Source organism: Octopus bimaculoides, chromosome 16 (assembly GCF_046866305.1).
Source record: "Octopus bimaculoides isolate indiv1 chromosome 16, ASM4686630v1, whole genome shotgun sequence".
NCBI classification, from domain to species: domain Eukaryota; kingdom Metazoa; phylum Mollusca; class Cephalopoda; order Octopoda; family Octopodidae; genus Octopus; species Octopus bimaculoides.
In genome coordinates this window covers 39480050-39603106 of record NC_142943.1, presented here as the reverse complement: position 1 = coordinate 39603106, position 123057 = coordinate 39480050, and the positions used below count along the sequence as shown (strand labels likewise).

Here is a 123057-nt window from a genome sequence, read left to right as displayed (position 1 = left end):
CCATAGATTTTCTTATTGTTATTCCATAGATTTTCTTATTGTTATTCCATAGATTTTCTTATTGTTATTCCATAGATTTTCTTATTGTTATTCCATAGATTTTCTTATTGTTATTCCATAGATTTTCTTATTGTTATTCCATAGATTTTCTTATTGTTATTCCATAGATTTTCTTATTGTTATTCCATAGATTTTCTTATTGTTATTCCATAGATTTTCTTATTGTTATTCCATAGATTTTCTTATTGTTATTCCATAGATTTTCTTATTGTTATTCCATAGATTTTCTTATTGTTATTCCATAGATTTTCTTATTGTTATTCCATAGATTTTCTTATTGTTATTCCATAGATTTTCTTATTGTTATTCCATAGATTTTCTTATTGTTATTCCATAGATTTTCTTATTGTTATTCCATAGATTTTCTTATTGTTATTCCATAGATTTTCTTATTGTTATTCCATAGATTTTCTTATTGTTATTCCATAGATTTTCTTATTGTTATTCCATAGATTTTCTTATTGTTATTCCATAGATTTTCTTATTGTTATTCCATAGATTTTCTTATTGTTATTCCATAGATTTTCTTATTGTTATTCCATAGATTTTCTTATTGTTATTCCATAGATTTTCTTATTGTTATTCCATAGATTTTCTTATTGTTATTCCATAGATTTTCTTATTGTTATTCCATAGATTTTCTTATTGTTATTCCATAGATTTTCTTATTGTTATTCCATAGATTTTCTTATTGTTATTCCATAGATTTTCTTATTGTTATTCCATAGATTTTCTTATTGTTATTCCATAGATTTTCTTATTGTTATTCCATAGATTTTCTTATTGTTATTCCATAGATTTTCTTATTGTTATTCCATAGATTTTCTTATTGTTATTCCATAGATTTTCTTATTGTTATTCCATAGATTTTCTTATTGTTATTCCATAGATTTTCTTATTGTTATTCCATAGATTTTCTTATTGTTATTCCATAGATTTTCTTATTGTTATTCCATAGATTTTCTTATTGTTATTCCATAGATTTTCTTATTGTTATTCCATAGATTTTCTTATTGTTATTCCATAGATTTTCTTATTGTTATTCCATAGATTTTCTTATTGTTATTCCATAGATTTTCTTATTGTTATTCCATAGATTTTCTTATTGTTATTCCATAGATTTTCTTATTGTTATTCCATAGATTTTCTTATTGTTATTCCATAGATTTTCTTATTGTTATTCCATAGATTTTCTTATTGTTATTCCATAGATTTTCTTATTGTTATTCCATAGATTTTCTTATTGTTATTCCATAGATTTTCTTATTGTTATTCCATAGATTTTCTTATTGTTATTCCATAGATTTTCTTATTGTTATTCCATAGATTTTCTTATTGTTATTCCATAGATTTTCTTATTGTTATTCCATAGATTTTCTTATTGTTATTCCATAGATTTTCTTATTGTTATTCCATAGATTTTCTTATTGTTATTCCATAGATTTTCTTATTGTTATTCCATAGATTTTCTTATTGTTATTCCATAGATTTTCTTATTGTTATTCCATAGATTTTCTTATTGTTATTCCATAGATTTTCTTATTGTTATTCCATAGATTTTCTTATTGTTATTCCATAGATTTTCTTATTGTTATTCCATAGATTTTCTTATTGTTATTCCATAGATTTTCTTATTGTTATTCCATAGATTTTCTTATTGTTATTCCATAGATTTTCTTATTGTTATTCCATAGATTTTCTTATTGTTATTCCATAGATTTTCTTATTGTTATTCCATAGATTTTCTTATTGTTATTCCATAGATTTTCTTATTGTTATTCCATAGATTTTCTTATTGTTATTCCATAGATTTTCTTATTGTTATTCCATAGATTTTCTTATTGTTATTCCATAGATTTTCTTATTGTTATTCCATAGATTTTCTTATTGTTATTCCATAGATTTTCTTATTGTTATTCCATAGATTTTCTTATTGTTATTCCATAGATTTTCTTATTGTTATTCCATAGATTTTCTTATTGTTATTCCATAGATTTTCTTATTGTTATTCCATAGATTTTCTTATTGTTATTCCATAGATTTTCTTATTGTTATTCCATAGATTTTCTTATTGTTATTCCATAGATTTTCTTATTGTTATTCCATAGATTTTCTTATTGTTATTCCATAGATTTTCTTATTGTTATTCCATAGATTTTCTTATTGTTATTCCATAGATTTTCTTATTGTTATTCCATAGATTTTCTTATTGTTATTCCATAGATTTTCTTATTGTTATTCCATAGATTTTCTTATTGTTATTCCATAGATTTTCTTATTGTTATTCCATAGATTTTCTTATTGTTATTCCATAGATTTTCTTATTGTTATTCCATAGATTTTCTTATTGTTATTCCATAGATTTTCTTATTGTTATTCCATAGATTTTCTTATTGTTATTCCATAGATTTTCTTATTGTTATTCCATAGATTTTCTTATTGTTATTCCATAGATTTTCTTATTGTTATTCCATAGATTTTCTTATTGTTATTCCATAGATTTTCTTATTGTTATTCCATAGATTTTCTTATTGTTATTCCATAGATTTTCTTATTGTTATTCCATAGATTTTCTTATTGTTATTCCATAGATTTTCTTATTGTTATTCCATAGATTTTCTTATTGTTATTCCATAGATTTTCTTATTGTTATTCCATAGATTTTCTTATTGTTATTCCATAGATTTTCTTATTGTTATTCCATAGATTTTCTTATTGTTATTCCATAGATTTTCTTATTGTTATTCCATAGATTTTCTTATTGTTATTCCATAGATTTTCTCCAGAAACAACAATGGCCAGCAACTGTCGTATTTTCTGCTCAAACAGAGCCGACTTGGCGTCTCCAGTACAGAAATCAGCGCAATGGATTAAGGAATCAATCAGTCGATTAAACAATATTAATAAACTATGTTTAAAATATGTAGGTTTGTCATAAAGGGGAAAATAATATCTAAAGTTTTGGCCAAAGAGTGAGGAAATATTTTAAAACAAAAAGGTTGATCCTTTTCAGATTCCATTGGTTAAGAGAATTTGAGTTGCTTTTTGGTTTTTCCATTGCAATAAAACCATCGAAATCCTTCGCTCCACACCCTTCTGTTAGAGAGGATGTTGGTCCATCATAGATAGGTTTTTCTCTCTGTCTCAGGAACTGAACCTGCCACTCTTAGCCAAAACTCTAGAATTTGTCAATACCACAGTGTTGATCTAGTGTTCTTAACAGTAAATTTTGGTCGTCACTAAATGACCGAGGACTTAGCCAGAGATTAGTGGTCTGCACTGCTGTGAACAGGCAGTGTGTGTGTGTGAGAGAGAGAGAGACAGGAGGATAGAACGTAAGGCGAGAGGGTACATAGTAGAGGTGGTACCCTGACTCTTTGGCTGACCCCCCCCCCCCACCGGTTCCCTATTGGTTTGTCTATCTGCAATCTCTAGAATATAAGATAAATGGTCTATAAATATATAAAATATTACGAAAGAAACAAAAGCAGATGGAGAGGAGGGAAAAGGGTTGAGATTCCGAAAGACGCGAAAGGAGAAACTATCAAGAAGAATTCCTTAGAGTTTTCCGTCGGTTTGTATTGCTTTTTTTATTATATTTTCTTTTTCTTTAATGCTTTATTATTTTGTTAATGTTTAATTTTGTCCAAACATAAAATAAAATCAAAATCAGATAAAAAGGAAAGGAATAGTTTGGGTATATTGGTTGTTGAATTGCACGTATGCGTGAGACTACGCATGCGCACAGCGTTACTACAGGGCTCCCTTGCCAGTGCGGAACGCACGGTAATATAAATCTGTTGGAACGCCTGAGGGAGGATGGCCACTGAAAACCACCCACAAGATGTAGCACAAACACACACAAAGAAAAATGAAAGAAATGAAATGTACACTCGTGTGATACATGCATGCAATGTACAAATTGAAGGAATGAAAGAAAAACATGCAATATGGGCAGTAAATGCCACCTAGTAAAAAACAAATGAGACAATGAGAAAACAAATCGTGATGACTACTGTCCAGGAACTGGAATCACGGAATGTGAAAGTCTGAGTGTTTGTTTTTACTGAAAGGAAAGAAAATGTATGAGTGCACAAGTGTGTGTGTGTGAGAAAAAACACAGAACATATTAAAGTGTCTGTAGAGACAAAAATCCAGTTCGTATAAGAGTTACACAAGTTGATTTAGAATGTCTGTACTCAGGAAGTCGTGGTCAGTTGGCAGAGCTATAGTTGAGCGTCGGATGCTAGTTGTGACCGGTTACCTGGTACGGAATATTCTATAAAAGTTACACAAGGAAATTTGGTCTGTTGATCGTGAGTGGAAACATCCACTCTAACAGAGTCGATAAAACCGAGTGTGTTGATATTGATGTGTCCCTGGTGGTGGGGTTGTTGGCGCACGACATTGTGGTAGACAGTACATTGATGGTGAAGACGTCGGCGCAGGAACTGTAATATTGCTGTGTTCTGTATGTGTGGTGGTAATGATGTTGACAGTGGTGATGATGTCCTGTTGAAACTTGGCGACGTCGGGGGAATGCTTGTAGTTGGTAGTAGTAGTTGTTGTCGTCACGGTGGTAATCTTGGTTGAACGAAGCTGGTGGCGAAAAGGTCGCTCGGTGATGATGGTGTTTGAAGAGGTGCGCTTTTACAGACGGTCGACAGACAAATCTCTGTACGACCATTAGCGAAAGCCTCGAAGAAAATTTTCTTAACCCAAGATGAAAGAACGACTGTGCGAACTCAAAAAGGAGAAATGGTGACGAATGGAAAAACAGAGGACTCCTTTTATTTAAACGTGTCCACACGGTCGCACACAAAATAATATATCATAGATGATATACAAATAATTATGTTATACTACGATAACATAACTAGCCAGTAATGAGACGATAGAAAAGACAACCGTATGAAATGAATAACAAGAGATATTTAGTGTGACATAAAAGATGTATGTGTATGTGAGAGTGTGAATGCGACATATAAGAACATAATAAGAGACAGGCCGTCTATATGTATGTGAGATATCACAGCAGATAGAAAGTCAGTACACGTGAGAGTTTTATACCAAGTTCTTGAGTACACGATTGGAAGTATCGCAGGCTGTAATTCTTGTCTGTTTATTATCGTGGTGAATCTAAGTCACCTAACAGAATCGAAGAGAGAGATTTGCCGCGGTGGTTTAGTTCGGTGTACATAGTAAGTCGTGTTGACTATGGTTGGAGATGTTGGTGGTCATCGTTGCTTGGTAGTTCAATCTCCATGGCCGCATTTGTTCTTTAGTCGGGTTCACCAGTTATAGGTTGGTAGTCCAGAATCCATGCTGCGTTTGTTTCTTCGTCGGGGTCACCACTTATAGGAAAGTGGGTTATACATCATTAGATGTATACCTGACTTTCCTATATAAAATTAAGAATTAAACGGAACGCTGAACTCCAGACTATCAACATAACAATTATTTATTTAAGGTGGTTAATATATACATCTTTAGCTCTTGTTTGTTGTTACAGCTTCTGTGTGTGTGTCTAGCGTAAGTACGAAAGATGGAGAGAGACAGCTAAACACGTCCTTGCTCAATCGCTGGCCAGCAAGAAAGAGGCAGAATGAAGCGGGAAAGCTTGGTTGTTGAATTGCACGCATGCGCACAGCGTTACTACAAGTGTAAGATAACATTAAGCAGCCAGACGAGGAGATTGCAGTTAATTTAGAGTAGTTTTCATTTCCATAGTATTTTATTTATACGGTCTTCAAAAGAACAAACCAGAAATTGAATGAGCTGATTATGTGCAGCATCTGAGAGCAATTGTGTGTGTGGGGTGGGGGTGCGAATGTTTATGCTATGTTGACCAGCTCAACCTTCAGCAACCGGCAGATACCATTTATGATTCCGGTATTATATGATGTTTATCACGTATATTTTGTACGGAATATCTACTGGTTTTATTATTATTATTATTTTTATTTCGTTTGTGTCTGATAGATAAGATGTTGCTCTGAAATCCTTTGTTTTCTTTTAAATATTTAACTCAGCCCTTCAGAATATATTTGTTTCTATTTGTATAAATTAACATCTGTTCTAGACAGGGGCGTGCTTCTGTGTAACCTTATATATACGCATCGTACTTTATAGTTTTATTAATTTATTTTTAAACAAATTGAATACTTGCATGCATGGGCAAGTACCCAGATCGAATCTGTTGAAAAAGTCTTGCCCAAGCCTGCTCATATACGTGCAGCTGCACCATCTACATTGCTACGCAAAAAGAATCCTAATGCATAACCGTGAAAGCGGTTTTTAAAAATTAATTTCAATCAGCACGTGCAGCACCCATTTCCGGTCTTTTTCTTTTTTAATTTTCCAATGTGGGACAAATATGGAACAACTGAAGACTACACGTTGAATGGTCAACGTTAAGTCTTCTACAAGTTCTTTAATGGTCAACACAGATCCACTTCAATCATAGCCCCGCCTCCCAAGTGTTCAATTGGTCGTCTAAAACCGCCCACCCCTTTAAGGCTTTCGTCTGCAACACAAAATTTTTGGAGCCGATGTTTTGCTGTACTTTTGTTTACTGTCTCTCGCTAAACCGTTTGGTTGATATTGAGAGCAATTTGTATGTATGTATGCATGTACGTATGCATGTATGTATGTATGTATGTATGTATGTATGTATGCATGCATGTATGTATGTATGTATGTATGCATGCATGCATGCATGTATGTATGTGTATATGTATGTATGTATGTATGTATGTATGTATGTATGTTATCAATCAGTTTCATTTCTGTATTTCTTGTCCATAGAGAAAGAGTCGGACTCTAACATAGATTCAAGGCTCCTTCATTGGAACTTTTATCAACATCATCTAGGTATTTGTGCATATGTGTGTGTGTGTGCAGTATTTGGTGTTAGTGTATGCGCAGATTTGTATGTTTGTTTTATGGATGCGTTTTTATGTCTAGATGCATGCATATGTATTTATGTGCTAAATTTTTGGAAAGTTTTACATATCTTTACAGTTCCATTGATGACTTGAATCTGTAGTCTTCTAATCAGCCTTTTTCTTTCAGGTTTTGAGAACCCTAATTTTTCCAGGTTTTTGTTGAGGCAGTTCGTTACATATCCCAATGCCCCAACAATCACGGGTATGAATCTGAACTTGTAGTCTGGGTGGAGTATCTGTAAATTTCTCAGTAGCTCGGCGTAGTTGTTCTCTTTTTATGCATGCATGTATGTATGTATGTATGCATGCATGCATGTATGTATGTATGTATGTATGTATGTATGTATGTATGTATGTATGTATGCATGTATGTATGTATGTATGTGTGTGTTGTGTGTATGTATATATGTATGCATGCCTGTATGTATGCATGCATGTATGTATGTACTTATGTATGTATGTATGTACGTATGTATGTATGTCAGGTCACATTTAATGCTACTGGAAGATGTAACCCTGTTAAACTTTTCGCATGGTTGGGCTGACCCCCTACAAGCTCGCTTAGTAAGGCGGATGGCTATCGTTGGACACATGTCAAAGGGTGACTGACCTCAGTAGAGTCGATGTCCATCCAACAATTGAGAGTGAGGGGAAGGGAGGTCCCTCGAGTTTTAGGAGGAGGGAAACTGATGTAACACTGGCGACTTCGTTTGTGGCCAATGCTGTTGACTAGTTCTTTCTTTTTCTCAGCCAATGCATACGTTATTTAGAGAGTAGGATTGACCCTGTACAAGGACGTTGCTCACTTTAAAAAGTTTCGGATAGTTATGGCTGAACATAACCGAAAATGCAAACATTCAATGAAAAATTCCATGATGGAATGAAGACATGTATCAGTAGGGATGGTAAGCTCTCTGGACACCTGCTGATGCAAGAGGCGCCCATCATTCTTTTCTTTTCTACTCTAGGCATTTCGTCCGTCCCTACGTTCTGAGTTCAAATTCCACTGAGGTCGACTTCAGCGTCAATAAAATAACTCCCACTTGAATTCTGGGATCGATAATCGACTTAGCCCCTCCCCCGAAATTGCTGGCCTTGTGCCAAATTTGAAATCAATATATCTACTTATCGCTTAAGCTCTTATCTGAAAGTCGTTGAAGAAAGTGATTTTTTTTTTTTTTCAAGTAAACATCATTAATTAATAATAAGTTCATCAGAGCATAAAACTTGATTGTTAGATTGTTAATAGAAGGAATTTCACAAAAGTTGATGATTACAGTGCAGATAGAAGACAAATGTGTAGTAGTAGTAGTAGTAGTAGTAGTAGTAGTTGTTGTTGTAGTAGAAGTGGTGGTGGTGGTGGTTTTTACCTTTTATTAAGTGAATGTGTTTTGTGGGATTTACAAATGTAATCAATTATGAGGTCCTCCTTCTCATCGTCATCATCGTCGTCGTCATCATCATCATCATCATCGAAGTGTTTGGGTTGCTGTTGTTACTACTACTACTACTAGTACTACTACTACTACTACTGCTGCTGCTGCTGCTGCTGTTGCTGGCAGGAACTGGTGACAAAGGCGGCGACGACGACGACGACGATGATGATGATGATGATGATGATGATGATGATGATGGTGAGGCCCTCCTCTCCAATAATGACGCAAAGCAAATAGCCTTAATGCAAGATCAATATAGATCAGATGGCGTAGCAGAGAATATATACTTTATTATTTCCCATCAGACATTCAAACCGAAACGATTCGATTTGCAGTTTAAAGACTTTCAACGCTTCAAAATGTACAAACTATTGCATAAGTTGCCAACCATTTTTGGTAAGCTAAATATTCTTATATTTCTCTCCAGACATTTCCATTTCTCTGTGAAGTTAAATTCATTGATTTTCGTTTTGTTTTCAATGAGCTGCATAAAAAATGATTTTGTCGAAGGATGAACTTTTAAATATAAAAGATCGCATGCCTAATTATGAGGCAAGTATACCGTGTGATTGATGGCTTTCTATAAATATGTTTCATGCTTAAAAGGTGAGGATCAGATTAACATGATATGAAAATAAGTTGAAATATTCTGCAATGCATCTTACATGAATATTACAGCATTCATATTCTATCAGTGAGTCTTCATGAACAGCTAACACACACACACACACACACACACACACACACATATATAAGAGTGTATAAAGATTTATATACGGAGAGAAGACTCTTGACAGGACTTCTTACATGCTAAAAAGGGCAGTTAAACCCAAACCACGAAACAAGGAACTCTTAAGACACGCTGCTAATTGGCACTAGAGTGAATAAAAAATTAGTTAATCCTATACTCGAGTTTCGCTATTACTGACCAAATAAATTAATTTGGTATACGTAGCCCGTCACGGATACCAAATTAATGTATTTGGTCATTAATAGCGAAACTTCAGTATAGGATTAACTCATTTTTATCACTCTAGTACCTATTAGCAGCGTGCCTTAAGAGTGTCTTTTTCCGTGGTTTGGGTTTAACTGCCCTTTTTAGCATGCAAGAAGTCCCGTCAAGGGTCTTCTCTCCGTGTATAATCTTTACACACTCATATGTAAAATATTGTGTCTTATCACTTTTATTAAGCATGCGAACCACTGGTAATAAATTATTTTAACTGATAGATAGATAGATAGATAGATAGATAGATAGATAGATAGATAGATAGGCACACACACACACACACACACACACACACACACATATCATCTTTCTAAGTATATGTAATATAATCCATCAATCAACATAAACTCGGCAGAAAATGTCACTCTACTGTCATTATTGAGTCACTCCACTGCGTCAATGATAATTCTAACAACTATTACTAAAGTGACTGTGAGAGGTATTTCGTTAGCAGATTAAAATAAGCTTGAGGAAAACATCACAATGACTGTGTCTGTGAAGAAAATAGAGCGAAAGGCGATGGCTGTAATGTCTAAGCTAATGCGCGAGATTTACATAGGAAGACCTAAACCCGTCCAACGAGCCCGGATGGCGGAAGAAGCAAACTCGTTTTTCATTCTTTAATGGACAGCGATGGATGTATGTTACTGAATTCCATGTACTTGCGTGCAGCATTTTGTGGCACTTTGCTCGATTATTTGATAAAAAATAGAGAAGTTGGGTTCTGTGAAAAACCGATAACAGCAACTGCGATTAGAGAAACTGTGAGCGGTTGTGCAGGGATGAATATCGCCCGGTGAACGAGCTTTTCGTATACACACCACAAAGTGGAAACAGGGGGGGAGCATACCTGGTTGTGTGTCATCCTTTTGGGATTTGTAAATTAAGTAGCAGTCCAGGGCTGGACTTGATTCAATCTGCTGGACACCGTCCGTTGTGTTTTGTGTCTTTAAATCGATGTTATATATCAAAATCAGACATGATTCATTCAATTAACCTTTGTTTTTGTTTCATTTCAGGGCTATGGTTATTTCTCTTTCAATATGATGGAGGTAAGAGAAGTCGTTTCCTTTTGAATCTGTAATCTTGGTCTTGTTTAAATTGAAATTGAAGTAAATTGTTTTTTTCTTTTTTTCTTAAAAAAACTGAAGATTAAGGAGAATAGCAACCACCACAACCACACCCGCTCACACCACCACCATCAGATTAGTGAAATCGATGCTGTTAGTGTTGAACCTTTGAGAGTTGAAATACGTACAAAGTTTCAATGGATTTCAGTTTTGAAGACAAAGGATGAAGCAATATGGTTAATGTGAGATTTAGAGGAAATGGAGTAAAGATTACCAGAGGCAGCCTTCAGTAGATTGTAGGTATTAGTTTGGCTTAGAGCAAGGAACTGGCTCATGGACTCACAGACTGATGATGTCGATGCAGCTAACGCTTCTCTTAAACAGCTGCAAAATGACTGCTGGAAGATATATATTCGCAGAAAGGGATTTCCGAACACTGATGGTCTGCGGAGGAAGGGTTGGGGGGAATGGTTATGTTGGGCCTTGGGGTGGATAAAATATGAGCGACGATAAAAGGAAGCACGAGTGAGATAAAGGTGGCTCAAAACTAATCTGTTTTGAGATGCATTAGCAGTAGAAAAGATAGAAACAAAAGACTGTATTTTTGTGAACCGGTTGTAGAAAAATTTACTGAAAACATTTTTCCCGCGGGAAAATTTGCCGTAAAAATCAGAAATAAACTGAAAAAAAAAATTCTCTTTTCTTAAAATAGCAACTTCATCAATTAACCTATCAATTAGAGAAAGGTAATTTTTTAAAAATGAGTTATCTAGTTGACAGTCTGCTTACGTGATTCCTTTATGGCAAAATTTCCTAAAGCAAGTTTTTCCACGGGAAAAATTTTTATGGTGAATTTTCAGGACGCATACGAGTCAACGAGGCTGGAATACGTTGCTGAGCGATTTCGCGTCAATTCATTCTTTGAGATGCAGCCTAAGATGTCTCTGTGCTTGCAGCAGTAACATCGTCCTTGGTGTAGGAATCAGCCGGATCTCATCTGAGCTGGATCTCACCTAAGCTTTATAAAGGATTAGTAGTTGTTGTTGTTGGGGGGTGGGGGTGTTTTAGTGTTTTCTGGTTGGAAAGAGGAAGGTCAATCTTTTTGATGCTATGGCGACATATACATTCTCCATAGAGAAGAATGTTGCGAGTTCTAGTCGTGTCCTGTTCCTATTTAAAAGGATACGATAATGTTATTTTGATGTGTATAGTGATCATGTCTTTACGCTGATGAAGGAAACTAGATTGGAAGATGCTTTGATGAAGTCAGAGAAGATTTTGAATGAAATGTTTTGGTTGTGTGTAAATGAGGTTTGGATGCGGAAAATTAGAGAGGAATCGAGGATAGTATCGTCTGTGGAGGAGCAGGTGTGGTTATATGTGGCGGCGAATAGGATGATGCATTGGAAGAAGAATACGGGGTGTTGCATGTTGATGATTAAAGGTTTGTCAATCAATGGAACAGCTTTGTCAGGTATTTCGGTTTAGATGGCTGCATCTTCAGATAAATGGTGAAACAAAAAATTCTAAGCCAAGTCCTCAGACTAAGTTTTAATACGGCACAAAATGTAAATTCCTTTTCCTTCTTGAATCTGAAGCTTTCTCCTCGCAGAAACTAATATTGAGGTGTTCTGAGGACATAAACACACCAACGTCGGTTGTCAGGCGATGGTGGGGTGACAAAAAGACACAGTAACACACACACACATATATATAGATATATGTGTATATATATATATATATATATATATATATGTAACTTAACAGAATAAGCTAAAAGTCCAAGGCTGTAAAGATTTCAGAACATTTATAAATAGGTCTTACAGGTGTTTCCGGGATATTTTATATATCCCTTCATCGGAGACGGGCTTCTTTCAGTTTCTGTCTACTAAATCCACTCACAAGGCACTGGTCGGCCTGAGGCTATATTAGTAGAAGACACTTGCCCAAGGTGCTACTCAGTGAGACTGAACTCGGAACCATGTGGTTGGTAAGCAAGCTACTTACCACCCATCCACGCCTTTTGTTTCGATTACTATAGATTCCTTTTCCTTGATATTACATTCAATAACTATAGAACCGAATTAAATTTGATTATTATCATTTTCTTTTTATTTTCAATTAGTCTTTAGTTTTCATTTTTATCAATGCTTCAGATGCATCAATGGTAGCACCGATAACCTGTCCCCTAAAATTCATCTCCAACATGTCTATGGACGACAGCCATCCTATGGGTTCTGCAGGTGGAAATTTAACGCATTGTATTAAGATGTGTCAGATGGAAAACCTATGCCAGTCGTTTAAGGCAGATTCGTTGTTCAAAACTTGTTACTTTTCGACACGGCCTGCAACCAGTTCCAGACTTATTCCTGCCAATGATTCTATGGTTGTAACAGTGGAGGGAAGTAGGGGTAAGTCTTTTAAATCAATCTTTGTTTAATAATCCTTCATCTACAGGCACAGGACATGATGTTTTAGGGGGAGGGGACTAGTCGATTCCATCCACCCAGTGCTCGACTTGTACTTATTTTTATCGATCTCGACAGAGTGAAAGGCAAAGTCAACCTCGGTGGTATTTGAAATCAGAACGTAATGACGGACGAGAAGCTGCTAAACATTTTGTCCGGCACCCTAACATTTCTACCGGCTCGTCATCTTTCTTTAATAACGAAAAACAGAATATCTTACAAGAGTGTAGCTAGTGTTTGTCGAGAAAACTGCTGCTTGCGTGTGTGTGTGTGTATATATATCCTTACTGATGAAGCAGCAGAAACTGCTGAAACTGACCGGTCAGTATAGGGAATTCTCGATCGGTGTTTTCGGGCGATTATAGTCCTTGTCAAGATATATATATATATATATATATATATATATATATATATATATATATATATATATATATATATATATATATATATATATATATATACAATTATGTGCTTTGACTTCAGCATTAGAGCATTTTAGCTCTTATTTCTAGCAATGTAGGTGTTCTAGCATCCTAATTGTTTTCCTTTTTGGTGAAACACTGCACACCACTGCCGACATTATATATATATATATATATATATATATATATATATATATATATATATATATATATATATATATATATATATATATATATATATATATATATATATATATATATATATATATATAATATATAATTAGCAACTCAATGCTAATCCCTGTATATTTTTGATGATATATATATATATATATTTATATAAGGGCATTACTATATAATAACGCCTCACGCCATGAGGGACTCTAAGGTCAGACTACTATAAAAAAGCACATTTTTACCGAATTTTATATATATATATATATATATAATATAATATAATATAATATAATATAACATAAATTATATATATATGTATGTATATGCATATATACATACATATATGTACATACCTACATGTATATGTATATACACATGCATATATGACTACAGGATGTCAAAAAAACGTGAACAACATGAAAACGAGAACAGGAAAAACAAAAACATGGAAAACGGACTTTTATTTCGAACAACGAAAGAAACAAATAGAGAAATGAAATAGGCAACATAAAAAACAATCCCTTCATCAGTTGTCCCATGTGTTATCTACTCCGTGTTTCGAACGTTGAGACAAGACGCGACTTCGTTAAAACAGTCGTTCTCGCGAAGTAAATCAAATAAAATTTGGGATTTGTGGAAGGTTAAAGTGGTAACAAAGACAGGACAGTGAGAACAAAACAGTAAAAACAAACGGTAAGGGCTGTTAAGCCATCACGAGGTGAAGTGGTGAACGCTGGAGAAACAAGCCTTGAGAAGAGACAGGCAAAAATGTGTGCTGTCTCTTGTAGTATAAGGAGAATAAAGAATGATAGCTGCTGGTCACGTGTGAGTAACGAGAGAGTCAAGGAGGAAAAGAGAGGGAGAGAGAGAGAGAGGGAGAGAAAGAGAATGGTGAAGGGTGAGAGAGAAAAACAGAAAGAAAGAAGAATAAGAGAGGGAGAATAGAGACAGTGATAGGATAGTTATATATATATATATATATATATATATATACAGAAAGAGAGAGAGAGAGAGGGAGAAAGAGGAGAGAGGGAAAGAAAGAAAGAAAGAGTAGAGTGAGAGAGGCGGAAGGTTCTATCCTATATACATCAACTAATACAATTTGACCAGTTGATATAGTTGACACCTCTCCTCACTTGGTATGTCTGCTTAAGAGTTTATAAGTAACAAAGAAATTTCCTTATTACATTCCCATGTCTAACTATCACGGGGGAAAACCATAAGAGATTTCTTGGATCACAACAGAAGCAGATCCAAAATACAAAATATGTCTTTAAAAGCTAGAATTGGTCATCGCAGAGAATCTCGTTATAGAAGTGATTTCTTTCGTGGACCGCATTTACCATCACCAATAATTCTGTTTTGCTTTAAGCAGACACCCAACGTTTGTCATTCTGTCATCCATCCCACTACATTACTAGAAGTCATATGTAGAAATAAGCAGGAGTATGCAAGGTCGTATGCTTGGATTGTTCACTTCGTAAACAAATGCGTTTGGGTTAAATATTACTGTACGAGACTGCGGACAAGTGCCTTCCCTAATAATCTGGGATCAACCCAAACTTTCTCAGTGAATTGGTAGACGGATTATATCAAAGTCCACCGGAATGCACCTGCTCATGGATAGAAAACCTAATTTCCCTGTTTAAGATCACCGTCTTATACTTGGGTGCCTTCAGTGGCGTTTCTTTTACTTAAAAGAATCAAATATCTGATCCTAAGTGAACTTGCTATCTTGAGCGAATGCTTCTTATTGAGGCAAATTACGAGTTGAAATTGCTCCCTGTTCCCCCACCTCATCACGCTCGGTGGTACTGAAAATTTCAAGGACAACGACCTTCTCTTTTTAAGCCCTAATCCCCAAGTAATGTCTTAGAAGGTTGTCAATTCTACAACGCTGTTTACCAGAACCTTACCACTATTCTTCGATGTGGCTTCATGATGTCGTAATCAAAGTGTGAGAAAAAAGGGTGGGGAGAGAGATAAAGAGAGAGAGAGAGAGAGAGAGAGAGAGAGAGAGAGAGAGAGAGAAACAGACAGGGACAGATTGAGTGAAAGAGAGAGTGAGGGGTTGGTAAAGAGGAGAAGAGAAAGAAGAGAAAGAGCAGAATAGAATTTGTTCTTTTTCTACAACAAATCGTTGACCACCTGTGGTTTCTTCATGTTGCAGATTGCTTTTACTTCTGTAATTACGTAGATATTTGTAAAGGACCGTGCGATCAGGAGAGATGACGAGGAATGGCTCCTTTAGCACATCGCGGGGTCGATACAAATGAAAATACGAAAAGAGGATGAATGCTGTATAAGTTCCAGAAGGAAAAGAGAGACACAACCGGTAGAATGGTTTAAGAAAAGATTTTATTTATATGTTAACATGTATGTCTGTGCGTGTGATTGCGACATATAAACATAATAATAGACAGGCCGTCATGTAAACAAAGTGCATGTGTATACAAACATGGATGTATGCGTGTGCGAGAAATACAGAGCATAGAAAAGAGTCGATAATAGGACGTTAGAAGAAAGTCCAGACACTAGGATGATAAATACCAGTTCGTAGTCAAGGTACACATTAGTTGAGGTGATGTATCAAGAAGTTGTGGCGGCAATGCAGAGTCGGAAAGAGGCACATATCGTGGCTTCAATGCTGCTTCCGGTTACTTGGTACAGGAGTTCTCGCAGGTTGTATTTGCTGTTAACCATGGTGAAGCAAGTCACAAACAGTGTGGAGATAGAACCTGTGCGAGTACTGCTGGTTGGTGTGTACGTAGAGAGATGATGCTGACGCTAAGAAGCTGGAGGCGACGAAGATGGAGGTCCTGAATGCTGTTGAACGAAGTGTTGACGATTATCGACGAGGCTGCTGTTCTGTCGTCGCTGGAACTGGCTGTGTGCTCTGTGGTCAGTGGCTAGACCTCAGAAGGTGACGGTGAGAGGCTAGCTTTTATAACATACTGTTGGCTCAAACTGAGGTTCAGAAAATACTGTCTCACGCGACTTTATCTGAAGGCTGCGATTGGTTGGGTTACATCTTGGCGCGCAATAGAGCAAGAGACAAATTGCGCCAATACCAACCAATCAGAGTGGTGGACACAACAGGGTCCAAAGGTGCGGCCGAAGACTAGCTGTTATCCACTACGTCCGTATTCATGAAATATGTAACAAAAGAGAGAGAGAGAGAGAGAGAGAGAGAGAGAGAGAGAGAGAGAGAGAGAGAGAGAGAGAGAGAGAGAAGTATCCCTTAAGACGTACGCTACATATTAATCCCCCATCAAACAGAACCAAGGATTTGGGTTCAATTCAGTGGAAACTGTTACTCTTTCTCCGCCAAGACGTTTGAGAAAGAACGTAAATGTTAGAACTTTCATTCACGGAAAATGCCATGAAATCACATGACTTTGTCTCACACTTTTATACATCTCTAATCACAAAATGTCGAGTAAATTGATTTATTCATTGCACCGGCGTGCACTTGCACGCGCGCAAGCGTGTGTGTGTGTGTGCGTATAAAGGATTCATATTTATCCTTGAATATATATTGTGTATTACTATCATTTACAGATCCTTTGTCTTATTACTTGGGTTACTATATGATGGGGACATATCCACGCCATTGTAATTTCCGCTCGTTTGCCGGACGATCATTTTACTACCGTAAGTAATAAAACTAATAATTAATTAATTTTAATTCGTTTTTGCTTTCCGTCATTGATTTGGTAAAAAGAGCAGCAACCCTGTGATGAGATCGATATAATCGATTTTACACTTTTTCCATTATGACTTCATTAGAAACTAATATATAAGCTACAACGAAGGGTGTGGATCAGTAGCGATGATATAAAATAGTAGTCTTTGCTAGTGAGTTGTGTCCTTTTGTACTCTGAGTTCGAATCTCGCAACGTTGAAATTCAGCGAGATTTAAGCTCGTCCTCCAGGAATCAATATATATATATATAAACAAATAATAAATGAGTATATGCATATATACGTACTGGTATGTGCATACCTACGTCTACCTGTATATATAGGTGCATATCTGGGTACAGGACATTGCAAACAAAACGTAGACAAGAAAATAATAATAACCAGAGTACAGAAAACACACAAGCCACATAGAGAACATTTTTCTTCATCAGCTACACCCGTTTTAACACCGGCGTTTCGAAGAGTTGGGCAGGACGCATCGTTAAAACGGCTCTTCCCATGGACCGCAAATTCAATTTGTATACACAAATTAAACCTGTGCCATGGAGGAATGTACTGGCGGACAAAAAACAAGACAGGAAAACAAACGGAAAAGAAAACAAGACAGGAAAAAAAAAACGGAAAAGGCTATACGGCCAGACGTGAAAAATTATGTGTATATGAACGCTGTGAGGCACGAACTTGAAAGTGGGGACGAAGTAAGTTCGCGTGTTTGCTCGGCGATAGCCAAGGAAGAAAAGGATTAGTGACCGGAAGCATGTGACCATGCAGGGGTAAGGGAGAGAGGGAGAGAGAGAGAGAGAGAGAGAGAGAGAGAGAGAGAGAGAGAGAGAGAGAGAGAGAGTGGTAGAGGGACAAAACAAAGGGAGGAAGTAGAAGAATAGGTGAGCAACGAGAGAAAGAGAGGAAGAGAGGAATATAGTAGTACAGAAGGAAGTACGAGGGGGGGGGGGAGAGATATAGTAGTAACAGAAGGAAGAACGAGAGGGGGAAAAGGTGATAGAGAAAGAGATAGAGTCGCGTAAGGAAATATAAAGTTGAAATAACTACTTACAACATTGGTGACGCTGGCGTTCGGTCATGTAAAAACAAATAATAAATGAGTATATGCATATATATATATATATATATATATATATATATATATATATATCAGGTGCAGTGAATAAATTGTCATCTAAATTACGCAAAAATGAAAACAATACTGACGTCTCATTTTAACAGATACGTTTACCAAAATTGCATAAAAATATCTTGAAATACTAAAGAGTAAATTTATTCGCGCCCTTCCCCTCCATTAGTCAGTTGAAGCTTAGATAGTGTCACGTGACAACTAGCTGAGCTGGCTGCTGGAGCCTACCAGCGAGTATTTAAAGGGAAATTTGACAGGATGGTCAGTCGCGAGCTGACATTCGTTGACGCTGCATCGAAGAAACCAAAGAACAAAAGAAAGAAGGAGAAAGAAGAAATGCACTCAACACCAGAGCTGAAGACACATCCGAAAGGGGGAGCCCAGCCACGTCAAAAATGGTAGAGGAGTAGGGGCCGAAACCGGACATGGTTCCTCCTGAGGATGGCTTTAGCTACTGGATCCTATAAAGGAGCAGTTGAGGTAGCAAACTACGAAACGTGGTTCAAATTCCTCGCCATTGGCTTCAACCACGGTTTCCAGACAACTTCGGAATCTCCTGCAGCTATTCTTGACAGTCTCCTTGTTTAAATTGGTGAATGCTGCCATAATCCTTGTCTTCAGTTCATCTTTGGTGCTACAAGTAGCTTTGTTGGTCTCTCACTCAGCTGCACCTCACACATAATAATCAAGGAGGTTGCTGTCTGGGGTGTTAAGTGACCAGATGTTAGGGGTGGTGTAGTGGCAGTTATTATCTGACAGCCATGATTTGGGTTCTCTTGCTTGTGTGGCATGATGCAGAGTCCTGTTGCCAGACATAGGGTCTTCCAGCAGTCACCCTCTTGACCCAGGGCAGCACTACCTCCTCCAGGCACTTGATGTAGACCTCCATGTTGAGTCTGAGGTCATGTGGGAAGATGAAGGGAGGCATAACGTCGTTATCACTAGTGATCACTTCAAACACCATCATGTTGACTGGGTACTTCATTTTTATCACTCTCAGTACATGTCCTCAGACTGACACCCAAACACTCTGCAACGTTTGTATTGGGGCTTCCGGCGCGAATGTCAAGCAGTACAGCATGTCGTTTCCAAATTTCTGGCAGAGTGAATTGCGTCCTGGTGCTGTTTTTCTCACAGACGGTACCCAACTGAACCAACAATACTGTGTAGTCGACAAAATCAAAAACAAACAATGCACATGCGTGAAATTAAAAACATAAAGTGGCGACAATTTATCCATCGCACCCTGTATAGTTCTAGTCATTTGATAATTTCTCAACCTATGTATGAAAATAATAGCTGTGTGTTAAGATGATTGTTTCCCGACCACATAGTTCCGGTTTCAGTCCTATTACGTGGTGCTTTAGGCAAATGTTTTCTTCTGTAGCCTTGGGCCGATAAAAGCCTTGTGAGTGGGTAACAGGAACTGAAAGAAGTTCATCGCGCGTGCGCGATCAACGATTGGAAACCGGTTCTGGTTTGTTTACATTCTCACAGCTCTGCGGTTTGGCAAAAAAAAAAAAAGAGACTAGTTTCGATTCATTTGACTAAAACTGGCCGCAGTCTAATGAGTGAAACGAGTGAAAGATTAAAATATTCTATAAAAATTTTAAAAAAAGGAATAAAAAGGAATGCATGCACCAACACATATTTTCGTGTTCCCACAGAATTGTCTCCCCTTACCCACACTTCCTGTTTAACACAAACTTTCAGCCTTTTTTAAACACAACACTAATCTTAAATACATGCATCCTAGTCTTTCTAACAATTATCTACATGGATTACCATTGAACTTTAAAAGCTCAAAGACAATATAACGTATTAGTATGTTTATTTTTTTTATATATTTAAATTTTTTTTTTTTGTAAAAAACATTATTTTCATTTTTCCTCTTTTTGAAAATTTGCCATGCAATGAAAGCCGGTTAGAAATCCTTTTTTAATCCTCCTTATACACATCTATATTGAAATATGCTTTCAGTTTAGCATTCTGCCTTATTATTATTGTTATTGTTTTTTTATTTTTTATTTTCCTATATATATATATATGTATATATATATATATATATGTATATATATATATATATATATATATATATATATATATATATATATATATATACATATACATACATACATACATACATACATACGTACATACATAAAGGTTAGTAGATTTAGAGGTTGGAATAACCGTCTAAGAGATAAAAATATTCACTATACTACTGATATAATTACTTATGTTAACCCTGGACATACATATTCACGCATAATATGCTCATAGGTTACAGGTAATGACAAAGATAAACATGAGTTTATCAGGAATCAAATTAAACAGAAAATGGAGAAATATTGATGAACAACAATTGGCTTACATCAATTACTATTTTTTAAGTCAATACAAATAGTCTGCATCCTATCTAACACCTGTTTCTGCTTCTAATGTTATATGGTATTGACATTGAAAATTCTTAAAATAATATTCATCATATTTGGTGATACATCCGATCTGGAACATGGATTTTCATAAGAGTGAAGAAAAGTACATACAGAAGAGCCTCGAGAGGAAGATGAAAGGCGTTCGTCTTCTCGCTGTAAGTCAATTCTTGTTGATCAATATTTCTCCATTTTCTCTTTACTTTAAATGTGTGTGTGTGTAATTCCTTTATTAGCACAATTTTGGCTTACACCACTTTCCAATTGAGGTAAATTGACCGATAGATCATTTCAGTAATGTACCTATAATGACTACTGGAAACAGCTGTAAGCCAAATCTGCTCCAGCGAAGGAAAAATATGTAATGACCATTATTTTAAACTTGTTTCTTATATATCACACTGCGTAAAGACCAGTTTGTCTGGAGCCCATCCAGGGATTTACAATATGGAATTGTGACACAACTTGGGAACCTATCACATGATTACCTGGAGTTCTTCACTAATACAAACAATATTGTTAGCCTGGTGTGCCAACAGAGAGTTTTTGAAGTATTTTGCCAAAATTGATAATCTCTCACTATTTGTTCTCTCTCTCTCTCTCTATATATATATATATATATACATATATATATATATATATATATATATATATATATATATATATATGTGTGTGTGTGTATGTATATATACTCCAAATAATTCAAATAATTTTTTTCCCTCCTCTGTCTTTCACAGGATCATTTAAGGGTTACAATTCTTTAAATGCTCACTTTGAATTCGGTTACAACCCTTATATCTCCCTGAGGCCACTTCGTGAAACTACAAGTCCAACAAGACTGGAATGTTCCTTAATTTGTCTGCTCGATACAAACTGTGCTGCTTTTGCCTACCCAAATAATTCTCAAAATCTTTGTGATCTCTACGAATTTAATTATATTTAAATTTTACCTTTATGACTTACACTGCATTGAAGAAATTTACCTTGCTCACAGATAATTCACCTGATTTTTTTTACTGTCTTTAAATATTTCTATTTTCCAAATAAACAGTTTCTCTGCACAAATTTTTACATTTTTTCTTTTTTTTTTCTTTTATTTTTCATGCTTTCTTCTCTTTATCAACCTTTCCTTCACTTTTTCTTTTCTTTTCTCTCTTGGCCTTTCTTCTTTCTTTTTCTTCCTTCTTTTCAATTTCTTACATTTCCCTCTTCTTTCTGTTTCCTTCCTTTCATGGTTTTTTTTTAATTTCCTTTTTAGTTTCTTTCACGTTCTCTTTCTTTTTGTGTTTTGGTTTTCTTGTACCAATAATGTTATCATTATTGAAGATGTAACTTCGAAATAAACATAAACTTTTAAATTTTATCCCTAAAAACATTCTTTCTGGGTCTTTTCTCTGTTTATCAGGAAAAAGAGTAACTCTCTCTCTCTGTCTTTCACACATTCTCATACACACTCACTCACTCTTTCTCTCTCACTTTCTTTCCCTCTCTGTCTGGTTCAAAATAAAATAAATGTCAGTCTACTGACATTTATTTTATTTTGAACCAGACTAGTTGAAGACACACGAGATGTCGAAATATTGTCATCATTGTTCAAAGGACCAATAAATAAGTTACTTTCGAGTTGCGCTTTCTGTTATTGAGTTGGCCGTAGTGATGGATTACATCAGCTATGTTTACCTTAGTGATGGAATTTGGCAATCGTATACAAAAGTTAAGAACTCATCTTTCTATATAATAATAATAATAAATGCCTTGGTTCTCATGGCTTTTGATCTTAACTGATTGGAAGTGTTATCATGTACATTGTTTTGTCTTGGTATAAAAGACAGGCTTCAGCAAATATTCTGTGGAGTAAAAGCATTTGAAGGGGTCAGGATAACGTAAGTAAGACTCAAAAGAGATCTAAGGAAGAATGTAACGCTCGAGAAGGTGATTGACAATGACCTTTTTGTGTGCACAGTCTGTGAAAGACCTTGCCTGTCTTTGGCTGGCCTCAAATCTCATATTTGCGAATGCATGGAAAACAAACCTCCACCAACTATTCTGACAATATGTCTGTGCACACCTTTGAATGCAGTGTATGCCAAAAGGTTTGCAAATCCAACGGAGGCCTCAAAAGACATGTTAAGATCCACAAAGAGCAAAACTTATCTGCAGGTCTTGGTAATCCAAATCAGATGTGCAATCTATGTGGGTGTCTTTTCAGAACATTGGTTTAAAAAGCCACATCAGATGCCATGATGCTTCTAAGGTGGAGGTACAGGAGGTGGTCAAACTCTGCATAGGGAGGAGACAACCACCATGTATGTGTATGTATGTGTGTATGTATGCCTATGTATATCTACTGATAGGAATCCAACTGGCAGAATCAGTCGACACTTTGAGAGAATGCTGTGTGATATTTTTTCGTCTCATTGTTCTTCGACTTGGACTGCTACCGAGGACAGATTTGCCTTTCGTCTTTTCAGTTTTTGTCCAGACCCACCTCTCCCTCTCTCTCTATATATCTCTTTTTCTTTCTCTTACTCTCTCTAGTTGACATTTTCTTGATGTTCCGTTTAGAGAGGATGTCTGTTTTTGATCGCGAGTACACAGACACTTAAAACAATTAGCGAAGGCATTGTACAAGTTATCAAGTCATCCTCTATTATGATTGATGTCTGCAGTAGTTAAAAAGATATTGGCTATACTGAAATAAAATTGGATAACAGACAGTATGGTGTCGTATAAAGTACTTTTTAAAGAGCTTCATGGACTAAACAAGTGTTAAAAGACTACGCTTTCTGGATTGTTACATATAATAACACGAATTGAAATTTAATTAAGAAAACTGTGATACATTGATTCAATATGGAAATCTTAAAAATCAAACAACTTGTAAAGGTAGCATCAGGAACCAAGCGTAACATTTAGAACCAAAACAAATGAAGAAAACTTGGGCCAGCTGCCGCAGTTTCCCAGTAAGATCATTGCATTATTTCTTGTAGGAAATTGGTCTGGAACCAAAACAACTAGAGAAAACTATTTGATTGATAGCGATGACAAGTGAGACCAGCCAGCTCAGGATGGTTTTTGTTGGCGAAACAATAAATGGAGCTATTTTGATGGCGAAACTTAATTCAATTGTTATTTCCCGATTCAGGCGAAGCGTTCAGGCTAAGAAGCAAAACACTTTTAACTGTGAGGAGCCTACTGAGAATACAGACAGGATCTCAACATTACGATAACTTTAGTCACCACCAAGAAGAAGGGGTCTACATCTTTAATCGTTTACCTGTCCTATGTATCGCATGTGATACACAGGGCATCGTATATGAAACACGTTCCCAGTATTTTTCCAACCACCAGAATAACTTAGGACTTATGAACGTAAATCTTTATATTACTCAGAACGTGTGAAACAAGGAATAACAATGAGAATGCTTTGGACAGGCAAAGGATTAAGTAGCCATTGCAGTTTCTACCATATTGTTACTAAAAAAAAAAAAATTAAAAAAATAAAAAAAATAAAAAAAAAAGACATTGCAAGGAATCTCTCAAGTGACAAAACTTTGCATGTCTATATTGCAAGAAAACCCGGAAAGAAAGTATTTTAAAAATTTGATTTTCTCCAGACACAACAGAATTTAAAAATAACAAAATGGATTTCTTTATAAAACCGAACCAGGAGCCAGACTAAACAGTGGTGTGAACCCTATGTTTGACACCTTAATTTACCATAGATGAATTCCTGAGTTAGCTGACTCCGTAAGAATATTGAGCAGACGAAGAATGTAACAAATAATCACAGCCTGAATTCTATCTGTCTTTCAGAGAACTAGATGATGTGGATAATAGAGAGTGAGAAAGTGCATGTACGTGAGAGAGAGAGGAGAGAGAGAGAGAGAGAGAGAGAGAGAGAGAAAAGAGAGAGAGAGAGAGAGAGAGAGAGAGAGAGAGAGAGAGAGAGAGAGAGAGAGAAAGAGAGAGAGAAAGTCAACAGACAAGGGAAGGAATATGGGAACTGGCATTCCTGCAGCTGCAGTTGTCATCATCATCATCACCATCATCATCATCATTTAATGTCTGCTTTCCATGCTAGAATGGGTTGGACGATTTGACTGAGGACTGGCTAAACAAGATGGCTGCACCAGGCTCCAATCTGATCTGGCAGAGTTTCTACAGCTGGATGCCCTTCCTAATGCCAACCACTCCAAGAGTGTAGTGGGTGCTTCTTACGTGCCACTGGCAACGGTCATGCTCAAATGGTGTTTTTTACGTGCCACCTGCACAGGAGCAGCATCCTCATAAAATTCCAACAATAAAAATAATAATAATAACAAAAAGCTACATGTTCATAACAGCATCCTTTATTTCAGAAAACTTTAAAAAAAATATGAATATATCATGGAGTTTCTTTTTTGTATTTTTATTCATTTTAATAGCGACCATTTTAGAAAGTCTTCAAAAATATATAAACTTTATATTTTAATTTTCTGTTTTCCAAAGTTTTCTACCCAAACATATATGACAAAAATATAAATCACAAATTCTATAGAATATCACTTCACTTTCAGACTCATCCAGCCATTCCAGAGGACAGACAACCAAACTTATAGAACAAGAGGACCATTAAGAGGTTAACTAGAAATATTTGTGGTGAATAACAATAATAATCCTTTCTACAACAGGCATGAAATTTGTGGGGAGGGGACTAATCAATAGCATTAACCTCAATACTCGACTGGTACTTTATTATATTAATTCCAAGACGATGAAAGGTGAAGTTGACCGTAACAGGATTTGAATTCAGAAGATTAAAAGCCAGAACAAATGCTGCCAAGTATGTTTTATGATGCTTTGATAATTCTGTCAACTTGACACCTTAGTAATAATTATCTGCAATTTAGGGACAAGGCCAGTAATTTTGAGGGGAGGATGTTAATACCATCAACCTCTAGTACTTCACTGGTACTTTATTTCATCGGCACCAGATGGTTGAAAAACAAAGTTGACCTTTGAGGGATTTGAACAGAGAATTTATAGCAATGAAAAGAAATACTACTAAACATTTCTTTCAACACTAACAGTTCTACTAATTCAGCATCCCCATAAAAGTCAACGATATTAATGCAGGACTAACATTATTTCCATTTCCTGATGAAAGTACATTTCAGGCTTATTCTGATACATTAAACATTATCCTATCTGTATATCTCCATGTTTGTCTCACAACATATTTATATCTCTAGTTAACTCTTCAATGTTTCCATACTTTAAATATGTCTTCACATCAATTAACCTTTGTCTGTCAATATAAAATTAGCTGAACAATGAAAATAATAACATTCTGAATATCCCAGATGAATTGTTAAGATGATAATATTTTTTTTACAATCATTAACCTAAGCAGCAAACAGCTGTATTATTACCCTTTACTTAAAAATAAAGGATCCAAGTTCAAATTCTAACATCCTAATTATTAAACATCCAGAAATAAGGCACTTTATAACGATTAGAAATAAATGCAATTGAAATGGGTATTTTTAATGTTTTACTATTAATTTCCTCTTAATAGGAAATTAATTGTAAAACAAAAGAGGTAAAAAAAAAACAATTTGAAGCATCATAATTGTTTACAAGTAATTTACAAAGACAGACAACTGATATTATTAAAGTTAATTAGTCTACACACACATGGGAATTGCTTACAGGAATGCCAACACTTGACACAAGCATTTAATACTGACAGTAAAAGTTTTTATCAAAAAATGTTATTCTTATTCTAGCAAGAGAAATGAGATAATTTCCCTGCCTTACCCCAAGACCGTTTATTACTGACTGAATCTTTAATAAAAAGAATTTTAAAAAGCAAGCGTGTATCTTCTGGGTGTGATAGAGGAGTGCCACACACCCATCAAAAATGGACAAGCTTTATAATAATTTGCTGTTTGCACAATCATAATATATGGTGATAATTTGGTTTCCAGTCTAAGAACGCACACTCAGAATCCAAGATTAAGTCTCATTAAATTTATATTGTGTCTAGGAATATTTCAAAGTTTTTATGTTTAATATAGTAATGTCAGATTAGCAGATTCATTCTGATGACCATAGCCACCAGTAAAAATAGTAACACATTCACCAATCAGTTCCTTGTTATAGGAATGTTTTCAGAATTACACTAATTCTTCAAATATATAAGACTCAAAAATATGGCCGGATTATTATTCTTGGAATATAAAATCAGAATTTATATGATTTGGTTATCTGTATTTTCAGAAGTTGAATGCTTGATTCCACAATCTGAGATAAATGAAGTCATAGAGAAGTTGTTATCTGATTTCTGACTTGAGTTAGAAGTTGGTATAAATTTCTGGTAGATAGAGAAGTAGGAAGAGCATAATTAAGTAGACGGGTAGATACACAAAACAGTGTGTAGGTAAGAAGTAGGCAGATAAGCAAACAGATATGTAGATAGGTAAGTAACTAAACAGGCAGAGAGATACCTAAGCAGGCAGGTTGATAAGCAAGTAGTGAGGAAGGTTCATAGACAAATATATGCAAAACAACATGTAGGTCTGCCGATAGGTAGAGTGATATACAGGTAGGCAAGAAGACACAGACAGACAAATAGAAAGGTAAGTTTGGTAGGTAGAAGTGTAAGCAGGTAAGGCAGACAAGGAGGCAAGTAAAAAGACAGGTATGTACATAAGCAAGCAAATACTTAGGTAAGTAAGCAGGCAGGTATATAGATAAGTCAATAGTGAGGCAGATAGTAAGATAGATACATAGGAGATAGGTAGGTAGGCAAGCAAGCAGAGATAGAGTTAGGTGGACAGGTAAACAGGTAAAGTACATGAATTAATAGTGTCAGATAATGGAATACTGTAAACAATTTATCCATGCAATGTAGCACCTCTGTAAGAAATAACTTGGTTAACCAATGAAACTCTTCCAAATAACTACACTTAATTATTTTCTCTTTGATGATAAATTCTTCCTCCAAGAATAGCAATATACTATAAATCTCTGCCAGGCATTGGGAAAGATCCTGAAAATCGTTTCACTTCAGATTCAAGATGTTCAATTTTCTTTTTAATGTCTTCATTTTCCAATAAAAATGCCCGGTACTCCTTCAGGTTTTCTGCAACAAGAATAAATAAAAAAATAAAGCTTTCTCTCAATGCCTCTTTTGCCCAGCCCCAACTGACACGATACTATAGTGACACCTTTCGAGTATGTCAACATTGCACTCTACCAACACTGCATAGTAAGCCACTCCAAGCAGGTTTTTATTTGGGAAGATCTTGGTCCGAAGTCAACGCATGAAATTTTGAGGACAACATAATTTTGTCAATAGGATGGGAGCAAGACTATATGCAGCAACTCCCATGAGAAGTTATTATCTATTCAGAACTCTTGAAGGTTTCCTCGACCACCCAATCCACACATATATATATACATATGTATGATATAACCAGCTTTTGATCATTTGGACAAAACATCCAAATGAAATTGTATGCATGTGTATAAGGTATAGTTGTGTGTGTGTTTATTGTCTTACAAACTAACTTACTGGTTTTAGTATTATCAGTCAAGCACAGACACCTACACACATACACCTACACTATATACACGTTCATAAAATATGGACCAACTTATAATATGGATACACACGACACACACACATACATATGCATATCCACACCCACACAATATATATACACACGTAAAAAAATGGACCAACTTCAAAATATGAATACATATACACTCGCACATACTTATAAGTGACTTTCTGGTCTCAACATCCAAACCAAACAGTATCACACAGAGCTACGTGTTATAAATATACATACAATATAAGCCAACTCACTGATTCACTTCTTAATGTACAATCTCAAACAGACACGCATATCTATACACTATGCACAAACATAAAACATAGCCAACTCACTGGTCTTCTTCTTTACTTCTTGCCCCAGCTGTATGGCCTGGTCAAAGAAATCAACAACCAACTCAAAATCTTCTTCTTTAAATCCTCTTGACGTTAATGCTGGTGTTCCTGAAGAAATATTACAAAATCAAAAGGTAATCTATTGTGAGTCCGTATACATTTTGGGTAGCTTATAAGAATATCAAATGAACCCTAGTACATTATTTTATTGAGGATTAAAGTGGAGGACTAAAATCTAATATCTTGATAGAATTTGAACCCAGAACATAATGCGCTATAACTAAATACTTGAATGTTACTTTAGTTTAATGACCCCAAAAGAATGAAAAGTCAAAGTAAACATTATTGAACTTTGAACACAGAATGTTGTCATTTATACACCTGTTCTTATATGAGATGGGGACAAATCGAATCAACAAATATTTGATAATTATAATTTAGAAATTAACAATTAAGATTTTGATATTAGATAAATATGATCACTAATTTGAAACAGAAAAAGATCAATAAACTTGATGGAAATTTAGCCCTCTGTCAATCACTTACCAGGCAATAATAGAACCAGCTACACTACACGGTGTTTGCTATTCCATCTCAAATTAGATGCTAGAAATTCTTTCTATTATATAAACAGTGCTATTATATTTTCATAAGATTATTTGTCAGTCCCCTAGCACCATCAGGATAGGTTAATCTATTAATGCTGAAAGTAGTGAGGTGACACACCAATATTTCGTGTTATTTCCCCATCTCAAATACTGAACCAATGTAAAGACAATTCTCAACAGTGACCCAGTAACTCATTAAAAGTTACATCACATATAGAAACCACACAAATATAGATTTTGAGGCTCCTATAAAGACTAATACGGACAATTTCTGATGATCTCTCCTGACCGGCATAAACATCAGCAAAACTGACAACCCTCAAAAAAACCCGTGCTCCTCCTTCATAGCTAGAAAATACTTAAGTGGTAACTCACAGTTAAGTACTGCTCACATGGTTGGAAACAGTACTGCTACTACATACATAGATATCCTTGACCACATTGGAAGACTACTCACATTACTATGATATTGTGACTACAGCTTCATACAACCATTGTAAATCACATTCAAGTAAGCCAATGATTTAACTTCTATGTGATTGCTCAGTATGCTAGAAATAACAGCCAAATCTCCTTTAAATCACATCAACTATATTAGTAAAGGACGTGTTGGATAATGTAGTCCAAGGTTCCCTATCAGAAAAAATTGGATTGTCATGGCTAGAATGCCTTTGATCAAAAGTTGGCTCAATCAGGAATGACCTAGGGCTAAACGGCCACAACAAAAAGGTAATTCAGTTGATTGGTAAATAAACGTTCTTCTCCATCACCAATGAACTAGAATTTCTCTGGATCACAGACTTTCTGCTTCAGCTCTTTGTCCTTTCTACCACTATCACAACTACTATTTCTCTGAACTAGACACCAGCATATTTCTTCCTTCCTCAGAGACACACTCCTCTCCTTTTCTCTTGTCCTCCTTACTACGTTTCAAAACCTCATATTCTGCATTAAACCCATTTTCTTCCCTGGCACTAGCAACCCTCTGAAATTCCTTCTCCTGCCAACATTGACTCTGGCAATGTTCAGACATCATCAACCACATCAATCTCACAAGTCCAAGATTGAGGCCCACAAAAATTGAAGGTACTAGAGCTCATTCTTCTGAATGACCAACTCATAAAAACAGACATAGACTTAGGTTTGTCATGAACCCAAGGACTCAGATGGCTGGGAGTCAATCCAGTTTACATAGCAAATAACTAAGATTACAACACTTTCCTCTGAATGGGATGTCAATCAGTTGCAGGGTTAAATTCCAACTATTGGTGGAACTTATATACAACTGAGTGAACTGAATCAACATGAAATGAAATATTTTGTGTAGAGTAAACAATGCACTGCCCAGTCAAAGAATTGAAACCATGATCTTCTGGATAATGAGTGCAATACCCTAACCACTAGGCCATGTGACTTTACCATAAAAGCATTAATTAAAAAAAAAAAAGATACATAGGAGAGGTTGGGATTGTAGTGTCCAAATCAAAGAAAACTTTACCCAATCTAATTCCTCCTGGTACCATAGCACTCTTGTCTCCTGGACAGGTATTTTTGTTGGTTGTAATACCACTCAGTTCTAGGATTCTCTCAGCTCTGGCGCCATCAATTCCTTTAGACTTCATATCCACCAAAACTAAATGGTTATCAGTGCCATCTGTAAAAGCAGGGATTAAATATGATTAAATATTATAATTGTCAATTAGAGAGACAAGAATAAGTCTCATGGCTAGATTTGAACCATGTATGTGTCACTTACCAGTCAACCTCAATACCAATTACACCAGAGAACATCTGCTCTTCCATCTTACCAAATATACAGATGTATCACTTTTGACAGAGAATATTCCTTGTTTCCAAGTATTTTGGTTCTGCTCTCATTTGTTACGCTGGTATTTACTGAGAAGACTAATCCTTGTATGAAACATGCACCCACACAAATTGCATTCACTAGACATGACATGTTTGCACCTGGTAAATTTTTCCATTTTTGTAATTTGTCCTCTTCACTTCTGTGTAACTCTTGTCTTAACAGTTCCACAGCAAGCAAGATGATTTGATGGTAGAGTTTACAATTTGTTGCTTGTTTTTACCAGGTTTCTCATATTGATGTCGGTTCTCTTTATGATTGTGACTTGATCAGAGGGCAGCTGCAAGGTCTTTTATCAATGCAAAACCAGCAGAAGATTGATGTATACTATATAGATATTACATAAATTTGGTTATGCTGTTAACAACAAATTAGCTAATTATTTAATGACATGAGAAATAATTTAAGCAAGGTTATTTATCTTAACCCTTTTATCACCATATTTCTGTTGAAATGCACTATTCTTGTTTGAATTAATTTTGAAAATAATGAAGTATTTAGTAAAATAACTTTGCCATTATTAATCTGGTGTTTGGAACATAGATTAACATGAACATTTGATGCAAGATTTTCATTAAGATCACAATAAAAGAAGGAATTTGTATCATAGAACAATGAGTATTCCAAGTAGGTTGGTAGCAAAAGGGTTAAGAATCTTTCTTTTTGTTCCACCTCTCCCATTCCTTCAGGTGTTCACAGGGGAAGTACTTTCTAAAGCTTTGGGTTGACTTAAGCCTTGTGAGTGAAATTAGATATACAGAAAGTTTATTGAAACTCACTGGGTGTAATTTTAATAGTCAGCCTTGTCACAGTGTTTCACTAAGTATTAAATTAAAAGGTGTGACTTTTGTAGAATACTTGGCACCTTACATCATGAATCAAAAAACATAGTTCTTACCATCCAAAGAACTGAATCTCTCATTTGTTAAAACTAGCCCAAGATCCATCATATGTGTACATTGGTGTTGGGAAAAGGTTTTGAAATAAAGAAAGGTTGTAAAAGCATTTCTTCTGTAGTAATTCCATGTTTATCTTAACTCAAAATACATGTTCCACAACTCAAGAATTCTTCCTTCATTTTCCTGTTTATTACTGATAAATCAACCTCCACAGTTTCTAACGGTAGCCACACAGAGTGAGCCAAGAAAAGAGATAAAGTGTTTCCGACACCAATACAACACAGTACTGGTGTCAAGAAATGAACCTACAACCAGCTGGTTGACTCCCCACCTGTCATACAATTAAACCAATGTAGCCATGTTTAATAACATTTTTGTTCATTCTGCTAGAAATATCAGCCAAATCTCCCTCAAATCACACCATACCATCTTAAATAAAGAAAAGAACAAAGAGAGAGCATATTGGATAATATAATCAGAGTACACCATGTCTAGAAAAATACAAAAACCAGGTCACAGCTGGACTGTCACTGATCCCAAGGTCTACTCAACCAGGTTCAACAACAAACAAATACAAACCTGAGACTAGTTTGTAGCCTTTTGCATTTAAACATTTAGCAAGAGTTTTGGCATTTTTCATCACTTGAACTTGATAGTCCTTGAATTCTGGATCCATGGCCTGAAACATAATTGATTAATTAATTATAAAATAATTAGCATATCCGTGCTCTTTGTAATGACAGCAGATATGTTTAACTTAAACATATTGAAAATGATAAAAGAAAGTTAAAATATATAAAAAGAAAATTACATATGATGATGGTAATCTAGGATATTGATGACAACAATTTATGAGGAGTTGGATGCACACATGAAAAAACACTGTCCAAGTACATCTGAGCCACACTGGTCCAATACACAGTCAACAAAACTTTACTCTGCTCAAAGAAACATCACAAAAACCAAAAAGCTAATTCAGCACTTTGCCATCCTACACACAAGAAACACCACCACTGCTTCAACACACACACACACACACAGCTATATTACAAAGATATAGAGCCAGCTCGGTTTCATACCAAGTGGAATCAAGTCCTGAAGGGGTGTAGAGGCAAGGAGAACACCCAAGTCTTGGAGAACCATGTAATGGAAGCTAACAATTATACCTGGCCTAAGTATTCTGTTTTATGTTCAAACCAGCCAGATCTGGTCTCTTACACCTGTCCTATAATGTCATTGTAGAAGTAAACAATCACATCATCAAAATATCAAAGCTATAAGATAATGCATGGGTAATTCAAAACAATTTGAATAGGCATTACTTTTGACAAAATAATCTGAATACTAAAGGGTTAAAATAATTCCACATCAACATGAAATAATAAACTTTTCCAAAACAATGACACATATAACCAAAAAACAAGTTAGAATTTGTTCATCACCTGTTTGAGTGCAACTGCCAATGCTCCAATTTGGTTCTGATGAGGGCCACCTTGTAAAGCAGGAAATACAGCATTGTTTACCTTTGCCTCTAAATCATACATCTTAATTTCTCCAGTTTTTTTATTCACAGATTTCACACCTTTACGATAAAAAATCATTCCAGACCTGCAGATAGTACAAAGCAAAACAACAAATTATGGAAAATTTACAAAAGTAAAAAAAAGCTTCAACAAAATTCCAAAGAATTCATTTCATTTTACTCTTTTAGCTCTTTTCAGCACCATCCAAATGTGGTCAATGCCAATGCCGCCTGACTGGCTCCCATACCGGTGGCACGTAAAAAGCACCCACCACACTCTCAGAGTGGTTGGCATTAGGAAGGGCATCCAATTGTAGAAACCTTGCCAGACCAGATTAGAGCTTGGTGCAGCCTATTGGCTTGCCAGTCCCCAGTCAAACCGTCCAACTCATGCCAGCATGGAAAACGGATGTTAAATGATGATGATGATGATTTCTGTTGAAATACACTGCCTTTGTTTCAATTACTTTTCAAAACAATGAAGAATTTAGTAGAATAGCACAGTCATTAAGTTAGTGTTTGGAACATAAATCACAGTGAAATTTTTATGAAAGGACTTTAATGTAAATCACTTTAAAAGAAGTTTGTATCCTAGAACCAGAGAGAGTTTTAAACAGGATATCGAAAAGGTTAAAATATTTTTCCAATGATTATAAAGCAAAGGATGATTGTCTTTTTTTTTCTTTTTAATAAATTACTGGTTCTTTAATGATGTTTTGTTTCAATGATGCCATAGATACAGTTTATAAAGACAAGATGTATACATCTGTCAGTTACATAGTATTTAGCTGAGATCTATAGATATAATAACGTAACGCACACATAAACCATCAGAGTAGATATAGAAACATGTCAAATTATACTGATTTTTCTTTAGGTTGAACAAAATAATGAACAGCCAGAATAGAATTTGAAATCTTATTGCGTTCTCATCAGGTGCCTACATTAGAAACCAATCCCAAGGAAATGAGTAGCCAATCTGTTTGTATATATCAAATCCACCAGCTTCAGAGAATTAGAGCCACTGATTTGCATATGATAAGTGCTCAACACTGTTTGATATCAAAGTCCTGTCAACAGGGAGCACAGTCTACACAGTATCAAGATGATATATAACATGGAAAGGCATTATCTGTAATATTTTGTTTCACTTCTCAAAGAGATTTGTATGTGAAAATGCAGTGTCTAACAATCCACTAACAACATTCTGAGTAAGTTCTGTCATTTTCTTACTGCAAAAGTCTCTGAGAAGTTTTTATGAAACATTATATTATAGCCAGTGCTATTCCATATTTGTGTATATTACGTTTTACACACTGGTATTTTAATCTAAATTTGTTGTTATTTAGTGCTCTAGGTCAGTTCTGATTAAGCAGATCTATTCCAACCATGACCATCTTGTCTTTTTAGAGGTATCTAGGATTACGTGGTCATGTGTTCACAAACCTTACTATAAACACAAGAGCTATATGATTAAGGTACTGGACGATGACGCTTAGGTCATGTGTTCAAATGTTAGTTATCACTGTATCATGTAGCTGAGAACAAAGTGACGATTACGACAATGCTGGAGCAGACAAGGGTGATGAGAGTCGTGCTGTCGTCGTTTACCTCTCGGTCATTCTTGATCAAGAAGACCTTTCATTAAAGGCAGTCCAATTATGACCTTCCAGTCTTTTTGTGCAAAAGAGATTACATAATACAACTTGTTATTGAGGATGGTAAGGTAGCAAGCGTTAGCAACATTTTGTCTGTCCTTACATTCTAAGTTCAAATTCTGCCAAAGTCATCTTTGGCTTTCATCCTTATGGGGGTTGATAAAATAAGTACCACCCAAGCTCTGCGACTGAAATCGACGAGCCCTTCCCCCAAAACTTCAGGTCTTTTGCCTATACTAGAAAGGATTTGCATTGAAGATGGTAATGTGCAATTGAGGGAGATTTGGCTGTTATTTCTGTTTACTGCATAGAAATTTCCCTTGGATATTAATGGCAGTCAGGATTGTAGTGATATCAGTGGTGACAGTCATGGAGAGAAGGAGGTGGTGGTGGTGGTAATGACAATGGTTAATGTTAATGATGATGATGATAATGATGCTAATGATGTTGATATCAGTAATAAAAGGAAATCCTGTAAGGGCACTGCTTACCTTGGTCCTCGCAGTGATTTGTGTGTTGTGGTTGATATGAGGTCAGCAGATTCAAACGGGCTGGGAATCACTGCAGCCGCCACCAGGCCAGAGATGTGGGCCATGTCAGCCAGTAGCAAGGCATTAACGTCATCACATATCTACAAGAGGAAAGGTTTGGTACTGAGAAAGTGAAGATGGGAAGGGGGAGAGGGAGGAGGGCTGGGAAAGGGGGAGGGAAGATGAAGAGGTAGAGGAAGTGGATGCAAAGGAAGGGGAGAGGAAGGTGGAGGAGAGAAAGGGGAGGGGAGCGGAAGGAGAGGGGTGGAGAAGGTAGAGGAAGGATAAGAAGGGGAGGGGAGATGAAGGATAGGAAGGGGAGGGGAGAGGAAAATAGAAGGAAAGGGGAGAGGAATGAAAGGGGGCAGAAAGGTAAAGGGAAGGGGACAGGGAGGTAGAGGAAAGAAAGGGAGTTATGAAGGTAAAGGAAGGGGAGGGGAACAGGAAGGAGGGAAAGGAGATGAAGGGGATGAGGGAAGAGAAGAGGATAAAGAGAAAGAGGATGAGAATAAAGGGAAAAAGGAAAGAGAGCAGGAAGAAGATGAGGACAGGAAGCAAGGGGAGGTGGGGACACAAACTTTGGAAAAATATGAAATGTCAAGAAATTTAAAAGTGAAAATGTCTGACCTCTCTGAAACGCTTGTAATCCAATAGACGAGAGTAAGCAGATGTCCCAGCTATAATGAGACGCGGTCGGAATAGTTTGGCATGTTCGTGGAGTTTGTCATAGTCTACAAGTCCTGTTGATGGCTGAAAGATAAAGAAGGAAAAGAGATGGCATTATTAGATCGGATGTCAGCTTTTTTAACACACTTATAGGATCTGAAAAAAGAATTGGGAAAAGAAAAATTTTCTTTCATCTCAAAGTCACATAATCAAAGTGTATTGCCAGATCATCATCATCATCGTTTAACGTCCGCTTTCCATGCTAGCATGGGTTGGACGATTTGACTGAGGACTGGTGAAACCGGATGGCAACACCAGGCTCCAGTCTGATTTGGCAGAGTTTCTACAGCTGGATGCCCTTCCTAACGCCAACCACTCAGAGAGTGTAGTGGGTGCTTTTACGTGTCACCCGCACGAAAACGGCCACGCTCGAAATGGTGTCTTTCATGTGCCACCCGCACAAGCCAGTCCAGGGGCACTGGCAACGATCTCGCTCGAAAATCCTACAGGAGCCAGTCAGGCGGCACTGGCAACGGCCACGCTCAAAATGGTGCATCTCATGTGCCACCCGCACAAGAACCAGTCCAGGGGCACTGGCAACGATCTTACTTGGCTTGCCGGGTCTTCTCACGCACAGCCCATTTCCAAAGGTCTCGGTCCGTAGTCATCGCCTCGGTGAGGCCCAATGTACGAAGGTCTTGCCTCACCACCTCAGCCCAGGTCTTCCTGGGCCTACCTCTTCCACGGGTTCCCTCAACTGTTAGGGTGTGGCACTTTTTCACGCAGCTATCCTCCTCCATTCTCACCACATGTCCATACCAGCGCAATCGTCTCTCTTGCACGCCACAACTGATGCTTCTAATGTTCAGCTTTTCTCTCAAGATACTTACACTCTGACGGGTATTCACATTGACATTACACATCCAACGGAGCATACTGGCTTCATTCCTTGCGAGCTTACGTATGTCCTCAGCAGTTACAGCCCATGTTTCACTGCCATGTAGCATGGTTGTTCGTACGCATGCGTCATACAGTCTGCCTTTTACTCTGAGTGAGAGTCCCTTTGTCGCCAGCAGGGGTAAGAGCTCTCTAAACTTTGCCCAGGCTATTCTTATTCTAGCAGCTACACTTTCAGCGCACCCACCCCCACTACTAACTTGGTCGCCCAGATAGCGGAAGCTATCGACTACCTCTAGTTTTTCACCCTGGAATGAGATAGAAGTTGTTTCCTGTTTGTTTGCAGTCTTTATTGCACCTGAACATCTGCCACAAACAAAAACTAACTTGCTAGTTAACCTGCCTTTGAATATATATATATATATATATATATATATATATATAGAAGTCCATACATCACGAAGGCATGTGGCTTAATGGTTAGGGAATTGAGCTCATGTTTCCTGGAGCCCTATTTCCTCTATAAATAAGCCTGTTTGAACCCGCCAGTCGTCTTCGATTTCAGACCTCTCACAGGTCTGGTCGCTGACCACATACAGAACACAGCTCCAGCCAGTTTCCAGCAACGACGTCATCACCACCAATGTACTGTCTACCACAATGACGTCGCCAGCAACACCACCAACAGAGTACACACCAACATCAACAAACGCGGTTTCATCTCAACACTGTTTGAGTGGATTATTTCCATCCACGAAGTATAACAGCTAGAACAAACTGTGAGAATATTCTGTACCAGGTAACAGGTCACAGCATCAACGCTCAACACACACAACATGTGACACCACAGCTCTGCTCTCTCGACCACAACTTCCTGCGTATGAACATTCTATCTCCTTGTGTAACTCTTATACAAACTGGTATTTCTCTATCTCAATGTTTAGGACTTTTACAGTCTATGTTACAGACACACTTTTTATATTCTGTGTTTCTCTCTCTCACGCACACATATTGTACACACACTATTGCTTATACGACAGTCCGTCATTTCATATTGTTGTACACATACTCTTGTACACGAAGGCCTGACTTATGTATTGTATTAATTATATATACCGCATGCACACACACACAGACACTACGTTAATAAACTTACTCTCTTTATATACATAATGGTTGTCTGTCCTTCTCTGTTCCTTTACTGGCACTTGGCTCGCATCATCTTTCACGACGAGCCATCTACGTTATATATGTTTTGTGTTCAACTGTACGACGCGTTAAAAGGAGCCTTTTCCGTCATGTCGCCATTGTCCTTTCGTTCGAACGGTCATTCTATTACAACTTCATCGTATCACTACTGCATAAATCTCTCCAAATACAATGTTGTTGTTGGTAATAACACTCAGGCAACACTGGGATGCATTGCTAGTGATTAATAAAACAAGCTTAGTTATAGTTCAGTAGTTTCCCATATATTTATCTCTAAAACACAGCATTTTCTTTCCATGTGAAATACAGTGCACCAGTAACTTTTATAGACGATATCTAGTAAACCTTACAGAGGTAAGAGTGAAAACCACTGCTTTAAAATCTGACATTTAGGAATTTAAAGTGAGACAGCAATGAAGGTAAGGGAGATAAATCCTTAAAGATATTCTATGACACTCACATTGATCTTGTAAGGCATTGATTCAAAGAAAATGGATGTAGCAGAGATTCTTTTGGTGTCAGTCATAAAGCCATGTGTCAAACTGAAAGAAACATACAAAAAAAAAAAAAAAAAATCTTAAGAAGAATTGAAAACCTGAAGAATTCAGTAGAATAATGAACATATTTCACTACAAATGCTGAGGAGCTGCACTGAACATGAATCTATAAACCATCAAATAACCAAATTCATTTGTTAGTTGAACACCGTTTTCCATGCTAACACGGCTTAAATGAGATAGGAGAGATAACTCATGGCTGGATTTTTACTACCAAATGTTCTTCTTGTCACCACCGCGTAACTATAACTATTATTCAGTTCTGACATATTTTAACCTTTTTTGATATGCCTGAGACTGCCCCTGGATCTACAATGCAAACTTCCCATTTTAAAGTGATCTAAATTAAAACCTTCCATTAAAATTTCATGTTGAAGTTCCCAACACCAGATAAATAATGACAAAGTTACTTTACTGTGCTATTCTTTATTTTCAAAGTTAACCGAAACAAAAGACAGTGTATTTCACTAGAAACATAGTAAGAAAAGGATTAAAATACTTTGCGATGGCTGCCGTGAAATTACAAGACAGCTGCAATCTAAGCCAAAATATAAATCCAAAGCTTCAAAATAATATGAACTAACATGAGAATCACTAGATAAGTCAACCAACAAGAAATAGCAGCCAGAACTCCCTAAAGTAACATGCAAAGATAAAAATGGGTCAGTCATTGTTGGTACACATTTGATCACAGATCTGCTGGATTATGGCTGACCAAGGTTAAACAACAATGTCGTGATTTAGTGGGATACTGAAAAATCAGAAAATTAGCCAAGAGTGATAAAGTCCCTTGTGGTAATAATTCTAGTTCTAAAGGGCTCTAATTTTGCTGGAGTCAACTTTGCTTTCCATCCTTTGAGATCACTAAAGGTAATACCAATCGTGTATTAGGATCAATTCTTCTTTCTCACTTTGTAAGAATTGGCTAAAACCTGCAAAATGAGGTTTTGTAAGAAGACATCAGGAAACTCCATTTTGTATTCTTCCATAAAAATTCCATGAGCAACATCCCATTTGTCATAGAATTCACCAGAGGTTCTGGATTAATCTGATGGATCAAGGAAAGAAAGGAAGAAATTAAACAGATATTTCAACACAGCAAGGAAGACGTATTTTTTTTTTTAATACAAATATAGAGGTTTGACTGTGGTGAAGCAGTTTGCTTTGGAATCTTGTGGCTTCAGGTTCAGTTCCATTGCACAGCACCCAGGTGTCTTTATTATAGCCCCAGACTGGAAAATGAATTGTGTGAATTTGGTAGACGCAAACTAGTGGAAAACCATCATATGTAAACACACAACCCTCACCTGTTTCCAAACAAGGTAATAATCACCTGGTTTATGGAATAATAAAGAGCCTGGACCTAGTTACATAATGAGGTGGAAACAGGCTACACCATTTGAATGGACCTTTTGTCTACAAAGACTATGCAACATATCAAGAAACTCATACATGCTTTATGCAGTTGATTGCAAACAAAGGACACTACATGTATCGCTGTTTACAGTCAATGAACACATGAAAAGACAAGGGGAAATACAAACTAGTCTACACACACACACACACACACACACACACACACACACACACACACACACACACACACACACACACACACGTACATAAATGTACACAAATACAAAAATACAATATTTGTTTGTGTATGTGTGTACATACGTGCACAAACACACACGCAAACATACATGCACAAATACACACATAAACATATGCACACGAATACACACGCAAGCATATGTACACAAGTACACACGCAAACATATGGGTACACAGATACACACGCAAATATATGTACACAGATACACACACTTCAAATTCGCAAAAATTTTCTGAAAATTCCAAAAAACGAAAACGTTAGAAGGGGTTATATGGGATGCTGAAAGCAGAATCTCACCAAAATAAACAAACAGTAAAAATTGGGGAAAAAAATTACATACTGTCCTCCATCCGGTAAATCTTGTCCCATGATTCGATCATGGGGATTTAAAACAGCAGTATACACAGCCATGTTAGCTGGGCTCCCCGAATATGGTTGTACATTCACACCCCATCGTTCTGGATCAGCTCGGAAACATTCCAGGGCCCTCTTCTGACATAAACGCTCAATTTGGTCAATGTAAATATTTCCTCCATAATATCTGCAAAGACATCAATATTTTAATTTCATTAACACAGGTAATTATTCACCACCACGACAACAACATCCAGTATATCCAATCTGTAACCAACCAACAAAGAGCCTCTTATGATGTTAATCAACCGACTAGAAACAGCAGTCAAATTTTACTTTGTGCCTTAAAAAAAAAAAAAGAAAAAAAATCATTAAGTAATGTTAGTCTTTGACATATAACAGGATTAGCACTACTGCAATGCATAGTTTCTATGGCTTGATGCCCTGTCTAATGCTAACTAAATTACAGTATGTATAGGGGCTTTTTCATGGCACCAGCACTACTGAGGTAACCATGTAGCTTGCAAGATTGAGATATTTTTTGACAGAGAGGATACAGTAGTGAGTGGGGTGGATTTATGCTATGGGATGATGAGTCAAAGTGAGAAAGAAGGGGCCCAAACAAAATGCGTTTCGGTCACTTGTCCTTGCATCTGTTAGGCCCAACATTTGAAGGTTGTGTTTAACCACCTCATCCCAGGTCTTTCTTCCATGGGTTCCCTCCACAGTTAGGGTGTAACACTTCTTCACACAGCAGTCCTCATCCATATGCAACACATGACCATACCAGCACAGTCATCTCTCTTGCACACCACATCTGATATTTCACTTTTCTCTCAGGGCGCTTACACTCTTGTGTATGCACACTGACATTACCTAGCAGAGTATAATGGCATCATTTCTTTCAAGCCTATGCATGTCCTCAGCAGTCACAGCCCATGTTTCACTGCATCATGCATCATACAATCGACCTTTCACTCTGAGGAAGGAGCGCTCTGAACTTTGCCCAGGATATTCTTATTCTTGTATCCACCCCGCTAGGTAACACAAGCTATCAACTACTAGTTTCTTCCCCTGACATGTGACGGAAGCTGTTTTCTGCACATTTTCAGTGTTTATTGCCCCTGTACATCTGCCACACACAAAAACTATCTTCCTAGTTAACCTTCCTCTGATATTGCTGCACCTTTTATGTGTCCATAGCTTACACCAGGTACATCTTATGGAGTTTCTACCTACACCTTTTCTACAGATCAAATAGGGCCATCTACCTGAAGGGATTTGTGATTTGTCTGCCTTTCTACTTACTAAGGCTTTGGCTTTTGCTAGATTGACTAAGGCCATTTGATTCTAGACCTTGCTTCCACACTTGAAACTTCTCTGTGGCTATGGTAGAAGACATTTTCACAAGGTGCCACACAGTAGGACTGAACCCAAAACTATATGGTTGGAAAGCAAACTTAGTAACCACATTACATGCCTGCACTTAGCGACACCTGACGACTATTACAGTATTTCTGGCTCTAAGAGTATTAGATAACATAATAGTACTGGTCATTATAATAATATGGGGGTGATTAACTGATAGCTATAACAGTTAGAATTGATGGTTTTAATTGTATTAATGGTTCTAATAGTTGGTATTGGTAGTTGCAGTAGATACTGGTAGCTGTAATAGGAGTGATAAACCCATTCAAATACTGACTATAAATGAATAGAAAAGACATTGCAAATGAAGATGTCAATCATTTTACTTGACCAAAGAAGGCAGTGGAAGAGAAAAAGAATATGAGACAGAAGACAAGTTAGAGTTAAATTGAAGACAGAGATGGCAGCAGAAATAGATAAGTAGTATCAGCTAATAAATGAGGTCAATGAGAAATAGTGGGGTACTCATGTACTCATAAGAGCTGATGTAGGGCAGAGAGAGTGTGTGTGTGTGTGTGTGTGTGTGTGTGTCTAAATGATAAGGGCCAACGAAGGACAGGAAAGATGAATAACAACAGATTTAAGAAATATTAAATTACAGTTAATAGATAAAAATATTCTTATCTTAGATAAACAAATACAATATATATTTGGAGATTATCATCATCATTTAATGTTAGTTTTCCATGCTGGCATGGGTTGGATGGTTTGCAGGAGCTGGCAAAGTTGGAAGCTGTACCAGGCCCCATTGTATGTTTTGGCATGACCTCTACAGCTGGATTATTATTATTATTATTATTATTCATCCTCATTATAGATGCAGGCATGGCTGTATGGTTAAGAAGCATGCTTGCCAACGACATGGTTCCAAGCTCAGTCCCTTTGCATGGCACCTTGGGCAAGTGTCTTCCACAATACCTCCGGGCCAACCAACGCCTTGTGAGAAGATCTGGTGAAAAGAAATTGAAAGAACTCATGTGTGAGTGCATGTGTACCTGCTTTGACATTGCGTGATTGTTGTAAATGAATATGCTGTTACACAATCAGTATCATCATCATTTAGTGTCCACTGTCCATGCTGGCATGGGTTGGACAGCTTGACCAGGGCTGGCAAGCTGCAAGGCTGCACCAGGATCCAGTCTGATTTGGCAGGGTTTCTACAGCTGGATGCCAATGACTGAGAGTGTTACAGGTGCTTTTACGTGCCACTGGCACAGATGCCATTTTCATGACACCAGTATCTGCCACCACTGTGATTTTACTTGGCTTGAAGGGTCTTCTCAGGCTCAACATAGTCTTGGTCATTGCCTCTGTGAGGCCCAACACTCAAAAGGAGCTTTTCGTGTGCCACTTTGCCTCCATATAGCCGACACTGGTACAGGTTCCCATTACATGACAACAGCATCAGCCAAGACTATGATTTCACTTGGCTTGACAGGTCTTCTCAAACACTAGACATTGCCTCTGTGAGGCCCAAAATTCTAAAGATCATTCTTCACCACCTCCTCCCATGTCTTCCTGGGTCTACCTCTACTACAGGTTCCCTCCACAGAGATCGGCACTTCTTTAGACAGCTGTCCTCATTTCCGATATTCTGCAGAAACATATCTGGCCAAGGAGAAATAATATGCCTCCATAAACTCTAACCTCTGCAAGTTTGGAAAAGTGTATGTTAAAACGATGTTGGTGTTTTTATCTTCATTGATTTGATTTAACTAGTTGAAATGATGTAATCTTCTCAAAATATTTGTCTCGCACCATTTTCGTACTAAATATAGCAGCAAAACCCCCTCAAATCACATCCCACCACCTTTAAAATAAATAAAATGTACGTCAGATACTGTGGTCCGAGATATACATATGAGTAATGACTGATTGTTCATGGGTGGAATATCTTTGATGGGTCAGCAGGGAGTAGGGTGATAAACAACAAAAAAATACTCACCGTGCCCCTGGGTAGCCTTCAGAATACTTATTGGTGAGGCATGAGCCTGTAACATCAATCACAGCTCTACTTGCAAAGTTCTACAGAAGAAACGGTAAAAACAAGGATATTAACTCATTTGTTACCACATTTCTGATGAACTACAGTTTCTGTTTCAATCAATTTTGAAAATAATTAAGAATTCAGTAAAATAACTCATTATAAAGCTGGTTTTTGGGACATAAATTATCATGAAATTTTGATATAAGGCAGTGGTTCTCAACCAGGGTCCATATAAGATTCTTGGGGGTCCACACAACAAAGTAGTAAATCGGGGATCCACAATGACATTTTAAGGGCCCCTGAAAAAAGATTTACTTTAGATATGTTGGTATGTATTGCAAGAAACAAGTTCCTTTCTCTAATTTTACATAGTTCAACCTACACAAGTTAATGTGTGAAAAATAAAATAGGAATTTTGAAAAAAGTTTCTGTAAAACTAGTTTTTAAACATAGAATGATTATGGGGGTCCACCAGAATAAAATAGTAATCAAAGAGATCCAGATGATTGACAGATAAAGTTGACCTCAACAAGATTTGAACTTAGACTATAAAGAACTGGAAGAAATACAAGGCATTTTGTCTAACTCTCAAATGACTGTCATGATACTCTTCTCTTTATATATCATCATCATCATGTAACACTGTTCCATGCAAGTGAAGGCACATCGAGGTTGTGAGTTCGATTCCCGGACCAGGCTGCATGTTGTGTTCTTGAGCAAGACACTTTATTTCATGTTGCTCCAGTTCACTCAGCTGTAGAAATGAGTTGCGACATCACATGTGCCAAGCTGTATTGACCCCTTTGCCCTTCCTTTGGATAACATCGGTGGTGTGGAGAGGGGAGGCTGGTATGCATGGGTGACTGCTGGCTTTCCATAAACAACCTTGCCTGGACTTATGCCCCAGAGGGGAACTTTCTAGATGCAATCCCATGGTCATTCATGACTGAAGGGGGTTACCCTTTCACCCTTTCCATGCTTGCATGGGTTGGATGGTTTGACAGGAACTGAGGTGTCCAAGGACTGCATATAGCACCAGTGTCTGCTTTGGCATTGTTTTTATGGCTGAATGCTTTTCTCAAGGCCAACCACTTTACAACAAGGACTGGGTGTTTTTCGTGCCACCTGCACTATTGAGATCACCATGCTGTTCACAGGGCTACTGGCTCGGGGTAGGTGTCTGTGTAGCAGGGGGTCAGAATCATGCTAGGGAGTGAGGGCAGGCAGAGCAGGTTCACGGCTACTCCCATCTAGTATGAAAAAAAAAAAGGGCAGGGAGAACCGAAAAAAAAATGATTAGTAGGAGTTGCACACATAGATAATGGTAATTAAGATGTCCAGGGACCCCCCACCCCCACAAGACACAAGCTGAGCAGCAGTTGATGTGTGGGTGGTTTGTGAGATTGTATGAGAAGGTGAAAGGGGAGAGGAGCAGACTACGAAAATGGATGAAGGGAGGATAAGAAAAGCTGGGGATGAGGAGCACAGAAGAGTGGTGGGCAACAAATAGCAGGAGTAGTAAAGATGCTGATGGTGGGAGGATAGGAGAGATGGTGGAGGAGGATGTAGACAGTGCATGAAGGGAGGGAGTCATAGCAGTGAGGGGAGAACCCAATTACAATGAAATATGGATAAATATACAAACTTCTGAAGCAATTAATTCTAATCCATAAATTTGTCGGCTTTTCTCCTTCTGTAACAGGTCATGCATCTCAGGGTCAACATCTTTCAGTTCTTCCTGACCAGTCCATATTGTCCGATGCTGACCAACTTTGGTGATGGTGGCAGCAGAGGGAGGGAGAAGTTGCTACAATGAGAGAACAATTATTAAAAGACAATAAAGTGGAATGGTGTAAACAATAGTAACATAAATCAACAGAATGTGAACTGACCAATAAAGACACTTAGCTGATCAATGGATCACCTTCTCAACCCTGCCACTCCTTGACTCAGAAGAATATTGAGGAAGTTACAACTGGAGAGAGACAGGGCTGCACCAGTAATGGGGCTGGCATTCATTTTCATATGATTAACCTGGAGCAATATGAAGTAATATATCTTGCTCAAGGACAGAATATATCCCGCCTATTCCAGGAATTCAGCTCACAATCTTGTGCATATTAACCTAACACTTACCATTACACTAGACATGTAGCAATGGTTTCAAATAAGGCAGCGAGCTGGCAGAATCGTTAGCCAGAATGCTTAGCAGCATTTTGGCTGCCATTATGTTCTGAGTTCAAATTATGCTGAGGTCAATTTTGCATTTCATCCTTTCAAGTTTGATTAAATAAGTACCAGTTAGGCACTGGGGTCAATGTAATCAACTTAATTGCTTTGTCTGTCCTTGTTTGTCCTCTCTATGTTTAGCCTCCTGTGGGTAATAAACAAAAATGGTTTCAAATTTTGACACAAGGCCAACAACTTCGGGAGAGGGGGTAAGTTAATTACATTGACCCCCAATGCTCAAATTGCATTTATTTTATTGACCCTGAAAAGATGAAAGGCAAAGTGAAACTCAGTGGAATTTGAACTCAGAACGTAAAGATGGATGGAATGCCACTAAGCATTTTGCCTGGCATGCTAATGATTCTGCCTGCTCACTACTTTTACACACCTAATAATCACCTAATAACATGGCAGTTATATCTGATATATTATGATCTTGGGCAAGAGATGTAACACTGCTAACTTGTCGGCCTGACAAAATAGTTGTCCCACATCTTACAACTGAGTGGTTCACAAGAGGTAAAGGCGTTCAGCTGTAAAACCAATAGAATCAAAAATATGCAAATTTTCTCTGGAGTTGAAGTAGTGAAGACATGTATATTAACTCTTTCATTACCATATTTCTATTTAAAAATACATTGCCTTTATTTTAATTTAGAAAATAAAGGAAATTTAGTAAATAACTGCCTTAATGAAGCTGGTATTTGGAACATAAATTAATGAGATTTTGATAGGTTTTAATTTAGATCACTTAAATTGTTTTGACATCAGCTTATTCCTGTCTTAACCCACTTGTTACAAAATTTTTGTAGAAAATACTATTTTTGTTTAAAATAATTTTGAAAAATGAAGAACTTAGTAAAATAACTGTCATTCTTAGGCTAGTGTTTAGAAAATAAATTAACATGAAATTTTGATGGAAGATTTTAATTAAGATCACTTGAACCCTTTTGTAACCATCTTCATGCAGAAAAACACTGCTTTTATTTCTATTAATTTCAAAATAAAGAATTTAATAAAACAACTGTCATTATCAAAGTGATGCTTGGAACATAGATGAGTATAACATTTTTATAGAACGTTTTAATTGAGATGACTTTGAAACAGAAAAGTTGTATCACAGAACCAGGTGAGTTGGTATCAAAATGACTAAAGCACAAGTTTTAGGACACCATCTGAAAGTAAACACAAAACTGTTCACTCTAGTTTGCAAGTCAGACAGTAACAGGCTAAGTTGCAATTTCATTGTTGAGTTAGCAATTCATTGTTTCATGTTAGCAACAGGAAGAGATATCCAGCTGTGACAGCTAATTACTTCAGCAACATGCCATTGTGCTGATCAATTAAATAAACATACAAGACAGTGATTACTAGAACACAACACAAAATACCATGTGGCATTGGTTTCAATTCTCACTGAACGGAGTTCAATTCCAGTCAAAGTTAACTTTGCCCTTCATCCTTTTGGGCTTGTAATAAACTAAAGCCCAAGATTGGTGAAATTGTTAGGACATTGGATGAGAAATGTCCATCACTCTGTATATGTAACCATGACAACACAAGCAGGGAGCCTGTACACTAGTCATGGACAAACTGATCCATGGGTCTTTCTGAATAGCACACCTAATAAAAAATTATCTTGAATGTTTTTAATAGTGCAACCTGCCTGATGATGAGCTGTCTCATGTAACCCACTTCTCAAGAAGGGCTGCTCTTGCTTGCTCTTTGTAGTTACCTGAACTGCTAAAAACAGCAAGTAAGTTCCCTCAAATTACAAATAACATCGTACCTCTAAAAATGGATGGTTAAACCTCTGGCTCAATTAGGGCTGATCTGGGAGTTAAACAGTACAGATAAATACACAGAAATTCAGACCCACGAAGGAGCAGGCCTCTGTGCAGACATTCACAAAGTTAGAAATAGCAGCAAAATCTTCCTCAAACCAGAATCTACCATATCAAAAGAGGTCATTAATAAAATTTAAAAAATGGAATGGTCAGAGTTGGTCATGCTTAACCACAACCCTGCTCAGTAAGGACTGACCAATGAATAAATAACTGTAACAGCAACAACAGTTCCAACTGTGGTGGTAGTGGGGTGGATATCAACCATAATATTATATCTTTCTTCAAATTTACTTCCAAGAGTGAATTTGCTTTCAAATTCACATCCAACCCATGCCACCATTTTGAGCGTGACCGTTGCCAGTACTGTGCGACTGGCCCTCATGCCGGTGGCACGTAAAAGTACCCACTACACTCTCAGAGTGGTTGGCGTTAGGAAGGGCATCCAGCTGTAGAAACTCTGCCAAATCAGATTGGAGCCTGGTGTAGCCACCTGGTTCACCAGTCCTCAGTCAAATCGTCCAACCCATGCTAGCATGGAAAGCAGACGTTAAACGATGATGATGATGATATATACACACACAATAGGTTTCTGTCAGTTTCCATCTACCAAATCCCCTAAAGACATTGGTTAGTCTAAGGCTATAGTAGAAAATATTTGCCCAAGCTGCCACACAGAGGAACTGAAACCAGAACCATGTGATTCAGAAATAACTTCTTACCACAGTCCTCATCATCATTAATACCACTTTTTCATACTTGCACGAGTCAGATGGAATTTGTTGAGGCAGATTTACTGCAGCCAAATAGGTTTTTCATGGAAGGCCAGAAACAGACATCACTTCTATGATACCGAGGCTCATTTACAATCAGCACATGATGTCAAAGATGTACACACACACACAATTAGCTTCTTTCAATGTCTTTCCACTATATCCACTCAGAGATTTGGTCCTCCTGAGGCTACAGTAAAATTCACTTACCTAGGTTCCACATTGAAGGACTGAACCTGAAACTATATGGTTGAGAAGCAAGCTTCTTAACCACACAGCCATTTTCCTACATGCAAGAGAACAGAGGGACATGTTATCAAAAGATATCTTTTCCTTAAATTATAAAAGTGTGATTTGCGAAATTTGATTATTTTTAGCAGATTGAGAGAAGACGCAGCGGTTTACTCTGGCTTCGAAAAACTAAGGTGGGTGGATGAGGTGATGGAAATTATAATTTAGGTCAACAACTTAAAACAAGGAGGATGAGGACAGAGAAAGAAAAGGATTAAATCACAATATGTTGGTTTTATTTTTTTTTTCTGAGAGAAAAATCTGATTCAAGGAGTGAACCAGACTGATAACGGAGCCACCTCTACCCAACCCTGTATGTTCTGAATTAACCTATGTCTAATTAATATAATGACACAACTACAGACATCTGTTTAATTCCATTATTATTCAGATAACTGTTAAATGCAATGTTTTGAATTAATCAAGCATTATTTCATAGCATTGAGATTTCAATAGCATGCTTGTTTAATTTTAGAGTGACAGATCTGACCAGTTTGAACATAAAGTAGAATATTTGGGCTAGATATGGCCCTTTAATTGCTAAAGGGTTAAACAAAGACAACACAGGTGGTGTGCGTGTTATTTGGTTCCAGGTCAGAACTGATGATCAAAGGTGTTGTAGCCAGGTACATCTTATCCTTTTAGGAGTGGGTATCTGGGAATACAATACATCATCCAACGTGTCCTTGTTTTTTTAATTGAAGTAGTGATATCTGAGGGAAACTTAGTTGCTATTTCTAGTAGGCTTACAGACCATGTGGGGTCTCATATGCATACATGTATATGTAAGGTCAGTGTGAGTAGAAGGGGACTGCAAATGAATATATATGCGAGAAAGGGATGTCTGTGTCGGGGTTTTTTTAATTTTTGGTTCTCATATGTGTATGTGTGCCCTTCTTTTTGCAAACCCTTACCTGTTTTTTCAAGTAAAGCAATTTTCATTTCACTCATCTTCCATAAACAGCAACACCATCAGCACTTAGCATCTGTTTTCCATGCTAGCATGGGTTAGATGGTTTGACTGGAAATGGCAAGCCAAAGAGTGGCACCAAGCCCCAGTCTGTTTTGGCTTGCTTCCTATGGTAGGATGCCCTTCTTAATGCCAACCACTGCATAGTGTACCGAGTGCCTCGCACATGTCACTGGCGTGGGTGCCTCACATTTTACTGTTCTCTTTTACTGAACTGTTAAGTTACAGGTGCGTTAACACAACACCAGTGGTCAAGTGAAAGTGAGGGACAAACACAAACACACAACATGCTTCTTTTAGTTTCCATCTACCAAATTCACTCACAAAGCTTTGGTCAACGTAAGGTGAAAGTAGAAGACACTTGCCAGAACCACGTGGTTGGGAAGCAAGCTTCTTACCACACAGCCATGCCTGCACTTGTTCAAAATCTTTAGGGGATGCACTTACAACGCCTGCACCCCACTATTCCCAAGTCTATGTACATGTGCACATGTGTTTTGATAATGTGCACCAGTCATAAGTAGGGTCTTTTATTTCCAATCTTTCATGGAAACATATCTGGCCATGGGAAAATACTATTTTGCAAGGAAATGTTTGAGAGGAACTCAATGAATTTGACCTGATTCATAAAAACAGGGGGAAATGGACATTAAAACTATGGTAATATATATTGTTGACCTCATAAGAATTTATAAACTTTTGGGGGAATGAGAAATAATTCTTTCTTTGAATAATGTTATATGATGTACTCCTGAGGTACATCATATAACGCTAGAAAGAATAGCATGAAAATATAATGTAGAAAACCCTTTTTGGCTAGAAAAAAGTCGAAGGCAATCTTTTCACTTTTTATATCCTAATGGGTTTTTCAACATGTTATTCTTTGTAGTTTTTTTGTGATATGTCTCATATTCCAAATATTGATGAGCTAATATTCTGGAAAAAGATAAGGCAGCTGGGAATTCCTGCGAGACAGCTTGCTAAGCGCCACAGACCAAATCTGGAGCAAAGTCCCTTACAGACCTAGAGTAATATGGTGGTGTAGACAGGGCCATTTGAGCAAAGAAACAACCCTGGAAGAGTAGGGGTAGCAGAGGACTGTATCAATTAGCCAGAAGGGAAGCTAGAAGACAGGTATATATAGCCAAGGGAGTAGCAGAAAAGAAGTTTGCCTATGTTCAGCAACGTGAGGACCAAAACACGTGCTTAATCCAGCGTTGAGTATAACTAAAGGCCTGGAATTTAATGGGAGGGGACTAGTCATTTATACCGATCTCGAAAGGAAAGGCAAAGCAGACAGCGACGGAATTTGAACTCAGAATGTAAAGACGGACGAAATGCCCAAAGCACTTTCTCCGGCATGCTCACACTTTTGCTAGTTCGCCATCTCACGCTTCTGCTAGTTCGCCATCTCACGCGGGAATAAGAAATAAAGGGCTTTCTGGTACTACTAAAGCAGCACGGTCCCGAACGCGCTAGCTAGTCGTGAGTGGTCGATCCTAACCCTAACCCTATCCCTAACCCGCGTGTGCAAATGAATACGTGTTTAGGGTTAGGGTTAGGATCGAACACTCACGACTAGCTAGTGCGGACACGTGACTGCGCGTTCGGGACCGTGCTGCTTTAGTAGTACCGGGCTTTCTATGTGGCCGTATGATTGATTGGCTAGAAATAACAGCTAAGTCTCACTCGAATTACTTTCTACGGATCTTTTTTAAAACGGGGGTCACATTTTTCATTAATGTTTTACGTAGTGTTTTTGGTACCGAAAGACTTTCAAACTTCGTATACTTATCTATTTTGTGTTATAGAACAGAAAAATATTTTTGTATTCGAATTTATTTCATGTAAAAAATTGTCTTATTTCGATAATTTCAACCAATCACTGACTTAGTTTTGCTTTTTTCTTTTTAAATTTGCTGTTTTACCCTAACCCTATCACCGATAGAATTGTTTCAGAATCGTTTGTTTATGTAGTCGGCACTTAATGTATATCGGCTGAATGGACGTCAGTGATTGGTTGAAATTACAGAAATACGACAACTTTAACATGGAATAACTTAGGGATTTCTTTTTTTTTAAGAAGACTAAGAGAAAAAGATGTTTTATATGACACATTCTACCAGTGTTCCAAGTTTCAAAGTGTTTCGTTAATGAAAAATGTGGCCCCCGTTTTAAAAAAGATCCCTTTCTACTACCTGAACATACATACTATAGGCACAATGATGAGAATTGCCATGGCTGGACCGGCGGAGGTAAAGAATACGTACACCACTAGTTTTCGGCGTAATAAAAACCTTTACCCTAAACACTGGGTGTACGTATTCTTTACCTTCGCCAACTGGACCACTTCTCATTAATGTTCTACGACTAAACAACTTGTACATGGTCATACAAGCTGTTAGAAATAGCAGCCGAATCTAGGTTTGAAATGGGGCAAAACAAAGACGATTCAAATTTATTCTTTTAAAATTTTTATCAAATCAAGAAATATATATATATATTAAAAAAAAAAAAAACATACGACAAGCGAATTATCAAAATCATTTTTGCTTACGAATGTATTCTGAAAATGTTTATCGTGCATAATAAAACAGCCTTGAAAAACACGCAAATATTACAAGGACACAGATTTCATTTACCAGGAAGAAAAACACACACAAAGATGCACCAAAAGAAAGATAAATACAAGATTACATTTTGTATTTAAGAATAATTATTGAAAAAAAGTTTTTGTTTTGTTTAACAATTAAAAGGAAAATAAGAAAAGCGGCGAAATTTGAAATTGAAGTAATGGGTAATGTAAAAACTGGTCTTGGCTCTCCTGTATTATCAAAACGAATAAATAAAATGTTCCAAAATAGGAATTTATGTAGCAACCACTTTTAACTTTTTGAAATTTTATTTATTCATAATAATTAATTCGAATCTTCGAATCATGTTTTGAACATGGAAGATTTCGAAGGTACAGAAAAAGAACATTTTTTTTCGCCCTTCCCGACTTCATGACATCTTATATAACGTTTCATTTCAATAAATCGCAATTTCTTACAAATTACAATGTTAAGTTTTATACAGGGGCAACAGGACTGTGTCACATATACATTCATAAATAACTAAATATACTAATATACGAATTATACAAAATTATCGAAAATAAAGGGGTGGTACTACGATTTACATGCTTTGAAGCATCAACTTATGTTTCGATAATTGAGAAAGGTATACTAGATCCTTACAACCCTCCACATCCCAACATCGCTAATCTCATTTTCTATAATATTCCGCTTTTTTCTCATGTTACCGAATAAATTATTTACAAATATTCGTGTGCATTGATAACAATCGACAAGGTCGCCTTAAATAGTCGTTACTCTGATGCTAAAATTTCTTCGTCTTAATTAAAGGAAGGACTTGTTTGAAAAACAAACTCACTCACAAAAAAAAAAAAAGACAGGGTGGGCACGGTAGGAAAAGCCTTCAATTGTGGTCTGCTCATGAAATGTGAGGAAGGAGCTAAATAAAAACAACAAAGTTAAACAGTTCAGTGCGAACAGGCCCACATGTAAAAGTTTAGTAACCGAAACTTGTGTGCCACCAGTAAGCTTTGTGGCCTAAAATCAACAGAGAATATTTTGAAAATGCTTACTTTGAAGACAGTGTGGACGAGTCTGAAGTGGGTTAATTTCAGCAGCATTTTGCAGACTGCACAGAAGGAAACAAAGGTAATGCTGGCTTTAGCCACGTGATAAGTTCAAGCCCAGCCGTCGTCAGCCAACCAGGCGAACCGTGCTGCTATCAAAACTCTTTGGCTCCCACCCATAATACTTCTTGTTCTCCTCCTCCTCTTGTTATTTATTTGTGTTCCTTCGTTTTGTTGTTTGTTGTTGTTATGCTAATTCGTGTTGTTTAAAATATAAGGGGAAACAACTCTCATTATTGATTGTCTCTTCTCACTTTTCTTTTCTTTTCGTTTTTCTCTATTAATCAATTGATCTTTCTCTTCCCCTCTCCGTCCCACCTCTCTCTCTCTCTCTCCCCCCTCAAAAATGCTTTATTTACTTTTTGTTCACTAATTTCAGTCAGCGGATTACGATTATTCTAGGTTACCATCTTCAAAGCGTTTTTAGTCCATCAAATCGACCCCAGTACTAACTTTAAAGGACTTTTGGAACAGCTCTCCTTCAATTTCCCATATTTCACGAGAAAAGAAAAGAGTAAAATTTTCCTTCACTTTTTAGTATTCTGAAAAAGAAATGAATTTCCAAAAGTCTTTTTATTTTTTGAACACTTTTGCCCGACACCACTACAACTTCTGTTCGCTTCCCCTTCCCATTAGGTACAGGATTTTGAAGTGTTCTACTTCAGTCCTCTACTTATTTTATTGTTATTTTGATATTTAATTATCGAAACTTGACATTGCAAACCCAAAACTTCAGACTTAATGCAGGCCGGATTAAGTTGTAACATTCTACGGGTGGTCGTGAATGGTCATGAATCAACACTTAGCCCTGAAGCATCGAGAGTGCAACAAGATTCTCGACAAAGCTCTCTTGTAGTACAAACATATCCAGGCCTCTGCTTGCCTTATGATACCGTGGATCTGCACCTCGGAAAGTCTCTTTCCGAGGTGCAGCCGGAGCAAAGTTCATTTTGTGGTATACCAACAGTTTACATACATATATATATATATATATATATATATATATATATATATATATATATATACATATATATATATATATACATATATACACATACATGCATGCATGCATATATGCATGTATACATACATATATGCATGCATACAAACATGTGTGTGTATTAGCGTGTGCGTGTGGGGGGGGGGGGTATGTAAGTATGTACTATGCATGAATGTACTTGACATCTAAATATAATATCGACAAGCGAAAAAGTTTTAGAAAGAAAGAAGAAAAGTAACTTATCAAGACTTCTTAAAAAAGATCTGAGATTTTTTCTCTTACAATATGAAAACAGTTTTTCATGATCCTTTATCTGATAGTATATATAAATATATACTTGTGCATGTATATGTTATGTGAATATATTAGTGTATATGTTAATATATGTGTATATACACTAGCGTAGCTAGAGTGTGTACCGCCCGGAGCGGCCCTTCTGTTTGCCGCCCTAACCCTAACCCTAACCCCACAAAAGACACATTTTGCTCATAGCAGACCCAAAAGTACCGCCATCTCCCCACCTACGCTAGTGTGTATATATTAGTATATATAATATATATACAGGGGTTGGACAAAATAATGGAAACACCTAGCATCATAACATCATAATTTTGAAATATCTATAAAACCACCAAAAGCTTGTTTATTTTTATGTTTTTATTTATTTATTTATTATTAGTGTTGCTTAAAAGGTTTTGCTAAAATTGCTGTTTCTTTTCAGGTTTCATCAGAAAAAGGTAACTAAAATTCATTAAAATGACAGATCTATCGGACTTTCAAAGAGGTCAAGTTGTTGGTGCTCGTATGGCAGATGCTAGCGTAACGAAAACAGCTGAAATGTTTGGTGTATCAAGAAGTACTGTCTCAAAAGTAATGATAGCCTTTGAAAAAGAGGGAAAAACCTCCTCGTCGAAACAAAACTCCGGAAGAAAACCAAAACTTTCAGACAGAGACTGTTGGATTTTTACGCGAATTGTTATAAACGATCACAAAAGTACAGCACCCAAAATTTCTGCAGACCACCTTGAGAACCCAGTTTCCACAGAAATTGTTCGCCAGGAGCTGCACAAAGCCGGATTTCACGTGCTGGCTGCAATCAAAAAACCACTACTTTCAAAAAGAAACGTTGCAAAGCATTGAGAGTGGAGTAAAAACCTACAGAATTGGTCCCTAAAGCAGTGGAAGAATGTTATTTTCTCCCTTTCCTTGTCTAGTGAGGATTGGTGCTTCCAAAAGACGTGAATGCATTTGCCTGACAATCAGTCTGGTTCCATTGCACAGCTTTGGAAGATTTCTCAAAAGCATGATTGGAACTCCTTTCGATGTCAGTTTGTGAGAAGGCATTCCAGGATGATCTAAAGAGTTAAGAAACTTAGTAGGATAATTCACAGCGTCATTGGGGTCCACAACAGTATCCATTGAGAAATAATTTTTTTTTTTCTCGGTATTGATTGATTGCATGTTTCCATTTGACATCCTGGACAGTTTCATTCTTTGGTGCAAGTATGGCTTTTTCACAAAGCCAATTGCGTCTAATATTTGGTATACCTTGATAAGTTTTGACCAAAATGCCGCAGCCATTTGAAAAAGTGATGTCTCCATTATTGTCTTGCTGAATGCTTTCATTTCCCAGATCCAGTAGCTGAGCTGCTAATCTTCCAGCATCCAAATCTCTGAATAAATTGGCTCCGCTGAAAATCTGATCCGACCGAAAGTCTAATCTGGATCAAATTTGGGCCGAAGTCCTGTTTGAGCCGAAAGTTCGATTTGAGCCGAAAAACCGATTTGGGCCGAAAGTCTGATTTGAGTCAAAAGTTCAATTTGGCCGAAAATTCGAGTTCTTCAGTATTTTCTTCCGAGCGCTTCAATTCACAAACTCCGCGGAACTTCGAAACCTCACGAGCACGAAACCTCTCACTCTAATTCGAATCTGGTTTCAAATGAACTGAATTGAAAATGTTTTCTAAATTCACCAAATTTTGGTATTACTTCAAATTCAGTTTAAATGAGAAACTTTTAAGTCCACAAATTTTGGGAGGTCTTTTAAAATTTGAATTTTCAATTGTTAGCATATAACAAATCCTCATCCAGACCCGATCCCAATGCTGGATGTTCAAGAACCAAATGAAGGGCAGATTTTCAATCCCAGGATCATCCTGATTCCAAAAAAAAGGTAAAATATGTCTATGTAGAGCAAATATAGGCTGAGATACAGGGGTCCCGGACGGGCGGACAGACAGAATTTCGCGTCTATTATAAAAAATATAAAAGATAGTTGAGCTGGCTGAATTGTTAGCGCATCGGACAAAATGCTAAGCGGCATTTCTTCCCATTCTTTATGTTCTGAGTTCAAATTCTGCTAAGACTGACTTTACCATTCCGGGTTCGATAAAAATCAAGTACTAATTGAGCCCTGGGATTGGAGGGGAAATCCATGCGATCAACTTATCTTTCCCTTGAAATTGCTGACTTGTGTCAAAATTTTGTATCAGCCGGAGGTAATTATATTCATGTGTGTGTGTGTGTGTGTGTGTGTGTGTGTGCTCACACACACACAAATCTATAGTCATCCCGCTGCAAAGTTATTTCTCTTCAGTCGTAGCGTCACACACATATTCCATCTTTACCGCTAATCACGCACGACCAGGTCCTCTTAAAGATAGGGTAGTTGTGTCACTGCATGAACTTCAATTCCTATACAATATTGGGGGGTCTGACATAATTTTTGCTATATGAGAAAACGTAGCAGCGTTAAAGGACATTACCATGTTATCTATTTGTAACACAATACAATAGTACCTGAACAATTATACCATTCACTTATGTTTTCTTTCACTCACACATACTACTCTCTCTTTCTTTTTCTTTCTCTCTGTTTATCTATCTATCTATCTATCTATCTATCTATCTATCTATCTATCGATGTATCTATCAATCTATCTATCTATCTATCTATCTATCTATCTATCTATCTATCTATCTATCTATCTGTCTGTCTGTCTGTCTGTCTGTCTGTCTATCTATGAATAAAATGGCCGTCTCAGTAAGCAATTATTATTATTAACATACATACACACGTACACATACATAAAAACGCACACATGCATGCATAAATATATACATACGTACGTACATAGAAAAGATATGTTCTGTTTTGGATATGAGCTGTCCTCTGAACCCGAATGTGGGAAGAAAAATACAAGAGAAAGAGGACATCTATGGACCGTTCATAAGTAGTTTGCAAATCCAGTACCCAAGATACTCTTTCAGCCTCATACCTAATATTATTGAGGCAACAGGATGCATACCAGGCTGTCTGGAGGAGCGAAGTACGACTGAACCTCGGATCTTGGGGAGAGAACGCAAATCCTTAATTCATTTTACTACAAATGATTACACGATGTCTGAGACTATAAAAGTCTGTAACGCCTTAAGATTTAAAAGATGACGATTAAAAGAAGATACTTTCCTTCACAACCTTGCTACCAAGTACGTTGTCGGTCAAAGTTTACTCTGATATTAAAAAGAGGAAGAGAACATACATGTATACATACATACATACATACATACATACATACATATACATACATACGTACATACATACATACATACATACATACATACATACATACATACATACATACACACATACACACATGCATTCTACCGCGATGCATCATCAGAAGAAAGGATGAGCTGAAGACTATGCATGGACATGTTAGTTGAAAACTCTGAGATGATAGTAACATTGATCATCAAAGCAGCCGATCATGGATCAATAACCGGATTACTACCTCTCACTTTGAAGGGTATACGTTTGCAATCCAGGAAGAACAGGAAATATCAACCAATTCCTGATACACAAAAGGGATAGAGATGCAGGAAAAGCAGTAAAGTGTGACAACTGATGCAGACCGAAGATATCCACATCATAAGCAGTTGTCCGAAAATGTCATCACCGTATTATCTACCGATGAGACATGATGTTGTAGCTAGGACACTCTATAATGAAATCCATCGGATGAATAACCGCGAGGACAAACAAGCAAGAACCCACAGTATTGTAGAAGCCAGGGTCACTCATAATAAAAAAGAATACTGGTGGAATGTCCCAGTGAAAACCTTAATAAAATGTAAGCCCAACAGACCTGATATAATGATTTGGAATAGAGAAGAGAAACTGTACGGCTGTAGAAATTAGCTGCCCAGAGGATGTTAACATAAAACTGAAGATCAGTGAAAAAGAGAATACCTACACTGAACTATAGAGAAATCTGTAGTAATTCTATCCAGATTACAAGTTCAGATTTATACCAGTAATTATTGGGGCCTTGGGATATGTAACACACTGCCTAAATACCAATCTTGAGAAATTAGACTTCTCAAAACCAGAAAGGAGAAAGCTAATTCGAAAACTATTACTGTAAAACTTTCCAGAAGTTTATCATTTAAATATGTATGAGTATGTCTAGATATACAAGTATATGCATGAGAAGACATACATAAAACAAAATATACAAATCTGCACATATACATACATACATGCATGCATACATATATACATACATACATGCATACATACATACATACATACATACATACATACATGCATGCATGCAAAAATGCCCTGTTGCTGATGTTGAAATTCCAATGAGACCGGCTCTTTCTCTGTTGCCAAGAAATCTTGAAATGAAACGGAATAATGACATACATATCAGCAAAAAGTTATGCCTGGGCACATATACATGCAAGCTAGGAGATATTAACAACATTGACAGAAATAGTAGCCTCTCCTAAAGTACAACCCATCATATCAAGAAGGAAATGAGTTCACGTTTCAGCAACAGCTGTTTAAATTTCAAAGACAGAAAACATACATACATACATACATACATACATACATACATACATACATGTATGTATGTATATTTTCTTGTTCTCTTTTTAATTTAGAATTAACTTTAACTGCCCACCTGCTTCAGGGCCGGATTAAGACCCATCGAGGCCCTAAGCACTTCGTAATTCAAAATATAAACGATAACAAACCGTAAAATAATATATTTTTCAAAACAAAACAAAACAGTAAGAAGGAAAATAATATTCATTTTTGTATACTTCTACTTTATGTATATCTGAAAAGTTTCCTCCTACTTTTTGAATCGGGAAGTCTTTGATCAGATCCTCAAAATTAATCTTTGGTAATACATTTGCATCTATACTTAGTAGAGATAAAGGCATCCCAAATGTTATTTTAGAAAGTTTAAAGTGATTCCTTTTGTGCCGTAAACCATTTACCATTTTTGTGGTGCCTCCTTCTTCCCTTGATGCCCTAAGCACGTGCTTATTTTACTTAATGGTTAATCCAGCGCTGACCTGCTTGGTAGTTAAGCATCTTGGTTTGTTCAACATCCTTTCAATCTTAAAAAAGTCCTTCAAATTTTTATTCTCCTAGATATTGTGATCTTTTCTAGTTTATGAATTAAAGAATTGCATTCTTTCTCCAAGAACCCATGTTCAGTTCTACTTCGCTCCAGGCAGACTGGCATGTATCCTGTTATTCCAATAATAATAGGTACGAAGCTGAAAGTGTATCTTGGGTACTAGATTTGCAAACGCCTTATCGATGGTCCATAGGTGTTTTGTTTCAGCCTGGACAACATTGGTGTTATGCGCTTATATGTATTTATTCGCATGCGGGCGTGTGTTTAAAAAAAAAAAACAGAAAAAAATTCACAGCTGTCATTAACAAGAAAGTTATGACTTGTTAGCAAATCCCACGTTGTCGCTAATTGTTTTCGGTGCCTATACAGTCAAGAGCAGACATACAACACCTTCTAGTTCATCCTACACTTGATCCAGCACAACATCCAGGAGTAGGAGTTGCACCAGCACTAGGATAGTGCGTGATTTAAAGTGCTTTGCTCAACACACAATGAGCTACCCTGTCCAGGAATCGAACCTATTATCTTACGATCGTGAGCCCAATATTCTTAACACTAGGCCACGCATATAGCAGAAGACTAAATGAAATAGCAGCCAAATGACTATCAAAGCACGACTTAACGTTTTAGAAAAGGATGGAATGTCTTTGATCACAGGTCAGTCCTGTGCCAACAGTCTTATGAAAGAAGGCATTCCAATGATACATGTATGTGTGTGGTGGGGAGATGTTAATTTGCAGGAAGACTTGGCTGCTATTTCTAGCAAAGTGTGCGACCACGTAGAGGGTCCCTATTTAGAATGGTTTTCCTTTACAAATGTATCAATATGCCTGTGTATCCATCCATCCATCCATCCATATATATATATATATATATATATATATATATATATATATATATATATATATATATATATATATATATATATATATATATATATATATATATATATATATATATATATATATATATATATATATATATATATATATATATATATATATATATATATATATATATATATATATATATATATATATACCCGTTGGTAGTGAACAAATCCTAGAAAGTAAAAGCATATTCAGTGGCCTGCTTACGAACTATGGAGTTTCCATAGTGTCGGAGAAACTTTAGGGAGTACGTAAAACAGGCTCGTGCAGCGAACTAAATCATAGATACATTAATGCGAATAATTAACTTTAACAGATGCTATATGTAGAGGAATATGGGTTGGGATGTGTGTCTCTGTTGCTCTGTGCATGTGAGTGTTTTGTGTACATGTGTCAAGGAGATGCGAGTCCAACTAAGGGAAATAACTGCGTCCCACAACGTGACTGAATTATCACAAGTTTCTTTTCCCACCCACCATCATCATTCTCTCTCTCTCTCTCTGCTATGATAGTCAGTCAGCCGTAACTCAAGTGGTTTGTAGCAACAACAATTACCACCACCACAACCACCTTATACATATCATTCTCACTTTAACTACAGTACCACAACTACTGTTATTGTTATTATTACTACCAGTACTACTAATTCTGGTGTTGTTGGGGATATCTTGCGACCAAGACAATCCGTTTTATCCGCCTCCTCATCTTCCTTCCACTGTAAGTCAGTCCCGATACGTTCATCCACACAACCAAGAAAAACAGATCCCATCTCCTAGAAACGACACCTTAACCACATAGTCCACCTTTAATAATGCACTGTGTTAGGCAGAAATCGGTGAGTGTTTTATCTCGCCAGTGCTGTGGTGGATTTCATAATTTAATCCCGGGATTCATAGAGCCAGCCCCGAAATGGAACCTACAACGTCAGCTTCGACGTACCAAAGTACTATCGGTGGCCAGTATGAATCCCCATGTAAAGGAAATGGAATACGCGGTTCGGGGACCAATTGTTATAAGGGCTGCGGAAATCGAAGCTGATTTAAACAAGGTAGGTACTATCTTATCTATCTATGAGACTATATATTTGTACACACATATACATACACATGCATACTATGTGTGTGTGTGTGTACGTATGTATTATATATATATGTTTATGTTGATGTAAGGGTCGGAAAACCTGTGATTAGACGTCTCATTAAGGACTGTCACGCCTGGGACTACATTAATTAATCTATGACCATTTTTAAGACGGTGGAGTGAGAGCTAAAGGAAATTTGGCTGCTATATCTAGCAGGTCGATGTATTTGTGGGTGTAAATATTAATACTTTAATGTACGAATATATTAGAATGTACTTATGGGCATATATGTATTATGTATGTACATATTTATGAACGTATATGTATGTATGAATTTATATATATTTTTTAACGTGTTGATGTCAATGAAATTTTATTTTCATATATAACATATAAACATGTACATCTTTTATAAGTAGATATATGTAAATGTATTTGTGCATGTGCGTATATATATATATATATATATATATATATATATATGCCTGTATGTATATAATATATCCGTATATATATCGTTTGTAGAAATGCATAAACCCGGAGAAGCCCACTCTAAGATGTAGAGCAGTTAATATTGTAGTGGGGTAGGCCAGTTTATGGGGTTACCTGGGTTTCTCGCTCATAAGGGGTTTTACCTTACGGCGTATCTTCGGACCCCCAAACCTGCTAGCCTGAGACCTCTTTAAAATACGGTGGAGGAAAAGCTTCGTTTTAAAGGGTAAAGCTCCTGAGTGATTATGTCCCTTCGCTATTGTCCATCGATCATCGGCCGATAATCCCCTAGAGAGAGAGAGAGAGAGAGAGAGAGAGAGAGAGAGAGAGAGATTAGTGGTGGTACTTAACTACTTTTACAGTGTTTTTTTTTTTTTTTTGGAAGGTACAGTCTTCCGATTTGCGTGTACATACTACATCTCGAGAAAATCTGTATGTTTTTAATGACAGCCAGGCAAAGCAGTCATAGATCAGAATTGGTCCCCCGGGCTTGTGGCTGCCTGTGGAGAACTGCCCAGTGTACTCATGCCGCAGTGTATATAATAGATGTAAACACTTTATTTTTGTATGCAATATAATCGTGGACGCAAAAAAGGGGGATCAGTCGCAATACTTCTAAACCCTTATTGGAATTTTTTCGTCCACCGAGTATCCTCGGTCCGATTTGAGCCTTGAGTAGATGGATACTGTGTTAGTCTGTCGGAGAGGTTATATCTGTATTTCAAAGGGGTCTGCTTTGTCACACACACACACACTGCCTTGCTGTTTCTGTATAGGGATTGCATTAAGGGTGCATGTGTCTGTGGAATACTGAACTGATTTGGACACTAATTCAATGAGTAGGTTGTTTAGTTGAGCGAAGAATTGAAAACCTCGTCGAAATCAACGGAGATCCATTTATTCATTTTTATGTATATGTATGTTTTGATGTGTGTTTTTGTATGGGCCTATAGATTTTATGGATAGTTCCAATCCATGTTCGATCATGTGAAAACATACACATATACACACATTATGCGCACAAATACACAAACATACTATACATACATACATACATACATACATGTGTGTGGCTGTATTTCATAAGACTGCAGTCATTCTGGGACATTCTGTCGGTTGCTCTTGCTGAGCCACTACATCGCAGGATGTCATATGCCAATACCAGTTGTCGAGCAGTGGTGGGAGACATGTGAAAACACACACTCACACATCTATATATACGATGGGCTTCTTTCAGTTTTCATCAACTAAATCTACTCACAAGGCTTAGAAGACACTTGTGATGAATCTTGCAGGCATGAAGTGGAATTCGATCCACCATAGCCAAATTTAAATTAACACTTCAACAGAACTTTTCTCATGCTGGAACAATGGTTTTTGTCTGTGACAGCAGTTTTACATTTGCCATATAGCTTTAGCTAGGCCGAAATAATGTCTTCACCACTTGACCCCTCTAACCTCTATTCCACCAAAAGCTAGAATTAAGATAACAAGTACCACCAACGAAGTCTGTTGTTCTCAACGATATGTCTATCCTTCTGGATAGTTATAAAAGCAAGAACCCCAAAGCAAAACCCAGTTAGTCGGCTCATGACAACTCAATCAGTTAGTCATTTGGTGATAACTCAGCCACTTGGTGATAGCTCAGTTTGTGAGAACGGAGTCTGGCTTACCAGCTGAACAAACGCTGTCTCTAAAGAAAAGGACACAAAAAGAACAACTATGGTAACTTACCAACAGAGCACTTGTTTCGTCCCATACTTTCACTTCTCTGCACATTACCATACCTCTCTCTGTGGTTTACTACTACAATAAAAACATACAGGCCAAAATTAACTTTTTTACTTTGCATGCTCTAGGATTTTATCACCTGCCTGTCGAGGCAAGGTATATTCCATGTAACAGTAAAAGTAAACATTTCCTTAAAACTTCATGCATTGTTCATCTTTCACATCTTGCAACATGCTGTTGCAATAAATTTCAACCTTAACACACTTATCCAGAACCTTGTTGACTCATTGACCTCCAGTACTTGACCGGTACTTATTTTATTGACCCTGAAAGGATGAAAGGCAAAGCTGAAGAATTTGAACTCAGAATGTTAAGATGGATGGAATGCCAGGATATCCATATTATCAGGCATGCTAATGATTCTGCCAGCTTGCTGTCTCACTGTGTGCATATTAATAATGAATATATATATATATATATGTATATATATATATACATACATATATATATATATATATATATATATATATATATATATATATATATATATATATATATATATATATATATATGTGTGTGTGTGTGTGTGTGTGTGTGTGTGTGTGTGTGTGTGTGTGTGTGTGGATATGTTTGTAGTTATTAGTGGCTAGTTTAGTACATGCCATTATTTTGCTGGCCTGTTATCTTCTCACTCATCCTTCTCCTCTCATAAAGTCAAGTAAATGTGACCTACATCCTCATTCTCTGCTCAGTGACAAACCTTACAACAGTCCAGCCTGTGGTTAAGTAGGTCGGTACCCGAACCTATCTCCTCTTGCTCTCCTCATTTTGCTTCTACTTCCCAAACGTTTATATTTGGCTGCTCCTTGTCTATCACTTGTATTTCTGTCTCAGTTGTCTGGTGATGTGTTTGCTGATCATGCCAGCCCTTAATAGCGTATCTACTGATTGCATGCATATTATGATACCATGTGTTTCAGAATACTGAAACATGTGTAACAGATGAAATAAAGGAGCATCAAGTCAGTCAAAGTTGATGCCCTTTTTCTGCATAAAGAAGTCCTGATCTCTAATTGTGGAAATATGATATTCAATTATTGAGCCACACAGAGGCAATGGCATGTGACCAAGGCTTCTGACAGTTACCTGTGCTTGAGAAGACATGTCATGCTAAGTGAATTGTGGTTGCTGTCCGTACTGGTGGCACGTAAAAGGCACCTGTGCCAGTGACACATAACAGACATCTTGTATCGTATTTAATGTACCCTTATTCGTCTCTGTTAGATGAATAGAAGACACGGACCATTGTTCACTTTGCTCATTTTTGCTTCACTTAGATATAATACATACATGCATGTACACACACACACACACACATATTTCTTTCAAACCTTTACAAATTGTGTGCGATGAGTTATAGCGTCATTCAATTTCTACAAACATTGATTTATGTTTTAGTATTTTTTCCTACTATATCTGTGTGTGTGTGTGTGTGTGTGTGTGTGTTTATATACACATACATGCTTGCAGCCATGCATACACACTTGTTCAATCATTAGCAAACACTCACTATATGAATAAGTTTCCTTTCAGGATGTTGGAGAAAACAATAGTTCTCACCTCCCCACTTCTCAGCCACTGATGTGGAACTTATGAAGGCATAACTACAGGGTTTTACCCCCCACCCAGATTTTGGGAGGTCATAACTTTAAGAAAAATGAATATTTTTTAATGAAATTTTCTATGCATATAGTATTTACTATGTAGAATCCGAATATACAAAAAATTCCGGTGAAAGTGTTTTGGAATGGGGGTGGGGGACAATTTTCGGAAATTCCAACAGAGTCCACTTAAATTCTTCTTAACTTCCAGGAAAATTAATATTTTTTCGTGAAATTTTCTACAAATATACCTTGATGTATGTACATTTCGAGCATGTAGGAATTTTGAAGGAAACAATTGCAGGTTATTTTTTAGAAGTGTTCCCCACTCGGTGGTGTTTCGGAGCAAGTCGTCCATAATTGTTTCATTTTTCTCTATTATATGCGTATGTGCATCCGTAGATTTGTAATGAAGTAATACGCTGCTTCTGTTCTCTTCTACTTCTCTACTAGAAACGTTTGCTTTGGAATTTACTTCTATTGAGAAAAAAAAATCGTGTGCATGTTATTTTTAACGAAAGTTTTCTTATGACGGCTTCTCTTCACTGTCTAGAAATCTACGGATGCACATAATAGAGAAAAATGAAACAAATATGGACGACTTGCTCCGAAACACCACCGAGTGGGGAACGCTTCTCAAAAATAACCTGCAGTTGTTTCCTTCAAAATTCCTACATGCTCGAAATGTACATACATCAAGGTATATTTGTAGAAAATTTCACGAAAAAATATTAATTTTCCTGGAAGTTAAGAAGAATTTAAGTGGACTCTGTTGGAATTTCCGAAAATTGTCCCCCACCCCCATTCCAAAACACTTTCACCGGAAATTTTTGTATATTCGGATTCTACATAGTAAATACTATATGCATAGAAAATTTCATTAAAAAATATTCATTTTTCTGAAAGTTATGACCTCCCAAAGTCTGGGGGGTAAAACCCTGTATTTACTTATGAATGGATCTCAGTTTACACACCGTTTGTGGAGTGTGTGTGTGTAATCGTATGCTAGATATTTTTGTGAATGTGTGTATACGTTAGATCTGACCCTTCGTTTTACATAACGCCCAGTTTGTCCTCCTGTTCACCTCACTTCTACCGTTGCCAATAACACCACTATTTCTTCCCTCCCCCAACACCACTATCGTCATCCAAATTGCAATCATTAGTTAATGCGCCTGTGTGCGTGTGTGTGTGTGTGTGTATGTGTGTATGCGTGCGCAGTGAATAGTGTTTACGTTGCTACATGTGTGTACAATAGCCTCTGACGTTGTGTGTGTACAGTAAGTGGTCTAATGCGTGTGTGTTTGATGTTTCGACCTGCAACGTGTGTAAACAGTGTGCGATGCATTATATCTGCATGTATTGAATAGACCTATATATAATTATGGATGTATGTATGTATGTTGTATATGTGTTATGTAAGTTTCTAAAGCGTGCTGGTGGTGGGTTGAGAATTAATGATTAATCAAACCGATAGACAGGACAAGGGAGGGGGTACTATTATCTCCCACCACCACCAACCACCGCACATATCTTTAATTTAGCAATTCTGCGTTACACACACATAGTCTATATATTATTTACACGTGTAAACACACAAAAAAAAAACAACCGGAAGTTCTTATAGCTCCAGGTCAACCTTTAATGGAGTAAACCTAGAATGAAGGACATTCCAGCCGCGACCATTCTGCCTTTTCCCTATATACAGAGAAGACAGAATGGCTCAACGTGTCGTTTATTTTTCTCAGGTCATGGGTTAATAATTTAAGGCAGATTTGGCTGCTGTCTCTACCAGCTCCAATGATCCTACGACTGGAATACTTCCCAACTCTTTTGGTGTCTTGAAATCCGGAAGTAGGGTAACTGGTGGTTGCGTGTGGGTTGGATCAGCAGAAAATATTGTGGTGTAAACCATATGCGTGTCCCAGTTATGTCGGCATCTGCTCCATTCCCTCGCGTCTTTGCGATACTCTCTCTCTCTCTCTCTCTCTTTCTCCCTTTCGCAGCCTCTCTCTTATCGCTTTCATCCTCTCTCTACCACCCCATCTCATCTCTTCCACCCTCTCTCTCTCTCTAACCAAGGATGACAAACGGTCTCCCCCGTTAAATGTTCCATTCTGGCTATGTAACTCGGAATAACAAACTCTATTGGTACTCTCCTATTTACATAAACTATACCATCAACCGCCATCTCTCACCCATTACATGCCATACATATAATGGGTTGAATTGATTCTATTTGTACTTAGTACACATTTCCACCGCTCAGTCTTCTGATTCCCTGTAACGATCTACCACTCCCCCCTGTCTCTCTCTCTTTGTCTCTCCCTCTCCATTCTCTCACTCCAACCACAGTTTTTATCTTCATGCTCTTGCATTCTCCCATCCTACCGCTCCTTTTTTTCTCATTATTTCACTCTCAAACTTGAACAATTAAACACATCATAGAGTAGTGCAGACACTTCAATCTTGCAGTCTATAAGGTAATCTCACTCATGTTGGTGCCACAATAGAATACACCAAGTATTCTCTATAAAGACATTGGTAAACAAGCAGAGACAACGTAGGGTTAGCAAGACCTTTATATTCTTGCTGGGTGATCCTTCGCTAGTAGTCCGAGGAATGTCATTAGACCACGTGTGTTTATTTACATCACTTCGGCATTTTCCGTAAAAAGTGTTGGATTAGGGAAATGGGAAAGGACGCGAAAGAGATAGAGAGAGCCTGGTTTCTTTTGAAGTTGGCATGCTACTTACCACAGTGGCTGTGGTAAGCAGCAAGCAAAAACAAAAAAGAACCATACATTCTCCCTCTCTCTCCCCCCCTCTCTCTCTCCCCCTCTCTATCTCTCTTAACCCTAACCACTAACCCTAACCCTAACACCCTAGTGAAGATTGTGCGGGTGTTACGGAAAAGGCCGATCTTTGGTAAAGATCGCCAAAGACACTTTACAGAAAAGGCTGATATTTCGTACTGGTATCAACAGATTGCCTCTTGCTGGGGATATGACAACCTCTTTAGGGCTGGTTCCTTGATAAAAATGCACTTTGTATACTCTGTGAAGTAGTTGGTGATAAGAAGGGTATCCAAATTCAAAAACCAAGCCAAAAGTGAAATGTACACGCAAGACACAATCCTCTGAGAATTCTAAGACAGCTTTTTGAATCCAGTGCCATCATGTTTTAATGAGTCATCTATAGTTATCTCCCCTGTCACATCGTTAGCAACTAGGTGGCGCTCGTTACAGCTATAAAAGACGTGCACAGACAGGTAACATCCTCTTTCTCTCACACACTGCCTGCAGGTAGTCACGATTTCTCCATCTCTGTTCCTGTCTTGATTGAATTTCCTTAAATCCTCTTTCACCAATCGTGGAATGTGTCAAGACAAAAACATTTCCTTATTCAAATTCCGTTCTGTTCTATTGAATGTAAATGCTCTCCTCCTGGATCGGAATAAATCCCTCATGTACATGAAGTCTTCACAAATCTCACATGAGTTTTTGTTCCTCACTGGATTGATTCTAACAGCGATCAAAGGATGACTGAACATCATATTAAATTCGTGGTCTAAAAACCCACTAAAACCTTAAACACAGTGGTTCTTGAGATATCATTTACCATAGTTTTGGATTGAACCAATCCTTCTGATTGAAATTAAAGGGGGCAGAAACAGTGTAGAAGCCCAGCAAATAAACACTACCAGTAATTAAAAGAGTCAACTTTGTCACACACTGTGTTGTGTTGTAATAATTCTGTCTGAGTATTATGTAAGAGTACTTGTATCTGAAGAATACTCAGCCATTTCAATAAGTTGGTAGAGCAGTTGAATGAATCACTGGAGTATTCATATTTTACTGACAATGACCAAGTCCACCTAGCTGTAGGTAGGTACCACAGTATGGTATTGTTCACTGTACTGTGTCCATGACCAAGACACTTCATTGGCAATAGTCCAGTCCACCTAGCTGTAAGTAGATATCACAGTGCAGTATAGTTCACTGTACTGTGTCTATGACCAAGACACTTAGCTATTGACAGTCCAGTTTCCCTAGACAAATTTGTTCAAATTGGACCCTGTGCACATGCTCGAGTGGAGGACACTATGATGAATTAAACCCTTTGACTGTGTTAAGCAAAAATATCCACATGATTCATTTTATCTTTACGTGTGACAAGCGGATTTACCCCATAACTTTAGAAAAACATTTTATTTAACAGTGATATTTATTTTCTGCAAAATGAGTACCTGGTAACATCTGAGGGTCAGGGCATCATAATCAGCTCAGCTCAGTTAGCTCAAGAAGCACAGGGCCTATTCACAAAGAACATGTTTGTAAATAACTTGTCTTGTAATAAAACATTAGAATTATCATATGAGCTTTCAACTTTTAGTATATCATTATGGCTAATGGTGGTGCCTCAAGCCCTCAAAGCCTTTTGGCTGGGACTGGTGTACTACATGAAGCATAAAACATCAATCTTCAGCTTTTGTAGAGTAGAGGGCTCCACTGATAATTCTCTAATTGGGCCCCACACTTCCTAGTGCTGGCCTTGGTTGTAAGTAGATACAATCATATGGTATATGCTATTCTACTGGGTCCCAGTTAATCTAGCCATGCCCATTCTCACCAACAATTAATTATTTAAGAATTCCAGTATAATCTAGGATAAAATATTCTGTCTGGGGCCACAATAAAATGTAACTCGTAGAGATGCATCATACTATTTTGTACATTCAGCATCTTGCCCACACACTATAATCCTGAAAACCAAGACACAAATGTAGTAGTGTCGAGCTTCTATGTGGTTACCTGTTAGAATTAGCAGCCAAATCTGCTCTTCTAGTCATGCTCTACTCTCTTAAAAGAGTAGGATACATTAAATAATGTAGTCTTAGAGACCTCTAAGAGACAGGATGGTCATTGCTGGAATGCTGTTGATCACAGATCAGCTCAATCAGAATAAACCTGGAGCTAAACCACAAGTACTGCTGTTGCTGCTGCTGTTACTACTACTACTACTACTACTACTACTACTACTACCACCACCGCCACCGCCACTAAAAATTGCAATGATTAATGGTAACACTTGAGCCAAGATGTAAATAAATAAAAAAATATGAAGAATCCATTGAAAGCACCACTGTTTGTACTAGAGTCTCGTTATGTAATCTCATTGCTAATTAATTACAAAAGGCCATGTTGTTGGTTTTGTGGGTTAATAATTTAATAATTTCAATGGAACCAATCATATGGCTTTAACAACAAAGACCAGAATTACTGATGTACTCTACTTTGGTTTTATTCATTAGTATCATTGTGTAGTTTCTAGCCATTATTTAGCACAGTTCTTGTCTGGTTCCAGATTTTTTGCTTCTACTGTGCTAAGCTGTTCACTGTTATTATGAATAGCAATAACCAACTCTTCACTGTTTCAATGAACTGCAGTAATCCAGCTGTTCACTGATTCAGTGAACTACATTCACTGACTGTTCACTGATTCAGTGAACTACAATTAGTTTTAATGAATAAGTCACCAACTATTCATTGTTTTTAGGAAAGGCATCCAGCCATAGAAACCATGCCACAGCAGACAACAGAGCTTGACACAATTTTGTTTTGACAGCTCTTTGTCAAACCCTCCAACTCATGCCAGCATGGAAAAGGGATGATAATCACACACACACACACACACACACACACACACACACACACACACACACACACACAATCTTGGTTGTCGTTTGTCAGTTGCTACATGTGCACATATCACAAATATACACACAGCTGTTATATGTATACGTATCTATATTTTCAAGCACCACCACCACCACTACCATCACCACATTGTGGAAACACATCTGAAGTTTTCGTTACTAAATGATTAAAAATAACTTCACGTTTCTTTCAACTCGCGATACATTCACCTTTTTACCAAACTTCAAAGTCAACTTGCTAAAGAACCTGTATTTTGTCAGTCTACCTGTCCGTCTCACTGTCTGTTTCTCCTCACATGTATCAAATCCACCTGCCTCAGTTTCTCCTTATGTCTACCGTTCTATTTATTTATCTGTCTGTCTTCCTGTCTTATTATCTCTGTCTGTTTACCTCTCTCTTTTTTCTGTCTGTCTATCTTTCTGTCTGATTATCTCTCTATCTGTGCATCTGTCTATCTCTATCAATCTGTCTGCCTTTTCTTACTATTTCTCTCTCTGTCTGTTCTACTCAGTTGATATTTTCAAGTTAAAATACACCATCATCATCATCATCATCTCCGTTGTTATCACTACCATTATCATAGCCATGATCTTTGTCACCACCCTACTCTCAGCAGCAGCTTCATAATTGTCATTGTTATAGACATTATCATCATCATAACCAGCTCTCCCTGCTAACAAATGTCAAACTTTATGTCAGTGTGTGTGTGTGTGTATATGTGTGTGAGTGCATATGCATACATATGTATTTGTATTTGCATATCATTATCTTCGTGATCTAAAACCCAGGCTTCCAGGCTGGTAGGAGTTGGACACTTGTACAGGATCTGAGTTGGAGGAATTTGTCACACTTCAGTGTCTAATTTGACATGGCTTCTAAGGCTGAATGACCTTCTTCATGCCCACCACCTTAGAGGGTGTAGTGAGTGCTTTTTTCATGGTGCTGTTACTTATGAAGATTGCTTTTTAACTTGCAAGGCTAAGGGCCTAAAGTGGCCCCTGTAACTGATGGAAATAGAAGAGAGAAGATACAATGATTTTAGGCAGGGTGATGAGGATGAGTGAGAGGAACAGGTTTATAGTTGTAGGATGGTCGAGGAAAGAAGGGTAGGTACTAATTGATAGCAGGGTGGGGTTATTGAGAAAAGTGGGTGATAGAATAGAAAGCCGACAGGGTGGATTGTGTAGGGAGGTCTAGAGCTATACACTACATTATAGGGGTGTGTGTGACCAGAAGATACGAGAAAAAGTGAGAAGGGGAGCAATTGATTAGAGTGGAGAGAAATTCTGAGTGAGTCATTAAAGGAAAGAGGTATGTGGGGAGGACTTGTGAGTAAGAGAGAGAAAGGGAATGATGTGAAAGAGTGATAAGGAGGTAGAGAAACTGTGAGAGAAAATGAAGCAGAGGGTTAAGGAGCCGTAGGTGAGTGCAATAAGAGCAATAAGGAAAGAGAGGCTGGAAGGTACAACAGAGGTAAAAGATATATATTAGTAAGAGAGGCAGTATTAATACGGAGAGGTAATGTTTATCTCACTGAAATGTGGATGTTCTGTTAGAACAAACTATAGTCTGGTAGATACCATGGAAGAATCTTCCATATTGGCTTTTGGTGCAGAATGCAGTCTTGTTTCTAGAAACAAGAGTGCGTTTTGCAGCAAAAGCCAATATGAGACTTTCTCTCTTGGTATCTACTGCAGTATAGTTTGTTCTAACAGAACGTCCGCATTTAAATGGGGATAAAGATTGGAAGAGAGGTAGGGAGAAGGAGGAGAGCAGAGTGGGAATACAGCAAAAGCATCCCAGATGGAGGAGCAGTGAAGTAAGGAAGTAAACTGTAGGTGGGTGCAGCAAGTGCAGTAAGAAAAAGAAAGGCTAGATGGGATCCCAGAAATGTAACGGTGTGGGTAGTGAGATAAAGAGAGGAGGAGTTGGATGGCAACAGAAGTGAACCCAGGAGAAAGTATGCTGGTTGCTAGAAATAGCAGGACATGGATAACAAATGTGGAGATTATGAGTGATGAAGAGATGAGAGTCATGGCATGAAGTTTGAGTGTGAAGATACAAAGTGAGATGGGAGGATGTAAGTTGTTAAGGCAGTAAGGTGGGCATAGCAGGGAACACACACACACATGTATGTACACGTGTGTGTGTGTGTATATCATCATCATCATCATCATCATTTAACATCGGTTTTCCATGCTGGCATGGGTTGGATGGTTTGACAGGAGTTGGTAAGGCCAGGGGATGAAGCAGGCCTTCATCGTCTGTTCTGGTATGGTTTCTATGGCTGGATGTCCTTCTTAACAACAACTGCTTTTCAGAGTGTACTGGGTGCTTTTTACGTGGCACCAGCACCAATATCACTTCTGCTATAGTGGAAGGGTCTTAATGCGAACAGCAAAGCACCAGACATCTTGGTCCTTTATGTGTATGTATATATATTTGGTGGTTGCTCCACCAAATGAGAGATGCTACTTACACTTGGATGTAATGTGTAGTGTGCAAGAGAGAAGATTTTGCTGGTATAGTTAGTGATGCATATGGCTGTTGCTTTGCTCTAGTGGCACTCTCTACCCCACTGGTTCACCACCATGTCTCCCTAGGCCTGGCTAGAACTTTGCACCAGTCACAAAATTGATCTCTGGCCCTTTGTAGGCTATACTATTGGGGCTTTCAGTTGTCCTCTATCTTACACATCTCCTGCTTCTTGACAAATGCTTCAATTAAGACATCTCTAAATTTCTGACTATTCAAAGGATCCTTAAGCTTTCATATCTTCCTTTCCTCGACTGGATTCTTTCTTGGTGTCCTTTTTAATCTGAAATCTGAAAATTAACCTATGTTGAGGAGTACATACTTCTGGGAAGGTCTTTGCATTTATGAGCAACTATCTCTCCTGCTTTCTGGTGAGAACATAGTCCTTCTGGCTTGTGTGGCCACCAGATTGATGTGTGTGTGTGTGTGTGTGTGTGTGTTTGTCACCCATCATCATGTTCGTTTGTTTACATCCTCATAGCTTAGCAGTTCAGTAACAGAGACTGATAGAATAAATACCAAATTGCAAAAAAATGATGAGTACTGGGGTTGAATTGTTTAAGGCAGTGCTCCAGCATGGCCACAGTCCAGTGACTGAAAACAGGTCAAAGATAAACTCTTGATCCATTTGAAAAATTAATGAAATCCCATATAAACCAGGTATTTCTCATTAGAAGTAAGATCAGAAATTGGTTAGTTGACAATAACCTTTCTCTCCTCCCATTGTCAGCAAAATGTTTTTAACCCTTCTTAAAAATTTGTATTTATTTATGGCTAAATATTGATAATACTATTATTGTAGATAATAATTATCTGGTTTATTTATAAATGTTTATCCACCTTTACCTGGTTCACTCTGCTCTGCTTCTTCTACCTGGTTCCCTTTCCCTCTTCAATCAGTTTTGTTATACTTCTTCAAATTGTATCCTGTCCCCAGTCTTGTTTTGTCATTGCTCGCTCTGTTGTTCACCCTGGAATGTTGTTCTTTGGACACTGAAGATTTGGCATGATAGACTGGACGTTAAGCCTCTTATGGCAACAATATGTTTTGACACTGGAGGAAAATACACACTCACGTATTTTCAGAAATATACACATGCAGATAAGATAGATAGCAATATGGGATAGAAGCCAACCTCATTAGTGCTGGCACCCCAATACAAAGTACTGAGTATACTCTATAAAGTGATTACTAAGTGAACAAATATATTGCCAATTGCACCAAAGTAACCTTTGAAAATATTCTTAAACCCTTTGGTACAAACCTGCCTAAGACAATCCCCATTTCTATGATACAAAACTTTCTGTTTTAAAGTGATCTAAATTAAAACCTTCCTTTAAAATTTCATGTTAATTTATGTTATAAAAACACAAGCCTATAAATGAGAAAGTTATTTTACTAAATTCTTCAAATTTTTTCTTAATAAAACCAAAGGCAGTGTATTTCAATATAAGTATAGTAATGTAAAGGTTAACAATGAACATGCTCTATTTACAAAATTCTTCATTATTTTGAAAATCAACTGAAACAAAGGTAGCATATTTCAAAAGAGATAAAGCCTCAAAAGTGTTAATGATGTGCTGCAAATTGCACCAAAGTAACGTTTGGGAATATTTGTAAGAAATTCAAATTCTTAAAGCTGTAAGCTTGCATAGATTGGTCATTCATAACTAACTTGATCTTAACATTTTCTAAAATGAGGAAACACTTTGATGAGGTGTATTTATTTAATGGTAATCAAGAAATCAGAATGGCATTTATTAAGGTAAAAAACATTAGTGTGGGTGCTAGTACCATGTGAAAAGCATGTTGGTGTTGGTTCCACATAAAAACCAAACTGGAAGGCGGCAACCTGGCAGAAATGTGAGGACGCCGGGCGACATGCTTAGAGGTATTTCATCTGTGTTTATGTTCTGAGTTCAAATTCCACCGAGGTTGACTTTGCCTTTCATCCTTTCAAGGTCGATAAATTAAGTACCAGTTGCATACTGGGGTTGACGTAATTGACTGGCCCCCCTCCCCCAAAATTTTGGGCCTTGTGCCTAGAGTAGAAAAGAATAAAAACCAAACTGGTGAGTGCCACATAAAAAGCACCTCGTCTACTTTGTGAAGTAGTTGGGGTCAGGAAGGGCATCAGGCTGTAGAAATCAATCCAAAACAGACTACGGAGCCTGGCCTTACCAGCTCCTGTCAAGCTGTCTAGCCCATGCTAGCATGGAAAAAAGGACATTAAATATTATTGTTGATTATGATGATGTCTGTAGACATCATGCGTCAATAAGATATTTGAACATTCATTAACAGAGTGCATGGCTCCTTGAGCTGTGATGGTGGTAGCTGAATTTTGTCAGAAGGTAAAAATAGACAGCAGAACAGATGAATTCCTGAGTTAGCTGACTCTTTAAGAATATTGAGCAGATGAAGAATGTAACAAATAATCACAGCCTGAATTCTATCTGTCTTTCAGAGAACTAGATGATGTGGATAATAGAGAGTGAGAAAGCGCATGTACGTGAGAGAGAGAGGGGGAGAGAGAGAGAGAGAGAGAGTCAACAGACAAGGGAAGGAATATGGGAACTGGCATTCCTGCAGCTGCAGTTGTCATCATCATCATCATCATCATCATCATCATCATCATCATCATCATCATCATTTAATGTCTGCTTTCCATGCTGGCATGGGTTGGATGGTTTGACTGAGGCTGCACCAGGATCCAATCTGATCTGGCAGAGTTTCTACAGCTGGATGTCGTTCCTAATGCCAACCACTCCAAGAGTGTAATGGGTGCTTTTTACGTGCCACTGGAATGGAGGCTAATCAAACAACACTGGCATCGACCATGCTTGAAAGGTGCTTTTTACGTGCCACTGGCATGGAGGCTAATCAAACAACACTGGCATCGACCATGCTTGAAAGGTGCTTTTTACGTGCCACTGGCATGGAGGCTAATCAAACAACACTGGCATCGACCATGCTTGAAAGGTGCTTTTTACGTGCCACTGGCACAGCAGCCAGTCAGGCGGCACTGGCCATGGCTACAATCTCACTTGCCAAAGATCTCAGTCACTTGTCATTGCCTCTGTGAGGCCCAATGTTCAAAGGTCATGCTTCACCACCTCATCCCAGGTTTTCTTGGGTCTACCTGTTCCACAAGTTCCCTCAACTGTGTGACACTTCTTCACACAGCTGTCCTCATCCATTTGCAACACATGACCATACCAGTGCAGTCATCTCTCTTGCACACCATATATGATGCTTCTTATGTCCACCTTTTCTCTCAGGGTGCTTACATTCTGTCGTGTATGCACACTGACATTACACATCCAGTGGATCATTCTAGCTTCATTTCTTTCAAGCCTACGCATTTCCTCAGCAGTCACAGCTCATGTTCACAAACATGCATCATACAGTCTGCCTTTTACTCTGAGCGAGAGACCCTTTGTTACCAGCAGAGGTAGGAGCTCTCTGAACTTTGCCCAGGCTATTCTTATTCTAGGAGCTACATTCTCAGGGCATCCACCCATGCTACTGACTTGGTCACCTAGGTAACGGAAGCTATCAACTACTTCTGGTTTCCCCCCGATTGTGAAAAAATTACAAAAGGACAGAATCAAGGAAGAATTTTTCTCTTTTTGTATTTTCCCATATGACTCTTTAACCTTTTTACTGGTTTTAGTCATTGGTCTACGATCACGCTGGAATGCCACCTTGGGGTGTATTGTTGATCAAATCTTCTCCAGTACTTTTAAATTTGGCTTCTAAATGAGCCTCTAAGTTACTTGGATATAAACAAATGAACACCACAGATAAACACAAACGTCCCAACAGACACATGCATACATCCATCATATATCATCCATCATCACCTTCACTTAACATCCAATTTCCATGCTGGTATGGTTTGGACACATACATGTGTGTGTGTGTGTGTGTGTGTGTATATATATATATATATATATATACATGCAAATATGTAGGAATGTGTATATAAATATTATATGCACTGATTATGTGATGCATATGGATGAGGACAGCTGTGTAAAGAAGTGCCAATTTCTAACTGTGGAGGGAACCTGTGGTAAAGGTAGACATGGGGAGAGTTGGTGAAGCCTGATCTTCGAATTTTGGGCCTCGCAGAGGCAATGACTAGTGACTGAGACCTTTGGTGATATGCTGTGCTTGAGAAGACCCGTGAAGCCAGGTGAATTTGTAGTTATGGCTGGTGCTGGTGATGTGTAACTGGTACCCATGCTGGTAGCATGTAAAAAGCACCTTTCAAGTGTTGGGCCTCACTAAGGTAATGATGAATGATCGAGGCCTTTGACATTATGCCATATTTGAGAAGAAGACCCATCAAGCCAAGTAAAATTGCAGCCATGGCAGATAATGGTGTCACGCAAATGGTACCCATGTCAGTGGTATGCAACAGCACCCATTACACTCTTGGAATGGTTGGCATTAGGAAAGGCATCCAGCTGTAGGTTTTCATGATACATGGGACATTATATGGATTGTAGGTAAGCTGCAGGAAGACGTGAGATGAAGTAGTGAAGGCTGATCTCGGGATATGGAGCCTCATCAATATAACTGGCAATTCGCTGTGTTTGAGAAAACCCTGCAGTCATGGCAAAGGCAAGGCCTTAAGATCAGTATGTTTATGGCCACCCACCCAGTGGGCCCTGTCACTGCACACAGTCTATCCCAGTGAAGCCTTCCCTACATCTCATTTTCCTAACATCCTTCTTTTCATCACTCTTCTACTACAATACTATTCAGTTAGCTACTATAATCAGATGAGAGCAGAATTCCACATATTTCATTATTTTATTTATTTTTTTTTTTGCTACCATTTACTCACCTCTTCTTGGAACCACTTCCTTTTAACATTCATCTTTCATTCTTAATATCATCCCTTTCCATTTTATTTTCCACTGATCACATCTTTCTATGCCTCCCTGTTATCTCACATTGTTTCCTGAGCCACATCTTGGGACTGTCATACCTCATCTTTACCTTCTCATATCTTCTATCAATGGCTCACCACCACTTTTATTCCCTACTCAGTATATCCACCCTTACATAACTCAAACCTCCATCTCTGTCACTGTACATATCCCCATCGCTGACCCTCTCTCTCCTTCCATTTCCCCTCCCCATTACATCATCTCACTATTTCTCATCTGCTGACAGATTTATGGCGTTGCTGCTCTCCTTCCTTCCTGTGATGCCTCTCACCATTTCTTCCTTCTTGGGCCACTCCTATTTCTTTTCTCTTTCCTATATTGATATTTACCATCAACCACACCTCTGCTTTTATTCAGCATTCACTACATTCATCTCTATCTCCATGTCTAACCATGTGTTGCTCTCTTACACTCTCACAAACTTGTCACCTTCCCATTCTGATCCTTTCTCCATATTCTCTCTGATACTCACCTTCTATCTTGAAAATACGCTCTGACATCTTGACACCACCATCTTTGCTTTCTAGCTGCTTACATCCACCCTTATGTAGTATGGTGTAGTTGCATATTTCCTTAATAGTAAGACACCCATGCCTATCCCTCCATCATGCTTTAGCCTCTCAATACCTGGTGTAGAATCTGCCCCCCCCCCACTAAAAACCTCATTCAGTCATGGGTCTTGTTTTTATCTTACAAGTTACTTAATGACTTCACAAAAGAAGCATCCAGTACATTGTAAAGTAGTTAGTATTAGGAAACGGCATCCAGTCATAGAAAAACTACCTCAGTAAATTCCACCTGACCTGTGCAAGCAAAGAAATGTAAACATCAAAATGATCCCAACAATGACAGTGATGATGATGATGATGATGATGAAGAAGGTTTAATTTGATGCACACTCACACACGCACCCTGTCCCATCCTCTCCCCACATACTCATCTGTGTAATTTGTAGCACATGTCTGTGTTCTCATACATCATTTTGTGATGCACCTGGACACCTTTATCTTTTTACTATCAAACCATCCAAGACTGCCCTTAATTCAACAATCACCCTCCCCCATCCAACATTGGTTGGAACGGAAAAGTGCATGTAAAATGTCGAGGATAATGAAAGTATTTGTGTGTGAGTGTGGAGATCAGTATGTGTGTGAGTGGATGTGACTGTGTGGGGAGAATGTGTGTGTGTGTGTGAAAGAGAGCAAGTGTGAATATGTTTGTATGTTTGTGCAAGTGTGAGTGTGTGCATGTATGGGTGTGTGTGTGTATGTGAGAGAGAAAAAGAGAGTGAGTGGAGGTAGTGTACAAAATTCCTTAACGTATAAGTTACACATTTTAAATAATCTAAAAATAAGTATGTGTGTGTGTATGTATATTTGTATACATAGATAGTGAGTGGTTTATCCTTCACCAATTCCTGTTATAAAACACATCCAATTATGTCTGGAGATGAAGGACAACATAATAAACATCCAAACCCTAAACTTTAAGAACTCGTACATTCTATCATTTCGGTGATAAACACCATTCTATTATTATCTTCACCCTCAATAACTTCCAGATAAATTCTTCACTATTTGTTACTACGACCTTTCAGGAATAACCATCCTGAGAAGACAAGCTGTCAGTAAACTCAGAGAGCTTCCCCTGTTACATAAACCATTGAATTAACTCTATTTTTATATATTTATTTGTATTGTTTATTCATTTACTGGTTTTATTTTTGGTGTGTGTGTGTGTGTGTATATACATTTCATCTTTGTATTTGGTTTGCAAGATTCTTGATGTCTATTTGTTGAAACAAATTTTGTTGCGTCTTGTGAGAGTCATTGTGCCAACAATAGTAATGCACACACAGAGGTTCAATTCCACTTCTTTATTGTTAGTCAACTGGTTAACTATCTAACTAATTTGTTTTTGCATTTGGTTTGCAACATTCTTTATGTGAATTTGAGTGTTGGAACAAATTTTATTGTGTCTAGGCAGAGTCACTATGCCAATATTAATGCATGCACTGGTTCAGTTCCACTCCTTTATTATTAGTCAGCTGGTTAAATATCCAATTAACTAATTGTTTGTTTGTTTAACAAAGTAAACGACTTACTGGGATCAATATGTTCAACTAAACCCTTCAACCGATTAGTTAGTTGGACATTGAACCAGTTGAATGATAATAAAAGAGTGGAATTGAACCAGTGCATGTCTTAACAATATTGCTTTAATGTCTCTCCTTTGGCACAGCAACTAATTAAATGATCATTTGTTTAATGTGCTGGTTAATCAATCAATTGGTTGTTTATTAGTTAAAGTTCTTTCAGTACTGTTTGCAAATTTGTATATATATATATATATATATATATATATATATATATGTATGTATGTATGTATAATCTTTTACATGTTTCATTGGACTGCATCCATGCTGGGGTACTGCCTTGAAGGGTTTAGTTGAACATGTTGACCACAGTCCTTTTTTTTTAAGCCTGGTATACATTTTATTGGTCTTTCTTGCTAAAATGTTAAATTATGCAGATGTCAACAAACCAACTCTGGTTGTCAAGTGGTGATTGGAGACAAACACAAAGACAGACAGAGACACATACATATATTCATATACACTCATACACACATACACAATGGGTTTTTTCCAGTTTCTATCTATCAAATCCACTCAAGACCTTGGTTGGCCCAAGGCTATAGTTGGAGGCACTTGCCCAAGGTGTCACACAGTGGAACTGAACCCAGAACTATGTGGTTAGAAGCAAACTTCTTTCCACACAGCCACAGTTGGTAGTGACATTAGAGGATTGGATAGGTTATTTTATGATTGTATACACACAAAAAAGACTGGGTGATCACAACTGGAATGCCTTTCATTCCATGTCTATCCAATTAGGGATGATCTAGGGTTAAACAGCACCGACAACAACAGTAGCAGTAACAATGGCTCTAATGCCACAATTCACTAACCTTGGTGGTGCACTATAATGCAGATATAATTAGTGTGTGCATCTTACTAATATTTCAAGAATAAATATATAAAAGGAAGATTACTGCAATTAAAAAAATGTTAATTTGCTGGTGTGTGAAGATGAATAACCTTGTACTAGTAATAATGCAATAACAGAGGTAACGTGGTAAAAGTAATTTGATACATGAAACAGCTGGCATTTCCTTAGAAAAACTTGCCTGTGTATAATGTCTGGCAGCAGTTCATATTAGATCATTGTCTTCATTTTAAACCAATTATATTAATATTTAACCCTTTTCTTAACATATTTCTGTTGAAATATACTGCCACCGTATTAAATAATTTTGAACACAATGAAGAGTTTAGTATAATAAATTTTATCATTATTGATCTGGTATTTAGAATATGAATTAACATGAAATCTTGATGGAAAGTTGTAATTTAGGTTACTTCAAAGCAGGAAGTTTGTATCACAATATCAGGTTTTATGGTATCAAAAGAATTGACCTGTCAGTATTGAAACTAGCTATATCTAGTCTAAATATTCTACCTGTTTTAAAATTAGCCAGATCTGGCCTTTCACACCTACTCTACAATGTAAGTCTAAAAATAGATTATCACATCAGCAAAATCTTGATGGCTCTTTACATTCTGAGTTCAAATCCTGATGAGGATAACTTTGCCTTTCATCACTGCCAGGTTAATAATATTAAGTACAAGTAAGGCGGCGAGTTGGCAGAAACGTTAGCACGCCGGGCAAAATACTTAGCAGTATTTCATCTACCGCTACATTCTGAGTTCAAATTCTGCTGGGGTCGACTTTGCCTTTCATCCTTTCGGGGTCAATATATTAAGTACCAGTTATGCACTGAGGTTGATGTAATCGACTTAATCCCTTTGTCCCCTCTATGTTTAGCCCTTTGTGGGCAATAAAGAAATAAGAAACATTAGCATGCCAGGTGAAACGCTTAGTGGTATTTCGTCTGTCTTTATGTTCTGAGTTCAAATTCCACCAATGTTGACTTTGCCTTTTATCCATTTGGGGTTGATGAATTAAGTACCAGTTGCATACTGGGGTCGATCTAATCAACTGACTCCCTCCCCCAAAATTTCGGGCCTTGTGCCTAGAGCAGAAAAGAATATAAAGTACGAGTCAATTAACAACTGCTTTGCTGTTACTAGTGCTGTTGCTGCTATTGCTGTACACTTTCGCTGTTGTTGGAACTGTAGTGTTGGCAGTAGTGGGAGCCACCTTTCATCTGTTTTTTTTTTTTTGTTAAGAGCAGGAAACCTTGAGTCTGCTCCCAACTGCAATTTGCAGCTCTACTCCACTGTACTGGTGGATTAAGTCTGCAATCTTCTCCACCTCCTTTGGTTTGATCAGGAGGAGGATCTCCACTGTGGCCCTAAACCAAAACTCCCTCTTCAAGTAGTGTTTCACTACCCTTCAGAGTGACACAGGCCAGCGACCATCAGATGTCCAACCCAGGTGGAACTCTTTCTATCTTAACTCAAAAGGTCCTCATTGCTAAACAGAGTGGGTAAGGGGTAAACTCTCTTACATGTAGAGAAGCTATGGAGTGATTCAATATGAATGCCTCACTCTTGAAGAGGACCTCCATGCTCTTGAATTGTCTTGCCTTTGACACGTGATCTATATCTGCTCCTATTTCTTCCAGGGCTCTTACCATCTGGGCTTGTCAGGTTTTAGCCCACATACAGCAAGTGGAGACCCTCTTTCTGGCCATTGCTGCTAAGACCTCACTTGGTCTTCTCCCATTCAGCTTCACTAATCGTTTAGCCTCTCTGTGTGTTTTCTCTCCTTATCACTTGATAAGAGCTTAAAGAACTGCATTGTTTATGCTGCCAACCCAGCAAAAGATTGTCTATCCAAGAACTTGCCTCCACAACTCTCTGTCTTCTTTGTTATTAATGTTCTTGTTCTTCTTATTGTTGTTGTTGTCACTGCTGCTGCTGTTGCTGTTGTCACTGCTGCTTTTGTTGCTGTGGTGATGGTGGTGATGGTTTCTGTTGCTGCTACTACTTTTGTTTGCTGGTATGTGAGTTGGAATTATAACTGTTTTCTCCTCCCTTTTGCAAGCATAGCTGTTGTTTACGTTGATTTTGTTAACGTTGTTGTTGTTGGTGGTGGTGGTGGTGATGGAGATGGTTGTGGTATTTTCTAGCCTCCACTCTCTGATGAAGCTGGTAGTTGTTAGGAGCATCTCCTGCTAGCTCTTCATTCACACAATTTGTAGGCTTTAACCTCACCATAATTTTGAAGCAAAAATAAATAAAAGAAAAAATAAAACAGATGTATGGAAAAATTGCATCATAACAATTGTGCCCTTTAAGGTACAATTTGGCAGTCCCCGCCTTCACTATGGAATTGGGCAGGGTGGGAGTGGGGTTTATTTAAAGTTCTAACAAAAATTAATGAAGGTAATCAGGTCATTTCCAACAAAATTCATCAAACCATTGAGAGCTGATGCAAATACATGTAAACAACCAATAATAATAAAAATAATAATAGTTTTGAATTTTGGTACAAGGCCAGTAATTTTTTGGGAGGGAAAAGTTGATTATATCGACCCCCAGTACTCAACTGGTACTTATTTTATTGATCTTAAAAGGATGAAAGGTAAAATCAACCCTGTTGGAATTTGAACCCAGAACATAAAGACGGACAAAATGCCACTAAGCATTTTTCCAAGAATGCTAACGATTCTGCCAGCTCGCTACCTTAATAATAATAATAATAATAATGATGATGATGGCTTTCTTTCTATGTTAGGTATAATTATTGTTTTCTGTTAAAGTGGTGGTGGTGATTGGGCAGAACTGTTAAGTTTTTGGACAAATGGCTTTGCAGTAAGTGTTCTGAGTTCTTACATTTGACATTCAAATCCCACTGAAGTCGGCTTTAACATTCATTTTTCTTTTTGAGTGGGGTCGATAAAATGAAGTATCCATGAAGTACTGGGGTTGATTTGATCAACTGGTCCCTCCCGAAATTTCCAGACCTTGTACTTATGTTACAAATAGTTATGATAGTGGGCGAGTGGAATAACTGCTTGTGTGTGTGTGGTATTAAGCCATGTCCCTTTATTCATATCCTGAGCTCAAATCCTACCATGGTCAATTCTATTCTTCAGTAACCATCACATAACGGAATCTGTCTGTTCACATGTTCTAGGTATAACAATGTTGAGAACTGTGTCTTTATGTGTGGTGGGGTGTTTGTGGGGAGGAGATGGGTGTGTGTGGGGAGGAGATGGGTGTGTGTGGGGAGGAGATGGGTGTGTGTGTGGAGGGGGATGTAGGTTATGTGAACCTGTACATACATATATATGTGAATATTTGTATGTGTGCTCCTTTTCTCTTTCTTTCACTCACTTTCTCTCTCTTTATATATCCATATTTATCTGTGTGTGTGTGTGCATGTGCACGTGTATGTACATATATGCACATATGGGTGTATGTATGTGTGTTTCAGTATGTGTGTGTGTATTTTTATCTGTACTAAGTGAGTATATATATATATATATATATATATATATATATATATATATATATATATATATATATACTCACTTAGTACAGATAAAAATACACACGCACACAGATATATATATCATCATCATCATCATCATCGTTTAACATCTGCTTTCCATGCTAGCATGGGTTGGACGATTTGACTGAGGACTGGTGAAACCGGATGGCAACACCAGGCTGCAATCTAATTTGGCAGAGTTTCTACAGCTGGATGCCCTTCCTAACGCCAACCACTCAGAGAGTGTAGTGGGTGCTTTTACGTGTCACCCGCACAAAAACGGCCATGCTCGAAATGGTGTCTTTTATGTGTCACCCGCACAAAAACGGCCATGCTCGAAATGGTGTCTTTTATGTGCCACCCGCACAAGAGCCAGTCCAGGGGCACTGGCAACGATCTCGCTCGAAAACCCTACAAGGCCAGTCAGGCGGTACTGGCAACGGTCACGCTCAGGATGGTAGATCTTATGTGCCACCCGCACAAGAGCCAGTCCAGGGGCCCTGGCAACGATCTCACTTGGCTTGCCGGGTCTTCTCACGCACAGCACATTTCCAAAGGTCTCAGTCAGTAGTCATCGCCTCGGTGAGGCCCAATGTTCGAAGGTCTTGCCTCACCACCTCAGCCCAGGTCTTCCTGGGCCTACCTCTTCCACGGGTTCCCTCAACTGTTAGGGAGTGGCACTTTTTCACGCAGCTATCCTCATTCATTCTCACGACATGTCCAAACCAGCGCAATCGTCTCTTTTGCACACCACTACTGATGCTTCTTATGTTCAGCTTTTCTCTCAAGATACTTACATACATATATATATATATATATATATATATAAAGCTGGCTGGAGGAGATGTCCTCCTGGGGCTAAAAGCAACAGTAACATCCACCCCTAGGGGTCAGCCACACTTAAGTGGCAATATACTTCACTTTGCCGGTGCCCCTGGGCCGGCTTGCGGGTGACACATGAGGTTTTTCGAGCGAGGTCGTTGCCGGTGCCCCCGAGCTGGCTCGTGTGCGGGCGACACATGGGGTCTTTCGAGCGGGATCGTTGCCAGTGCCTCTGGACTGGCTCTTGTGCGGGTGACACATGAGGCTTTTTCGAGCGGGATCGTTTGCCAGTGCCCCCGGACTGGCTCATGTGCAGGCGACACATGAAATCTTTCGAGCGGGATCGTTGCCAGTGCCCCCGGACTGGCTCATGTGCGGGCGACACATGAAATCTTTCGAGCGGATCGTTGCCAGTGCCCATGGACTGGCTCTTGTGCGAGTGACACATGAGGTTTTTCGAGCGAGATCGTTGCCGGTGCCCCTGGACTGGCTCTTGTGCGGGTGGCACATAAAAGACACCATTTCGAGCGTGGCCGTTTTCGTGCGGGTGACACGTAAAAGCACCCACTATACTCTCTGAGTGGTTGGCGTTAGGAAGGGCATCCAGCTGTAGAAACTTTGCCAAATTAGATTGGAGCCTGGTGTTGCCATCTGGTTTCACCAGTCCTCAGTCAAATCGTCCAACCCATGCTAGCTTGGAAAGCGGACGTTAAACGATGATGATGATGATGATGATGATGATTATCGTGCAGTTACTGTTAATACTTCATTTAGAGAATTAACATTGCTTATATATATATATATATATATATGTGTGTGTGTGTCAACGTAATGATTTATGATATTGGCATGAAACGTTTAAGAAAGATTAACGAAGTTATGATGGTCACGTATGTCTTAAGAACACAAGCTGTAGTATGAGAATAATAAGGTTCGTAGAATCAGACGTTATATTATGCGCTGCTTTTTAGTCTATGGCTCTTTAGAAATTCAAATCCTACATCTGAACTCTATCTGCCATTAGACTACATCGCCTTGTGCCATTGTGTATGGTATTGTACCCAGTTCTTCATGTTCTGAGTTCAAATCCATCTAAAGTCAACTTTGCCTTTCATCTTTCTGGGATCAATGAAATTAAAGTGCCAATCAGTTACTGTGGTCAGTATAATCAACTAAACTCCTTCCCAATAAATTTGTGACCTTGTGCCTCTTTAAGTAATTATTATTATTATTATTATTATTATTATTATTATTATTATTATTATTATTATTATTAGTATAATAAATGCAGTGAACTGGCAGAATCGTTAGCATGCTGGGCAAAATTCTTAGCTGTATTTTATCTGCCACTGTGATCTGAGTTCAAATTCCACCAAAGTCGACTTTGCCTCTCATCCTTTCAGGGTTGATAAATTAAGTACCAGTTACGCACTGGGGCTGATATAATCAACTGGTCCCCTCCCACCAAATTTCAGGCTTTGTGCCTATAGTAGAAAGGGTTATTATTATTATTATTATTATTATTATTATTAGCAGAATCATTCAGACATCAGGAAAAATGCTTTGTGGTATTTGTTCTAGCTCTTTGCATTCTGAGTTCAAATCCTGCTGGAGTCAACTTTGCTATTTTGCTTTCAGGACTGATAAAATAAAATACTGGTCAAGTACTAGGAATGATGGTATCGAGTAACCCATCCCCCACCCACTTTCCAAAACTGTTGGCTCTGTACCCAGCACATTGAGCAAAATGCTTAGTGGCATTTCATCTGTCTCTACATTTTGAGTCCAAATTCCAACAAGGTTGACTTTGCCTTTCATCCTTTCAACCTCCCCCAAAATTGCTGGCCTTTTGTCAAAATTTGAAACCATCATCATCATCTTCATCATCTTCATCATCATCATCATCATCATTATTATTATTATCATTATTATTATTATTATTATTATTATTATTATTATTATTATTATTATTATTATTATTATTATTATTAAGGCAGTAAGGTGGTTCCACATTCCTCAAGACCCTGGAACTCCCATACCAGGGCCCCACTACCAGATGCAGTTTAACCACAATTGTTCTCAGGTCTACTCTGATCTAGAGTAGCAGCACCTGTTAGAGTCCCAGCTATGGGTTAACTAGCATGTCAACTAATTCCTGCCTTACCTTCCTTTCTTCATTAAATCAAGAACAGCATCTGTTCTAGCATCTGATGGCTGCCCTGGTCACACATCCTCTGTGTGACCATATCTCATATTTTAGGGCATGTCTTGTGCTTTGTGCTGCTATTAGTTACAAAAGGACAAATCCAAGTGGGCTGACTGCAAAGGTGCCCCACTCCATGCTGTCAGTGCAGCAGGTCACTGCAGCTTGTCCTGAGTCTCCTTTTTGCCACTGGGCCAGTCATGGATAAGTCAAAGTTATGTGATGAAGCATTGTACACCCTTCTGATCACAGGAAACAAATCTTAGCGCAAACTTCAATCCATCTCAGTCTTCTTCCTTCATTTACTTTCTCCTCTTTTTTGTTTTCTACACTCAAGTCTATTGGCGATGAGCAGCTGGTGACAGAGGCAAGTATGGATGATGCTAGAAGCCTCAAGCTTGAGGCTTACTTGATGGTGGCATGAGTAAGATGGTCACTGCAGTTGGCACAGGGGGACAGCAGACTTCTTTGGTTTTGCTTGTGTGTCTAAGCTGTCCTAGTTAGGGAAGACACTACCAACCTCATTCAGAGGAACAACCTAGAAAAGGTGGCCCAACAAAGCTTGCCCCATTCTACTCAGTCAGGAAACTGCAGCTGACAGGTCATCCCGCTAAGGCAGTGAGCTGGCAGAATCATTAGCACACCAGCCAAGATGCTTAGCAGCATCTCATCTGTCTTTATATTCTGAGTTCAAGTGCTGCTTAGCTTGTCTTTGCCTTTCATCCTTTCAGAGTCAATAAAATAAACACCAGTTGAACACTGGGGTCGATGTAATCAATTTACTCCCACCCTGAAATTGCTGGGCTTGTGCCAAAACTTGAAACCATTACTATTATTATTGATTTATAAATCTTGGCAGGATTTATGTTCATAAATCAGTTCTTAAATCCTGGCAAGATTTATGTGAGTAGTGGGTTACTACCTGTAATCTTAGGTGTCCAGTAACTTTCAATAGTCTTTCAAGTGCTTAGAACTCCCCTGATAACTTTTCCTGTCCACACACACACGCACGTACGCACGCACATATATGTACAGATATATAGGTTGTTTCAGATATATAGATATATGAGAGAGAGCAAGAGTAAGAGAAGGAAAGAAAAGAAAGAGAAATCTAATCATTTAGTTTAGTTACGTGACTATTAAATTAAGGTCACACTCACACACACACATGTGCATGTGTGTTCACACATTCACACACACACGGCTTAGCAGTAAAGAGTTAGTAAGGGTGTTTCAGCACATTATTCATCAGTCGGAAACTAGCTATTATTTATTGTCATTCAACTTATTTAACATAAAGTGACATTGAGTTTCATTGTCACATTATTTATATACATAAATAACAAAACAATGCAACTGGACAGTTGTAGACATAAGTGGGTATAGGACAATGACTCTTATATAAAGGCAAGCAAAAACAAGTAAAAAAAAAATGTGGTGGTCTCTGGGTTGGCAGAAATTACTGAGAGATGTTCATAGATTTGATTGAATTGTTAGAGTTGTTAAATTTGTATGTTGTTGGGGGTAGAGGATCATTTTCTGGGAAAGGTCAAAATTAGATTCTCTTCTCTCCTTGCATATGAACTTAACCAAATTAACAAAAGTTCACTATATGAAAGACAGCTCTCTCTGGATTGCTGTGCAGTCTTGGTATGAATCGAGTAATAATATTAATGATATTGTTTTTAGAAAATATAGAGATGACTTGTGAAAAATGTTACAAAAAGAAGAAAGATTTCTCTCTCTCTCTCTCCCCCTCTCTCTCTCTCCCACTCTCTCTCTTTCAAACACACACACGCACACACGCAGCATGACTGTGTGCTTAAAGAAGTTTGTTTCTCAACCATGTGGTCTTGGGTTCAGTCCCACTGCACATCAACTTAGGCGTCTTCTAGAATAACCCTAGACATACAAAAGCCTTGTGAGTGGATTTGATATATGGACACTGAAAGAAGCCTGTTGTGTGTGTGTGTGTTTCTGTCTGTCTGTCTATGTGTTTGTGTCTTTGTGTTAGTGTTGTATTTGTCCCTCTTGACAACCAGTGTTGTATTTGTCCCACTTGACAACCAGTGTTGGTTTGTTTATATTCCCATAACCTAGTGGTTTAGTAAAAGAGATTGATAGAATAAGTAAAGTGTAGAATCGGAATTGAAATAAATCATGCAAATTTGTACATTTATTCAGTGATTCCCATCATGACTACTACTTTTTGGTAAGCACTGTGATGTCTTTGTGTCACTGAGGAGGTACAATATAGCTGAAAAATGTTTGGAGTTGTCACCCTTATTTGCTGGAAATTCTAAAAATAATATCAGCCATTTAGTTAATGTCTTTTTCCCGTCTGAGAATATGCCTTGGTGTATTTCTTCTAGCTCTTCCCATTCTGTGTTAAAACCCAGCTTAAGTCAATCTTATCTTTCACCCTTCCAGGTTCCAAAAATGCAAAGCGCTAGTCAAGCACATGATATTCACTTACACCCTCCCCTCAAAAGTTGCTGGCCTTGCATCGAAATTAGAAACCATTATTTTATCTCTACATATATATCGGTATTTGAACCTACTTCACTACGTTTTACTCTTACCACCAGGAAGAAATTAAGTTTTTATTTGTTTATAATACTTTGTATGTCAATATTTGAATATATCCACCTCTTGTCACTAGTTTCTTCTCTCACCAACTTCACCTGCCAGAAATAGTCTTGGCTATGAAGCTATATCAATATGTGTGTGTAAATGTATCTCCCTCCTATGTGGTTAATAGTTCAACATAGGCTTCCCTGTTCCTCTTCTTCCCCTCTCGCTACTAATTTCTGTACTGCGTCAACAAATGATAGGAAATACTAATTCTATGAAGTATATATATAAGTATATACGTGGCCAACAATTCAGTATACTTCACCATCCACTTTTAATTTCTGTACTCACTGACATATGAAGGAAACAGCTTAGCTACAAAGCTAGAAACACACACACACATATACACACACATGTATGTATGTATTCATATATATATATATATATATATATATATATATATATATATATATATAATATATGTATGTATGTGTGTATATGTTTGTGTGTCTGTGTTTGTACCCCCAACATCACTTGACAACCAGTGGTGATGTGTTTACATCCCTGTAACTTAGCGGTTCGGCAAAAGAGACCGATACAATAAGTACTAGGCAGTGCTCCAGCATGGCTGCAGTCAAATGACTGAAACAAGTAAAAGAGTATATATATATATATATATATATATATATATAAATGTATATATATATATATATATGTATGTATATATATATATATATATATATATATATATATATATATATATATATATATATATTAAACAATGGGGTAAAAAATTGGATATTAATTAATATCAATTTAATACCAGATAACTAGCACATTAAAAGAGTCAGGGAGATTCAGAACAACAACAACATCAATATATACATATATACACTGTTGGCACTATGTCGGTTACTACGACGAGGGTTCCAGTTGATCCGATCAAAGGAACAGCCTACTTGTGAAATTAACTTGTAAGTGGCTGATCACTCCACAGACACGTGTACCCTTAATGTAGATCTCCGGGATATTTAGCGTGACACAGTGTGACAATGCTGACCCTTCCAATTACAGGCACAACAGAAACAGGAAGTAAGAGTGAGAGAAAGTTGTGGTGGAAGAGTACAGCAGGGTTCGCCACCATCCCCTGCCGGAGCTTCATGGAGCTTTAGGTGTTTTCACTCAATAAACACTCACAACGCCCCGGTCTGGGAATCGAAACCACGATACTACGACCGCGAGTCCGCTGCCCTAACCACTGGGCTATTGCGCCTCCACACACACATATATATATCTGGATAAAAGCTGAACATTAGAAGCATCAGTTGTGGCGTGCAAGAGAGACGATTGCGCTGGTATGGACATGTGGTGAGAATGGAGGAGGATAGCTGCGTGAAAAAGTGCCACACCCTAACAGTTGAGGGAACCCGTGGAAGAGGTAGGCCCAGGAAGACCTGGGCTGAGGTGGTGAGGCAAGACCTTCGTACATTGGGCCTCACCGAGGCGATGACTACGGACCGAGACCTTTGGAAATGGGCTGTGCGTGAGAAGACCCGGCAAGCCAAGTAAGATCGTTGCCAGTGCCCCTGGACTGGTTCTTGTGCGGGTGGCACATGAGATGCACCATTTTGAGCGTGGCCGTTGCCAGTACCGCCTGACTGGCTCCTGTAGGATTTTCGAGCGAGATCGTTGCCAGTGCCGCTGGACTGGCTTGTGCGGGTGGCACATAAAAGACACCATTTCGAGCGTGGCCGTTTTCGTGAGGGTGACACGTAAAAGCACCCACTACACTCTCTGAGTGGTTGGCGTTAGGAAGGGCATCCAGCTGTAGAAACTCTGCCAAATCAGACTGGAGCCTGGTGTTGCCATCCGGTTTCACCAGTCCTCAGTCAAATCGTCCAACCCATGCTAGCATGGAAAGCGGACGTTAAACGATGATGATGATGATGATGATATATATATATATATATTTGCATATGTATACATACATACATATATATATATATATATATATATATATATATATATATATGTATACATATATATTTATATATATGCATATGTATATATATATATATATATATATATATATATATATATATATATGTATACATATATATTTATATACATGCATATATATACATATATATATATATGCATATGTATGAATATATTTATATATATGCATATATGTGTATGCATATATCCATAAATACATATATGTATGTATATATATATATATATATATATATATATATATATATGTATTTACACACACACATACATATGTATGTACAGATACACACACACATATATACATATATATATATATATATATACACAGACACGTAAGTATGTCTATGTGTGTGTGTGTGCGTGTGTATGTAAGTGTATATATATGTATGTATATACATGTGTGTGTATATATATATGTGTGTGTGTGTGTGTGTATACACATTTATGCATATATGTATCTGTGAACATATCTCTATACTTATGTGGCCTGTATTTGAGTAAACTGCCTCCCCACTTTTAATTTCTCTACTTAGCAACGTCAGGCAAAAGGAAATAAATAGTATTACTATTTTATTTATTTAGGTCAGTGTTTGAATGCACTAATTTCTGTGTTCATCGACATCTGACGTAACATTACCATGAAGCACTCTTTCTCTCTTTGTGTGTGTGTGTGTGTGCACTCATGGATCATGTCATCCACTTGAGGTCTCCAATTTCTTGTTTGAAACTCATAATGCATTACTCAAAATACGTTAGATTCCGCACTGAAGAAGAAGCTATATTCCACGCTTTGAATCCCCCCAAAAGCGAGGAGCTGTTGTTGGTTCCTTTCTACTGCAGCCAGAGACTAGTCAAAATTATCATTCAGCAGGTGTTTCCAGGAATAGCCACTCCTTGGTTAATGGCTGCAGTGACGATAGACTTAGAGGTAAACTCGAAAATCCTCAAAGCCTATCAGACCAAAAAGTAGAACTGGTCTAGGATGACCATCAAACTCCTCATTCAAATGACACAAAAGAACATAGACCAGATTCTTCTTCCTGGATGCAGCATAATTCCAGTCAGGGTACATGGAAGGAAAGCAAATTGCCACATTTGCTTTTCAACTAATCATCTAAAAGCCTTTCTGCCCTAGACTGAAAGAAAAAGAGAGGCGGGCACCTCTCCTCCTTACTTCAACAACAGCAGCAGCAGCAGCAGCAGCAGCAGCAGCACTTTCAGCAGATTCATGTACAGAATAGGCAGCGGGAAGGTACATGACCTGGGGTCATCTTGGAAGCAGGGTTACCTGCTCAGTGACCTCAAGGCACTGAATGTTGACATGATGGCCATTAGTGAAACCAGAATTTCTGACTCACAGGACTTCTGACTCATGAGGTGTATGCATTTCCAAGTCATCCAGGAGTGGGAGGCAGAGTTGCCATGATGGTTTGGAAAACTCTGGATCTTGCAATAAGAACGATCTTCCTGGATCCAGAAGATAAGTTGGTGGTCTTGGACATAAGTATGCCCTGACAGGGGGCAGATGACCAGATTTCTTCCGACAACTGGAAACCTTCCTGGGAATTCTTGCTGTTTAGTGTTAGTGGGGGATTGGAATGGAATTTTAGATGTAAGATGGGACTGTGTAGGTTTAGCAGATAGGAGAGGAGGGTGCTCAGACGATTCCAACTGTCTGACAGGTATCGACTGGATTTCCCAGATGTGCCAGTGTAGACCTGGTCAAACTGCATTGGTTCATGCAGATCATATCTAGATAGAGTATTCTATAGAGCAGCAGATAAGGATAGCATAGGTTGTCCACAGTTTAAAGTGGTCAACTACACAGACCACAAATTCGTGATCTGTACAGTCAACTTAGATAGGCTTCATAGACAGGGACCTGGTTACTGGAAGCTGAACACATCATTGCTGGCACCTAAAGATTTCAGTGACCAGATTAGTGAACTAATCAAGAGGGCATTGACGGGAGCAATAAGCAAGAAGAAATGGTGGTTTGCTCTGAAAAGGGCGATTAGAATAGAATCGATAAGGCTTTTCAAAGGACTAGCAGTAGAAAGAAACAGAGTAGAGGCAGGGATAGTCAAAAAGATGAGGCTTTTAGAAAAGGATTCACATACGATGTGCTTGCAGTGAGGTTGGCACTCAAGTAATTTTTCAATGTGAAACATGAAGGTTGCATTATCAGAGCTAAAGCACAAGCACTTAGACACAAAGGGACGAAAGTTGTTCAATGAGCCTGAGTGGCAGAGTCACGGTGTGGCAATAAATCCATGATCTAATCCTTGCTGGATCACAAAGGGCAAATAATAACCGATCCGAGACAGATGTGTGCAGCCTTTCAGTGGTGCTTTGCTCAACTGTGCAGGAACAGCAGTGAGCCAGGTCACAGGATGGATTTCATGTCCCACCTTGATGGATTACCGCGTCTCTCAGTGATGGAGATGGAGCGCTATGAAAGGCCAATAATAGCCTTCGAAATGTAGGTAGCAGTGGCTAGCTGCACGAAGGGTAAATTGCCTGGTTTGGATGGTCTGTCCTATGAGCTTTATGCTTATATGCCAGACTTGTTCAGCAATCTCTTAGCAAATGTTTACTGCAACTGGCAACAGAATGGGTGAATTTCATTTTTTTTGAGCCGAGGAGCAGTGGTTGTTGCTGAAAAATTTGGAATTTGACAAATTAAGTAAATATAAGGACCTGGAAATTGAAATACAAAAGATGTAGCATCTTAAAGCAAGAACTGTTCCTGTTATTATGGTTGCCCTAGGTATGATAAGAAAGGGATGTCAAAAACATCTTGATAATATCCCAGGAGAAACCATGTCTCAGAGAAATTTAAACAATTGTGCTAACAAGTACTGCCCACATCCTTAGAAAAACCCTATCAATTTATCCCCTCCCCAAAAATGGTTGCCCTTGTGGCAAAATTTGAAACCATTATTATTATTAATACCATTGATCATGTTGTCTCCATGTGCAGTCTTCTTGTGCCTACAGAGTATCTTAACAGGCACAATATATAGAGCAGCACAATATATTCACTGGGTAATTTGAAAAAACCTGGACTTGCCCCATGATAAAAACTGGTGGGAACACAAACCAACTCCAGTGCTTGAAAATGATCACATCGCACTCCTCTGGAACTTCACCATTCAAACTGACAGAAAAATAGATACGAATAGGCCAGACATCATACTGAAAGACTTCAGACAAAAATCATGCCTCCTTATTGATATGACTACCTCAATCGATGTAAATGTATCTGTCAAGACCTACCAAAAACTGAGCAAGTATAAAGATCTTGAAATAGAAATTGGCAAAATGTGGAACCTCAAGACTAAAATAATACCTGTTGTCATAGATGCCCTAGGAATGATAGCAAAAAGAGTTGATTGCTACCTAGCTCAGATACTAGGAAACCCCAAAATGGCTGAAGTTCAAAAGATAGTGCTCATTGGAACTGCTCATATCTTACGTAAAATACTGTCTAAGTAATCTCAAATTTTAAAACAAACTCATAATTTTCTTATATTTTCTTAAGCATTCCTTAGAACAATACTTTGTGCAAGACCAAATGTATGGCACCCTAGGCATAACACAAACATGAACTTCTAACTTGTTGTCTCTTGAGGTCTCTGGGTGAGACTTGGAGCCAACTTGTACAAATACAAAGCAGAAGTCAAACATAAAATAATAATAATAATAATAATAACAGTTTCAAATTTTGGCATATGACCAGCAATTTTGGGAGAGGGTTTAAGTCAATTACATTGACCCCAGTATTTAACTGGTACTTATTTTATCACCCTCAAGAGGAAAAGAGGCAGTTGACCTTGAAAAAATTTGAGCTTAGAATGTGAAGACAGATGTAATGCCACTAAGCATTTTGTTTGGTGTGCTAATGTCTCTGCCAGCTCGCTACCTTAATAATAGTAATGTAATAATGATAATAATCATCCCCACTAAAAGTTATTGACATCTCTACCACCTACTAGTACTACTACTACTACTACTAATACTACTACTATTACTACTACAATTACTACTTTTACTACTGGTTATATGGTGGAGGCTGATGTGTGATGTACAATGGTTCAGAAGGACAATTAATGTGTTGCAAGAACAAAGTGTGTCTTGGAAATTATCCAAGGCATTCTGTGGTTTTGCTGTATTTTGGTAGATTTTAGTCTATTTCTGGAGGTTTTTGGGTCAGTTTACCACTTTCTTGCTGTTCCAATAATATATGAGAGGTATTTTAATGCTGGTGGTGATATTTTAATCTTTAGGAGATGGAAAGTGAGTTAGTGATGGTGATAGTGATGACGAAATTACACCTTCACCACTAAACATGCTAATCTCATACACTGCCAGAACAGAGAATAAACTCTAACCCTAACCCTACCTGCCTGGCTGTATGTATGTCTTCAAACTTCCACACCCACTAGTATCTCCTTGTCTTATTTCCCTACTGTAAACAACCTCTTTCTCCACTTCTCTTTCTCTTTTATTCTCTTTCTCTTTTATTCTTACATGTCTCTATCTTTCACACATACAAATACTTCTCTTTCTTTCTCCCTGTATCCCACTCTCTAACTCTTTCTCCCTCTCCTCCTCACTCTTTCTATAGTTCCCTACACAAATGCATACTCAAACCTTTCTACATCACAAACTCCATCCATATCCTGTAGCCTCCCACCCTTATCAAGGACCTACTTTCCTACCCTTCACCTCCTCACCTGATGTATTCAACTCCTGCTTCCATCCATCCTTATCCACCAATTTACTTACTCTCCAGTGCAGTCTCTTACTCTCCAATCTTCCCAGTTACTCTTTAATCCACCCTCTTATTCTCTAGTGTATCCTCTGACTCCCTAAATCTCCTCAATTACTTTCCAAACCACCCTGTTGCTCTCCAGTGTATCCTCTGACTCTCTAATCCTCTCAATTACTTTTCACTCCACCCTATTTCTTTCCAAATCACCCTATTACTTTCCAGGGTATCCTTTTACTCTCTAATCTTCCTGGTTACTCTCTAATCCATCTTCTTATTCTCTAGTGTATCCTCCTACTCTGTAATCCACTTGGTTACTCTTTAATCCCCTCCGTTACACTCTACTCCTCCCTATTTCTTCCCAAAGCACACAGATTTTATTCTAATCAACCCTGTTACATATTCTTATTCCAAATTTTTCACAAGATTTTTGCCATTTTATTAAAGATAATTTTCAATTTATCCTACTTTACAGGGAGTACCAAAACCATTCACAGAAGTAATCCGAGCCAATATTGGTGACTGCCATGCGACAGGGCAAAGCCCAATTAAATTTCTACGACAAGTAAGTAATTTGTTAAATATTTAACCAATAAAGATTGGATCTTATGATACCAGATTGCTTCTCTTTTTTTGTTTGTTAGATTGTTTTTTGTTTTACAAGGATTATACGTTTTCGAGCGAGATCGTTGCCAGTGCCCCTGGACTGGCTCTTGTGCGGGTGGCACTTAAAAGACACCATTTCGAGCGTGGCCGTTTTCGTGCGGGTGACACGTAAAAGCACCCACTACACTCTCTGAGTGGTTGGCGTTAGGAAGGGCATCCAGCTGTAGAAACTCTGCCAAATTAGATTGGAGCCTGGTGTAGCCATCCGGTTGCACCAGTCCTCAGTCAAATCGTCCAACCCATGCTAGCATGGAAAGCGGGCGTTAAACGATGATGATGATGATGATACATTATTCGGATTGGAAGGAGTTAAAATTTCACCTCAAAAGTAAAAGTGAATATAACAGTGTGTGTGTGTGTGTGTGTGTGTTTAACTCTTTCAATAACAACCAAACTGAGGCCCCTGCTGGTCCTTCCTTTTGATACCAACTCACCTGAGGCTGCCCTGAGTTCTATGACATAAACTTACTGTTTCAAAGTGGTCTAAATTATAATCTTCCATCAAAATTTTATGTTATTTTGTTCCAGACCTCAGCTTAATAATGAGAAATTTATTTTATTAAATACCTCATTTATTTTTAAAATTATTTGAAACGGAGGCAGCATATGTTGACAGAAATATGGTAACTAAAGGATTAAAATGATCTAAATGAAAACCTTCCACCAAAACCTTCATGTTAATGTGTATCGTAACCCTTTTGATACCAACCCAGCTGAAACCACCTCTAGCTCTGTTTTGTTTTCAAAAGTTCTTTTTTTCTTCTTTGTTCCTTTCTCCACCCAGGTTGTGACCCTTTGTGTTTTTCCTGATTTGATGACTGAACCTAATTTTCCGTCTGATGCTAAAGACAGGGCTCAACGAATTCTCAATGATTGTGGAGGCAAGAGTGTAGGTAAGTGATCAACATTAAGCCTGTTTCAAATAGGGGTTGTTGTCAATCTCTGTACCTCAAGGAGTATCTAACATGTGTACTGCAGATTTTTGAAGGCTTTAATAAATCTATACTAATACATGGACATCATCATCATCATCATTGTCATCATCATCATCATCATCATTATCACCACCACCACCACCACCACCACCACCATCATCATCATTTATTGTCTGCTTTCCATGCTGTCACGGGTTGGGCAATTTGACAGGATTTGATGAGTTGGAGAACTGCGTCATGCTCCAACATCCACATAATCTCTTCAACTGGATGCCCTTCCCAATACTAACCAAGTTGCAAAGTGTACTGGGTACATTTTTTTTCATGGCACCAGCAGTTGGTGAGGTTGCTTCGTAACATGCAAGACTAAAGAATCCCCTCATTCAACTGAGTTGGAGTATAGTAGAGAAGCCACCTCCCTCCCTCTCAAATTCACCCTCCACTTAAATGAGGTGATTTTTTTTTTGTGTATTAAAATGGTGTTTGGAAGATAAAAGATAAATTTATATTGGGATATTATGATGGCCTTGGGAACATAACAAATGACAAATATATATTGGTATAGGTACACCATCGATTTTCCAGTTTACTTGATTCCAAAGCCTAACTGTTTTGCTAGGCCATCTATTGTCACATAATAATTCATCTACACATTTCACTCCTACTAATTATACACTTCCTGTGCATCTAAAATACCATGAGTAGTTCTGTTTTATTCTGTGTTGATATGGATTGGTGTTGACATTTTGACACTACCACTGAGGCTCACATTTCTCTTACCTTCAGTTAGTAGCCATAGCTAAGGGTAACTTTAAGCTAAATAAGCATAAGATCTTTCAGAATTTTGGTGTCACCCCTAACAAAAGTAGTGTAAATACATGCAAACACACAGTACACACAATGCAACCTGTGGTCGTGCAGTGAACTAGACTGGTGGCCTCAGGAGTTCCAAGTCCCCCTTGTAATCTATGCAGAGTAAAAGAGGTACTAGACCATTAGCTGCTGGAAAATTGATGGTGTGCTTGTATGCAAAGTTGGTATTTGGAATATAACAAGAGCCATGTATGTTGGTATACCAAGAGTTTTAAACACAACACAATCTAAGAGAGCATTTTTAACAAGGATCCTGTGGAAAACTTTATATAAGTTTAAACATATTAATACCAATGGTTTCATACAAACCAGCACCAAAACGGTTAACTTTATGCCATTACTATCAGCCATCATTAACTCACCCAACATGTAAGACCACCTAAAAGTTAGGTGCCACTGTTTTCATTCAGTTTGTTTGCTTGTTTACTTGCTTAATTGTTTCTTCTGGAAATTCAGAAAATATTGAAGCGAGGAAGTTTAGATTATATTATCAATGATTACTAAGGAAAACGATTTAGATCAACTGTCTGTTGTTGCTATTCCATTCACAATCTTTTTTTTATTAGCAAGATATTTTTGCTATTAAGTATTTGACCTAGCTTTATTTACTTTATGATATAGTTTTACATAATGTATGACACAGAAAAATTCATTGTTTGCTGGGTGGAGAACCATAGATTATATTTAAAAAAAATGAAAATCTGGTACTACAAACAAAATAGAGTAGAAATATGTTTACATACATGTATATGTAGCAACTCAAACTGAAGGATCGTATAGTGACAGTGGTTGTATAATGTGTTACAGAGCTATGAAGTAAGTGGTTGTGCAATATATTGTAGGGTCATATAGCAACAGTTGTTGTATATATATTGTAGGTTCATATGGTGGAAGTAGCTATATATATTGTAGAGCAATATATTGATGGTGGTTGTATTATGTATTTTAGGGTCATATAATGAGAGTGGTTGTATACAGTATTATTGCAGGATCATATAATGATTGGTTATATAATGCATTGTAAATTTACATAGTGACAAAGGTTGTATAATGTATTGTAGGGTCACATAACAACTGTAGCTATATAATGTATTGTTGGACCATATAGTGACAGTGATTGTATAGCATGTTGTAGAACTATATAATGATGGACAGTGATTGTATCGTGTATTGTAGAGCTATATAATGACAGTGGTTGTATAATATATTATTGTAGGATCTTATAGTGACAATAGTTGTATACTGCATTGAAGGACCATAGTGATTATATAAAGTAATAGCAATTATATAGTGTATTGTAAGACCATATAGCAACAGATCTTGTATACTGTAGTTTTATAATGTATTGTAGGGTCTTATAGTGACAGAGGTTGTATAATATATTATTGTAGGAGCATTTTGTGACAATGGTTGTATAATGTATTTTTGTAGGAGCATATAGTGACAGTGCTGGCTTAATGGTTGTGAGAAAAGATATTGCAGATTTCATTTCCAAACGTGATGGACATCCTGCATCCTTTGAGAACATTTACCTTTCCACGGGGGCCAGCGATGGTATTAAGGTATGATTTTTTTAACCCTTCCTTCATCTTTTGTGATCATATCTCAAATGAAATCCACTGCATTCTCATGTTTAATTTAATTTTAATGTGCCAATAAGGAAACCTCAAAATCAATAAGGGAGACTGAAGGCCAGTTTGGGAGCATCGAAATCAATGAAGGTGCCCTAAAGCCAATGAAAGAAACTCAAGACCAGTGAGGGAAACTCAAATCAATGAGAGATATTCAAGACCAATGAAGGAGTCTGAAGTCAATGAGGGTGACTTAAATCAATGTGGAAGGCTCCAGGTCATTGAGAGAGCCTCTATGTGGTTTCTCAGCTTGTGTGAAATAGCAGCCAAATTTTCTTTAAATCACATTTTTCTTTTCTGTGCCATCTGGTCACAAACAATCCCTGGTGATTTCCATAGGTTTCCATAAAAGAAAACTAAAGTGGTTTTTCCCCCATCACCTTCCTACAGATATAATTTTATAAGATACCATTTTGTTAAACAAATCCTCCATATATGTTTGGTCTATCAAAACGTGAATGATTTAAACAAATACTGCAAAAGAATCTTATGTCTAATCCAACACTCTAACAGTTCTGCCAGTCAGGTATCTTAGAGATTGGTACTTCATTTTAATGACCCCCCCCCATCCCTCCCAAAGATGACATAGAGAGTTGACGACAACATGATTTGAAATCTGAATGTAAAACTACCGGAGCAAGTACCACAAGATGTTTTGTCCAGTGTTTGAACAGTTCCACCAGTTGACACTTACTGATATACTTAAATCCTTGCAGAAAAGATTACAGATGTTCTGGGGAAAGTTGGTTACAACAGACTGGTACTCAAAACAGAATGGTGGATTATCATTCAAAGACAGAAAAAATATCTTTTTAATTCTTTAGAGGGTGCATTAAGACATTATGTATCAGATAGTGTATAGTGACTGCATATAAGTGTATGTTAAGGATCATGTTATAAGTGTGACAGTGTACTTCAAAATCATGTGATCATGTAATGGTGTGTGTGTGTATGTATACATTTGAAGTCATGTTGTGATATGTATGTGTGTATATAGTAGTGTGTGTATGTGTGTGGCAGTGAATATGTTACATGTGTTTGTGTGTGCCAAGCATTATGACAGTGTAGTGTATGTTTGTATCACAGGAAGTGTTAACTCAGTGCATGAGTGTGTATCAGTCATGTTATGTCAATCTGTAACTGTACATTAGATGGTGTGTTACATCAGTAGGTAAGTATACATTGGTGTTATGTCAATAGGTAAGTGTACATCAGAGGTCATGTAACAGTGTATATCAGAGGTCATGTAACAGTGTGCAAGTGTATGTCTGTTGGTGTGTTATGTCAGTGTGTAAGTGTACATGAAGTAGTGTGTTATATCTGTCAGTCAGTGTGTTTATATGTAAATCTTCTTCTGGCAGACCATCATGAAAATGTTGATGACAGGAAAATCTGGAAAAGATAGGGCAGGTGTAATGATACCAATTCCTCAGTATCCATTATATACAGCTACTACTGCAGAGTACAATGCTTATACAGTAAGTATTTATTTAAATTATTTCATCTAGTTTCACTTGCAAGAGTTGGGTCAAATTGAGGCTATACTAAAGATACATTCTGAAAATGCCAAACTGTGAGATAGTACCCATGATCTCATGGTTAGAGAGTAAACTGCTAAACCACTCAGCCATACACACATGCACGTACGCGCACGCACACACACGCACACCCCTCACCCCACATATTTTTCACTACCATCTTTTCTCTTTCTTTTATTCTTTCCTGTCCCTCTTTCTTCTGATGAAAGACTAGTGTCCAAAATGTCAAGACACTTTCCCTTCTTTTTAAGTGTTTAAACTAATGCATTTATTAAACATTGGTCCCTCCAGTGTTGTCTTTTTATGCTCATTGCCTTCTCAATATATACAACCATGATCTCTGCATCCATGATCTCTGCATCCATGATCTTTGCGTGTAATGCTTATATGGTATGAAGTTTTTGATATATACACAAGTATCTACACATAGATGTGCACACACTTGTACACACACATATACACACACACATGCATAAATATATTAACCAGTTTTCTGTTGTTTTTCTCCAAGATCAGCTACTATTTAGATGAGGACAACAACTGGGCTCTGAACATTCCCGACCTTGAGAAATCCCTCGATGCTGCACGTCCACACTGCAAACCTCGAGTCATTGTTGTTATAAACCCTGGAAACCCAACAGGTGAGATCTACAAGAATCCATTGCCTATTAGTTGTATCATGAATGTTTCTTTGATCATTGTCTGTTTATCTTCTTATAAGTTACTGTTCTTTCGAACATTGTCTCCCCAATAACATCTGGTGTACTAAAAGGACTTTGAGAGGTTTCTTATCTCTGTTATTTCAGGTCAAGTGTTAAGTCGCAAGAATATCGAAGACATCATAAAATTTGCTAAGAGAGAAAACCTCTTCATATTAGCTGATGAAGTAAGTACTGAATTCATAGTTCCTAGTTATTCAATGAAGGAAGGACACAAGTTGAAGTGTAATGAAGCATTTTAAGGTGGTGGGTGACTTGGTTTGGACTGGGTTTTATGATAGAAATGTTATTGTTTAAGCCTTTTAAATCAAAGCAAATTGATGTTTGTACATTAAAGAAGACAGAACCGTTTTTATAATAAACACGAAAAGTATCAAAGTTCTTGTTAATTCAAATTCTTTAAAAAAATATCTGAATGTCGTCAGTGGACTTAGACAAATGTATATTATATTTCCTAATATCAAGGACTACAAATATATACCTTAGTTTTGATTTGTGGATTTTGAGAAAAGAGGAAAATGAATATAGAAATATACACACACTTTACCAACATGTCCCGTGTGTGGCTTCGTGACAAAATATGTTATTGATCATTTATTGTCTTTTTATCTTTTATCTTTTACTTGTTTCAATCTTTAGGCTGCAGCTATGCTGGGCACCATTTCCTTGAAGGGTTTAGTCAAACAAATTAATCCCAGTACTTATGGCAAACCGCTGAGTTTCTGGGATGTAAACAAACCAATACCAGTTATCAAATAGTGGTGGGAACAAACAGAAATGCTCACACACACATACATACACACATATACACACAACAGGCTTCTACATAATTTCCATTCACCAAATACATTTTCAAAGGCAGTGGTTGGCCCAAGGCTATAGTAGATGACACTAGTCCAAGGTGCTGTAGAGTGAGACTGAACCCAAAACCATATGATTACAAAGCTATCTTCTTAGCCCTATTGCTATGCCTGCACTTATAAGGTCTGATTACATTTAGAACAGTAATGCTGAATTGTCAAGGAATATGTTAATAACTAAATTATTAACAGTGTATCTTGTAGTGATTTCAAAATACTGGATCCTATCAAAGCATCTAACCCATATTAGCATGGAATGGGGGCATAAAAATGATTATGATAATGATTGTGTGTGTGTGTGTGTGTCTTTCTCCTTGTTTTTAGCATAAATATTGCCATGATACAAGCATTGTTTGTTTGCAATTTTCTGTGTAGTAATATTCAGATAAGGAAAATGTTAGCCTTGTTTGGAAACAGGTATATAGTAGTGATAGGAAGGGCATACAGCTGCAGAAAATCACTCATCACGATCATCATCAACATCATTTAATGTCCCTTTTTCTAGGCTGGCATTGGTTGGAGAGTTCAGCAGGCACCGACAAGTCAGAGGACTGCATCAAACTCTAATGCTTTCCTTGGCATGGTTTCTACAGCTATTCCTATATACGTATCATTATATTATCATTGTTTTAACATCTACTTTTCCATACTTGTATGGTTCATTAAAAATCCATTGAGGCAGACTTTCTATGACCCATCACTGGTTTATAGTATCAATAATGCCAAGAGTGTATGTCAGGAAGGTATGTGAAACTTGGCAGGGAAACCAGTAGACCAGTGCTTTCAAACTAAAGTACTTTGTGTGTTATTCACAGAAACTTCCTTGTCATCTTGCCATTGTTAATACAGTAAGCTAGTTATTGCTCACTTTGTAATGTGCAATGATATTATAGTTCCTAAAATTTGATATAAAATAAATGCATAAATAAATATGTCTTTGAAAAACTAACTCTTTATCTCTCTTTTTCTCTCTTGGTTCTCCATTAACAGGTCTATCAAGACAACGTTTATGATGAAAACTCCAAGTTCTTCTCCTTTAAAAAAGTCCTCACAGAAATGGGACCTGACTACAACAATGTGGAGTTGGCGTCCTTCATGTCTTCTTCGAAAGGATTCATGGGAGAGTAAGTCAAAGAGTTAACTTTTAACTTCCTCAGTAATGAACATTCATGACTAACATAGAAACCCCCACCTACTAGCAACAACAACAACAACAACAACAATCATTTCTTATATAGGTACAAGGCCTGGAATCTGCAGGGATGGGGTTAGTTTATTATACTGACTCTAATGCTTCGGGTACTTAATTTATGTGCCCTAAAAGGATGAAAGGCAAAATTGATCTCAGCAGAATTTGAACTCAGAATGTTGAGATGAACAAAATGTCACTATGCATTTTGTTCAGCATGCTAATGATTCTTCTAGCTACCACCTTAATAATAATAATAATGATAACTAGCTGGACCCATGAAAACTCACTGTCTCTCTTTCTCTCTCTCTCTCTCTCTCTCTCTCTCTCTCTCTCTCTCTCTCTCTCACTTCCTCTCTGTCCTCCTCTCTCCTGCTTTGCCACTCACTTCTTCCTTTGAAGTAAGTGCGACACACATCACATGTACGTACGTACAAAAACAACAAGTTGGCATATTAATGTTATTGATAGTAATAATAATAAGAGCACTGAGAGCACAAACCTCCGCCAAGGCAACACCAACGTCCTCTCAATAATTAGCCAGAGATGATTTTTAAAATGAGAATATCTGAAATAAACTTGACTGCACACCACAACAACAACAACAACTGTCTAATGTGACTGATTGAGTATGAGTTCAGGACAACAACTGCTTGATATGAATCTACAAGTTGGCAATGCTCAAAGACTGATTGAGTGAACACAGAATGATTTGCTTGCTCTGCATGTATCTTGGACAAATTTGGCTGAAGGTGCTACCATATCAATAGAATTTATCCTGAACCAGCCATGCCTCCACTTTAACTGTACCATGGCAATGGTTTCTTGGAGCTATCCATAATCCTCAGGCTAAAAAGTCTTCTTCAGGATACCGTTTAATTGATCTTTGTCCATGACCCACTGTCTCCTTGAGAACCTCACTGCTTTATTTCCTCCCAACATTAACCTTCTATAATCTGCAGACTGTGTGTGTGCCTGATAACATTTCAGATGACTTATAATGGTTTCAAATTTTGGCACAAGGCCACCAATTTCTAGAGAGGGGATAAGTCTATTACATTGACCCAGTGTTCAACTCTGAAAGGATGAAAGGTAAAGACAACTCCCAGCTTTATTTGATTTCAGAACATAAAGTTAGGAGAAATGCTTCTAATCATTTTTCCCCGTTGCAGTAACGACTCTTCCAGCTCACCGCCTTAAGATGAGTAATAATGAAGATGATACGATCCATCTCTATCTAACCCACTTGCCTTCTATCCATTCTGTCCCTTCCTCCTCCACCCCTCTTCCCAACTGTTTTGATGGTTTTCTTTCATTTACTTCACTTCTTTTATCTAGATGTGGCTTTCGTGCTGGATATTTCGAAGCTGTGAACCTTGACCCTGAAGTCATACCTTATCTTAACAAATCAATATCAGCAAAACTGTGCTCCTCCGTACCTGGACAGGTGAGACTTGTTACTTATAGCTTTATTTTAATTAGTAAACATTAGCAGTAGTAGTAGTAGTTGTTGTGATAGTGGTGGTGATAGTAGTGGTAGCAATTTATTGTAATAAGACAAACTCTGTAGTCAACTTGGCTCATCACTCGTATGTAAATATGCATCCGCGCACACACACACACACACACACACACAAGGTATATGTGTGTAAATGTCAGTGGAAACATTCACACACATATGCACATTGACCTCAGCAGTGTTGGTACCATGTATAAAGCACCCAGTACACTTCAGCATTCAGCTGAAGAAATCTTGCCAAAGCAGACCTTGGCACAGTCTTCTGGCTTGACATCGCCTGCCAAACCATCCAACTCATGCCAGAATGCGAAACGGACATAAAACAATGATGAGGATGGTGATGATATATTAATATGATTTTACACATGCTCTCCATCTGACATAGACTGAATGGGTTGTTGCAGTCCAAGTCAGTTCTTATTCACAGCACTCCACTCAGCTGCCAAAAATTAGTTGTACCTGCAATTCAAAAGGCCAGTTTTGTCACATTCTGTATCAAGCTGAATCTCCCTGAGAACTGCATTAAAGGAATGCATGTCTGTGGAGTATTCAGCCACTTACACACAAATTTCATGAGCAGGCTGTTCTGTTGATCAGATCAACCAGAATATCCATCATCATAACCAACAAAGTGCCTGTTTTATATGTTACACACTAAACCCCACAACCATCACTACCACTATTTTTTATGTTTGTTGGACATGCTATGTGCAACCATATACTTGGACAGATGAGTGTTTTCTCCAGTATTGTGTGGCTCCAGCCATCCTGGGCCTTCATAAATGTTAATGTAAACACACACACACACACACATAAATTTATGTACGTACATACATACATACATACATTCCAGATTACAAGTTCAGGTTTATACCTGTAATTATTGGGGCCCTGGGATATGTAACACACTAAATATCGATCTTGAGAAATTAGGCTTCTCAAAACCAGAAAGGAGAAAGCTGATTCGAAGACTACAGATTCAGTCCATCACTGGAACTGTAAAGGTCTGTAAAACTTTCCAGAAGTTTATCATTTAAATATATATGAGCATGTCTAGATATGCAACTATATGCATGAGAATACATACATAAAACATACAAATCTGCACATGCATGGATGCATGCATACCTACCTACCTACCTACCTACCTACCTACCTACCTACCTACCTACCTACCTACCTATCTACCTACCCATCCACCCACTATATTCCTTGGCAGTAATTAAACTGATCAAACTCTTCTAGAAGTCAAATATTGTTGAAAATGACCATCATCATTTTCTTTGGAATCGCAAACCTTGCTCTGCTCTGCTCTCACTCTCTCTTTCACTCATTTTATATATATATATATATATATAGCTGTGTGTGTATATAAAACCGGAAGATGTGTGTGTGTGGTTCTGAGTGTATGAGAACTACATGAGACCAAACTAGGCCTAAATCCATTTATTCATATTATCAGACATTCAAGTCCTTGTTAAGTTATGATCCTTGACTTATTTTACTATTAGGAATTTTGATGGTATGTACTGCTCTGTCTCACTCAATAATAATAATAATCCTTTCTACAATAGGCACAAGGCCTGGAAATTTATGGGAGGGGGCTAGTCGATTATATTGACTCCAGTGCTCAACTGGTACTTATTTCATCGACCCCAAAAGGATGAAGGGCAAAGTTGACCTCGGCAGAATTTGACAACAACAGTAATAATAGTTTTTGATTTAAACACAAGGCAAGCATTTTGAAGGAAGGGGATTAGTCAATTGCATCAATGCCAGTATTTGAATAGTATTATATTTCATTGAACTTGACAGGATTTAAACTCACAACATAAAGTATCATAATGAATGCTAGAAGACATTTTTCCAACTCCCCAATGATTCTGTCTACTCACTGTCTTATGGCAACAGTAATAACATGTCAGTTGTTATCTGTAACTTATGCTTTATCATTAGAGTTCAATAACTGGTGCATCCAGGAATTATCATAGTTACTTGTGATAACATAGTAAATGATAATATCAACAACAATAATTATTATTTCTAATTTAGGCACAGGGCCTAAAATTTTGTAGAGAGAGAAAAGTCAGTTAAGTCGACTCCATTATTTGACTGGTACTTTATATTATTGAGCCTAGAGGGATGAACAGCAATGTTGACCTTAGAGGAATTTGAACTCAGAATGTAAAGTGCTGGAACATATATTGTGGGATATTTTGTTTGCTGTTCTAACAATCCTGGTAATCTATATTGCATCATCTGGAATGGATAGATATTAAGTGAGACATGTTAATGCTCTAAAAATATTTCTTGGGACAAGAAACTTCAGAATTTTTAGAATTCTATTTTCAGTCTAAGACTTTTTGTTAAGGTTTGCAAGTTCAAGGAAGGTTAAAAAATTGGCATGTTAGATCCATATTGTGCAATAATACTAATTTCAACAATAGTGACAGAAACAACATAAAAAGTAATGGTTTCAAATTTCGGCACAAGGCCAGCAATTTTTAAGAGGAAGGGTAAATTGATTACATCAACCTCATTACTTGGCTGGTACTTTATTTTATCAACCCCAAAAGAATGAAAGGTAAAAAATCAGCAGGATTTGAACACAGATCATTAAGTAATTTGCTCAGTATGTTAATGATTGTGCCAGCACACTGCCTTCATATAATTATAATAATCATCATCATCATGAAGAAGAAGAACTGTTTTACTCAATAAAGAATACATGAGAAGAATTAGGAAGGGGAATCTAAAACAAAATTAAATGGAGGGAGTATTGTCAAAGCAATGAATACTTAGGCTGTGTCAGTATTAAGATACTCTGCTCCCTTTCTAAAATGGACAATAGTCGAGATAGAGAACTTAGAACTAGGAAGTTGCTCACATGCCACCCTAAAAGTAATACCAACAGATGGTGGGGTATTTGGAATGTGAAAAACCCCATATGATCCCCAATTTAAAGACAGTAGAGTGTTTGTATTAGAATAAATCCCAATATAGGGTCACGAAACCCCTAAATTTAAAAATGATAGGGTGTTCGAGATGGTAGGGGGATGGAGTAGTATTATTTGCTACTTTAGACAGGGGAGATAACTATGTCAATCATTGTTATCAATTTTATGCTCTCAAAAGACAAGAGACTTATGTCAGTCAAGGACAATTTCTTGTATCTGGAAACTGTTTTGTTTTGTTTGAGTTTTTGTTTCAACAATGGACATGCTAATTACATACGATTGCTAGACACTTTTATATATCAGGAGATCCTGGTTTTCGTGAAAATAATAGAATGAAGGAATCTATTTAAAGGAAGTTTTTGTTTACTTTTTTCACTCTGATCCCGGAGATCTATGACCCAGTACCTCCAAGATCTTTAAAACATGTCTCTACTTATACATTCTTGACAGTCCCCTTCATTCTATAAAACAAATGGCTATGATTTGAAAGAGATTTGGTTACTATTTCTTGTAGGTTAAACAACATCATAAAAGCTTCTTCTCTGGCGTGAGGTAGTTGAAATAAGATTGAAGAAAGTCCAAAGAATTCAACAAAAATGTTCTCTCTGTCATGTTCTTATGTTCTTACAATAGATATAAGGGCAAGGGCAGTAGTAGTGATGTAGTGGCAACAGTGGTGGTAGTGGTGGTGGTGGTGGCAGTATTGTGGCAGTAGTAGTCATAGCAGTGCACATGGTGGTGGTACATACTGTAACCCATTTAGTCTTACAGGCACCATCCAAGACTTCATCTTTGTATATTGAATGTTAAGAATAAGTCAGCTTGTCAGAGACTTTCTCTCTCCAATTCATATATTCATACAAGTATTTGAACCCAGCTACTACAAAGTGTAACCAAACACTTGTCAGTTTTTATGTGCTGTCATTGATTCAACAGCAGGTAGTTTGTCATCCCTATTTACAGATCAATGGACTGACATTGGGAGTTAAGTGTTTTATCCACTGACATGGTGCAATGATGGCTACAGGGAATGAAACTGACTTCTCATCTGATCAACCAGAATCCTATTGAGTCTAGCAACCATATCTTTGTCAATAAACTCCTCTAACATCTTTAAAATATGGGCCATATGTGTTGAGTATAACCCGAGTCCACAATATAGATAAGATGCTATGAAGGCCCAAGGTGAATTTATTCAGTCTGTTTTCCCATGCTAGCATGGGTTTGAGGGATATATTGTTGCAACATTGTCTTATAGCTAGATGCCTTTCCTGTCACTAACCCTTATCTGTTTTGCAAGTAGGTTATCCCTTATTTCACATGGCTTGAAGGCATGAAGTGAGCAGTTGATTTGTTGTCAGAAGAAATGACAACAGCAACACAACTCACTGCTCATAACTTTTGTTGAGTGCAAATGTTAGCACACAGACACAAACATACATGTATAATGGGCTGCTTTCAGCATCTGTCCACCAAATCCACTCAGAAAGCTTTGGTCAACCTGAAGCTATAGTAGAAAACACTTACCCAAAGTGTCATGCTGTGGGACTGAACCTGAAACCATGTGGCTGGGTGGTAAACTTAACCACACAGTTATGTTTTTGTTTATGATCTATGGACATTTTGTTCAACTGAATACTGCCATATCACCAGATTTGCACCAAAACAACCAACAGCTCCCAAACAACAGCAACAAAGAGAATAATGATTAAGTTACTTTACTCCACTTGTCCTGACCCTCAGACAATGACAGTTAGCAAGTGGAACGTTGAAAGCAATGAACTCAGACAGACACTGTGCTGGAGTGTTACAGTCAGTGTATGTTTGATATTCTGTGTGATGTCTATAAGATATCACATAACCTATCACTGGATTTCTCATTGATCTTTTTGTTTTATGTTTTTCTTAAAGGCCCTTATGGATGTGATTGTCAATCCACCAAAACCAAGTGAGCCATCATACACACATTTTATGCAGGTAATTTTACCTTCTTAGCCCTCCCTTTTTCTTTTAACCATTTTGTGACCCTTGTTCTGTTAAAATACACTGCCTTTATTTCAATTTCTTTTGAAAATAATGAAGAATTCAGTAAAATAACATTGTCACTATTAACCCTGTTGTTTCCATATTTCTGTTGAAATACTCCGCTTTTGTTTCAATTAATTCTGAAAATAATGAGGAATTTAGAAAAATGTCTTTGTCATTGTTAAGGTGGTATTAGAAACATAAATTATCATAAAACTTTGATGTTTTAGATCACCTTTACCTTTTTGTTACCATATTTCTGCCGATTAAGTCTATCCCCAAAGATTAATTCTCTCATGACAAGTTTAGAAGGTGATGGATTTGGAAGTTTTTACCAAAAATATTGTTCCATTTTGGTTAATATTTTACAGGAGAAAGAAAACGTTTTGAGTCAACTGAAAGAGAAAGCCCTTTTGACAACAAATACATTCAACTCAATTGAAGGAATGAAATGTAACACCCTCCAGGGGGCAATGTATGCATTTCCTTGCATCTTTTTGCCACCTAAAGCCATTGAAACTGCAAAGGTAAGTTCACTAATAATTGATTATTTCATTCACAACATCTAACAGGTTATAGATAATGAGATTTAACTGTATGCAGTTAGATGTTGTTTGTTTGAAACTGTTAGTATCTCTCATTAGCAACATAAGAGACAAATAAAAAATATTATATTCTTACCTTAGGAAGCCAAACTGTAATTAACAGGTAGTTACTTAACAAAAATAGTTCAATGAATATGATACTCATGAATCTAAAGATCCCAGCCTTTGTAATATGATAACATAGGTGCAGGCATGGCTGTGCGGTTAAAAAGGTCACTTCTTGATCATGTGATTTCAGGTTCTGTCCCACTTAGTGGCATCTTGAGCAAGTTTCTTTTTCTGTAGCATGACCAAAAGCTTGTGAGTGAATTCAGTAGATGGAGATTAAAAATAGCCCATCATATATATTTGTGTGTGTGTTTGTGTCTCCTTGTTTTGACATTATGCAATAGTTGTCAAAAACAAGTGTCACAGTCATACAAGCAATGTCATTTGTTCTCAGTCTTACGTGAAAATAAGTTTGACCATGGGAAAATATTACCTTGCTTTGAAATAAATGATGGTTGGAGTCAAGAAGGGCATCCAGGTGTAGAAAATTTGCCTCAACAAATTCCATCTTTCCCATTCAAGCATGGAAAAGTGGCTGTTAAAACAATGATGATGATGAATACCAATAATAATATCTGGGACTTAGATCTGTCACAAACCTTCAAGATCATTAGGATAAGTAACAGGCTTAAAAAAAAACAAAACGTATAGGGGTCAATTCATTCAACTAAAAATTCTTCAAGGCAGTGCACCAGCATGACTGCAGTCTAATGTCTGAAACAAGTAAAATATAACAGATCATTAAACTAGTGGTTAGAACTGAATTAACATGAAATTTTTAATGAAAGTTTTAATTTAGATAATTTTGAAATGGTAAGTTTGCATCATAGGACCAGGGGTGGTCTCCGGTAGGTTGGTATCAAAAATATTTAGATGGGCTTTCTGAGTCATAATAAGTATTTAGACATAAATATTTTGAAGTATAATTCTTTGAGACACAAATCTACTTAATATAAGCTCTCAAAGAGACCAACCTTACTGTCCAGTTCTAATTTCTGAAAAAGAATCAATTAAAACTCATAGAGGTCACTTTATATCAAAGCCTCTTCATATGTTGCTCAACCTACTGAAAATAACAGCCAAATCCCTCTCAACTAACACCACACCGTTTTAAAATGAACATCATCATCATCATCATCCTCATTTAACATCTGTTTTCCATGCTGGCATGAGTTGGATGGTTTGACTGGAGAAGGCCAGCCAGGGCACTATTTGTCTGTTTTGACATGGTTTCTACGGCTAGATACCCTTCCTAGTGCCAACCACTTTACAGAGTGGCACTGGGTGCTTTTTATGTGGCACCACCATGGATGCTTTTAAATGGTGCTTGCTTGAGTGCCTCTTATATGAGACCAGCACTGGTGCTTTTTAGATGGCGCTTAGCATAAGTGCTTTTTACATGGCTCCAACACAAGTGCTTTCCATGCAGTGCCTGCAGAAGTGGTTTTTTTTTTATGTGGCAGCAGCATAAATGCTTTGAGATAATTAACACTTTCCTACATACTTATAAAAAGATAGTATATTTATGGCTTGAATGGTTTTGGATATAGACCCATTTGATCTGGGCTAACATAGAGGCTAAACAACAAGTTAATGTATATTTTAGCAAGTCATGAAGGCCATACAATCTTGTTCTCCTTTTCTTTACTTTTTGTGTTCTTCCATCTGCCTAAGAAGTCTTTGTTGCCTGTTTCAACAGTTAATATTGTCTCTTTTTTTTTTATATATATATTACCTACAGTCTGTGGGTAAAAGCCCAGATTTCATCTACTGTTCCGAACTGTTAGAAGCAACAGGAATTTGTGTTGTGCCAGGAAGTGGATTTGGTCAACAAGAGGGAACATACCACTTCCGTTCAACAATATTACCTCAACTGAATGAACTGAAGAAGATGATGTGTGGCTTCCAAGAATTCCATGAGAAATTCATGAACAAATATAAGTGATGTGTTGTTGATGATGAGGATGATGACAACATTTGTAATGTATACGACAATGATGATGATAATTATGACATCTTGTCAATTTAAACAAGGAAAAGAATAGATTATATTTTTTTATATGTTTATCAATTTTTCTTTCTTTAAAAAAATTTTTTTTGAGAAATTTAAAAATTTTATATGTGTTTATTACTTCAAGTTTTATTATCGACCTTCTTCTCCCCCCTCCCTCTGACCCTGTCTTCCAAAGTGCAGCTCTTTTTCTGTCATGTGGTTCCCATTCAGTGCTGATATTTTTATGTTTTATTTTGTGCACACACCCACACACACTCACATATATATTTATACAAATGCCGAGTATAGATCTGGGAAGATGGGAGGATCGATCATAGTTCAAATAAGGACTCAATACACAATTATGTAGAGTGTATATTTTATTGTTGTTGTTATTATTATTATTATTACTATTTATTAATAATGATAATAATAGTAATAATAATAATAATAATAATAATAATAATAGCAACAGCAGCAAGAGGCCCTGTAAAAAGTTTCAACATTTCAACTGAACTGTGAAACAGGTAAGAGATAGCTCTCTAGGGGACCTCTTGTTAATATCAAAAGCCATACTTATATAAACACAATATATATATATATATATGTATATATATATATATATGTGTGTAATATAAGCTCTCAAAGAGACCAACCTTACTGTCCAGTTCTAATTTCTGAAAAAGAATCAATTAAAACTCATAGAGGTTTATGTATGTTTATGTATTTGGCTGGCCTCAAATCTCACCTGCGAACCCATGGAAAACAAACCTCATCCAGCTATTATGATTATATGTCTGTGCACACGTTTGAATGTGGTGTGTGCCAGAGGGTTTGCAAATCCAATGGGGGTCTTAAAAGACATGTTAGGATCCACAATGAGCAGAACTTACTTGCAGGTATTGGTAGTGCAAATCAGAGGTGCAATCTGTGTGGGTGTTTTTTTCAAAACACTGTCTGGTTTAAAAAGCCACATCAGACGCCATGAAAGGGCTAAGGTGTAGGTGCAGGAGGTGGTCAAACTCTGTTTAAGGAGTAGACAACCACCATGTGTGTATATATATATATATATATATATATATATATATATATATATATCGTGGCTTTCAACATGTGACATTTATTTTACAAAGCAATCTTTGTGTCTTATTCTATGGTAAGTGGTGAACACATCCTGTTTCCTCCAGCCACTTCTCCGATGCTCTAGTGATCCCAACATGTCAACACACCTCATTTCATTGACTCCTGGACACTAGTAACCTAATTATAGTTGGCACCAAACCTTGGTTCTTCTATTAACTATACACCACTGCCCTTTTTCTCTCTCTCTCTTTTGTCACTCTTTATAGATTATTTAATACAAACAAATATATTTTCTTGTAATAATCTACCTCCTAAGAGAAAAGTTTGTTTCGTCAAGCAATATTTCACACATTTTCAAATTAATTTTTCAACTAAATTTTCTTCTTGATATGGCAGCTGAATTTTGCTCAAAGCATACACACACACACACACACACACACACACACACACTTAGATACAGATATAGATTTATACACTAGATATATATATATATATATATATATATATATATATATATATATTTATTTGCAGCTAATAAATTTTAACAGGTGAAACCATGGTACGTAGGTTAATCGTTTTTATTTAGTATTTTTTCATTTGTCTTGCCCTTTTACAGTCTGTTGTGTCGCTGAATTTTTACTGAGAACATATATTTTATATATATATATATATATATATATATATATATATATTACACTGCTCTAATGCTCTAGAGTTTGCCTCTTTTTTGGATATATGAAATACTGACAACATATATATATATATATATATATATATATATATATATATAAACATATTAGAATGTCTTTAGGTTGTGATATTAATTAAAAGTAGTTTCTCCAATCAGTGTCACAGTTCTCTCCACCCACACACAAAAAAAACAAAACACATTAAAATAATTTTCAGGCTTACAGCAACAACAACAATAACCCTGTTGTAAGTTTTTGTATCCAAATTTTGGCCCCTGTTTATGTATTCCAGTTTCAATTCTATGTGCATTTTTTAATCCTCTAATCGCAGAATATTTCAAAGCACCTGTTGTACCTTGATTACATTTCCCTGGTGATAATGATGTTGATTGTGATTGTGTTGATGCTGACAATAAGGGTCGCAACAATAATTAGAATGATGGTGATCATGATTATGATCCGGATGCTTTGCTTTCATTTTTAAATGTTTTTGCCTTATGACTGAAATCCAATCAGTTAATGTTCTTTGATGCACATTGAATTCTTAATCTCGTGTTTCTTTGTGGCAGCCCTTCTATTTAGTGTTTTCTGGATGCAAGCAAATGCGATGCTCTATACATGTTATTCATTTATCTATCTATCTATCTATCTATCTATATATATATATATATATATATATATATATATATCCATTTATCTAGCCAATTAGTTAATTGGTCAGCCTTTGTTTTCTCTCTATGTAACTCTCTATCTTTCTGTCCATCTGTCTGTCCATCCACCCATCCATTTGTTGATCTGACCATTTGTCTATATATATATATATCTATCTGTCTGTCTATCCTCTATCTATCCAAGTTCCTATCTGTCTGTGTCCCTCCCCCTCTCTCTACCCATATATGTGCCTATCTATCTACATTACATTCACCCTCCACCCATTTATACATCTTTAGCAATATTACTGCATAAATGTTGATATTCTATGATGCATAATTATTACAAATCATTAACAAGCTTCTCTAACTAGAAGCACTAATCTTAATTATAGTAAGGACTCTTTTCTATGATTTAGCATTGACAACCTAAGGTCCCCAGTAGAGATTCTGTTAGGGGAGATTTGACTGCAACATTTAAGAAGTCACGAGACTACTAAGAAAGTTCCTTTACTGCATAATATGACAGTGCTTATTTTCAGAACAGTTAGCTGCTACATGTTGCTACCTGTTGTTGATTCATTGACAACTGACATCTGTTCCTACGACATATGTTATTATTTCACATTTCATGCCTCTATAGAAATATGGCTGCCACATGCAGTAAGGTCACTAGCTATTACTTAAGTCCATATCTGTTGTGTGCTATATTTTCACAGTTAATGGTCTCATGGAATATGACTGCTACATGTGATAGGTTCACTTACCACTACAAAAATTAAAGGTTAAATACCAAGTTTATTACTGGTACTCTGTCAGTTACAACAATGAAACAGTTATGACAATAGAACAGCCTGCTCTGAAATTAATGTGCAAGTGGTTGAGCGCTCCACAAATACACGTACCCTTAACATAGATTTAGTGTGATGTAGAATGTGACAAGACGGGGCCTTTGAATTACAAGTACAACTCATTTTTGCCAGTTGAGTGGACTGAGGGCAATGTGAAATAAAGTGTCTTGCTCAAGGACACAATGTGTTCCTAAGAATCAACTCACAATTATAAGATTATGAGCCACACTCCTTAATATCAAGATTAACCTTGTGTATAAAGGTAGTTACAGCTTTCATTCTTCCTCCTTTTAATTTTGAAAATTTATTTGTACTCCACCCCACCTACTCCTAGTGTCTTTTGGTCTACCTTACCACAACACCTATATACTGCCAGGTAGACTGAACCAATGAAGTTTCAAGCACTTTCAAGAAGACAACAGAGAACTAACAAGAGACAAGAAGACACGAAGTCTCCCCTACTCTTGTGTTGGGTATGTGCAACCAGTAACTCTTCTCCTGTCTCACCCTCTCCCACCCCTTAACAACATACTCTTATCTCACTTAGCTTTGTTTTAAAAAAATGTCCTTAACCAACTCCCCTTCCCTGTTGGCTTGCTAGGAACAACCCGTACACATAGCAACATCACACAATTGTTATGGTCTTGTCTCATAGCTTTATATGTGATGTGAAAATATCATATCATATCGTACTGTATAGCATAGGAGGGTTGCAATGTAGACTGTAGCACAGAATGTGGCAGTAGAGGGGTATCCAATAGTCATAACCTGGATGTAGCCCAGTCCCCTTCAAGTTAAGGGCCAAAACTTGCATGAGTTGGGTGGGCTTCTTCAGAGATATTCTGCTGTTTGTCTCTCTCTCTCTAGAATTTCTTACTGTTTAATGCCATATGTGTGTGTGTGTGTACATACACAACCCAGTTTAATTAAAAGATAGGGAGCGATTTTTGAAGGATCTAATATGGCAGCTATCTATTTGGCTGTGTGGTTAAGAAGTTCTCTTCTGAAACTATATGTCTTCAGGTTCAATCCCACAGTGTGGAACCCTTGGGTAAGTGTCTTCTATCATAGCTTTGAATCAACTGAAGAATTGTGAATAACATTTGGAGACAGAAACTGTGTGGAACACTATCAGAAGGGCTATTCCTGATTTTAGTTGGTAGATCTGGCTGCCTTTAGGGGAGTCCTCTCCATTACAAATATATAGGGGTCAGGTCTGCCAGATGAAAATAATTTCCTTCCTTCTTCCCACTAGCCTTAAAGCTCCTGGTAAAGGGCTAATGGACTTTGTCCTTTGTATTGCAATGGAGTCTTGTTAAAAGAAAAAGAAAATGAAACAAGGAAATATCTTTTATTTTTTATGTTGTATTTGTTACAGTCACTGGGCTGCAGTTGTACTGGGGCACTGCCTTGGAGGGTTTTGTCAGACAGAATCACCCTACCCCACAGTATTTATGCTTTTAAAGTACCATGCAGTGAGACTGAACACAAAGCCATGGAGTTACAGAGTGAGCTCCTTAACCACACAGCCATGCCTGTACCTGTAAATCAGCTATTTTTATTTTATATATTTTCTTTTCTTCATTTTTTTCTCTGACATATTTGTTGTTGTTGTTGTTGTTGTTAAGGTCAACCCTTAACAGATGGACCTATGGTTAAAGACATTCCAGTCTCGACCATCAGTTATGACCATCCTGTAGTTATCATTCTTTTTGTTATATTGTATTTCGGACAACAGTATCCAATGTTTATTTCCAACTTTTAAGACTAGCATGCAATTTGAGGTAGACTTTGCTGCTGTTTCTACCAGCTTAAGCAACCACATAGAGGCTCTCTCTGTGTTAGTGGTAATAGTATTGATGATGTTGATGTTGTTTTTTAGCTAAGAGTCAGCTATGATCGAGCAGATTCCTATGACAAATGGCATTCCAATTGTGACCATCCCATTTTCCTTAATTCAGGAAACCCTAAGATCACATCTAACATATCCTCTTCTTTAGAGATGGGTGTAATTTGAGGGAGATCTGGCTGGTATTTCTAGCGAGTTGAGTGACCACATAGATTCTTTCTCAGCTCATCACTGTGATGTTGTTGTTGTTGAGTCACAGATCAGCTGTGACCATCCTCTCTAATCATTCAGACATAGGGTGATGTTTCTATATCGAAATTTTGCCAGACATAGTATATCTTAGACATTATCCAATGTGTTTTGTTTAATGTATGATTCGAGAGATTTAGCTGCTATTTCTAGCAGGCTGGCTGACTATGTAGAAGCTCGTGTTGTGTCATTTATCCATAATCTTTTTTTTTTATTCTTTTTCTTAAAAAATTTCTTTGCTAAATTATCTTTGATATTGGCGCCAAAATGTCTCCAATGAATGAGACAGTTTCCATCTTGATGGAAATATTTATGTCTACTGTGTACTAATGAAGCTGTCTGCCTGCTTGCCTGCCTGCCTGCCTGCCTGCCTGTCTGTCTGTAGTCATTTTCCTCTAAACCAGTGGTTCTCAACCATTTTTTCCCCTATGCACCCCTTTGATTCCTATTTCACTTGGGTGGACTCCTATAGCCATTTGGTGTTTAAAAACATCCTATTGTATTTTTATGAATAACCCTTTTGATACCAACCCATCTCAAACTACTTCTGGTTCTACTAGACCTACTTTGTGTTTTAAGTGATCTAAATTAAAACCTTTCATTAAAATTTTATGTTAATTTGTGTTCTGAAAACCAGGACAAAGTTATTTTACTAAAGTTCTTCATTATTTTAAAAATTAATTGAAACGAAGGCTATGTATTTCAAAATGAATATGGTAACGGAAAGTTTAAATCTTATTAGGAATTGTTTTAAAAAATTGTTAAAATATTTTGTTTATTAATCAATTTACTGCACATAAATTTTAATGACAAAATCTTATATGAGTCCTGAGACCCATATGAACCCCTACGGGGTCATATGGACCCAAGTTGAGAACCACTGATCTACACCTACTCCTTCACATTCTCTGAACTTCGCTACCTTTAACCCTCAACTAAACTTCCATTTACTCACAAAAATAAAACCTTTTGAAACCATGTATGTTGCCTAAAATATCCTTGAAAACTGTAAATTTTATGATATTGTTCCTTTTCATTCAGTGAAGCCTGTTTTAACTATTATTAACTAAATGAAGAAACTGGACAATTTTAATGATGTAATTAAGTGAGCAATAGCTTATTGTTTACACACACACACACACACACACACACACACACATGCACACACACATATTGTGTGTGTGTGTGTGTGCAAGAGGGTGCTGAAAAGTTGCTGGCTTTGGGTAAAAGAAAATAGAGGAGGATCAGTTAATTATGATTTTATTCAAGACATTCATCTCTCAGATTGACACA

At 37.4% G+C, this 123057-nt stretch overlaps 3 protein-coding genes across 6 annotated transcripts; 2 read left to right on the top strand and 1 right to left on the bottom strand.

Annotated features, from left to right (window-relative positions):
* The first annotated feature begins 6408 nt into the window (after positions 1-6408).
* On the top strand, positions 6409-32280 carry LOC106879890 (uncharacterized). Of its 3 annotated transcripts, none has more exons than XM_014929626.3 (5): positions 6409-8839; positions 10472-10504; positions 12679-12933; positions 17151-17243; positions 25421-32280. In XM_014929626.3, exons 1-5 carry the CDS (start codon positions 8392-8394, stop codon positions 25477-25479), a joined length of 888 nt encoding a protein of 295 aa, XP_014785112.2. In that variant the 5' UTR covers positions 6409-8391; the 3' UTR covers positions 25480-32280. The 3 variants fall into 3 exon arrangements, with proteins under 3 accessions (XP_014785112.2, XP_089220646.1, XP_089220647.1); XM_089364520.1 differs by lacking the exon at positions 25421-32280 and adding an exon at positions 21599-22234; XM_089364521.1 differs by lacking the exons at positions 17151-17243; positions 25421-32280 and adding an exon at positions 21599-22234.
* On the bottom strand, positions 25198-65308 carry LOC106879889 (serine hydroxymethyltransferase, mitochondrial). Of its 2 annotated transcripts, none has more exons than XM_089364519.1 (12): positions 65046-65308; positions 46243-46404; positions 44556-44635; positions 41169-41369; positions 39117-39198; positions 36512-36634; positions 35846-35985; positions 33617-33782; positions 32754-32853; positions 30907-31062; positions 28801-28908; positions 25198-27990 (listed from the first exon to the last, which is right to left on the bottom strand). In XM_089364519.1, the coding sequence occupies exons 1-12, from the start codon at positions 65094-65096 to the stop codon at positions 27866-27868; spliced, it is 1494 nt and encodes a 497-aa protein (XP_089220645.1). In that variant the 5' UTR covers positions 65097-65308; the 3' UTR covers positions 25198-27865. The 2 variants fall into 2 exon arrangements, with proteins under 2 accessions (XP_089220645.1, XP_089220644.1); XM_089364518.1 differs by lacking the exon at positions 65046-65308 and adding an exon at positions 54354-54425.
* On the top strand, positions 62155-116513 carry LOC106869325 (alanine aminotransferase 1). The gene is made up of 12 exons (XM_089364517.1): positions 62155-62786; positions 99311-99400; positions 100286-100394; positions 102741-102871; positions 104302-104418; positions 104990-105119; positions 105285-105364; positions 107048-107181; positions 108585-108693; positions 113634-113699; positions 114119-114274; positions 116142-116513. The coding sequence occupies exons 1-12, from the start codon at positions 62550-62552 to the stop codon at positions 116343-116345; spliced, it is 1563 nt and encodes a 520-aa protein (XP_089220643.1). The 5' UTR covers positions 62155-62549; the 3' UTR covers positions 116346-116513.
* The last annotated feature ends 6544 nt before the right edge of the window (positions 116514-123057 follow it).

Coding starts and splice junctions, on each gene's coding strand:
- LOC106879890 (XM_089364520.1), top strand. CDS start 8,392: ATGTGTTTTGTGGGATTTACAAATGTAATCAATTATGAGGTCCTCCTT. Junction 8,840..10,471: donor TAAGTTGCCAACCATTTTTG/GTAAGCTAAATA, acceptor GTTTCATTTCAG/GGCTATGGTTATTTCTCTTT. Junction 12,934..17,150: donor AACAGTGGAGGGAAGTAGGG/GTAAGTCTTTTA, acceptor TATCATTTACAG/ATCCTTTGTCTTATTACTTG.
- LOC106869325 (XM_089364517.1), top strand. CDS start 62,550: ATGCACTGTGTTAGGCAGAAATCGGTGAGTGTTTTATCTCGCCAGTGC. Junction 99,401..100,285: donor CAATTAAATTTCTACGACAA/GTAAGTAATTTG, acceptor TTCTCCACCCAG/GTTGTGACCCTTTGTGTTTT. Junction 105,365..107,047: donor TCTTCATATTAGCTGATGAA/GTAAGTACTGAA, acceptor CTCCATTAACAG/GTCTATCAAGACAACGTTTA.
- LOC106879889 (XM_089364519.1), bottom strand. CDS start 65,096: ATGGTAATGTGCAGAGAAGTGAAAGTATGGGACGAAACAAGTGCTCTG. Junction 39,199..41,168: donor GATTTACCGGATGGAGGACA/GTATGTAATTTT, acceptor TGTTTCTTTCAG/TTTGACACATGGCTTTATGA. Junction 33,783..35,845: donor AAATCACTGCGAGGACCAAG/GTAAGCAGTGCC, acceptor TACTATCTGCAG/GTCTGGAATGATTTTTTATC.